We start from the raw sequence: 144179 nt of genomic DNA on the forward strand, positions 1-144179 counted from the left end.
CACCGTAAAAATCTCAGAAAATTTTAAACTTTTATCAAAACATGTAAACTCATAAAATGATTTATGAATACAAAATAAAATTTATTAGTATTTAGAAATAAAACTGATTTTTAGACTCAAATATAAAACAAAATACAACATATATGCCCCTTGATCACATGTACCATACTCTGCAAGCAACGCCGGAAGAACTCCCTTACTGATGTCGATAGATACACTGATACAATTCTTTTAACCTGAAAAGGTGAGTAACAGAGAGAGCTTTGGAAAGCTCAGTAATACATAACTACCAGATGATGTTACTGGATATGCATATAACAAATAATCGTATGTTTCCTTATTGGTTCAGACATCTACAGATTTTTATGCTGAGCGAAGATCTTACGGATATTTTAGGTAGTAACAGACTGTAAGCTTCCAGTTCAGATGGAAATATTTCGGATGTATGGGTTTAGGAGATCATAATAGGTTGTCTAGTGTGTTCCCGCAAAACATTTAAAACAATTATGTTTTTTTAAAAATTAGTACAGATCACAGTCATTAAAACATCATAGGAATTTTTAATTTAAAAACTCTGAATCGTCCTCCAACCGAATGCCATGTGCAGTTCCCTAGAACTGCACAACCTAAAGGATTACCTTGGGGCATGAGAGCCTACCCAAGATAATTCCAGGGGCCACGAAGGCTTACCCAAGAAAAATCTCAGGTTCGCAAAGCCTACCCAAGGCTCGACTTAGGTCCATAAGGGATTACCAGTCAGTGCAGAACGTATAAAAGGAATTAACCGTAGCGCCTGAACTGCTAGAGTCTTCATACCATATCCCAAAGTGGCCCGAATAAAACATTTTCCATCAATAACGGAGATATCAGAAATCAAAACAGAGATAAAAAATAATAACAAATATAAGAAATCATAACAGAGATCAGAAATCATAATAGAGATCAGAAATCATAACAGAGATCAGAAATCATAATAGAGATCAGAAATCATAACAGAGATCAGAAATCATAACAGAAATCAGAGAAAACATCCTGGTGATAAGGGAACACACTAGAGGTTTTAGATATGGTTCGGAGATACTGTATAATCTTATCGGGCAGAGAAACACGTACTTTAGTATACCGATAAGATGCCAGAAGTTAGAATCACTATCGGAAGAGTTCATTAGCTGACGGAATAATCAGTTATTCAGAATGTGATTCATCAGGATCATAAAATATTTGGAGGCTCTAAGTAATCAGAAGGGTATTCAATCCTTTATGGGCTTGCTGATAGTCTTGGGTTATTTGCATTCTAGGGTATTTTGGTCATTTTATAGATCCAGGGTATTTCAATCTTTTTCTTACGTCTGATCTTATTATTTAATTCAAACTTATCATCTATTTCAGTCCTTTCGAACAATTCTGACAAAAGAACACCCACGATGAATTATTCTTCAAGTATTTATTCATAACTTGGAGATTTTCGGGTCAATTGCCTTCTCAATTGTTACTAACGGATTATCAAAAATTTTCTATACCAAAGTAGGATCTTAACAATTAATTCAGTAATTTATCGGGTTAGGTACAAATTCTCAGGGTACTTTCTCATTCAGGGTCAACTCGGACCATTTTTACATCTCAAGGGCATTTTCATAATTCCTTAAATAGGTAACTTCGGTATTAAAACTCTTAAAAAGGATAAATAGAATTTAGAGATCCTAGAGTTAAATGCTTTTCCAAATAATCTCTGAACTTGAAATTATTCCTTATCAAACTTCTAATTTCTTGTACAAGCCATCAGAATTTTATTTAGTTACCGTCTTTTTACTGCATTCATATCGAGTGTAAGAATTACCTAACTATACAGATGAGTTCAAGCATTTTCATATTCATGCATTTACTAATATCAATATGTTCCATAAAGCATGAAAAGGTAGTAATGTATTACCTCGATTTCTGTGTCATACTGATCGACCATTTAAATTCCCTTCAATCACCCTCGATCTTTAATTCAACATCCACTAATTCCTCGGATACAAAGCAATCAAAATTACATCAGAAACAAAGCTTAACTGCGAAAAACGGATCGAATCTGGTGATTAATCAGTGAAAAAAAATTATCGGGTTAGAATTTGGTGAACGGACTTCGAAATCAGACTCAGGACGTTGAAAAACATAAAATGTGACTTTCCAAAATTTTGACTTTTTGGTCAAAGTCAACGATCAACGAGTTGACTCAGTCAAAGTCAACAGTCAAATATCAATGGGTTGACTCAGTCAAAGTCAACGAGCTGATCCAGACGAAGCCCACTCATAGGGGTGGCGAGTGGAGGAGCGTGCGGAGGCCTAGAAGGTCGAAAAAATTCCAGAAAAATTCATAAAATTATTTTAAGGCATTTTGAGACACTTACCAAGCTCGGTTCACAATTTTGAATGGTGTAAAGCTCGATTTTAAAATGTCGGAAACTTAAGCTTCCTCACCTCCCTCACGTGCCGGCGACAACGGATACAAGAAGGGCACCGGAGGACTCGGAACGATGCAAGGAACACGATGGTGTGGGAGGTGTCGAAAACGAGTGACCGGATCGACGGAAAACCAACCCAGATTGAGTTAAAACCGATGATACTTCTAATTGAGATTTACGACGAACGATGCCGATTCACGATGAGATGTTTGAGGGCTTTTGTTAATCGGTTGATAACGAACGCGATGATGGTTTCAGATCGACGAACGGTGGTCGGACGGTAGAGAAATCAGATGTGAAATGAGGGTTGGCGGGGTAGAGAAAATGAGAAAAATAACCTGGGAAAATTAATATGGGAAAAACCAGATTACATGGGGATAGAGAGTTTATAATTCAACATTTAAGAAAAATGGGTAAATTCAGGACTGGGTCCCTGAATTTCCTACACTTTCTAAAATGGTCTGTCAACTTTACGATTTTACACTTAAATCCTCAATTTCTTCCAAAATACAACTTAAATTTAATACTTTATAATTTCTAAAATTTAGCCCTAAATTAGGGTGTTACAATATGTCTTAACAATAATTAAAAAAAATGAACGAATATTATAGTATAATTATCTCAAATTATTAAAATTTTTTGGATTTATGATAAATATATATAGAAGAATACATAATTTTATATAAAGATAAATGAATTATAAATATTTAAAAGGAAAACGAATTATAAAATTTTAAAGAACAAAAACAATTTTTTTAATAAAAAATATATAAATAATTTAAAATTTATAAAAAAACGATCATTCTCGTCATTTTCCTCGGTCCATTATATATATATGAAAAAGCTTTAAAACTAATTAACACCAAGCTTCAATCTGTATTATCAAGGAGTTGTTTACAAGTTCTGTTCTCTTTATACTATTTACATGGCTCCTGCTTCAAGCTTTCAACTTGTTTAGAAACGGAAGTAAACCAAGTGATCAAAGCAAGCTCCCACCTGTGTCCAAGGCGGCTGCCAAACGTCGACAATCTTTTCGATCTCGGAGATAAACGCCACAGGTCCTTGGCTAAATTTGCACAGATTCATGGCCCCGTTATGAGTCTCAAACTCGACACCTTATTCACCATCGTCGTTTCGTCGGAAGCAACGGCGAAAGAGATCCTTCAAACACAGGACCTTACGTTCTTGAACCAAACCGTTATCGATTCCGTTCGAGCCTGCAACCATTACGAAGTCGGGCTGCCGTGGTTACCGATTTCGCCACTTTGGAGAACACTTCGCAAAGTATGTGTCGGAACCGTCTTTCGGGTGGGCCCTAGAATTTGGCTTCGACTTAGGAAAATGGATTAGGAGTCGCCACCGATAATTTATTTTATAAAAAATGGGTTGACCAGATACCTTATCTGCGTCTTACCAAAGATGTGTCGGATTCGGGAGTCGGTTACAGTCAAGGAAGGGTTAGCACCCTTGAACTGCCCCTTCGGTACTACGCAATTTCCAGTTAGCTTTAATTAAGAAAATTATAAGTTTAAATTGAAAGGTAAGATATCGATCCGAATACTTACCCTAGATCAATTTGAAAACATCCTTTAAAAAAATCAAGGAACGTGTTAGATGAAAAAATGATCAGACACAACAAAAAATAAAGATAAGTGAAATAAAGGAGATGAAATAAAACGAGTAAAAAAAGACAAAGACAAGAATGGAATAAAGATAACAAGTAACACCCAAAACAAAATGAAAATAGAGAAACAAGAATAAGAGGATAAAGAAAATAAGTAAATAAAATAAACAAAATGAAAAGAGTAAAAAATGAAATAAATAAAACATAGGAAAATAATAGTATAAATAATATGAACATTTGGATAAGTAAGAAAATAATACATATATATGCATATTTACAAAATAATGATATAACAGAAATATATATAACTATAATAGGATAAAGTACTAAAAATAGTTATTATAGTAAATATATATATATATATATATATATATATATATATATATATAAAAAAGAGGGAAAATAATAACAAAGAAATAATTATATATATATATATATATATACTAATGAAGAAATAAAATAAAACAAATATTTAAATAGGCCAAAATCAGAAAAAAAGAAACTCAACTGTGAAGGGATTAGATTGTAAAAAAAATAAATTGGGTTCCCAAATTAAAGTAAAATCAAGACTAGAAGCCGAATTAAATCGAATTTTGGGTTAAAATGGAACCTTTTAAAAATAGAAGGGTGCCAAACGTGGTTAACCCTAATTACTTCAAAAACAAGCAGGTCCAGGGTGAGAAACGGGTCAACACGCAGGCCAAACTAGGTCCATGGGTCCCATATAAATGTCAATTTTTTTTTAAAATCTTTATTTCTCTATTCTTCACGCGTGAGAGCCCCCCCATTCCAGAAAATGCTCTCAACTTGGTCTTCCAAATGAAGAACACAAGCTGTCGTGTTCTTGATGCCCAGATTCCAGCCACCCCGTGCCGCCTCAGCGGCCGGCGCCGTTCATCGACGGCGAAAACCTTTTTTTTTTTTTGCTTTTTTAAATACTTTTCAAATTTCCTTTTCCAAAATCAAAACCATTTTTCAAAAATCATCCCAGAAAAGCGTAGATCTAGGAAGAAAGATCTCGAAAAAAAAGAATGGCCTCACTTTGTTCCTCAGCTGAAAAACACTTCTTTTTATGGTTTGAATAAAAAACAACATGGAAGGAACGACATGCAAGCCACCAAAACGAAGAAAGGTATGAACTTTACCTTTTGTTCTTCACAAAAACTCAAAAAAGTTTCGGTTTTGCCTTGATATTGCTCGTAGTTTTGCTCGAAATATTTTTCTTTTATTTCGTATTTTCGAATCACCCCATTACAAGTTGATTTTACATTTATTTAGAAGAAAAAACAACACTCTTTTTAGACTACTTTTAGTCCTAATAGAACTCTAACTCCTTGCTTGTTGGTGGTTATCTTGTACCGAGGAAAGCGGGGTTGTTGGAGGTGAGAAGTCCCATTGACGCATGATTCATTTGTTGACGAGATAATCGGTTGCGTGGAGCGTGATAAATGGCGACCGAGCGGTTGGGAGTCTCCTTGCGGCGCTGGATAAGACACGAAAGCTAGGGTTTCCAGTTCATGTGTTCTGTTGATTTGGGTGAGTGCGTTGGGCCTGTTTTTTATTTGTATTTGGGACATATGCTTTGTAATAGTTCTGGGCCTGTAATATGTAGACATGAAGTGTAAAAATATGTATATATAAAATAAAGCAAATATGTAAAATAATGCAGGACAAAATTTAGTGTCTTCAACTGCCATTCTTTGCTCATTATCGTGTAACAAAAATAGAGCAAAGATTACAAGACAAGAATTTTGGCCATATCGAATATCCTCTGTTGTAGAGTTGAAATCCGATATTAAGACTGATTTCTCAATCTGAATTGAAGTATAAAATGACTCCCTGTTCGTGAGGTTAAGTCGAAACTGGAAAATTCTGAGCGCAGAATCCTTCGTCGCGAAGTTGAAATCGAACTCAAAGTATTAGGAAGTAGTTCCTGGACTCCACCATGTGGTTGATACGGTATCAAGCTGAATAGAATCGAACTCGTCAGTTTTTATAGATATCCCTTCTTGCCTTCAGCTATGCTGTAAATTTGATTTGCCTCTGATTTGAATGACATGATTCAGATGATGCTTCAAGAGAAGTTGTCTCAAAAGAGACAGAATTCGTTTCAAGGGAAACGATCTCAAAGATATTTATTGTTTCATGAGAAATGGTCTCAAGGTAAACTTAATTTTGTTTTAAGGGAAATAAATTCAAAGATTTTGTGTTTCAAAAGAAACCGTCTCAAGGGAGACAAAATTTTTTCAAGAGAAACTGTCTCGAGAGAGACAAAATTTGTTTAAAGGAAAACATATTAAAAGATTTTTTTAAAGGGAAACTGTCTCAAGAGAGACAAAATTTGTTTCAAGGGAAATAGATTCAAAGATTTTTGTTTCAAGGGAAACTGTCTCAAGAGAGAATTTTTTTTAAGAGAAAATGTCTCAAGAGAGACAAAATTTGTTTTAAAAGAAAATGTCTCAAGAGAGACAAAATTTGTTTTAAAAGAAACTGTCTCAATGGAGACGAAATTTGTTTAAAGGAAAACAGATTCAAAGATTTTGTTTCAAGGGAAACTGTCTCAAGAGAGACAAAAATTTTTAAGAGAAAATGTCTCAAGAGAGACAAAATTTGTTTTAAAAGAAACTGTCTCAAGGGAGACGAAATTTGTTTCAAGGAAAACAGATTCAAAGATTTTGTTTCAAGGGAAACTGTCTCAAGAGAGACAAAATTTTTTAAGAGAAATGTCTCAAGAGAGACAAAATTTGTTTTAAAAGAAACTGTCTCAAAGGAGACGAAATTTGTTTCAAGGAAAACAGATTCAAAGATTTTGTAACATCCTCAACTCATATCTGACCCGGATACGAGTCCAGGATGTCACATTGACTAAACAAAACAATACTTAAAAAAAACCGATAAAACATTTGAACTTATTTTATTAAAAATACAATAATATACATATATTAATACAAGTTTATCAAAATACTCAGAGCATACACAACTTAACCCTTTAGTTACATGCCAACATCTATTTACATAACAAAATGACCTACTGATTCAGTTGCTTCTGATCTGATAGTTGCAAGAGTAATGTTGTCCAGCTGCTTAACCTCAATCGTCTACTTTATCAGATCCTACGTGTGAAACACTCACATGCTAAGTCATCGACTTAGTGAGGCAATATAATAATATCAATAAATATAAAGGAATTGCCAAAATGAGATGGGTTGCAATGATAAGATATATGTAAACAATGTAATAACCAGAACCATGTTTCTTACACATATACTTATCAAATTCACATTCATAAGTTCACCTTATTAAGTTCATTAGCCCATGGTACCATACTGAGAACCTAAGGTATGTGAGTATTGTGAGGTTGTGCGCTATGTTGTCACCACAGCTCGTATAATTACACCGAAGTGCCACGTAGAATTGCAACAGAGTACCGCGTAGAATTGCACCGTAGAGCCATATAATAATGTCCATAAGGACCACATATCATTCCTTAAGAATTATATACATATACTAGGGATCAAGTATGTGTCTCACAAGACTTCACACATGTTCCAAAGAATATATATATATCCCGAAAGACCGCGTAGACCCTCTACCTTTGGCATGCCAACTATACCTATAGTTCTCATCTACATAACATGGGCTTTCACCATTCACATAATTTGTATCACGTAGACATATTATTTTCATACCTTTATCACATAGACATATAACTTTTTCTTGCATATTCATGTCACATAATGCATATGGTATGAATTTATGTTATGTATCATAATATGAAATGCGATCATGTATCAAAATATTGAATCTAGACTTATCACAAGTCTATAACTGAATAGAATACATATTCATACTATGTATATGCACTCACCTAGATTTCTTTGTCTTTCCCTCGATCAATCCTACTTGTCGATTGTTCCAGAACTCGTTTAGGCTCGATATCTACATAGTAATTCATTGATACTTATAAGTATACTAATTAATATATTCTAAACTATCATTTCTTAGGCTAAAAGAAAAGCCATTTTCATCTTTTAATGGAGGTATGCATCGATGCACTACACCATGCATCGATGCATAAATCCTATTCGATGTTTGTATTTAATGGGGTGCATCGATGTACTCCTTATGCATCGATGGCATTCAATGTTTTTCTTTTAAATTAATGCATCGATGCACTTCATGTGCATCGATGCACCTTAAACAATTGCTGGGATTTATCTTTGATGCATCGGTGCACAATGAATGTGCATCGATGCACATTGCCCAGAATTGTCATTTTAGCACGAAAATCTCTTCTTAGTCTACTTAACACTTTATATTTCCCCTCTTTTTTATATCCTTAACTTGCATACTCTTACTTAAACTAATTATTATCCATTCCATACTTTTAAAACTTAAAAAATCCAATTCTCCATGTATAGTTTAAGAATCTAACCCAAATTCCAATATGTTCTAATTTGAATTCTAACACTTCATACCTCTTAGTTAGCTTTATGACAAGTCAAATCCCACTTCTAATTCTTATTAGGAACTCTAATCCAAGATTTCACTTTTCTACTTCCTTTCTTTGATTCTTCATATTCTCCTCATCCTATGGTTTTAAGATAATCTAAGCTTTCCTTAAGCTTAGTTATCAACTAAGGATCAATAAGCAACCTTAAATTCATCAAGAATTTGAACACAAGAAAACTCACCTTTAGCTTGGCTTCACGGCAGAGAATGAGAAGGAAGAAGAAAGAAATATCCAGAACCTTGTTTTTCTCATTAGCTTTCCACGTGGTTTATTAAATATCCTTAAGAAATATTTAATTATTTTCTTGTCAAAAGACTCATTTGCCCCTTTAGTTCCCCATGCTTTGCTAATTGATCCTACACCAAATATTTCAATCAATTCCTTTAACTTTCAATTTATTAACTTTCATCACTAAATTTTAAAATTTCACAATTTAATCACTAACCCGGTATGGGGGATATTACATATTTTGTTTTAAGGGAAACTGTCTCAAAAGAGACAAAAGTTTTTAAGAGAAAATGTCTCAAGAGAGACAAAATTTGTTTCTAAAAGAAACTGTCTCAAGAGAGACAAAACTTTGTTTCAAGGAAAACAAATTCAAAGTTTTTGTTTCAAGGGAAACCATATCAAGAGAGACAAAATTTGTTTTAAGAGAAAATGTCTCAAGAGAGACAAAATTTGTTTTAAGAGAAACCATCTCAAGAGAGACAAAACTTTGTTTTGAGTAAATTAGTCTTGAGCGAGTGACCCCTTGTTTCGACAGAAACAATCTTAAATGTGATTGATAATATGCTTGTTCATGCATGTTAAAGAAATCATTTCAGAAGCTTTAATCGTTGACTTAAGGACGTCAAATCTGCGGATGACATGTTTGTTGTGACACTAGATCACTTCATCTGGCACGATATCCTTTTTCGTGAATTTGAAATTGTGGATGCCTCATTCGCTGTGAGATTGAGCTTTTAATTGGATGTTCTTTGTTGTGAAGTTCAGATCCACACTTGTAAATTGCATTTCTTTTGAGTTCAAAACTTTCGCTAAGAAGTTGAAATTGACTCTAGCATGAATCTGCAAAATTATGCACATATGTGATGCTATGGATGTGATGCTCTTATGTATGCCTAAAATGTATATCCAAAACATGTTATTTTAGGGTTTGGATAGAAATCTCAATCCCTGGTTGTCAGTCTTGATGACTCTTGATGCTGGAATCTTGAATTTCTGATTCTTGATCTTGGATTCTTTAATATGCTTAAAACAGAATGTTGCTCTGTGAAGGGAATAATTGCATGAGTAGTCTTCATTCTATCTCTGACTCAGTTTGTCTTCATTTCCACCAGGGTGTACTCTTGCAAACCTCGACCTAAGACAATTTATTTTCCTTGCTCCAACAAATTTTGCCCCAAAAATTTGGCTTCTCCTGCCCTAGTTTCAATCTTGAGCTTCGGAGAGACATTCGTTGATTTCCAAGACATGCTTCTAGAGAACTCATCTTGTTTGAAAATGTTTTTTTTTCTTCGAATTTTCAAAATTTTAAAAAATATTAAAAGGAGTTTTGAAAAATATTTTCTCCTTCTAGGTTTCACAATTGAAGCAAATCATAAAACAAGAGTTTATTGGATGTCAAAAGAATCAAATTCTCTTTTAAGCTTTGATAGCTGTAAATCTTTGACAAATATCAAGATCGAAAAGTTGGTTTAGAGGTGGGTTATTAAGATTTGTTTCATCGATTCGGTCATCGTGAAGATTATGGCATACCCTTTTTCTTGATTTGACATTTTGATCGGAGGCGAACAAAATGACACAACTAGTATAATCAATGGCTAGACCTTTCAGAATACTTCTTTTTCAGTTCTCTGAAATATTCCATTTGTTCAAGTTTTGTAAGCTCCTCTAACAAAGGTAGTGCAGAAATATCGGTCTAAAAATGAGATTCTTGAGTGCTAGTGTGTGTTTGACTATAATAGGTGTTCCTTAACTCCTTTAGTCCATTTTTACTAAAACTCCTTATTTAAATTTACCATTAAAAGACTAGCTGGATCCAGAAAGCCGAGACGTTTTACCAATTGCTCTAGAGGGACAACTCAATATGTAAATACCTTTATCAGGTTAGCTGAATCTTATCCATAAAGCCGGGGAATTTAACCAATTACATTAGAGGGACATCTCAAGCTTTATTGTATAGTATAATCACATTTATCAGGCTAGATGAATATTATCCATAAAGTTGGGGCGTTTAACCAATTGCTCTAGAGGGATAACTCAATTGTATATATATAATATTATAATTTGGGTATACGGATCCAATTTCTTAAGTTTGTCAAGAAGAACCTGTTATAGTCTAGGTGTTTTTGAAAGTCAGAAAATCTCATCGTTAGAGTTCAATTCCCAAGCAACTGACCTAAACTAGATTCACCTACTTGACCATTCCATCTAAGAAGATCATGATCATCATTGAACGTCATTAACAGAAGTAGAAACCAATTAGCTTTGCAATTTCAAGTACTAGATGCCCCATTTTATCCGCTCATTGATGAACTCTTCATGAGAAGAGAAAACTTAGCTCGGTCCCCGTAAGATAAGGGGATGTAGTCTGGTGTATCTTTTAAATTAGGATAAAGGGGTCCTTATAATGTGGGGTTCAATCTTGTCATTTATCAAAGATTTACAACCTTAATTATTAAAAAGCTTCTAATTAAGGTTATATTCAAGGAATTTAAGATTAAAATTTGCTCATTTCCTCAGAAGGAAGTACTTTATTTAAAATGTTTAAACGTCAAGTGACTTTTAAACATAAGAAGCACAAGAGAAAAATAATTTCAAACAAGATGATATGATGGATAATGCAACAAAATTCTCGATGGATGCCCCATCTGACTCTCGATCAGAATGCCCCATTACATATTGAAAGTAAATACCCCTGAATCGATCAGATCTTGGACCTTACGTTTCAATGCCCCACAGTTCTCAGTGGTGTGCCCTGAGCTCCCAATATGATAGCTGCATATGGTGTTAATATTATGGCCTTCAGGATATGGGGTCTCTCTAGGTTTAGACTGAACCGGAGTCACAAGATTCTTCTCAATTAGCGTTGGGAGTAACTCCTCATATGTCATTGGGATTGGATTGATGCGAATCTTTTCTTTCCTTGGTTCTCTCTGAGTTCGTTTAGAAGTACCGGATGGTACAACAACAGTGATTTTCAAACTTGAGATCGTAACACCTTTGTTGGCGTTGTAGGTGTTGACATTGTTTATATCTCGCTCTTTGTTCTTAATGGAAAGCTTATCACTGGATTCACTTCCCTCAATTTTCCTTGTTTTATAGCTATCTCGATCATCTCACCAACTATAACTAGATCTGAGAAAGTTCCCGATGTAATTGCCACCAAGTTTCTGAAGTAAGGTGCTTTCAGGGTTTGTAAAAACAACTTTTTAGTTTCCTTTTCATCTAAGGGTTTGGTCTCATATCGTTAATATGCTTATATTGTTCCAAAAATGACTTGGCTAAGTCCTTCCAAGTCTTGATATGGGTTCGGCTGAGCTGATTGTACCACCGGATGGCTGAGCCCTACAGACTCTCCTGGAAGCAGTGATTCAAGAGTTGGTCGTTTCCTCCATATCCCGTCATATTTTGGTAGAACATGGTGATGTGTGCGGATGAATCGTTGTTCCCTTTAAACTTCTCGAATTTTGGGGACTTGAATTTCGGAGGAAGAACCAAGTCTAAGACTAGACTGAGCTCCACGGCATCGACTCCAGGGTAGTCATGGTCTCCTTTAACTACCTTCATTTGGTCCTCCAATTGCTTGATTTTCTCCTCCATCTTCTTTGATTTGTCCTATTTGTCCGAATCCGGTATATGGTAATAACCCGAGTTATTCTAAAGGTTAAATACAGAGGATGAGGGCTTCGCTTTTGCAGTAGATGAGTCCCTTCGAAGTTCCGGTATAATTTCAGGTGAGACAACCACTTGTGGGGTAGGTGGTATAGTTACCCCTTCTTGTGAACCTGCCCCAGACGCATTGATCTGTTGTAGGCCAACTAACTTGGAAACGATCTGATCAACCAAGGACTCTTGGTTCTTCATGATTGTATTCAGAGTACTCAGACTACTTTGGTTTATCTTATCTTCTAGCTCTCTCTGGAGCTTCAACATGTTCTCCTCGATCTGAGCAATTATGGCTTCCATTTTCTTCTTTTTCAAGCGGGTGTTATGAGGATGGGGTGTGTCCAACCCTTGAGGTGGCGTATCCAGTATTTATTCCTTTATTTTGAAGTATTCTTTCATTAGTTAATGCAAATGCAAAGAAAATAACAAAATACAAAATATGTCCATTGATTCAAAAAATGTGCCTGTTATTATGAATAATCCTTATTGGAGACAAAAGTGTTTTATCTTTTAAGAGACCAAAAATATCATGACAGCTTCTGACATGCTGACTAGTCTTCTGCGTTCGTCTGTCACCGATTGAATAACCTGTCGTGCCGCTCCGGCTTCTCTGGATGAACCGTGCAAATGTTGAGTTGCTTTTTGTATTGGCCCAAGAAGTCTCGAATGACTACATCTCGGGCATTTATCTTTTGTTGAGTATGTTCCCAATGAATGCGTCATTGGAGCCCTTAATTGATAGGAACTATGTAAGTTCATTTGTATGTTTCTTGAATTCGTAAGCAATGGTCTCCAATTTCAGCTATCGTTTTACCATTGTTGTCTTTGAAGGGACTCCCAAGATCAGTGACCTTCATCTTGCCCCTACAATCTCGGCCAGTCAGTTCTTCCAAGATAGACTTTCATTGTGCTTGATGTAGACCCGATTCATTCTGAGTCCTTTATAATGTAGCAGAGTGATATACCCTTCAATTGTGGGCGCCGCATCTTCTTAATTAAATATGACACATAATCACCTTGTAGACTGTCATCTGTATTTTCATCTCTTGTATTACAACCCCTTTGTCCATTAATGCATGTTATTCATGCTTAACAAACATGTTTTTGGTGGATCAACACCTCTTTTAAATGATGCAAGTGCTTTAAAACAAACACAAAGGAAAAAAGTTAGCAAAAATAAAAATAAAAATGATAAAATAAAATAAATAAATGATGAAAGAAAAAACGAAAAGTAGAAAGACAAACAAATAGCAAGGTTAGGGTAAAACATCCTAGGTTTTGGAATGTGGTTTTGGGGTAGGCTCAATTCTCCATAGTCTCTCGGTTTAGGTTCTAAAAAACGGTACCCGAGTTCTCTTTGTCGGTGCCCCCTTGGGCTTGCCAGACCCTTTGTCCTAAACCCATCACAGGCTTGTGTGGACTAAGTTAAACTCGAGAGGACACATTCCCTTATGCCCACACGGTGAATAAATTCACACGAAGACATAAGGTATATGAATCCCGAAGGCTACTTACTAGGCCCGCACGGTGAATAAATTTACACGAAGGTGTCGCTTTTACCACCACTTAAAACTGGTTCAGAGCTCGGGTTTAGAGCCTTAGAGGAAAAAATGAGTTCTGACAAGCTGAAATCATTGAGAAAACCGTCAATACAATTATTTATTCGAAAAAATATAATCATTAGTAAGTAATAACGATCGAAGAATTACCTTAATTTAAACTTACCATTTTCATTAAAAAGACAACTGGAAATTACCTTAGCATGACTCACTTATCTGTCCCCAGCAGAGTCGCCAAGCTCTCGGAACTGTCTTTCGGGTGAGCCCCGGAATTGGGTTTCGACTTAGGAAAATGGATTAGGAGTCGCCACCGATCATTTATTTTATAAAAAATGGGTTGACCAGATACCTGATCTACGTCTTACCAAAGATGTGTCGGATTCGGGAGTCGGTTACAGTCAAGGAAGGGTTAGCACCCTTGAACTGCTCTTTCGGTACTACGCAATTTCCAGTTGTCTTTAATTAAGAAAATTATAAGTTTAAATTGAAAGGTAAGATATCGATCCGAATACTTACCCTAGATCAATTTGAAAACATCCTTTAAAAAAATCAAGGAACGCGTTAGATGAAAATATGATAAGACACGACAAAAAATAAAGATAAGTGAAATGAAGGATATGAAATAAAACGAGTAAAGAAAGACAAAGACAAGAATGGAATAAAGATAACAAGTAACACCATAAACAAAATGAAAATAGAGAAACAAGAATAAGAGGATAAAGAAAATAAGTAAATAAAAGAAACAAAATGAAAAGAGTATTAAATAAAACATAGGAAAATAATAGTATAAATAATATGAACATATGGATAAGTAAGAAAATAATACATATATATGCATATTTACAAAATAATGATATAACAGAGATATATATAACTATAATAGGATAAAGTACTAAAAAATAATTATTATAGTAAATAAATATATATATATATATATATATATATATATAAAGAAAGAGGGAAAATAATAATAACACAGAAATAATTAAATATATATATATATAAATACTAATGAAGAAATAAAAAAAATATTTAAATAGGCCAAAATCAGAAGAAAAAAAAAGAAACTCAACTGTGAAGGGATTAGATTGTAAGAAAAATAAATTGGGTGCCCAAATTAAAGTAAAATCAAGACTAGAGCCCGAATTAAATCGAATTTTATGTTAGAATGGAACCTTTTAAAAATAGAAGGGGGCCAAACGTGGTTGACCCTAATTGCTTCAGAAACACGCGGGTCTAGGGTGAGAAACGGGTTAACACGCGGGCCAAATTGGGTCCATGGGTCCCATATAAATGTCAATTTTTTTTAAAAAAATCTTCATTTCTCTCTTCTTCACACGAGAGAGCCCCCGTCATTCCAGAAAATACTCTCAACTTGTTCTTCCAAATGAAGAGCACAAGTTGTCGTGTTCTTGGTGCCCAGATTCCGGTCACCCCGCGCCGCCTTGGCGACCGGCGCCGTTTATCGACAGCGAAACCTTTTTTTTTTTGCTTTTTTAAATGCTTTTCAAATTTCCTTTTCCAAAATCAAAACCATTTTTCAAAAATCATCCCGGAAAAGCGTATATCTAGAAAGAAAAATCTCGAAAAAAAAAGAATGGCCTCACTTTGTTCCTCGGCCGAAAAACACTTTTTTTTGTGGTTTGAATCAAAAACAACACGGAAGGAACGACATGCAAGCCACCAAAACGAAAAAAGGTATGAACTTTACCTTTTGTTCTTCACAAAAACTCAAAAAAGTTTCGATTTTGCCTTGATATTCTTATAGTTTTGCTCGAAATTTTTTGCTTTTATTTCGCATTTCTGAATCGCACCATTACAAGTTGATTTTACATTTATTTATAAGAAAAAACAACACTATTTTTAGACTAATTTGAGTCCTAGTAGAACTCTAACTCCTTGCTTGTTGGTGGTTATCTTGTGCCAGAGAATACGGGGTTGTTGGAGGTGAGAAGTCCCATTGACGCATGATTCATTTGTTGAACCAATATAATCGGTTGCGTGGAGTGTGAGACATGACGACCGAGCGGATGGGAGTCTCCTTGCGGCGTTGGATAAGACACGAAAGCTAGGGTTTCCAGTTCAGGTGTTCTGTTGATTTGGGCGCGTGTGTTGGGCCTGTTTTTTAATTGTATTTGGGCCATATGCTTTGTAATAGTTCTTGGCCTGTAATATGTAAACATGAAGTGTAAAAATATGTATATATAAAATAAAGCAAATATGTAAAATAATGCAGGACAAAATTTAGTGTCTTTAGTATGTAACACCCATGTTTTCAATAACATCAAACTCGATGCCAACGAACACCTTCGTCGGGAAAAGATTCGACAACTGATTGCCAATGTGAGCAAAAGTTGTGTTAAAGGTGAAGCCATTAACATAGGCCAATCTGCTTTCGACACTACGATTAATTTGTTGTCCAACACTGTTTTCTCTGTGGATTTGGTAGACTCGAATTCATCTGTTTCTCGAGAATTCAAGAGAATGGTTAATGAGATGATGGATGAGGCAGGGAAGCCTAATGCGGTTGATTATTTCCCTTTGCTTAGAAAGATTGACCCGCAAGGTGTAGGCGCCGGATGACTGTTCATTACGGGAATTTGCTTAATCTGTTCGATAATCTGTTTAATGAAAGGTCGCAATCAAGAAAATCTTCGGATTATATTGCATCAAATGATGCCTTGGATACTCTTCTTGATGTTATTGAAGGCGGCATCGAGGAGCTTAACAAAACTCATGTAACACATTTGCTTTTGGTAAGTTATAGATTTTTCTTGCATTGTTGAGTTTTAGGATTTTTATCGTTAACCTAAAGCTAAAATTAACCCCACAAACATTTATTCGAATGATCATTATGGTCCTTATTCTTTTTTAAAGAACATTTTAGTCTCTAAAATTTTAATTTTCACTTAAAATAATATATATTGAATGAAAATTATTAATTAATAAATGAATAATACATGTTATTAATGTGACATTTATATATATATCACATGTCATGTCAACGCATTGCGTGACATGATACATATTACGTTATCACTTTGATTGAGATGACATGTAACATATCAACAATTTAACACATGTGAGAATGTCACATCAACATCATGCATTAATTGTTTGTCAACTAATGATTTTCATTTAACATGAGTTATTTTGACAAAAAATTAAAACGTTAGGGACTAAAATATTTATAAAAAAAAAAGAAAAAAGAAAAAGGAGAGAGAATAGAGACCAAAGTGACCATTCGAGTAAACATTGTGGACTAATTTTGACATTACGTCTTTTATCTTACGTGACACTCGATTATTACAAATGTTAGATCTTTAGTTTAACTGTGTCAAATTGATAGGTCTTATTCGTTGCCGGGACTGATTCAACGTCGTGCACATTAGAATGGGCAATGGTGGAACTATTTCGAAACCCTCTAGTTATACTTAAAGCCAAGACAGAACTAGCGCAAGCAATCGACAAAGGAAATTCACTCGAGGAATCCGATGTAAATCGTTTACCATATTTGCAAGCGATCGCCAAAGAAACCTTCCGGATGTCCCATTGTTACTACCTCGTCGAGCCGGGTTTGATGCCGACCTTTGCGGTTTCAGAGTTCCAGAGGGTTCACAAGTGTTGGTTAACGCATGGGCCATTGGTAGAGATCCAAGTATTTGGGAGAACCCGAACAACTTCATACCCGAGATATTCTTGGAGTCTGAAATCGATGTCAAAGGTAGACATTTCGGGCTCATTCCATTCGGAGCTGGACGACGAGTGCGTCCGGGATTGCCTTTGGCAAATCGAATGTTGCATTTAATGCTAGGGTCTCTTATAAATTCTTTTGATTGGAAACTTGAAGGTGGGATCTCACCAAATGAATTGAACATGGAAGAGAAGTTGGCGATCACACTTTAGATGGATGAACCTCTGCGAGCAATCCCTATTATTGCTTGACTAGTGTGTTTAAACCTCGAAATCAAATGTTCTTCATTTAAAATGAAATTTTTACTTAAGAAAATGTTGTTGTTTCTTCTACAATCATAATAAACTTTTATTTTCAAGCATTGCAACTTAGGTGTTGTATAGTGACAGATGCATGATTTTATGTTAAAATAGATTAATTTATAAAATTTTAAGAGATTACGAACTTATAAAATTTTAAGAGAGACGAAAATATATTTTCAATAAAAAATACAAAAAAAATCTAAAACATATAAGAATTTAAATTTTTTAGGAGAGGCGACTGCCCCACCCGCTCCTTCCACGATCCATCTATGATGTTGTAGGTATCATGTACGCCAAACAAGTTAACTAAATCAATTATTTTGTTATAATACAAGAATTATTAACAATATTTAACCAAAACTTCTAGTTTAAAATAGATTATGGTACAAGCCTAGATGGATCTCACACCTGGGCTGGTATATCCTTTCACCCTCCCAAAACGACACGTCGTTTCATTTTCTCGCACAACTCCTTCACCGTCGCTCAACTAGAGACCCTTCTGCTCCAGAATGTCGGCCACGTCATCAACTTCGCTGACTCACTCCATATCCTTGCCGAGTCAACTGGATCAACCCGTCCAAATAGTTGCTGCCCCTGACCTCTCCGATTCCGAGTTCAGGTTAATAGCCTTTTTTTTTCTTCTCGTGTTAATTCTTCGAAAATTTTGGAATTGGGGAAGTACCCATTGTTTGCTCAAATCATGAACGTGAATTCTACAGGTCTGCTACCGAGTCATCTTTGTTTCGACAATGGTTGAAGAATCTGGCGAGTGAAAATGGGATTTTGGCTAATGGGGACATGACTTAAGTGATTATTCAGGTATCTTGCCTTTTATAAAAACTTGCATTAATCATCCACTCTTTTGAAAAAGAAAAAAAAAATCTTTGGGTGCTTTTTGTTTTGATTGTTTTTATTTTAAGTCATGGAAGAATTGTTGCTTAAATTTATTATAAGAGGCTATGTATGATGGGTTTTATGAAAAATTTGAACTTCCTAAGCATTTGATTATAGAAGTTTGGAGTGATTTTTTTTTTTATTACGGGGAGTTGATATGTTTGGAAAGCGAATTGGTTTCCTCAAATTCAAAGCTGATATTATCAATAAAGGAACGGGAAAGAAGGTATTTGATTGTCTTCTTGAATAGCTTTCTTTCTAAACGAATTCACATCAAAATTTGGTTCTTTATCAAACTTGCTTGATTTTCAATTCGAGCTTGGTGTATTTATTGCAATTATTCATGCAATTGTTCAATATCTTTTTCTTATAATCTAAAATATGCTTAGGTTCCAGGTATAGTGTTTGCACGAGGACCTGCCGTAGCCATCCTAATTCTTTTGTAGTCTGAGGGCACAACATATGCTGTTCTCACCAAACAGGTAGGGCAATGTTTTAGTTTAAAAAATTTATTCTTAGTAGTTTGTCTATCAAGTATGACAATACAATTGAGTAGAGTAGAAATTGGCTTTAGAAGGTGGCCATTAAAGTATTGCTACTTCACTCGATGTTAATGAGTTCTTTATTTCTCTCTAAGGTTGTTCTTGAACTGCCTGCTGGAATGTTGGATGATGACAAGGGTGATTTCATTGGCACTGCAGTTCATGAGGTCTTCTCTCTCTCTCTCTCTCCCGGTTTCTCATTGCAGTGCACTTGTACAGACACACACAAACACATACTATACAAATGTTTATAAATGTATATTCAAAATTTTCTTTATTTTTGTAGACGTCATTGTGTTTGTCATATTACCATACATGAAGTTCATAAAATCATTTGCTATTTTTGAGGTCAAGTACTCAAGGGTTATATAGTAGCGCACTCGAACATTCTATTCTCTGCTATGAGACCATTTTCCCCCTTTGTGGGTTGTTCTTATACCGATGTTCTACATCTGCCATTCAGTTGAGAGAACTTGCTATTTTTTACCATAATATTTTGTTAAAAGTTCAATAGGATCGGCTTCTTTTTACCTTTCTTTTGTTTTTCCTTCTGTTATAGAAATGGTTTCTTAGCGAGTTAAAACTAACAGGTCGAGGAGGAGATTGGTATTCACTTGAAACTAGAAGATATGGTTGACCTCACCCCTTCCTTGATCCATCTACTGGATTCAAAGTTTTTCCTTCTCCGGTATGTTGGCAATACTGATGGGTGCTTTTCCGGAAAATTGGTGCATGTTACAAACCCTAGAATCACCACTTTTAAATATAATTATTAACTGCATGTAACTTTGATTATCCAATCAGGAATCCATGATGTGAACTATTTTTTTTATAGGAATGATGTGAACTATTTTTTTTTATAGGAATGATGTGAACTATTTGTTTGGAATCTTTGCATAACAGTTCCAGACCCTCAAAGGTTACAACAGTCGTTTGTAGAGAATTCTATGTCCTTTTCCGGGAACATTTTGTCGTGTCATGACTTGATTCTGCTTAGGTTTTAGATAATTATCTCGTGTTTTCCATGTTAGGGAGGCTGTGATGAAGAACTTGGCCTATTTCTGTACAGAAGGCATGTTGATAAAAACATTATCACACAGCTTGAAGGAAAAGAAACGGGTCGTTTTGAACATGGTGAGCTGATAAAGGTTCGTGTGGTTCCGTACGAGAAACTCTGGCGCACAACACCTGATGCAAAAGCAGTCATGGCTATCACTATCTATGAAATGGCCAAGAAAGAAGGATTATTACCACAATAATCCTGACCAGCCAAAATCGATCGGTACCAGCTTTTGTTTGTTCGTAAAAATCAAGTTAGTCTAAATTTAGTCTTTTTTAGAAATGTGTAGAACTGCTTGAGGCAGTATAATCATACCTAGTCAAATCCGGTACTAATTCTAGTTCACTATCATGGAGATTTATGGTCGGTTTTCATATGTTTACGTTTGAGTTTAAAGTTGAAGTTCGACCTTGAGCTCGATTTGAAACTTGGCAGTTAAAGTTGGACCGGTTTTAGCTTAATCCGAGAAAAAAATGGAGCTACTCGAATCCGTTCGATTAGGTTCGAACAAACTCATTTTCATTAGTACGACTCACCTTAATTCAACTAAGATAATAAAAGCTGCAAGCACGTTGATATATATGTATTGTTTTAATTTGTCTAACCATGGCTTCTTTTATTTCATGGAGCTCTGAGTTCTTGATGAGTGATGACTCTTATAACTTTGCCATCATCTTGAAGCCAGCCATGGCTGTTCTGGTTTTCCGTTCAAGCCCTTGGGCCACTCCCGTGCCACCTTTTACGGTGACAAAACAACCTCTGAAACTATGGGTATTTTTCCTATCTTTCTACATTGTGCATAACGGTTCTATTTTTATGCTCATATCTTGTAAGTCCGAAATTCGAATCCCAACATCTGCAGTCCTCATATCTTACAGGAGGAGCTTGTGGTTATGGAGATCTGTTTATCAATGGTTATGGTATAAACACTGTTGCTCTAAGCAAAACATTGTTCAAAGAAGGCCGTGCTTGTGGGACTTGTCACTGAATAAAGTTTGTACTGCCATGACCGCAGGTCCGCAACTGACTTTTGTCCCCTGAATTGGGCCTAAGACTCCAACAATGGCTGCTGATGCAACCCTCCTCAAGTCCATTTCGACATGTACAAACCCGCTTTCATAAAAATCGCTCAATCGAAAGCTTGCATTATCGCCATCTTTTACCGAAGGTATATATACATCATCTATTCCAAACCTACTAAATGGCACCTTTGATACGGATCGGTATAAACACATTTGAATCCTTGTAGGGTACACTGTGAGAGGCCGGGAGGGGTCAGATTTTCATTCCAAGGAAATGGGTATGGGTTATTGGTGAGAACGTATGAGGTGGCGACAACGTTGAAAACGGGGTGGATTAACATGAGCCATAACTGGGGAGCTGCGTATCAGGCATTTGCAGCATTTTATGGACAATCACTTTCTTTCTAGCTTACTTCGTATTCGACCAAGGAGACTATCATAGCTTAGAATGCGGCACCCATATGGTCCAAGCTAACATGAGGCCCACAAATATGATTAAAGTTGGGGAACATGTTAAAGACCACAAATTGAGTACTGAGCCCCCCAAATGGTAACAAATCATTTCTCCCTACCCTTAATCATCCCTTTGCCTAGCTTGTCAAAGTTTCTTTCCATGCCACAAGCTTTTAGGCAAACTCAAAGTTTGCTTGCTTTAAACTCCAAAATCCCACTTGAAAAATCATATAATATTCAGTCAAGTTTTACTATGTAGATGATAAAACCCCAAATCTCCACATTGTGCAGTTGAAGCCATTGGAGAGAACATGCAGATGAAAATGCCTTATGTTCCCACGTCATTTAAAAACCCTATAATGAAAGGAAAAAAAGGATTTCCTTTCACTTCAATTCAAAGCCTCTATCATCTATCAGCTTCACTCTCTGCAAATATAGCTTTCTAAATACACCATTTTCTGGCTAGCAACCTAAACCTTTAGCCCTTCTAATGGGCTCTGATCTCATCTTTCTCACACTAATACTACTTTCGTGGCAATCGTTTCTTTTGATCAAAGCCGAAGAGATCAAATTGGCTCTACGGTGAGGTTTCGATGTGGGGGTCTCCGACGATACGGTGCGAAAGTGTAGGAATTTCGTTTTCGAATTGGTGTGATTGCTCATCCTTGTGCTGAGAGGGTCATAGTGGTGAGACAAAACTTGGGTCTCAATTGGTCATCTATATACTGTGCAAACTACGATCTATCAGGTTACCAGCTTATTTCACCTGTGTTGGGGCTTTTAGCTTAAATGCGGGTAATGATGTTTCGGTAGCCCTTTTCAGCTCGGGATTCTCGCGAGGGAAAAGCCGATTAAGATCGATTTCGGTGATGTTAAAATGGTTTCCTATGTGACCGGATTGTCAACGAGGCCACTGTGTGCTAGTTTCGAAGGAGATGGCAAGGTTACATTGAAAAACCAAGTGACACCCAATGTTTGTTTTGATAGGAGGGATAGACGTTTCAGTTTGGTCATCGAGTCGCCTCTGATGCAGGGATCTGTTTTTCCGAACACTTTGTTATCTATGTCGCAGAAGCTGTTGGAAGAAATCATGCTTTACAAAATTTGTTCTCTCCTTTGTGGGTCAAACACAATCATCACCGAGAAGAGCCTTCAAATGTAAGTACTGTTAAAGCACCGATAGTTATTAGTTTTTATATATTATTTTTTAGTAGTGTATTAAATTACAAAAATATAAAATGAACAAATTTGAAAGTATGTAAATTAGATAACATAAAATTAATAATTAAATTTATCTTGATAGATTTAACAGCCGTTTAGATAAAGATTAAAATTTTATTTATTTTTAGAAAATGTAAAATTAAAAAGGCTAGGGAGATAAAAATGAGGAAAACGGCTCTAATAGTTTGGATAAATGCATTTTATTTATCCTAAAGTAGCAATCAGCTACAAATAAAACAAACAATTAACACTAAACAATAGCAACCCCATAACCTATATAAGTAGGTTAGGCAAACCCAACAATCCAATCCCCATTCAATACACAAATCCCTATTAACAGAGTTGATCTTGTGAACATTCATCCCCCCAGCCTCCAACGAACCTCCTCCTCAACCTGAGCAATTAAATTCTGCTCTTTCCCTGAAAATTTCTATCATTCTTCTCCTTCCAGATCAAATAAACAGCGAAGTTCTGGGCAAGTTTAAGAACAATAGTAAGGAGCGACTTCCCCCTAGCATACCAGCAGCCCAACTCAACTCTGCATTTCAGTCCATAACCTGCCTATGCAAGTTTCAAGCCCTCAAGACCCCAGGCCAGATATTTTTAGAAAAAAGAACAACCGAAAAAAACATGGTCCCTAGACTCCTGATCATCATCACATAACACACATCCTCGCTCAACCTGGATCCCAAAAGCAACAAGCCTATCCCTCGTACGCAATCTATTCAAAATAATCATCCAACATATCACCGAATGCCTAGGAATATAGAAAGTATGCCACACCAATCTATGTCAAGGCACAACCTCCTTCCTAGTTCTAATCATATCCCATAACTTTACAGTCCCAAGGTTAAGATTAGAAAGCATACCAGCAGGGAGGGACTCTCTAAGCTTCAACAGCTTTTTCCATAGCCAACTACAAGATCCTTTGGCCACCATTTGCAGAAAATCAACCCCTTTCAAGTCATATTCGTTACTCCAAGCTATCCAAAGAGGCCCATCCTTCATCAGGATACGCTTTATAAGCTGCAACATACAAAAGTCATTCCAGAACCTCAAACACTTGAGACCAAGACCACCCTCCGACTTAAGACAACAAATGGAACTCCAACCCACTCAAGCACCCATCGCAGTCGAATCATAGTCTTTCCAGAAAAATCGGGAGCAAAGCTGGTTAATACGCTGCAAAACAGCTTTTGGGAGGACAAACTGTCGACTCCAATAATTTTGGATGCTAAATATAACAGCTTGGATGAGCTGGATCCTTCCAGCATAAGACAAATGTCTAGCAACCCAGGTTTGGAGTCTACCCTCAATCTTATCAACTAGAGGTTGGCAATCAGAGATCCTTAACTTTCTAATGACCAAAGAAATCCCCAAGTAACACACCGGTAAACAACTAGACCTTATGCCCGTATCTTCCATTATGGCCTGCATCTCACTCTCACCAATCCCAGTGAAATAAATTTCACTCTCACAAATGGCTCTGATATCCCCGTATCTTCCACAATGGTCTGCATCTCGCTCTGACCAATCCCAGTGGAATAAATTTCACTCTCACAAATGGCTCTAATATCGTGTTTGAAGAAAAAAACCTCAACTAATCCACCCACTGATTATTTCCCAGATTAGGGTGTTCACTACAGTAAATTTAGAAAACTCCAAGATTATTGCATGTCTTCACCACCACTCATCATTTATTTATTTATTTTGTTCTACAAAGCTAAAGAAACATGGTCAAGAAATGATCTTAGTTTAAGAAATAATATGATAGATGTCTTATGAAATATTTTTTCCCGTTACCCTATACAAGCGAGGGGGCCATAAATATTTTATTAGGGAACAAGAATTTTACCTGCTCCACCATGGAGAGACATCAGCACTGCATCTATGAAATTGGTGTAATTGATTCGACTCTCTGTGAATTTGGATCATAATTTTATTTTTAAAAATATCTATAATTAATATATATATATATATATATATATATATATATATATCAATATAATAAATTTTATATATAGTTGATTTGTTGCCGGCAAAATAAAATCCGCCTTGAACAATCCTCCACTTCCTTTCTTGTGATTTTCTCTCTAGAAGAAGAAAGTGTGTCAACAATATATATATTTATATATTTAATATAAATTCGTTGATTTCGTCGTTATTTAGTAAAATTACTATCTTGCTTTATCCAATTGTTTGAAAGCAACATAAGAAATGACCGGTGTCGCTACCGACGGTGACATTTCATCGTCGTCTGTAGTTGAATCGAAGGAAGAAGAAGAAGAAACAGCGGTGAAAGAAACAAAGAATCAACGAGTATAACAAAAGCAAGAAGGAATTAAAGATTGCATGCACAAGAGTGAGGCAATTCAGTTCTTAGGTCGTACTACTCCCATTATTCTCCAAAACGACAATGGACCTTGCCCTTTCCTCGCCATATGATATCTGTTCAGGAGCAGGAGAATCGTGTTCTTGGGACAACGTGAGCACTCCATCAGAAGAAGTCAAAGCAGAAGGTGCTACATACTTCTTTCTCATAGGTCGAGGTTTAACCCTTGCTTGTTGGACAACAACTTTCAATATGTGGACACTAATTTTCGTCTATACATACATATATATATATATATATATATATATTACTTAAAATAATACATGATTTTTTACAGGCCCAAAGTCATTATAAATGTGTTGATCCATTACACGCCAAGTCCAACAGTAACCCAGATGCAATACACTAAACCCGACAGACAGCCCAGGACCGCGAACTGATCCACTGAAACCAGACTTGAATTGAAACAGTTAGGGTTTTCAGAACCCTAACTCTCACCCTCCTCAACGCCGCAAGCCACTAGAACCAGTCAAATCAAGGACTCTTGGAGAGTCCTCACACCTCGCGCCGAGACCACCATCCCCGATATTTTCGACAGCATGGTTTCATGGAACAAGAACAACCAAGCAAAGCAAGCATTTTAGTTTCAATAGGAAACACTAAAAATTACATATTTTAGAGTATAAATAAGCATGTAACCACAATATTTTACACATGAAATACGAGAGAAAGCATTCAAGAAATCGGAGGCAAAAATTGTGATATTTTCGAAGCGAAAATAAATAGAAGAGGTACTTTTTTACCTATTTCGGTTCGGCTTTGCTTGCATGTGACTTGGATGTCCTCATTTTTTTCTTTTTCTTTTTTGTTTCGAACCATCGATGATCGGGGGAGGGCGATAGAGAGTTTCAAACTCAGATCTAGTCCTCCCCGAGGTTTTTTTTTTCAAAAACTAAAGATGTTTTTATGACAAGGGTGAAAAGATCTTTAAAAAATGCAAAAAAAAAATCCACCACCGCTGATGAACGGCGGCCGACGAGGCAGTGGCTGGCCGGTTTTTGGGTTGGGGTGGCAGTGTTTTTCATTTGATGAAGAACACCATGAATATTTTCAGAGAAAATGTGGGGGGGGGGTTGATCGATTTTGAAGCAAATGCAAAAAATGAAAGTTGTTTGTAAAAGTTGGCATTTATAGCAACCCGCCGCCCGACCCGTGACCCGGTCCATATACCCCTAGGATCAGCGTGTTTTTGTAAACAAAGGGGGTAATCTCACTTTTAGTCCCCCGTATTTTCAGAACGTTTATCTTGCCCCCGAAAATTGATTTTTACCTCGAAATACTTTTAATTTTGGCCACCTAATTTATTTTTGTTTCAATTTAGTCTCTTTTATTTAATTTATGTTTTAATTATTATTATTTATTTATTTATTTATTTATTTTAACAATTATATATATATATATATATATATATATATATATATATATTTGTTTCTTTTGTTTCTTGTTTTTACTATTTTTTATCTAACATTTTCATTTACATATATATTTTTTTAATTTTTTTGTATTTTTTTCCTTTCTTTTCGTTTCTGTTTCATATTTATATCTTTTTTATTACTTTTTGTTTTCCTTCTTTTGTTTCTTTTTTTATTTCTTTTATTTTCTTTTAATTTTTATTTAATTTGTTTTTTTAATCTATTTTTTATTTAGTTATTTTATTTTTATTATTATTATTTTCCCTTCTTTTTGGGTTTTCTATTTTATTATGTTTCATTGTCATGTTAATATCGTTTCTTTTGTATTTTAATTTATCTTTTTATTTTGTCCCCTCTTTTCAACTTAACTACATTTATGGGTATGTTTTTTTTCATATTTATTTTTATGGGTTTATTTGTTTTTTTATGTTTAAGGTACCATAATGTAATGTACATTTTCTCTTCTAATTTGTTCAATGTTTTTTTACTTTATCAATTTAACATTCTCTTGATTTTTAAGGTCATTTAAATCCATCGGATGTAAGTAATTTGGATCATATCTTCGATAAAGATGTAAATCAGGTAAGATGGTGTCAGATCAAGTTAAATATTGTTTTTAAATAATCGGTGGCGACTCAAACCATTTCATTTAAGTCAAAGCCCAATTTCGGACCCACCCGAAAGATAGTCGTGACACAACCAGTAACCATGGGGTAATTTCGAAGCCACCTTGACAGTGCAAACCGACGTGCTATGGCCAATAATCCCAAACTTATAGCAAAAGCTTGGAAGGCGTTCGAACTTAAGTGGGCACGCACGTGGTTTACCAGACCCAAGTAATACGCATCTACGCAAGGGCTTGGTAATATTAATCTCAACCCTAACGCGAAGAAAATCACCTCCCACGTCCACCGGTCTCATATCAACAGCTATCACTGTCCCAATGCTACCACCTAAAGCCATTCCCATAGATTTGGACATGTACCCTAACGGTAGGTTGTAGTTGCGAACCCAGACAGCAATCATATTAAAATCATAATCATCCAATCCTTTCATAGAATCGTAAGGTAACAAAGAGAATAAGTCTCCATCAAAAGTCCATGAACTCCGTTTAAGAATGACCTCCAGCACTTCATCTGAACAAAGCTTGACCTTGAAGAACCGGTCGCCAAGTTCCAAAATATCGTCAGCCTTGTGCCTACCCCATACAGCACGAAAGACACGACCAAGGGCAGCACCATCTACTGATTTCTGGGAGAAAACCTTCCCCATTAAACACGGCCTAAATCAGTCATGTCCTCCGCATCAACGGTTCCCTGAGCAGTATGATCAGCCATGGTAAAAACAATGTGAAAGAGAAAAATAAACTCATGATGCAAAGGCCCAGAACTAGAGGTATATATGCCATAGAAGAGAAGGGGAGAAGGAGTGTTGTGCTCCGAAATCCCAGCCAAGTATTGAGGAAAAGACAATACTGGTAGGACTAGGATTCTTAACCAAATCAAAATACGGTACTGAGGAAAAAGCCAGGAGATCAAAGGGGGCACACAAAATGTAACAGCCAACCAGATAGTGAAGAACCACTTTTTCTGTAAACTATTGACTGTAGTTGTCTTTGAACTGTCGGTCTATGCTTGGAACACTTGAGCAACTTGATTAATAAACCAATTTAAGAACCAGTTTTCTTGGTTTTCCCTACGCTAATTATTTCTGTATTCATAGAATCTCATTTTATTTGCAGTATGATGGTGAACTCTATCATTTAGCTACTGATCAAGGCGATCTGAATCAACCGGATTTGGTTTGGGAGAAACTAAATGAGGTAAGCTTTTGTTGTTAAGTTGTAATCTTCTTAGCCAAGAATCACTTCATTGAAATTTGGGTGTCATGTATAAATCTAGTCAATATTAGTAAGGTGGATAATGTACATCATTGTTACTTTGGAAGCCAAATCTTCTTCGAAATTTGATATCCAAAACTCATGCTTTCAGGTCAATGGAGACACTTTTTATGACCGGCAACTTCAAGGAATTCAAGGTGGATGGTCATGCTACCAGCACTGATGTATATATTTCCCTTTGGCGATAATTTTGACGGTTTGAATGACTTCAATGAAACCTTACCGAGATTTACATGATGCAGGACTACAGCATTGATGGCTCACCGCATACAGGAGCAGATGAAATGTAATTATCTCCCCTTTTGGTTCTGAATTTATATTAGTAACAGGTCCAAAGGTACTCTATCCCCTCTCCTGGCTAAACATTCTTGGATAACATTCATCTTTGGATCTGATAACTGATTCTTGAAATCTTAAAGCATTGTGGTCTGATAACCTACATACCTATGTTCAAACATGTCTCGACACAAATGTCGTATACATATATAATATTCGTTATATAAAATGAATTCTGATAATATTCGTTATATAAAATGAAGAAATCAAATAACATAAACTGAAATGACGAGAGTGGCATATTGCAGGTGTTGCAAAACAGTGGGACTCTTCGCCTTCATCGTCAAGGCAAGAGACAAAATCGAAAGAAGTGTATCATGATGTGAATTTCAAGTTTACATCATTTGGCAAGTGTTTTATTTTTTCTGGAAATAGTTTTGTATTTCGACACCAATAATGAATTTAAATGTTTTTCCACTACCGGCACAAGAAATGTGGATATAGATAATAAAATATTTAGATGTTAAAATCCAAATAACAATTATGATTATCCGACTCTAATATTATCTAAATCCCCATTATTCAAGTTCACAAACAATCTGCCCCAACTCTGAGGGAAAGAACTGAACGAAAGAGATTTGTATTACTCTAATCTCTGCTTAAAACTCAAACAAGAGGTTTTGTATACCACATTGAATTGAGGATCAAAACATAAAACAAGTTTTTGTGAAAGAATAGGGAACTACCATCTTCACGTATGAAGCAATGTTATTCCGTTATTCCGGGACCCACTTTCTCAACATCAACTTCTCCCATGCCTGTGTCTTCCTCTTCTTCGCTGTCTTCGTCTCCACTGACCTCTTCATTATCGTCACGCAACTTAGCCATGTGCTCGGCGAGCAATTTATCGTCCCGTTCACTCACCTAAATCAATGCACCATGCGAGACACATGTAAAACAGAAAAAAAAATTAAATTTGAAATTAAAGGATGGTCACTCACCGCCCTAGGCTGCTCCTTGACAACAAGTTTTCCCTTGTGATGCTCTATTGCTTCGCTGCAAGCTGCAATGGCTTTATTGAGGACAACTATTCCTTGGTCCTGACCAATACAAATTTAAACAAAAATGAAAATGTTAAACAGACACGAAAATATGTTAGGGAACTATCAACATATGACTAAGATGTAAACAAATGTTAATGATGATAACTCCGGCAGGGACAAAATTTAGACTGTATCCAACAAGATTAACACATTCATAACAGCATAGCGTGTTCATGTGAATGCTTCCAAAGCAACTTCTAAGGCATCTTAGACACATTAAGCTAACCTTGTCAAGAGTTTGAGTGGTAAGAACATAAAGGGGAGGAGCCACAAGCTTTATTTTAACAGGACAGTCATCATTCCCAGCAGCCTCGGCTTTGCGCATGCCCTCCTTCAAATTTGACAACAAATATCTATAAACCAACAACAGAGAATACACACACACGCACACAGAGAGAGAGAGAGAGAGAGAATTTCACCAAACAAGACCTTATGTGAAGAACGCCATCAAACTGGAAACATTTCATTTCAATATCAGCCCGAATCTTCAGAGGTTGAGGAGTCATTCTTCTCTTAATGTTTTTCACCAATGCATCTTTGACTTCCTCAGTCACAGCAGGAACCACTTCAGTCACCTAAAGAGAGATATCATTAGAGACTTAAATCGGCTGAACAAATAATGTTTCATGCATCTCACAAATTGAAAATTTACCTCCTGTCCGTCCGGGCCGGGTTTTTTGACTTCACAAGTGAGGGTGTTCAAGACAGTATCAGGATCAGTCACAATGATTTTGAAAGCCTGAAAAACATTTTTTTTAAAAGAAAAAAATTAAGACCATGATAAGAGATAAAAACGACACTTAAAAAGAAGGCAGCTTCATACCTCAAAAGCATGCCCATATTTCCGGTATAGAGGCCAGCCAATTTTAACATATAATTCCTGTCACACATAATAAGTGTTAGCGACTTGCAAGTTGATGACAAAATCCCTTCTAAAACTGGCTATTTCTGGAATGAAACACAGAGATTGTTGCTTCTCCTCGTAAAACTCATCTCACAAGCTTTGAAATCTTCAGCTTGATCATTGAATTCTTATTTCTAGATGATTAAAACATGCAGATGCTTGCTTCCCCTCATTGCACTCACCTCACAAGCATTGAAATCTTCACTTTAATCCTTAAATTCTCAACTCTTTTTTTTTCTTAATTGAAAAAAGGTAACAGGTTTCATATACAGCATAATCCAAGTTACCGGCTTTTCAAGATTTTACTCAGAAACTTTATTAAAACTCAATCTGAAAGTCACCAAACTACGGCATCTTCGACTAAAACACACTAAGGAAATCATCATTTCATTTTTGGTTATTCTATTTCTGCTATAAAAACATACATAATTGTCCATATAAGTTAACAAATATCCCAGTATAATCACTTGGGCAGAATCCGATGAACTAAATTTCCGAACAAAAGACCCAAAGAAATAGTAACCAATTCCCTTCAATCAACCAGAAAAAGCAAACTTACTTCCAATTCATTTCCAATAAACTATATACTCTAGAAACTCTTCATATCCAAATGATAAATTTTAAGTTCCATAAACATAGCAATCAAATTATATCCCCAGTTTCAATAATAGGAATCAAAAGGAATAAAGAAGAAAAAACAAAATTACCTCCAAATCGATATCCAAAGTCTCGGCGACATGTCGCATGATAGAGTGAACAAGTTTACTCTTATTGTACCTTTCTTCACAAGCCTGAATATCTTCCTCGCTAACTCTCCTCTTACTCAAATCGATGTAACCCTTTTCCTTATCGACACGGAGGACCATCACCGGCTCGGTTCGGCCGACCTTGATTAGACTGCTGACACTACGAATCCGACGGCGGGAAAGCTCGGAGAACAAGATCATGCCTTCGATGTTGTTGTATTCAAGGAGCGAAACGTACGCACCCATGTCAGCGATGTTCTTCACCTGTATCATCACCGCCATATCCACCTCAGGATATTTTGCTTCGTACATACGACATTCGAGGTTCGGCATCTTCGCGTAGTTTAGCTTGGATCTTTGAGTTTTGGGGATTTCGTGGTTGAAGATTAGGGTTTTAAGACGAGCTTCACGACTGATGAGATGCGTTCTCTATCAACACTAGAAACGAGATTCTTTCTCCTCTCTTATATTATATCAGGGTAAATTACACTTATGACCACTTAATTATGGAATAATGTTATTTGGATCTTTTAATTTTATCAGTTGAAACAATTAACTATATAAATATTGTCAACCAAGTCTTCTATAGTTACCAAGGGTGAGTATATAATTGAGTGGAGTCAAAAGATTTCGATATAGTCAAGTTAGTAAGTCATATTTTATAACTCAAACTTTATTTAAAAAAAACTCAAGTCAAATTGTGTTTGAGTTTTTATTTAAATTTAATTGTAAACATTTATATTATTATGGTACTAATTAATTTAAATTTAAACGATTTTCTATAATCATATATGATATATATATATATATACACAATCATGCATACTTGAGGGAGTCAACTACCATCAATCTACTAATAACTAAAAATTTCAAGTCAAATCATATTGTATAACTCAAACTTTATTTCAAATAATTAAATCAAGTTGAATTTATGAAATTATGAGTCGAATCAAGACGAATTGAATTTTTTAGCATCGAGTCAAGTCAAAAAAATCATTCTTTTTCAAAATCAAATTACTTTTACCTCTAACGATTAGGATTGACAAAATTTTAATATCACAATTAACAAAAATAACATAATTATACAATTGATTCTCATTAATTCAAAAAATTACCTTATAATTTGGTGATTATAAAAGTATATATCTTCTCTCTTTTTTATTCGACCAACGCTTTTGGGAGACTGATACAATCTAGTGTTTTATAATTCAAATTTTATTTGAATTTTTTCTAGTCGAGTAGAGTTTATGAAATTTGAGTCGAGTTGAGTTGTTTGAGTTTATTTTTAAATTTAATTATAAATATTTATAATATTATGATACTATTTGATTTCAAATTAAACAATTTTCTATTATCATACATAATACATATATATTTTTTCATATGTGATATACATATATCATACATAGTTAAGAGACTCAACTCAAACTTGAAAAACAATTTATTAATTACTAAAATTTTTGAGTTATTATTCAAGCTGTTCGAGTTTCATTTTATAAACTCGATTAGCATATAAAAAATCGAGTTAAGTCTGATTTATAAAGTTAAGAATTGAGTTAAATTTAAAAAATTATGAGTCAAATTAGTTCTAGTTGAATTTTTCAAATTAAATTAAATCAAAAAGATAAAAAAAATTGTATTTGTGTTGAGTTTTGTTGACCCTTACAACCTATTAAACAAATTTTACACATCAACTTCTTCTCTACTCATGGCACAGCAATTGCACTGCTGAAGCTGATGGAGTCTGTTAGATACCGTATAAGTGCTATTCCTCTGACTTAATATTCCAATTCTATTCTTGAAAATTAAATAAGAATAAATCCTTATCTAGTACTTTTTTGATACAAAATGGAAGTTGTAAGGTCTATTTATTTATTTAATAATTTGAAGTAATTATTAAATAATATATGTTTAAAATATTTTTTAATTATTAAAGGGCATTATTTAAATCTAAAATTTTTAAAAAAATATTCTTTTTTATTAAGATAATTTGATGCGCTCTGTAAGATCTTAAATTAAATTATATTGATCATTATATCTTATGTAAACTCTTTAATTTTATTTAAGGAGTATAAAAGTAATTTAATTCAACTTTATTTACAAAATTATAATAATAAAAGAGAAGTTTCCTTGGATCAAGGTTGTTCAAAGCTGTAATGAATATATATATATATGCATGTTTATAGGGTTAATGCTGTCTCCACATGCTGGTTATATGGAAGCTAATCATCATTGCACATGTGAAGATGGAGGGTAATTTAGTCCTAAAAGAGTCAAGAAATTCATGGGACCCAGAACACCACCAACATGTGATGGGACACGTGGCGAACTCATGTGGTGAGCTCCATGAACTCAGAATCTGGTTCCTTGGGTTGCCGATCATAGCCTGTCCTTTTGTGTGTGTTGGAACCAGAAAAGAAACCAACAAAAAACAACTCGAGAAAGAAAGTGCTACTTTGTGTTCAACGCATTGGCCAATAAGCTTATCAGTCTTTTCCCTTTCTCTGCTGATTGAGAAATTTGTCTTCTTTTGTTTATATTGAAAACAAATAAAAAAGTTCTAAACTTTATGTCCTTTTTCTCATGTAAAAAAAAAAATTCAGGGACTTTTTCTTTTTGTAATTTCTGTGAACTATGTTGTTGTCTTGTCTTCTTTCCCAGTTTAGATTCAACCAAGTTGTCTGAAATTCAAAATTGTATCTTTTTACTGTTGCAGGTCGTTAAGAAGTTTATGTTTGGTGAATAGGTTGTCTTCAGACAATTGATGTCTTGTCTGGTCCAAGAATTTTCTACAAATCCATGGATTAGATTGCAGAACTGAGAAGGAAGATAATGGTAACTCGGTATTAGTTTGTCTAATTTCCTAGCCCCTTTTCCGAATGGGAATCGCCGCTGTCGGAAACATCCACCTCCCTGCAGTTAGATTCCGCAACTGTTACAAGGTACTATGCCTTACAAAGACGATTTTGGACACGACACAGATATCGAATCTAAGAGATCGGTATGTTCTCGGAGGGCAATTAGGCTGGGGACAGTTCGGTGTGATTCGGTTCTGTTTGGATAAGTTAACCGGCGATGTTTTCGCTTGTAAGTCCATCGCTAAAGATCGGTTGGTGACACCGAACGATTTGAGATAGAAATAATGACCAAGTTATCAGGTCACCCTAACGTTGTGGATTTGAAAGCAGTCTATGAAGATGAAGACTCTGTGCACTTGGTCATGGAGTTATGCGCAGGAGGTGAACTTTTCCACTTGCTTGAGAAGCACGGAAGGTTTTCCGAGTCCGAGGCTCGTCTTCTGTTCAAGCATTTGATGCAAGTAGTCAAGTACTGTCACGGCAACGGCATCGAGATTTAAATCCAGAAAACATTCTCTTATTGACGAAATCCTCAATGTCTCCAATCAAACTCGCGGATTTTGGTCTTGCGACTTACGTCAAACAAGTTGAGGTATCACGTATATTGCACGGAACCGTCGGGAGCCCGTTTTATATAGCACCAGAGGTTTTAACAGGGGGGTAAAATGAAGCTGCTGATGTGTGGAGTGCTAGGGCTATTTTGTATATCCTTTTAAGTGGAATGCCTCCTTTTGGTGGGAAGACTAAATCAAAGATATTTGACGCTGTCAAAGCTGCTGAACTAAGGTTCCCCATTGATCCTTGGGATCACATCTCTTTATCTGCTCGGGATTTGATCATCGGAATGCTTTGTGTCGATCCTTCTAAGAGGCTCTCCGCTGCTCAGGTTCTCGGTAGGTCGACCTATCACCATCGATGTTATTCCGAGTTACACTCGACGGATACTGATATCTAATTTACTGCTCTTCACAGATCATCCATGGGTGGAGGGTTGCAGAGAATTGACTCAAGATTGCAGAGAGCTTGAAGTGGGAGGAAGGTCATCTTCCACATTGTTCATCAAAAGAAATCAAGATTATACCTTTAGTGATGGATCATTTTTATCTTTTAATGGAAAATCATCTTTCTCTTTCATAGTTGAAAATGGCAGTCCTTCTGCAGCAGAGTTGTTTTCATCTCCGATTCCAACGGTGCCGAGCTTTACTTTCTTCAGTCCAATATCTGCTGTTGAACCACAAAACGCCGAGACATCGAAAATGAGTGACGAACAAGGAGGTATTTGTTTACATTTCGTTCTTGCCTTGGAATTGACGAGTATCTAGTGTAACACTATGCTTGTTCTCTATTTCATTCCACATAATCTAACTTAGTAAAGATATCTACATTGTCAGATTCTTCGGATCCAGTGGAACAAAAAACAGAACTCCGTAAGGGAGGACTACTTAATGGATCCCAGATTCCAGGCATTCATAGTAAACGGAATCACACAATCGGTCTCGGGGAGTTCAATCACTTTGATCACATGGTGACCGAGTCGGTAATCCGTTGGGCATCCTGCACTCATATTCCTACTGCACCATCACTTAGATTATCACTAGTTTGCTAGAAAGTGTTTATACAAAGATTGACCATACTGCTGGGCATAAGGGAGCAAACTGAAGCCTCGGTGTCCAGGATCGGGATAAAAAGAGTCACCGATACTGAAATTCGAATTCCGGACCTTCGGGTTTAGGAGAAATATGTTTGCTCAGGTCTGTTGTGCTGTGTGAGGATTCTTTTCTGAATTTGAAAGAAACTGGCTATGTATAAAGAGTCGCAATATGTAATATACAAACTACTTATTCATGTCTAACAATTTGCAGTGTAACATGAGAGAAACATTTTTGATCCATTATTCGTTTGTAAATTCCTAATTTTCGATGAAAAAACCAGTTAGAATAACATTGCAGTAACGCGGTAGCGGTAACCAATAACTTTATCCATTATGCAGCCTATTATGCATTGGGTTCAATACGGAAATAAACAAAAAATGATGAAAATTTTCACCTTATTGATCAGACCAAGGGATTGTTCTGTTCATCTTTTCCAAGTTCTACACTTTCAGCTTCTTCAGAAGAGGGTTCCGGATGATGCTTGGCATTTACATTTGATGTCGGAATCCTGGGTGCCGGTTTACTATCCGACAACATCTTTAAAATGATTCACATGGCTATGAGCAGAAGCCCTGATCCATGCTGTTCGGTTAAAGGTTTTGTATATATCATGTATGACAGCAACAAAGTGACAGCCTGCCTAGCAGTTGTTATCTGCAAGCAGATGAAACAAGAAATCTAGCAGTTAGATGAGATCATGAAAGAGTTTGAGGCTTTTAACCGATATATCTAAAGCGATTATAAGAACCGCCCTTTACGATGGAAACATTGCAGCAACGAAGAGAGTTATGAGGGCTAAAACCGACACTTGACCGATGAATGTGGCCACAGCTTCAAACACCAAATCTCCATACACATATATATTAAAGCAACAAGAGATAATGGTAAATAGAACACTGGTAGTTTCTTGTTCAGGTCACATGATAAAAGGTTATCTTATGCACCCATGGCCGTGGTCGCTGGCAGAGGGTCTGCAATGTACCTGAGAACAAGAATTCCAGTCCCGAACGAGCTTGCCTGTTAGAATCATTGGCACAACTAAGAAAGGAGTCCCAACTATCATCGAGCAAAACAACATTTCTATCAGTAAAGGAAAATGAATAAATATGCAATACGATATAAAACTATCAATAACTTATTAGTGACTGTTCTTGAAGTTCAAACCCCTGAGAAAATAAATCGAATCACTCCATCCCCAATGGAAAACCTGAATAAAGCCAACAAAACAGATGAAAAAAGGTATTCAAAAAACAGTTCCACTGCTTATTTTATTAAGCTGAAAAGCTACAAATGCTAGAATTTTATCATTAGTACAAGAGAAGTATAAAAAATCCTTTTTTTTTCAAGACTTGTTATGTTTAGGATTTTATCTCGTTCAGGCTATGTTTTTTCTATCAGTGTCATGTTTACCGACGACATTTATGGTCATTTTGAAAATGGAAACGATTCTTCTATAAAATCCTAATGACCTCTCCACCGTCCTTGCTCTAATACTTGTTTCCGCTCTAATACCTATTATACATTAAAAGCTCTAATACCTATCTCCGCTTTAATACCTATTATACGTTAAAGGCTCTAATACATGCCTCTGCTCTAATACCTGTCTCCGCTCTAATACCTATTATACGTGAAAGTCTCCTCTGTTGGAGTTCTCTCAACAACAATTTATTTCTCGCTCATCATTAATGGAGATATCCATTTCAAATATCCGATATTCACACCCAAATTCCGAAATCCGAGTAAGTTCACTGAGACGATGATCGAAAGAGGAAATAAAAGTGCAAATTTATTAAACAAATGGAAGCAAAATTTATACACAATTTTCTCTTTTTTAAGTCTCTAACCCTCAAAAAAACCAGCTAGAATACTTAACCATACTCACCTTCATTACACACACACACATATTATGCACTGCAAAATATAAGCTAAACTAAATTGGTTTACTAGCACTTCAAAAACCCTTTGTGCTTTAACCTTTCCCTAAATTTACTTGGATATATGACAGCAGAGTCTAAACATAGACCACCCTTTGTATGCGTGCAATCTATTTGAGTCATAGATAGCTTGATCTTCGTCCATGAATTTGAGTTCTCGACATTGAAGTCTCCCATATGGTAGTGAAACCATTTTCCGGGTTCGTTCAAAGTGCACTGAGATGTAGCGTACTGGCCATCTGAAGTCCATAGTTTAAACCTTACGGGTTTTATATCCCAACCATGGATGTTCTCGGAGTTGATGATTCTACGACCAAACCTCTTAGAGGCACGACCTAGCTGCAGTCTGAAGAAAACACTATAGCTTCCTGGTGGAAAGGGAAATTCCACCTCACCATCAACTTCGAACCACCAAATTTGCTGGAGATAAGCGGTCGAATGGAACCTGAATCACACAAGGAAAGGAGATTGAAATGAATATCCAGCATTCTATTTCAACACTATCGATCATATCAATCATTCCCAGTTCCCACTTCCAACCAAGTTAAAGCTCGATCCTTGTAGAAATATCAAGTATGATGAAAATTTTATATGAAGGTCAACCAGAAATGAAGCATTACGTAATTCTTGACTCTAGGTAGCATACAATCCTACTAATCAACTTCGTCTCAATACTATTTTAACAGTATAGATAAAAGAAATTATGCTTTGGCATACATACATAAATAAATACGTACGGTATTTGCCAACTACTAGCAACTGCAAGGGCGATCATCATCATCATGCAAAATTCCTATTTAGACAATAAACATCATCGTGCATGTATTAATGGAGATTGGATTACATCGAAATTTAACAGTCAAAACCAACGAAGAAGAACATACTTTGGATCAATTCGGCACGAAATGCCCCCGAAAACTCTTGATTATGATCAGCCAATCTAAAAAATCCTACCATTTTCAATCAATTTAACATGAAAATCCTCACCTAGATTCATCAGTTGGAATGTGATTCCAGTATCTTCGATCATCAATCCCCGTTACATGTAATCCCTTTGAAGAAATTGCCATACATACACCACCTGTGCTCTTATCTAACCATACTTTCTGGAAAAAATAAAAAATGGAGTTGAGAACAAAACTAGATTCTTACTCAGATTTGCTATAATCTTTTGAAAAAATCATAAAAAAGACCAAATCCCTAAATAAATTTATCGAAGACTTTATGAAAAGAATCAATTCACAAAAAAGACAAATACCCAGAAAATTAAGATCCCAGATTTTCTCGGCATCCAAACAAAAACATACCTTGGTGCCACCATCAAGAGTATTAGTTCTACAGAGCCTTGAATAAATATCTCGTTTACCCAGATTTTCAGGCACAGAGGGTAGAATTTTATCAACAAGAAGTTGATAATTTGGTGGAAGTTTCGATTCCCAAACAAAATCAGCCAAAGAAGCACATCTAAATGCTCTGTTCAACTTCGCCAATTTACAAATCTCCGACGGATCCAAATACCCAATAATCGATACCAAGCAGCTCTCCGGTAAATCTCCCAAACTAGTCGATGAAGAAGAACAAGAAGAATAAGAAACAGATGATAAGCAGTCGGTTATGAACAAAGCAGAGAAATTGGCACCCATCAAGAGAAAAACAAAAGAAGAAATTAACCACACAAAAAAAGAAGGAACAGAGAACTAGAAAGTTCTAAGGCATAGTATTTGATGTTTTTATAAAATAATAAAAGAGAGTGAGAAACAGAGAGGCGGCAAACATGGACGCGTGCTTTGATTTTGAGGTGCTTTGTTCTTTGTTTCTCTGTGTTTGTATATTATTTATATTTATCGATGAAAAAGGACGACAACAGGACGGGGAAGATTTCGGTGGTATTTATCTAAAAATCACTCTATTTTTTATTTACATGTATCGTTAGAGAAAATTTTGCGAATTTAACACTCTTTATAAAAAAGACGTATATCATTATTCGTGTCTTATCTCACGTTATATTAGTGTAAGATGTGGATAATGATTTATATCTTTCAGAGATGGGTGTTAGATATGTAAAATTTTATAAAACGGTATTTGATATATAATTAATTTATGTTAAGATGATATTTATGTAAAAACGTCACTAAGGAATACATTTTGTTTGTTGGAAAAAAAAGATAAAATTTAATTAGTCAATCATTTTTATTTATTGTCTTCAAAAAAAATTAAGTCATATAATCATAAATCATTAAAATAATGACTCAATTATTAAAATAAAACGAATTAAAAATATAATAATAAAAAATATTTTTTTAAAAATCAATAATAAAAATAAAACATATTAAAATATTTGATATAATTATAACCCATGTATTTTCAATTATTATATTAAAAATCAATTATAAATTATGATAAAATATTTTCGTTATTATCATCATCATCGACCAATTATTGGAGTATATATATGAGTTATAATTTAAATTAATTATGTATTATGCTATTATTCAAATTAATTAAGAAAAAATATGATAAAATATTTCTATAAGAAAAATATAAATATATACATGAAAATCTAAAGATTTTCCTTTCTTTTGTGTTGCTCTCTAAATTTGTAACAAAATTCAATAAAAAGAAGAAGATTAAACTAAAAACTAGCACATATATATTTAAAATATTATTTCTAATATTAATTTTAAAAGTATTAAATTCTAATTTTATTAAAAATGGATACACATTATTAACTGTTATTAAAAAATAATAATTAATGAATAATAATTAATTTGATCTCTCAATTATAATTAAAAGTTTATTTTAATATTTTTTATATTTTTAAACAATTAATTTTAAAAGTCACTTTTTTTCAAAAATATATGAAAATTATAATTTTTTAAATTATAAAATATTCCTCATCATCATTTTGTAAAAGAAATACTAGTTATAAAACTTTTATAAAATTATTCATATTTTAAATTACTTAACCTCAAATTTTTCTTATACTAGATTATACGTATATAATTTTGAAAGGGTAAAAACTATATTAAAAAGTGTGAAGTGGTAATTGGTAGACATAATTGTATTGTGTAATTTCATGCAAAAAAAACCAAAATTTGTCGAGTTGTAAATAATTTGCAAAATAAGGTTTAAAGATTTTAATGCATAAAAAAGTTTTTTTACATAAAAAAGATCAATAAAATTGACTTTTTTACACAAAAATTACCCTAATAAAAATTAATTACATGTTAGGTATTGATTTAAAAATTATGAATCTAACACTTATCACAGAAATGCACGGATTATTATCTGTGTCTAACCACATGTGACATCACATAAGCGTAAGACACTAATAAAATAAGGTATTAGATTCATAAAATTTTATTTAACGGCGTATGACTCGTAAATAAAAAAATAAGGTGATTTTCCCATAAATACATAAAGATTTCGTTTTTTTTTTCTCTTTGAAGGTCTATGGAGAAAAGCTGTCGGCATATTAATTAATAAAATAATGTAATAAAAATTATAATCATAAAAATAATATTAAATAGAAAATGTGGATAAGAATTCACCTTAAATTTTGATTTAAGTTTGGCCCACTGATTAATTATAATAAACTGTAATTAATATCTTGTTAATTGTAATTATGTAATTCCTATAATTTATAAATATGTTTAGTTGTTTAATTTTTTATTGTTATTGAATTGTAAATTATTTTTAAAAAATTATCGTTGAAAAATGTTATGGAACTATGTAGTTTATTAATTTAAAATATTTGACATTATTGTTAAAAATGTACTGTGGAAAAAATAAATTTTTTATTTTAAAAATTAATATTAGAAATTAAAAGATAAGTTAAATAATATATTAAAAATGTTTTTATTTTTTAAAAAACATTTTTACAATTAAATTTACTTTTTAACACCGTTCCTTATTATTTTCGGTATAAAAATATTTCTAACTCTAAAAATTAGGTTAAGAATCAAAGTTTCATTATGCGAGTACACTATTCAACCTTTGAAGACATGTAGGACTCGATCAGGTTAACCTATAATATCCAACAAACAATCAAACACAAAAGTTAAATTTATCCGGATAACCATCAAACACAACAGACGGTCGTCGTACAAAAATTAAATTTATTCCCCAATTTTTCAATAACCGTATTTAATTCATTCAAGAAAAAATATATTTTATTTTAAATTATGTTTTCAAAATGATTATTCTGAAATTGACTCATAAATAATTTTAATACAAAACTATCAACCCTAAACTAGTATGGTAAATATATTTTCCACATTTCATCGCTTAAAGATAAAATAAGTATTTCTACTTGATGCAAACTCTAAACACTAATATTACAAAACAATGGTGCACGTTAATCATATGGTTAAGCATTTGATTGGATGATTTATGTTTGATTAGTTTGGTTTGAACTATTTCACTGACAAATTTATATATTTTAATATTTAAATTTGATTAATTTTATTAATTAGATCATTTTACTATTTAAATGATGTTAATCAAATTACTTATCGTTAACATTTTGATGGAAGAGTTGACGTGATAATCAATAAATTGGTATAATTATATATTTGGTCATCAATACTTACACATTCTATCGATTTAATTATAATTTTATTTTAATTAAATAAATTTAATAAATAATATGTCACCATCTAATTAGAGGATTGCTTTTTTAAATTGAATTAAAATTAGGACCAAATTCATAGAATACATAAGTATTGAAAACCAAATGTGTAATGATACTAATTTTATTAACTATCACATCAAGTCCTCTGTCAAATGTTAAAAACGGATGACATGATTGATATAATTTAAATAGTTAAATAGTCTGATTGAAAAAATTTAAAAATTCGTGATCAAATTAGAATCTACATGTAGTTAAGTGGTCATGGCATTGGCAATAGTTTACTCTTAAATTAAATAGGATGAAATCATAAATATAAATAAAAATATTATTGTATAAAAATAAAAATAAGAGTATATTATTTAAATGTTATCTTCTAAGCATAAACGGGACGAAATCTTTAGTTTCGTTGCATTTAGATTATAATGCCTTAAGGTAGTTTTGCTTTTTTTGGTATAATAAAGATTTCTTTCACCAAAGAAAAAGAAATTGCAGAAAAAATTTCAATATTTTTCATTGATAGTTATTCAAAGCGACAATATTTAAAATAAAATGTTAATTTCATTTTAATAGTATGATGTAATTACAAGATAATATTTATTTATATTTATTTTTTTATTTTTTTATTTTTAGTTTATTATTTTTAATGTAATAAATTTACCTTTATGACGCATTTTATCTTTTTCTTTATGACATGTTTTCTTTTTTTCATTGTGATGTTTTTTTTAGGGATATATCTCACGTCACCTCGACTAATCAAGATGAGCTTATTTGTTATCATGTTGATCTTCTCCGTTTTGAGCCCTCAAATAGGACTTGGCTACATAATTTACTTTTTCAGATAGTTTTCTCACGATACTCTATTTTAATTTACGGTTTTCGATGCTCTTTCAGTAGTTTAATCTCATGTTATAGTTCGTTTATTGATACAATTAGATTTGTTCATATATGTCTTTTGATCGAAGTTTTTTTATGAGTTTTAACATTTTTCTTGTATGATCTCGAGTGACTAATTTATTATATCAATGATTGTAGGAAAAATATTTTAATTATATATTTAATTTACGAATTCATTATAATTTCTAATATTTTCTTTTTAAAAAAACTAATTGCTCTATTTACATCAAAAAATTAATTTAATAAATAAGTATCAAAATAATTATTTAATAAATTATCTATGATTTAAATTTTTGGGCCATAAATATAATCGATAACAATTGTAAACATTAATATAAAATCATTTAATCAAATAATACGATAAGAGGCGCATGATAGTGGGTACGAGAAGGTGATAACTCAGAAATGACATGAAAAGACAACATTTTCACCAACATGTTTTAGTGGACCAAAATTTGCAAAACTATCCTCCCAATGCGTTTTCATGCGTGTCTTCGAAATTTTTAATAAAAGGGTAAAATCACTAATAGTCGTTAAACCTTTAAGATACTATCACTTTGGTCATCAAAATAAATAAAAAATCATTGGAATCACTGCTGTTCAGAAATATTTTTATTTCAGTTACTAGGTTGTTAAACTATTATCCACAGAGCTAACATGCAGGGATGGATTGGGGGCAGTCGTACTCTGAAATTTTCAAATTTTATTATATTTTGGATTTTTCTTTGTGTATTTTCTATTGATAATATGTTTTCGCCTCTTAAAATTTTAAGTTCGCTCATCTTAACATAAAAGCATGTGTCCGTTCCTTCTAACATGACATTAAAAAATTCTAAATTGACAATCATCATTCCTCCTTTCGATGTTGATTTTGTTGTTACTTAGTGATTTTTTCGATCAAAAGGATCATCAAACTACTCTTCTTATTATGTTTCTTTCATTTGGTTCAAACTTGTCAAAAGAAAAAAATAAAAACCTTCCAATCTCCTTGAGTCTCAATCAAAACTAAAAGTTAAAACTTTCAAATAAACTAAAAGTTTAAATTTTTTATTTTGCATTATTAACTATCAAATCAGCTTGCAAACAAAACATTCCTATTATTTAGATTAACAAACGACTTTTTCATTCATCGAAAACTTGACCTTTACAACAATTTTTAATTTGAAACCTTGAGATTTTTTAGAGTCTTCTATCATAATGAAAGCGAATCAAAAGTTTTATGTTTGTAATGCAAGTTTGGTGACTAAAATGAAAGCATCCTAAAAATTTAATGACCATCATTGTAGTTTATCTTAAATAAAAAAAATATCATGTTTAAAGGTTTGAATTTGATGGGTGACAAAAACAAACATCAAAAAGCGAACAGATTTGTTTCTTCCCTTGTTATTTCTCTGTAGAGTAAAACAAAACTAGGATGGTGACAAAGAAGACCGGACGACAAGATTGATAAAGCTGATGTAAAATAAATATTGGAATTAGCATGGCATTCATGACAAGTAATGCGGCCCTTTTAATATCATAAATCACTCCACAAAGCAAAATACTAACCACTCACTCACATAATTTGTATCCTAATCCTGAGATTTCAACCAAACAGAAATCTCCATAATTTCAATGAACTAAACCTCCCTACTACTTTTTCTATAAGATTCATATAATAGTTAAAGATGTTATTAGATCAACTCCAGAAATAGGGCTTCTTGTTTGTTTGTTAACCCGAGTTCACTCAGTGTCAAACTGCTCTCCTCTTCGCCGAAAGCACGCCTCGGGTATGGCCTCACCTGTTGAAAAGGGTTAAAATCATGTGGGAAATATTCCTTGAATATGTCTCGGGCTCAGGTGTGAGTGTCGGGACAATGTTAAAAAAGGAGCAACATAGGTGAATATTGTCCTCAAATGGTGAAAATAAACCATGCATGCATCTAGATTGACATGAAGCCAAGAACAATATGGAACTTGGTAAAAAGCTTGGGATGAAATTTTACCAGTCGATAAGTGCCCGGCTCGACTCCTCTTCCAATATCTATGAAGTCATATAGAGACTGCAAAGCAGAACAAAATCAGGTCAAGTCTTAAAATCCTGCTGCACAAGGAAAGGTGGCAGAAGTGAACTTTTATTCAGAAATTTACCTGCAGCCTGTCAGACTTGAGAAATAAACGGCCTCTACGAATGCCATCAGGCATTCGCACTAGAAGGTTTACAGCATTTTCCTCATTGGATGATGGCTCCTGGGGTAAAGAAGCTTCTTTAGCAGCTAATTGTCTCTCACATTCCTGCAAGTAAGAATCACAAATGATGCAACTCAGAACCAACAAAACTGAACATCAACAGTAATACTATTCAATCAAAGCCTAAATGCAGGGTGTTAGCATGATCTAACGTTGATTGCAAAGAAAATTAACAAACAGATGAATTTTTTTTCTAGTAAAGAGAGCCCTAAATTATCTGAAAAATAAAATGATTTTGTATCATCTTCCATAAAGATATCCATGAGATGACTTGAAAAAAATATTAACAATTTGTTCATTTACAAGCTTGTTTTACTTCCAATACAAGTTTACTGGTAAAATCTTAATCTCCCCTAAAAAACATAAAAGCAAACATACAGAGAATGAGCTTATCGTTAGGAGCTAAGCCCAATTTACTGATGATTGGAGCATCATAATTAAGTACCTGTTTTCTTTGATCTTCTTCAAGGACAGCTTTTCTAGCAGCTTCCTCCTCTAAATGACAAGCTTCAGCTTCTTGAATTGCCTTCAACTCCTTTTCTCTATCAGATTGCAATGCTGCATTATACTCATCATCCTGAAAGCACCATGTGTGTAGGCAACTATTAGACCATACTTCTGGCCCAAAATTAGAAATATATAACTTTTAGTTAGAGCACAAATAAAAAGGAGAAAAAGAAAAACTAACTTGTTGTTCCCTAATCAGGCGTTGAGCAGCCAAAGAGGGTGATGGAGAACGAGGGGTATGCCAGGGATTGGGGCCCTCAGGTCGAATGAACTGATGAGGTGCATAGGGAAAACGATATCCATTTTCAGGTATTCCACCAAACATTGCAGCCTCAAGCATGATTGCCTCATCATGTTCCACAGAAGAGATACCTCCCCACTATGACATGGTACAAAATACAAGCCAAAATTTAATTTAGTAAAGGACATAGGTGAAAGGAATTAGTTAGAAGAGAAACTCTTGAGCAAATAAATGGAATAGAATTTGGTTGTCCCTTGTTCCCATATGTAATGGGGTAAGGGGGAGGTAAGATAGTAGGCTGCCCCCAACACTAGGTTGAGAGCAGCTTCCGTAGGAGACCTCCAAATTATGAAATGCCCTCCATGGGACTCGATCCCACGATCTCAAGGTTAAGAACCTTATACTCTACCAACTGAGCTGGATGGTCATTTCTTATAAATTCTCATGTGGCTTCTGCAAAAATTATACAAGGAGTAAACCTCATCAGAAGGGAACGCATTTCCAATGTTCAATGGGAGACTCCCAATGCCTTGCTGTCCAGGACTTGATGGTGGGCTGGCCTCAACTCCAATTTCGTTTGCAGATTCCCCTGAGCCAGATGATATTTGTCTAGACCTGTGCCTAACTAGAAGCTGCTCATTCTTATCTTCAGCTTCATCTTGAATGGAAGAGCTTCCTTCAATTAACCTACATCAATTCAATTAGCCAGATATAGAATTAAGGCATATAAACTTAAAAGTTCATAATAATAACACAATGCCTATCACTCAACCAGTGACAATGACTCTACCTCCCATTTGAGGCTGCCATGTTTACAAGATGCTGCTCTGCGGGTTTAGAAGCTTCTACTTCTGATACTCCAGCACAGGAACCCTGCTCACGCAACACCTTCTTCTGCTCTGCTGTCTGATTTTTTGCATGTTAGACAAAACAAATAGATTATTGTAGCAATATGTGACCTGAACGAAGTACAGCAACCAAACCTTCAAGGACATTGAAACTGCTTCTTCAAGTACAGCATCCTCTGAATGAGACATATTATGCCAAGGCCCAGGATCACTCGACTCCTGCACAAACATGAAAAGGCAACCCGTAAACAAGCATTTAAAGCAGTACAAGCCCGAAGAGCACCACAACAGTACAAAACGGGAAACATTCTTTTTTGAAAAATAAAAACTTGCCTCGACATCCCGTTTGGAGGCCTCAATGGCAGCTTGAATCATTTGTTCTTCAATGTCATTGCCATAGTCTGGCAAATTGTCAAAAGCAGGAGCACTGGGTGTCAAATGTTGGTCATTAGAGTTATCGTTCTGCTGCATTGGCTGCACAGATGAATCCTCATCCACTTCATTAATTATAACAGTCTCATGGGAATTAGGGCCATGAGCTTGTGCAGTTTGAGGGACATACTCACTGGCAGGAGCATTACTAGAATGACCATATAGCTCATTGCTATTCTTAACCTCTATCAGTGCCTCTCTCACCTCCCTTGGGTGTGTAACCAATGGATCATTTGGTACAACTTCAACTGGATCATCTATATCCATGGCGTCGTCTACATGAACTGCAGTTGATGTTGACCTTTTGCAGGAAACATAAAAATATAAATAAATAAAAATTGCTATAAACCTATAATTACACATCATAAAAAAAATATTAGCACAATGCACAACGTATACCTATCTCCTTCACTGAAATGTGCATTTACAGCTGTATTGAGATCCCCAGCATACTCCTGACTCCAAGTGAAAAAATGAGTAGATAACCAAGAGATGTCATAGGCTTATAGCTGACTCGACTTTATGATAAAATGAAAAGAATACAAACTAACTCTAAGACATTGCAATCAAACAAGAAGTTAATTTGATAACAAGCAGCATTTTACAACAATTTCAAGCAATTGTCTTCAGAAATACTCGCAAACAACAAAATGAAAACCTAAGAATCTGCTATTTAGAATCAAACCTCAATTCAACCATCACATTGAATGAAGATCACTCAGGAGTTCAGATGCAAAGAGAGTACCAAAGACGAACATGAGCTTCAAAACATCTAAATCACTAACCACATTCACTTACTCCTATAGCTTACTGTGTTTATAAGAGCATGGCTATGGAATGGAGGTTCAAACAACTTGGCCATTATCATCAATCAACATATCATACATTTTTGTAAAGCCATGAAAAAGAATAAAATTCCAAATTAAGAACATTTACAACTTCAGCCTTCCCCCTTTTCTAGTGTCTAGTTAACCGTCCAAATTCTTTGTTATTTTTCTTTTTTCAAATAAGCAAATTCATTTGACTAATATAAGTTACATCCAAATGGAACAACTAATTGAAAGAAAAAGAATGAACTTTTCAACTTATTCATTCGAACCTTAAAGTAACCCTTTGATTATAGCCATTGGCTAAACACCTAATCCAATTACAACAAATTAAAATTCAGTTTTCTTCAACAAACGAATGAAACGATAACGAGCTAAACCAATAAAAACTAAAAAAAATTAAAGAGAAATTAGCCGATCATTTATTAACCTATAAACAGAAGCCAATTCGATAATCAAGTAAAAGAAAAAATGTAAGCGAAACGAAATTAATAGTTTCTAATCAAAAAGTTTACAAAAACTACCTCAAGTTTTGAAATGGCAACAGCTTCGGATGCCCCAGTGATGCTGATGAAAGTCTCGATTGCTTCTTGATTAGGTCTCGCCATTGTGAAATTAGGGTTTCCTTCTCTTAATTTAGCCTTTTTTGCAGGTTATAATTTCAGTTTAAAGTAGAGAGAGAAAAAAAGAGAATTTGTTGTGGAAAACTTAGTTTGGAGCAGTCATGAAGCAACAGGTCATTTTATATTTGTTTGGGGAAGAAGATTGTAATTTCCTTTGTTTTTTAATTTAGGGTAAATGTATATTTGAGTACCTGAAATTAGATTTAATATTCAATTTGGTATCTAAGAATTTTTCGCGTAAAAATTACACTAGTACATGTTGAAAGTTTTAAAGACGAAAACTGAATGGCGCACGTTAAGCTCTTCTCTCTCGGTGCATATTAGCTGGGCTAATAGCGATTGAAGTCGTGGCATCTCCTTCGATTCTTGTTGTTCTTCTACAATTTCTAGGTATTTTCTGGGGGCTTTGCTAGGTCATGGAGGTCAAGGATGCCTCTGATTGGAAAAAGCTCTTTTCGGTGGGGAATGAGCAGGAATTAGTTTTCTTTCCTCCTTCAATGATCAAGGGTTCCTGCGTAGTGAAGCCATCTCGCTACGTATTTGAGGAAGGAATTTTGGAATGGAGATATGCTCTGCTTGGCCAATTCATTAGTTCAGCACCGAACTTTGCTTCTCTTCAGAAGACTGTTAGTTTATTATGGGGTAAGCAGTCTCCGGTGAAGGTAAGTTTAGTTGGACCAAATCTTTTTGTTTTCTCATTCGTTAATTCTTCGGCTAGGGATTGGGTTTTAGAGAATGGCCATTGGCATGTTCATCATAAATCAATTTACCTTAGGAAATTGGAACCTAACTTGAAGGAGCTGAGTTTTGATTTACATTGTGTGCCTATTTGGATTCATTTGTATAATGTTCCATTGGAGCTATTTTTGAAGAAAGGGCTAAGCTATATAGCTAGTGCAATCGGTAAGCCCTCCACATGGACTCGATTACTACTAATAGAGAAAGGTTGGAATATGCTCGTGTCTGTGTAGAGGTCTCGGCTGGATCTCATATTTTGAGCTATATAGATGGGACGTTATGTGATGAATCTATAACCAAGGTTAAAGTCTTTATGCCTTGGATGCCTAATTCTTGTGTTGATTGTGGCCTTTTTGGGCATTTGGTGAAGTAATGCCCCCAGGGGAAAAAAGCTGAACAAGCTTGGAGGGTTAAAGTTCCTGCTAAGGGTGTTAAGTTGGCATAACCTGGTTCTGAAGGAGTGACTTTGAACACTCTGGGACCTGTAGGTTCTAAGGTTGGGTGCTCGATTGCTCCTGCCTGCTTGGATGGTTTTTCTGACCCTGTTAGTGATAATGTGGATTATCAGGTTGTTGGTTCTGAAAATGCAGTGATTTCTACTGCAGATGAGGCTTCTGCTAGTGTATCGGTTACTGTTTATAAATCAGATGGGGTCTGTCCTGGGAACTTGGTTGTTAATGAGGTGTCAGTTGGGGTTTGCAGTGATAACATGGTTAATAGTCTAGCATCATATGGGAATTGTTCTGGTAACGTTGCAGGGGCTGACCAGGGATCCAAGCAGTCTGAATAACCTATTCAGACAATTGATCTTCATGTAAAGCGTGGCAGGGGCAGGCATGTTAAAGTTGATAAATCTGTAGGAGGAGGGTCTAAAACAAATTTGACATTCTCAACTCGATTGACCCTGACAGCTTGATTGGAGTCCCTCTTGTAGATTTTGGTAAGAAGCAGAGGGGGCTGTTCTGGGTGTTGCAAAGATTGTGCAGGAACTGAAACTAAAAAATAAAGAGCAGGTTGATAAGGTTAAAAAAGCAGAGGAGATAGGTGGTGCCTCCTCCTCAACAAATTTATCATGCTAGTATGCTTCTGGAATATTAGGGGATTCAATAATCCCCTAAAACAAAGCATGGTGTTGAAATGGGCTAATAGGCTTCATATAAATATCCTCTGTATTTTGGAAACTAGAGTCAAGGAGATTAATGTTATTGATATTTTGTCCAAGAAATTTGAGGGCTGGAGTTTTTGTTGTAACTATTCCCATGTTGAGAATGGCCGAATTTGGGTTTTATGGCATAAAGGTTTGGACTGCTCCATCTGTTCTATTTTCGAGCAGTGTATCACTTTCAAAGGCACCTTTGGTGGTAAATTTTTCATTATCGCGGTGTATGGTTCCAATGATGGCATTTCCCGCAGGCAACTTTGGTTGCAACTTAACAGTATTGACAGTTTTGTGGATGATGTTGCCTGGTCTAATAAGCAGCAAGACTCCTTTCTTACTCGCAAACTTGACCGAGTTCTGGTTAACCATTGCTAGGCTGAGGCTTTCCCATCCTTGGAGGTTGAATTCCTAGCGCCTGGGGAGTCTGATCACAGTCCAACTTTAGTCTGACTGCACAAAGAAACTGCTATAAATAAACATAAGCCCTTCAAATTCTTTAACTTCTGGGCTTTGCATCCATATTTTTTATCCACTGTCAGTGATTCGTGGCAGCCTCCAGCTATTGGGAATCTAGCCCAAGTTATATTCTTAAAATTAAAGAGGTTGAAGAGTTGTCTTAAGGATCTAAATAGAGCTCATCTTTATGATATTTCGGGGCAAGTGCAGGATAAGAGGGATGACTTGAGGTATATTCAACTGGCCAATTTAAACACTACTACTGATGGCAGCCTCATCATTGATGAACTAAAGATAGAGGCGGAATTGAAGGCCCTTGAGTAGATGGAACTTATCTTCTACAAACAAAAAGCCAAGGCTGACTGGATTAGAGAATGTGACTAGGGTACCCGGTTTTTATACTCCATGGTGGCTAGCAAACGGATGAGTAAAACCATTAGAGTTCTTTATAATCAAGATGGTGTTAGACTTAGCACATTCGATGACATGTCTAATGAGGCTATTAACTTCTTTAAAAAGTAATTGGGGGTGGTTGACCCCGAGGTTAAATGTTGCAATGTTAACACTATTAAGGAGCTTCTCGGTTATTCCCTTCCTGTGGGTGTAGCTGAGGCTTTAACCAGAGAGATATATGATGCTGAGATCAAGGAGGCCATATGGGGACAAGGGAATAATAAATCTCCCGGGCCTGATGGGTTCAACTCGTTCTTTTTCAAACGTGCCTGACATATAGTGGGAAACGATTTCCTGGTAGCTATCAGGTATTGCTTTACAAACTCATTCATACTCCATTCCTTCAATGCTACAGCTGTTGTGCTTGTCCCTAAGGTTCCTAATTCGAGCATGGTTAAAGAATTTAGGCCTATTTCTTGTTGTTCTGTCTTATATAAGACTGTTACTAGAATCCTAGTGAATCGACTGTCTGTTGTCTTCCCTAGCATGATTTCAATGAATCAATTGACCTTTGTGAAAGAATCCTAGTGAATCGACTGTCTGTTGTCTTCCCTAGCATGATTTCAATGAATCAATTGACCTTTGTGAAAGGGAGAAGCATAATTGATAATACCCTATTAGCTCAAGAATTAGTTAGGGGTTACTCTAGGAAGAAAATTTCTCCAAGCTGTGCCCTCAAAATTGATTTACAAAAGGCATTCGATTCTTTAAGCTGGGATTTTGTGAAAATTGTTTTGCATGTTCTCTGATTACCTGAGAAATTCATAGGCTGGATCTTGGCTTATATCACTAATCCTAGCTACTCTATTGTATTCAAAGGTAGTCTAGTTGGTTATTTCAAGGGTGCTCGGGGTGTTAGAAAGGGTGATCCCCTTTCACCTTATATCTTTGTCTTAGCCATGAACGTTTTATCTAGCCTACTTAACATTGCTGCCAAGAAGGGAGTATTCAATTACCATCCTAAGTGCAAAAAGGTTGGGCTCACTCACCTTTGCTTCGTTGATGATTTGCTTATATTCTGCAAAGACTCTCTGGATTCTGTTATTGATGTATAAGCTGTTTTAGACTTTTTTTACTCCATGTCTGGGCTAAAACTAAATGCTAGCAAGTGTGAAATCTTCTATGATGGGATTTCTGTTTGTCAATGTGCTGCCATCAAGGAGATGATAGGTTTCAAACTGGGAAATGGGTTCCATTGGTTACCAGAAAACTCACAGTGAAAGACTGCCAAAGCTTAATTGAGAAGATCAGGCTAAGTTAAATTTGTGGGCCAACAAGCACCTTAGTTTTGCGGGGATACTGCAATTGATCTGCGCTGTACTGTTCAACATGGCTAGTTTTTTGTGCAGGAAGCTCATCCTTCCTAAAGAGATTATCAATTCCATCGACCAACTTTGTTTTAGGTTCTTCTGGAAAGGGTCTGACTTACCTGCCAGAGGCGCTCGGGTCAGCTGGAAGAAAGTTTGCTTAATGAAGTCGGAAGGTGGCCTGGGGGTTCAAGATATAGGCGAGTAGAATAAAGCCTGTATTGTTCATCATATCAAGAAACTTTTAGCCAATGAGGGCTCCCTTTGGGTGGCCTGGATGCGTGCCTATGTGATCGGAGTGCTGACTTTTGGCAGATGAGCATTCCTGCAAATGTAAGCTAGTCATTCAAGTACATTTTGAGAATCAGGCCTACTTTTCTTCATCTCTTTGCTGGCCCGATTCAAAGCCTGAGTATTAGAAGCATCCGAGATGATTTGCACACCAGTTCCCCCAAAGTCTCTTGGCAGCATCTTGTTTGGTTCCCTGGGCGTATTCCTAAGCATAGCATTATAGTGTTGATGGCTATTGTTAATCGTCTCCTTACTAGTGTTAGGCTTCTTAAAATGGGCCTCAACATTGATAATGAAAACTGCCTCATGTGTGGTGTTGTGGCTGAGTGCAGAGACCACATGTTCTTTGGATGTAATTATGCAAAGGACTTATAGGGGTCTATCCTTACTTTGTGTGGTATGTATAGAGGCGTTTTTGGCTAGGACAGTGAACTGGCTTGGGCAATATATTACCTTAAGGGCAAATCCCTCATTGTGAGAATATTTCGGCTTGCCTGGGTAGGACACGTATATAGCATTTAGAGGGAAAGAAATAGCAGACTCTATGGGGCGAGTGCTCGACTAGTGGATGCTATACTGCAGGATATCAAAATTGTCGTTCGGATTCGGTCGATGGGGAGTAGCATCAACAGATCTGACCCACGTAATGCAGCTCTTTGTGATAGTTGGGGCAGGGGTTTCTGTCCCCCTGCTACACATATTATATTAGCTGCCTTGACTTAACTGGATATTGATTATGTTATCATATTTATTGTAGTTTGTTACTGTAGCAGTTTTCTGCTTTCTTGGGTAATGAAATGGAATTATCCAAAAAAAAAATCGCTTATCCAATTAGATACTTGAACTTGACTTTAAAGTTCAATTTGGTATCTAAATCTTTTTGTCTAATTAGGTTCTTGAACTTAGCTTTTGGTTTTTTTGGTTCAAATTAATAAATGCAATTTTTAACTAATTTAAACCAAAAAAATCAGATCAACTACTGATTTAAACCAATAATACTCAAATTTATGTACTGATTTGGGTCAAAACCCCAAATTAGAAAATACCTAATTGAATAATAATAAGAAATTTGGTACCAAATTGAACTTTGAAAATGAATTTAGGTGCCAAAATGTAAATTAACTCTAATTTATTCTTCTTCAAAGATATTGATTGTGAGTTTCTCCGATATTTTTATGTTTTCTTGAACCGTAAGAAATGAATTGGTTTTTCAAAAGACTGTTTAGGTAAAGCAGGCCACGACATTTTAAGTTCTTGCTTGGCATAAAACACGAAAAACAATAATATAAATATTAAAACTACAAAACTATCCATATTTAACTTATATTCGATTTATTAATCAATTAATTCGAATTAGATAATATAAAGATTTATTATAAGGACAACATCCTAATTTAATTTACTTTGATCACAATATTAAGGTTTGAATCTATTACATTACTTAAAAGATATAGTGTTTTATCAAACTAAACTAACGGATTATTATTACTTACACTGATTTTTTGATTGACTTAAAGTAAAAAAAAATCCCTAAACTATATATATTTTTTGTTTTAAGCCTCTAAATTATTTTTTTGTCAAAACAAGTCTTTCAACTATTATATATAACCACTTTAGGTCCTACTATTTTTTCAGTTAGAAAATATTTTTCGGCTAATGAGATGTTGACATGTTACACAAAATTAGATAAATATTTTGACCGAAAAATGGTTTAGGGTTTTAAAGTAAAAAAACATAGTTTAAGGATTTATTTTTAACAAAAAAAACATACAATAGTTTAAGGGTTTATTTTGAAAAAAAAAATAGTTTAAGGTCTTAAAGAAAAAATATATAATTTAGAGACATTTTTTAGTTTAAGCCTTTTTAATATACAACAAACTAACATTTATAAAATTATATATTTTCAAACTCTAAAATTTAAAAACTAACGTTTAAATTCTAAACTTTATATCTTAGAGGCATAATATCAAAATTAACTTCTAACATTCTTCAAAATGATTGTTTTCAATCCTATTCTTTTTTTTAATATTTGACATCCAATATTTTATTTTATGATAAAAAGACCCCTAATATTTGACAAAATTATCACTTTGGCCTTTATTTTTTTTTTCTAGAGCATTTTGACCTTCAACGTCTCGTTTTAGGGTAAAAATGCCCCTATTTTGGAGCATTAATCGTGTGTTAACTAATGGTTTCTATCTATAGAAGGGGCAAAAGCCCAAAATGAAATGTTGAGAGTCAAAATGCTTCGAAAAAATAATAAAGATCAAAGTGATCATTTTGATAAACATTAAAGGCTAATTTTGATATTAAATTCTAAACATAAACTCCAAATTCTAAGTAAAACACGTATCATTATATAAAATTTAAATCTAAATTCTAAATAAAACACATGTGATTAGAGTAGTCAAACTTATAATAATATATGCAACAGATAATTTTTCTAGATAAAAAACATTTTTTGTGGATCCACCTATGCAACAGATTCTAAAGCACAAGAACTTGTTCATTGCCTTGGTTCCAAATAATTTTTCTTTGACTGGTAAAGTAATCCAAACTGATGGAGGGGTGAGTTTCAATTGGGTTTACAACATCTTGTGGCATGCCCTTATACCCATTAACAAAATGGGGTCATTGAGAAAAAACGTCAATAGATAATTGAGACCGCGTTGTGACTTCTTGCCCAAGCCTTCATGCCAATCAACTATTGGTCACAAATTGTATTGAGTGCTACATATGTCATCAATCGACTATCGACTATCGACCAAGGTCTTAGACAATATATCACCTTTGCAGAATTTGATTGGGAAGCAACCTGTGAGAATGGGGCCGTAAGTGGTAGGAGATATGTCGGATGGTAAACGACAGACGTATGTGATGGAAGAGAAAAACGACTGTAAATGTGTTTTAAGTATAGGTTTTAATTGAAATGAATATAGAGATTGCATTTTGAATGAAACATATTACAATCCACAACTCAGGCCACTTACAATTATTATGTTTTTATAATCCAAACTCATAATCAACTATTAACAAACTTAACAAATTATCTAATTGGTTAACTAATTAATCTTACGAAATTCATCCTGCTCTAAATTCTTGATTTTTATGGTTAATTCTCGTACAAAGGACAGAAATAAAGTACGCAAACAAAGTGATGCAAACAAAAAATTCACTTCTTTCTTCTTCATCATCCACGTAACATCATTTATTCACTCCTCTCTTTTTTTCAAAGCAAGGCTGTTAGGCTCTGAGCCTCTAGATGCATCTGAAGCTCATCTTAAGCAAACAAGTATTCCATTTTGTCTACTCAGCTTTCCCCATAAATTTTCTTCTTCTTCATTCATTGTTCCACTTCCTCATTCCCATCTGCATGGTAGCTAGGCTTTTAAGCTACTAGCTCTTGGGTGTAGTTAAAGCTCATTTTGAACAAGAAAACATCATGTCGTCTGATTAGTGAACAGACAATGATCAAGATACGTTATTCTCCCCAAACTTTCTCCATGAAAACTAGGCGGTTGGGCTTCTAGTTCATATGTTCTGTGTAGAAGAAGCAAACAGAGTGAAGAATTCTAACAAGCACCTTTTGAAACAATCCAAAAAACGTTTGAGTTGTATTGGAGATCGACTTTTCGTTTACATTATGTAATTAAACTAATACTTAAAATATTATGTAGTTGAATTAGTACTGAAAAGTAATGATGGTTGTCAATAAATATCATTAAAATATAATATTATTATATCTTAATCAACATATTAAGATTCAATTCAGATTTTTAAACATAAAATGACAAAATATATGAATGATTGAACAATTATTTTATAACTTTTAATAATCAAAAATTTAATAAAATAATATTTTATAATCCAATTATAATTTTATAAATTTTAATAATTTAAAATTTTAATAAAATAATATTTTATAATCGAAGAATAATTGTATAATGTACCCAAATTTTAATATATTAAATTAATATATTATTGTACAAATTAAGGTTTCGGTCTTAAATGACGAACCAAGAATTTGACTTTTACTTCAGCAGCTCTTGGAACAGAGGCAAGCTCAGTATCTTCGTCTTCGCTCTCAGAAAACGGTTCAATTGGGTACCCGATTAGATCTTTGATGTTCCCTCCCGTCTGTGCCTTTCCCGGTCCGCCCGGACCCGGAAATCCAAACCCAATACTTCCACATTCCGGGTTCCAGGCACGTGGTTCCTCGGAAACGCTGCCGTTGGGACTGCGGTCCTCTCTCATCATCCTCGTCATCATTGTCCCGTTGATCTACAAGAATATTTGATCATTTTCCAAGCTCCAACCACGTGGAATCCTGATCATCCGTCTTTATATCCGACGGCTCTCCTTTAACTTGAGAACCAGGCTTAACTTTATGCCGCTGTACTTGATTATTGTCGAGCTCCTCATCCTCACCCTCTCGCCTCATGCGTTTCAATCCAATGGAAACTCCAAACAACATCGGCGTCGCATCTTCCCCCATCTCCTGCTCTCCATTCTCCATCTCCATCGGCGCCTTCGAGCCACCATCCTCCACCGCACTCACCGGTAAAAGATCCAACCCTTTATCTTCCCCCACGTTCTGATGATTCTCCGGCTGACCCGAAGCATAGTTCGTTACCAAAGTGAATATATTGTTACACAATCCCCTCAACCGAGTCAACTCCTGGTTCAGCTCTACGTTTTCTTTCCTAAGCCTATCGTTCTCCTCTAAAAGCTCAGGCGTCGTCGTGCAACTCGTGGTCCTCTGTAGAACGGTGGCGACAGGAGGCGGGTTAGACGAAACAACCTGCTCCTCCCCCGAATTAGACGGTGATGCTGATACCTTAGTACAAGGAACCGCCGCAATGGTCACTGTCCCAGAAGCAACAACAGCACCGGCTGCAGTTATTTTCCGGCGCAGTATGTCTCGAAGAGGCCCTTTCTCGCCTCTTCGAAAACAATCGTTAGCGAACTCCCATCGATCCGGCACTACCTTCCTGAAACCCTAAAATAATAAGAAAAAAAATTAATTATACATTTAAAAACAAAACTTGATTAAGCTGATAGTTGTTATCTTTAATGCTTACGTATGTGTTGAGTTGGCGGACGAAGCTAGAGAAGTTGTTATGTTTGAAGTATTTAGGGAGCAAATCACGGGCGAACTCAGCAGGGCGCCAAACGATGAAACTCGATCCGTCATCATTCCATGAAATCAACTCATCAAAAGAGGGATCATCGACGAGTTGATAGGTTTTCGTAAGGAACGGAGTAGGTAAAGATCGTTGCGACTCAGTAGCAGTACCGCCACCGGCGGGGGAACCGCTAGGTTGGTCGGCCGGCAATGGTGCCATGTGGTTCCGTCTTAAGATCCGAACCCTAGAATACAGGATTTCTCCGGCAACAGAGATTCTTTCGGCGCGCCTTAACTGGTCAGTAATTAAACTCCAATTACCCAACTCCGTTTGGTATCCGAGAAAGTGCGAGAAAGAAAATAAATACTCCTACCTTTGATGTTTCTAGTTGAAAATATATAGTTTAGCATAACTTATTTCAGTTTCAGAAAAAGATTAACACAATTTCCAAATAATATGAACAATTTATTATCATGTAATCTTTTTATACAGTATTAATTATATACAGACATATTAACATTACTTCATTTATTTCAGATCAAAGTATTCAAATCCAACTGAAAATAATAATAGTAAGATGTTACAGGAGCATCGAAAGCTAGTAATTCTTAATTTCTTACCTGAAAGAAAGCGAGAATTTTCCAAACAACCAAACAAGAAGTAAGAGAAGTGACTCATTCGATCAGAAACATTTGAATCAAAGGGTTTCAACGTCGTGTACGGAATGATGACGGACTGACGGCGAGTGACGGTGAGGGATCGGCGGTTAGGTTTTGTTGTTAGTTCTAGATGGTTCAGGGTGGAGTAAATGATAAGGGGAAAAGGCAGAGAAAATGAGAAAAATGGTGGATTCGAGAAGGAAAGGGAAATAAAAAAAAGTTCTTTTTAAAAAAAAAATTTATAAAAAGGGGAAAAAAACGTAGAGAAGAGGAGAAGTACATGGGACCCACGCGCACTGTCCGAAACGGAAGGAAGGTGCCAGAAGCAGAAGAAGGGTGCCATTTTCTATTTTTTTATTTGTTTTAGTAAATTCACTTGGTCATCAAATTATTAGTTTATTTTTATTTTAGCCACTAAACTATTTTTTTTTCAATTAAGACACTAACATTAGTAAACTTGATCGTAAACTCATCATTTTTTAATTTTTAAAGATATTACTGATGTGGACTAAATTAATACAAATATTATATATAAAAGATTAAATAAGTTGATTCATTTTAAATTATAATCAGATGATTATATGTACATTTAATGAACATTAAATATGTTATTATATAAATTTTAAAGTTTTTATGTCATTAATTTCATTATCCAGTTAGTGGCTAGTGATTTGGTTGATCCTTTCCTAACATTAATGACTTAATTGAAAAACAAATATTTTAGTAACCATAATTGAAATATCCTAACAGTTAGTGACCAATAAACTAGTTTTTTCTTTTTTTTTCTTTTTAGTTGGTCTCTTCGAGAAACTTTCCTTCTTTCATCTCGTTGCGTTCCACTAGAACAGTAATCCTTCTTTCATCTCGTAGTTGTCTGGTAAAACAGTAAAAAGACCAAATTAAATGGATTTATTACAACGTGACCACGTAGTCTCTCTCCGCGTCGGAATGGGTACGGTTGTCGGATTTTACAAGCTTTTCTTTTATCTATATAGAAAAGTTTTAAAATTATTTATTTATTTAATATAAAAAATATTTAAAATACACATTTTTTAATTTAAATGTTTAGATTTTCTTAATCAATTCATGTGTATGATGTTACCAATATTATTATTTAAAGAGAAAATAATCTCAGTGACCAAAAATCTCAGTTAATATACGATTTTGACTAATTTTTTTTAGATTTACGAAAATGACTAACAAAATCACAATGCGATCTCTAATTCGCATTGCGATCTCCACTATCGCAAATTCGCGTTGCATTTCGCGTTGCGATAGTTGAAAATCGCGTTGCGATTTTCCATTTCGCGTTGCGATTTTCCAGTTCGCGTTGTGATAGTCTACAGTTGTCGTTGCGATTTTCCAAATTCGTTGCGAAAATTCGTTGGGATAGTTAAAAAAAAAGATTTTGTTTCTTAAGAATTTTCTCTAAAAAGATAGTATCCGCGCGGACGTGTCAAAGACACGTATTACCACGACCACGACCACGACCACGACGGTGGCGCGCGAGAGTCCCCCTTGTTCTCTATCACTCAACAAGGAAGTGGAAAAGCCAAGCCTTAAATACCATTCTCAATAGTGTTTCCAATACTATGTGGGATTTAGCATTACCAACACTTGTTTCCAATACAATGTGATTATTCAGGAAACAATTAACAATCATGCACCTTAAAACAACTGAATCAGCAACCAATTGCATTAGTATTATACGATTAAATATGTCATAATTAAAAGTCAATCTACAATCAATCGCGATTATTGCAATTTTAAGTAAAACATTCAAAAATAATATCACTATTTAAGGCTCAATCCCACATAGTATTGGGAACAAGTGTTGGTAATGCTCAAATCCCACATAGTATTGGAAACACTATTGGGAATGGTATTTAAGGCTTGGCTTTCCCACTTCCTTGTTGAGTGATAGAGAACAATGGGGACTCTTGCGCGCCGCCGCCGCCGTCCGTCTCGTCTCGGGTCGTGGTCGTGGTCGTGGTAATACGTCTCTTCGAGAAATGTCTTCGACACGTCCGCGCGGATACTATCTTTTTAGAGAAAATTCTTAAGAAACAAAATCTTTTTTTAACTATCGCAACGAATTTGGAAATGTCTTCGACACGTCCGTGCGGATACTATCTTTTTAGAGAAAATTCTTAAGAAACAAAATCTTTTTTTTAACTATCGCAACGAATTTGGAAAATCGCAACGACAACTGTAGACTTTCGCAACAACAACTGTAGACTATCGCAACGAATTTGGAAAATCGCAACGACATTATCGCAACGCGAAATGGAAAATCGCAACGCGATTTTCAACTATCGCAAGGCGAAATGGAAAATCGCAACGCGATTTTCAACTATAGCAAGGCGAAATGGAAAATCGCAACGCGATTTTCAACTATAGCAACGCGAAATGGAAAATCGCAACGCGATTTTCAACTATCGCAACGCGAAATGGAAAACCGCAACGCGATTTTCAACTATCGCAACGCGAAATGGAAAATCGCAACGCGATTTTCAACTATCGCAACGCGAAATGCAACGCGAATTTGCGATAGTGGAGATCGCAATGCGAATTAGAGATCGCATTGCGATTTTGTTGGTCATTTTCGCAAATCCAAAAAAAGTTGGTCAAAATCGTATATTATCTGAGATTTTTGGTCACTGAGGTTATTTTCTCTTATTTAAATAGCTCAAGTGTAATAAATGTTAACAAAAATTTGTCAATTACTCAAAATATAACACGTGACATATTTATAAACTTTAAAAAAATTATTTTAAAAAATTCTTCATTTTTTAATTGTTTAATGAAATTACTGATGTGGACTAAATTAATAAAATTCTTATATATAAAAGATTAAATAAGTTGATTTATTTTAAATTAGGATCAGATTGGTTAAATGTATTTATAATGAATATGAAATGTGTTATTATATAAATTTTAAAGTTTTTATGCAATTAATTTCATTAACCAGTTAGCGGCTAGTGATTTGGTTGATCCTTTTCCTAACATTAATGTCTTAATTGAAAAAGAAGTTAGTTTAGTAACCATAATTTAAATATCGTAATAGTTGGCTGACCAGTAAATTAGTTTATTCTTTATTTTTTTACTTGATCTCTTCGAGGAACTTTCCTTTCCGTCTTTCATCTCGTAGTTGTCTGGTGGGTGAAACAGTAAAAAGACCAAATTAACTTATGAATTTATTACAACGTGACCACGTTGTCTCTCTCCGCGTCGGAATGGGTATGGTTGTCGGATTTTACAAGCTTTTTTTATCCATATAGTTTAAAATTATTTATTAACTTAAAATAATAAAATACTTTAACCCACAGGGATTATTTAAATAGTAAACAATTTGATATTGTTTAGTTAAAATCTCGAATTCGAATCATTATATATATAGAAAATATTGGCTCGGATACCCATCTATAAAAGTTAAACGTGAGATACAAATCTATCTAGATTAATCAAGGTGAAGTCTTAGAACTGGGAGGGCAACAAAAATAAATAATAAAATACTTAAACTATATTTTCTTTATTTAAGTGTTTAAATCTTTTAGTTAATTTAGGTGTCTCACGTAATCAATATTATCATTTTGGTATCTTAACTATAATAGACGTTAAAAAAAATTGTCAACCACTTAAAATGTAACACATCGTACATTTATAATTTTTTAAAATTTTCATTTAAAAAACTGTTATGATTATCATAACAATTAATGACAAATAATTTTGATTGAACATGAAAAATAAAAACATCGAAATTTACTTAGAAAATCCAAAAAAAAAAATCATGAGCGGAAGAGAAGAAAATTTTCCTATGAAAAAAATAAGATTTTTTATAATTGTTATCTCACAAAATCCTAATCCATACTTTCTATTTATACGGATCAATCGGATTATACTGCTTCGTAATATACTTTATGTTTGGTTCACATTGCATGTATTTTTCATACTATACTCCATGGTTAATTTATGTTATTTGAATATATTTATATATACGATCATTGATAGGTCTAGTTATAATTGATATTGTAGACATTTGTTTTTATCCGGGAAAAAAATATTTATTATTATTATTATTAATTTATATTATTTTGCAGCCCTCCATGCAACATCTCACAGCAATCAACGACACCCAACTTGTGCTGAAGGAAAGGACTGCTGAGTCAACTCAACATCAGCTGAGGCATGATCTAAATAGCCCCAAGTTTAACCCCCACGTATCTCAGCTATTCCACTACACCCCTAAAAATCCGGCCATAATCTTTAACCATTACATACTGCTTCCTTTCCCCTATATATTCAACAAACACGCTGCTTTAAAAGGGGGAACCACGGTGAGAAAAGGGCCTCTTTAGGGATAAAATCACAGCTGAAAAGTAAGCAAGAGCTGGAAAAAAAAGGAAGAGACATTTACAAGCATCCATGGGAGCGAGTAACTTCGGCTTCTCGGCGTAAGTTCGCTGATCCTGAGAACAAGCGGACGTTGTCTCACATACTTGAAGTTGACACGTTGAATCATAAACTTGATTCTCTCTCTGGTAAGCTCTACACTACACGTGCTCTTACCATCCTTGCTCCAGGGCCATGGTTTGTTCGCAAAATCATCGGCCAGGATATCTGCCACTGTGTTGAATCAACTGTTGTTGATGCCCAATCTAAGTCGATGCAACTCATTGGATTCAAAAATTATTGGAATGATTTCATGATGAAAGCTGATACCCAAGTTTTCCTGTTCCGGAACAAAACTGCTGAGCACGATACCATTGTTGTTTGCTTCATAGGAACGCGACCATTTAGTGCCGATGATTGGTGTTCGGACGCCGATCTGTTTTGGTACGAATTCAACGGCATCGGAAGGATTCACAGTGGTTTCTTGAAAGCTTTAGGGATACAAAAAAATTGTGGGGGGCCTTTCAATTTCCTGGCACTAAAGAGATAAACAATGAACCGGACATCAGCAAGGGGAAAACAAACTTGAACCTGCATGAACACGGAATATCCACAGGCGACAGCTATCAAGGCGGGACTATCCATCTGCGGTCCTCCGACCCCTGCACTTTGACACTGTACGGAGCTTCTTCAACCCAGAAGCGGTCGGACATATCATACGATGAGTCAGCAGCGAGGATATGAGCCGTCGAATTCACTGAACGGGGAACTGCTCGGGACTCACATGCATGAAACGATTTGGCTCGATTCTTCAATTCCCAAATGGGTGCACTAATTTCAGAGAAGTCATTCTCTGGAGAAGAAGCCTTGCTCTCGCTTCCGCCCTGAAAGCTGAGGGCGTCAAAATGCACCTTCACAAACGACTGAGGTGGAGCCTGCCACCGCACAGGAGGAGTCGGTGAGGGAGTTCGAAGTCTCCTGTTAGCAACAAAGAACTCTCGGCATTGGGTTCGAATCAAGGTGTTATAAACGGTGGTCCGGTGCTTCTAGACGATCGAATCCACGGCGTGAGTCGACGATCGAGACTCACAAAGAATTCCTCGATGAAGATCATGGTCCGGTGGTCGTTGATCATCACGTATGGTACATCAACACTGTCGGTTTACAGCCGTCTGTCATTGATTCGATCGATGTTTTCAAGTATACGAAAGGCGATGGTATCGTCGATGGAACCGAGTGCTCTGTTTGCTTGACCGAGTTCGAGGAAGACTAGTTGTTTTAAATAGAATTGCAAATGCATTAAAAGGCTTTTTGTTGCGTGAGATTAAGTGGTTTTGAACTTTGGGTAAACACTCCATATGGTACTTCAACTATTATGGGTTTCTTTTTTTACTTCGTTTATTTTACTACTTTTAAAATTTTACTTTTTTATTTTATTTTATTTGTTCCCTTTCATTTATGTAATATTTATTTATTATTTATTATCTAACATTTTTGACTTTTTAGGGAATATTTTTTAATCGATCAAAGGTAAGTTTTTTTAATCGAATTTTTAAATTTTAATTTTAAATTTCACAATTAAAGACAACCGACAAATTAATTGGTACCGAAAGGGCGGTTCAAGGGTGCTAATTCTTCCTTGACCGTAACCGACTCCCGAACCTGACATATTTATGGTAAAATGCAGATCAGGTAAGATGGTGTCCGGTCAACCTAAATGTTATTTTTTAATGATCGGTGACTACTCTAAATCATTTTATTTAAGTCGAAGCCTAATTCTGGACAAAACCGAAAGACGGCCGCAACAGACATGGTAAAGACTACTTTGACGTTATGATATAGTCAATAGATAATATTGTTATAGAAAACATATTATATTGTAGCAAATTTTGAGTTTATAATATTTTACATTTATTAGAAAACATATGTTTCCCAAGAAGAAGATTGTTGAATTAAAATTTGTAATTGTAGGTATATATGTATAATATACAATGATACAAAATTAAGTGACCAATTATGTTACATGTGCCATATGTAATAAAGTGTCATGGAATAAAGTGTATATACTATAAATTGTACTTATAATTTGATAAGGGACAAATTATAAATACTTAAAAATTAATTTAATAATTAGTTATATAATGAAGTAGTGGTCCACAAGAAATAAATTAATTTGTATTTATTTTTATAAAAATACATTCTTAAAAGATCAAAACTAAAATAATCAATTTCAATATATTAATAGATTTAGGTACACCTTCGCATTTAATATTTTATTTTTAATGATTTTACATTATAAATACTCGATTTTGATTTTATATCAATATCTTTTTGGTTCTAACGCAATATACTTTGATTATAAAAAAGTTTGAAGAGCAACCACAGCAGATAGAACAACAGAGTATTTATTTTGATAAAATTTTATCAATTCTTTGGTCTAGCTTAGTGATTAGATGTTTTGTGTTAAAGTCCCGTAAAAGCTAAAATATGAATTTTATTTTAATTAAACAAGATAGTGTTACATATTGGGGTTTTTATCGAAATATCACCCTTAGATCTAATAATTACATGTCAGTCACTCTTTCCCCTAATATTACTGATCTAGTAAGGCGCGGATGGGGCCTTCGCTGAATCTCTGAACGTATGGAAGGCGCATATCATATATACACATTGAATTATTGATACTCCATTATTACTCGAGCCTGAAAACTCAGCTTTTAAACGCTCACCTCTCCTATAAATAACAACCTCTCTGAATGCAAATATCACCACACCAAAATTACTTGCTTATTCTCTCTTCTACTAATTTATTCTATAAAGTTAAGTAGATTTTGTTATTATTTTTATAAGATAAAACAATTTTTTATTATATTATATTTATTTTATGTTTAATTATTTGAACAAATTTTATTGTATTGATTATTTTGTATTATTTTTTGCATTGTAAAATTGGAAAGCGAAATCATACCTCGAGACATTTTACCGATACGATAACAATATGAAATTATATCATTTAAATTTTTATGAAATTTTTAATTTTTTTGATTAGTTTATATTTTAATTCATATACTATTTATTTAATTAGGTGTATTTTAGCTATTGTTTTTGCAGATATAAGACTCTCAATCTTTTAAACTCTCAAAATGATGTATTTCAGCTAATGTTTATTATGATTGAGAAATTCGGGAAGATGAAATCGGCGTTGTCTTCGCATCAAATCATTCTGTAGAATATCATTCAACAGAAACATCACTCTTGAGGAGTTGATCACTAAAATTTCAAGGAATGTTCATGTTGGAAGTACTAGAAGAATGTCATCACTTTAGTACAGATTTCCAACCGCATTATTTTCGTTAACTTATACAATGCTCGAACTCTCAAACTATGACGATGTTGTTATGATGGTTGATTCTCAGAATCAATATTCAGAATCTGATACACAAATGTATGCGACATTTGTTGAAGTGCATGTGGTTCGTGGTATGTCATTATGTTCCCACTATGGACTGACTCAACAAGTTGATCAAGTTGGCAACTCAACTCAAGTAATTTGTAATAATTTTAACTCGTTAATGGGCAATCCACATCATGATGTCATCCCATCAAGTTTAATGGGGAGATATTGATCAACAACTTGTTACGATCTGTATCGATATGGCTCCACAAACAATCTATATAGGAACATCGCTTCCAGTTCAAGGGGAAGACATTCATCTGCCAATTTCTTTGACCTAAATATGGAGATGTCATTGACACAACAATCTGTGCAGTACCCATTTGACACGATGCCTTCAAGATCTAGGGGGAGACATTCAACTGCACCAATGAATGCTTCCGCCTCGTGCTTCCTCAGAAAATAGTAACGATTTCCAGTTCTTGTTGAACCACATGATATGCTTCAACAGTCAGTCGACTTCTTTCCCCCCCTCCCGTCTATCGATGATATGCATGTCATCGAGATTCTTAGGTGATTCCGGAATAGATTGTACAAAACCAAATTGGTGGTGCACGCGATCAGTAGGATGCCACTCGACAATAGCATAACATATCACAGGGATCACTGTCATCAGACATCTAATGAACCTCTCAATTGATGTGGGATGCAAATCCTCATTTCTTCAGTAGAATAAGGAGTCCATTGAAAATAAATAAATATTTATAATTCTTATCAAAATAATATTCTAATTATAATACGATAATTAAAAGTAAATAATAAAATTTAAATACATTCCTCTATAACAGTCTTCTGATCAATGAGTAGCTGAATTTCTTCCAATTCATCCAGTAAATCCTGATGATATTTTCTTGCACTTGACCACCTATTCAATGAAAAAACTTCATTATATTCTCAACAAAATTATTTATATACAAATTTAGTATTGAAATTACCTCAACAATAGTGGGAAGACCAACGGTTTTTTTTACGACTGGACATAAAAAGGGCATGCGATACTACACCCAAGACTGGAGATGAAGGAGACATCCGCCGATAGCATTTTTTCGATAATCAATTGCTAGACACATTTCCCTATACATAAATTCCAAAACTGCAGAGCCCCAACTGAGTGCGCCGGCAACGTGAAAATCTGCAAGGTGACGCAACCACATACAATGAACTTGGATGCGCGAATTGTCGGGCATCAGAATCCCTCCTATGAGCTGTAATATGCAAACCCATGCATACACTTTAACTTGTTCCTTGGAGGCGTCGCGACTCAAATGGTTAAACGTTGTATCTAACCAATTTAACGATATTCGACTACCGTTGAATTTAGGTGGGACACCTCCATGATACTCCTCGCACAATGAATGCCAGTCACCATCCGCCACCCAAGAAATCACATCCCCATATATCGAAAGCCCCAAATATATGGAAACATCATCTAGCGTAATAGTGCACTCCCCACACATAAAATGGAATATGTGTGTCTCTGGTCTCCACCTCTCAACCAGTGCAGAAATAAGGTTGGTTCAAGGTTACAATGCCCTTTATATTTCACTACATAACCGAATCCAGCATCGGCTAAATACGACTAGACACGAGTAGGTATCTTTAACTTAACATTACAAATGAATTGATCTAATATACAATATTCCTCCTAATTTAATAAATAATGTACAAATTAAAATATAAATTAATACTAAACAATTAAATAAATAAAATATTCACAATAAATAAAATTACAGCACAATTTAAAATTATTACCATATTAGTAAAATGCCTCGAGATATTATTCACATCTAAACGTAGCAACCCGGCTTCCATTTTACAACTGTAAAAAGTAATAAAAAATTATTACAATAAAATTTAATAAAATAATAAATTATTAAATAATTATAATATGATAAAAATATTTTACCTTCTTAATAGAAAGATTGATAATAGGAAGAATGAGAGAATTTGAGATTTGAGTGTGGTATTTATAAGAAGAGGGGAGAGACGAGTGGTAATCAATGTGGGAGACGAAGTGTTGGGGAATTAAAAGAAATGCGCGGATCATAACCTGCACCTTCCGTACGTGTCAGAGTTCAGTGAAGGCGCGGATGACCATCCGCACCTTTCCTTACCTAGCTCCAGCTCTGACAAAACCATGCGAAGGCGCACCTGACGATCCGATCTTTATTGCCACCGTGTCAGAAAAGGTGCTAGATCGGTAATATTAAGGGGAGGGTGCCTGACAGATAATTATTGGATCTAAGGGTCGTATTTCAATAATATCGCCATATATATCATCACTTTATTGATTAGAATGAATTTATTTAAAAAAATAATCCATAAATTGTTGATATGAGAGAAATATAATATGAAAAATAAAATAAATCAACAACAATATTGTTGTTAATTTTTTAACTGGCAGTGATTAAAATAAGAAAAATATAATATTAATGATGATTTTATCAAAAAAATAATTTAATGACCAAAATAAAGTAAATTGGTGAGTAGTTGCGCAATTTACCCTAACAATATTTACAAAATCTACTTACAATAAAACTAACCTTTATGATAATTTAATAAGATGCATTATGTATGAACTAAAATACTTCCGTGATTAAAAACTATTATTTCTTAAGGTTTTGGATTTGAACACCGTGTATATAAGGGTACGACTAAATATTATTAAATGATTAAGAGTATTTGAATCAACACTATCTTATATTCACCCGAAACCAATAAGAAATTTTCCTCGTCAAAATCAAGAGGAAGGATCACGAGATTTGTGTTTGAAAATCCATAGAATCCATGTTCCTATGTCCATTCGTCCTATGGTTAAAGAACCAATAAATAAAATAATAATGATTTTCCAAGTTTCGCATTCTTGCAAGAATCACGACTGTCTGTAATGTGTCTCCCAAGATGAAGCCCACAGTAAACATAAATAACCCATTGTTGGATTAAAAACAGGCTTAATACATGAATAAGTGTCTAAATTATATCATGATTTAATTTTAAGTGTTTAATTTTTTTTAGTTAAAATATGTATTTAATGACTTCTCTGTTACACTTTTAAGTGTCTAATGTTTTCTTCATTATATTTTTAAGTGTCAACGTCGTAGCGTTTGTTAAAAAAATCATTAAGAAATACATATCAAGTTTATATTTTTAAATACTTTTTGAAAAAAACTTAAAAATAATAATAATTTAAAAAAAAATCATATTTTTTCTCTAAAATTATAAAAATACTCCAAAACACTCTAAATCTCAAATACCCGAGTCCTAAAATTCCTAATCTTTCCCATCATTAGCCACTGCCAATGTCACCGTCATCGGCCAAAACTCCCACACTAAAGACCGACCGAAACCCCAAGCTACTTCAGTATTAAACTATAATGAATCCAAGATGAATCCCCATAAAAAATATCATTTGATATTTTTTTAATTAATATGGGTAATTACAATATAATAAATATTAAAAGATAACTCTTAACCCTTTTATATTATACACTCGTAGCCATGACATTCATTTAAATAATCATAAATCTTAAACTTTAACCTTTAACATTTAAATTCTAAACCTTCTTGTTCAAAATAAAATTCTAAACCCTAAACTTTAACTCTTAACTCTTAAATCTAAACCGTAAACTTATAATTCTGAACTTTAAATCAGACATATGATAATATTAGACCTTCACTTATAAAATAATATTTTTCTCTACCAATACATGAAATCATTTTTTTAAGCTTAATATAAAAATAAATGTTCAAATTATATCTTTTTTCTCATTTAGGCGTCTAAATTATTTTTTCGGTCAATCAATGTGTTTAACATTACAAACATTATCATTTTGAGTATCTTGACCAGAATGAACGTTAAAAAAGTATGTTAAATAACACCTGTAATATTTATATAATTTTAATTTTTTTAAAAAAATTAAAAAAAAATTATTATAAAAAACAACCCCTAATTCCAAACCTTGCGTCATCCTTGCAAATCCCCTCCAACACCTGTGTCGTCCATTCGTTTTTCCAAATCAGAGACCGGCCAAAGGTCAATAGGGGGTCAAACAGTCGACTACTAGGTCAGCCAAACGGTCAAAGGGTTGACAGCAATGATCGACCATAGGGATTTAGAGTATTTTTAGGGACCTGAATGTTTGTGATTTTGAAGGAAAATCCTCTGAGCCTTGTATAAGGAGAATACACTAGAGTGTTTAAGTACTATATTAATGTTAAGATCGTGTATAACATTTTGAAAGAAGCCATTATAATGGGTGTAATTGAAGCAACTTATGATGTGGGTATACGACTGCTTTATATTAAGGTAAAGTTGCAAGAAAGATGTCGTAATGTCTTTTCCATTTTAAAAGTTTTTACGTTTTAAAAGGAAAAAAAATCATTTACGACTTAGTTTAAAAATATTCATTTTAAATTAATTTGATTAAATTGAGTGGGAGTCACCATCGACTTTTAGGTTAGTTAGATCGAATATCTAAAAAACGCCTTTTAAATAATTTAAAAAAATATTTAAAAGACATAAGTCGGTCCACGTTTACCAAAAATTCGATTTAATGAGTTCGGCAGTCGATTACGCGTGAGGAAGAAACCATCACCACAACGCCAAAAAATTGGTATCTAGTCACTTATACATTGTCGTGATAGTCGAAACTACGAATTCGAATATAAAAATTAGAATATGATCAATTTAATGAACCTTAATTACTTTGTTTCGAAATATTTATGAGGAAAAAATCTTTAATTTGAGGAGAAATCTCGGGATTTGCACGTCCTCCAATGGAAAGTCTATCTCATCTATTATCGTCTATAAAAGAATATTCCCTCCTAATATTTTCAAAAGATCAGGAATCGAAAAAAAAATTTAATATCAAAAATTGCATAAAATAATCCTATTTTAAAAAAATTGCATTGCCATTATTTAAATTAAAATTAAAAAATTAAAAAAGAACCAATTAATCACTATCATTTTTTTATAAAGATAAGCTCGATTCATTTTCAAGTTTACGTTTCGTTCGAATGTCATCTTGAATCACACTACTTCTATAAAGTTGTGCTTTTTACGCCCATTCTACGATGAGTATTTTCGAAAATGGATTCGAGTATAACATTTAATAGATTATTGTTATTGGGTATTTAGGGTATTTGTAATTTAAATAAAGTGACTAAAAATATGGAATATACCTTACTACAAAAAATACTACTATGTTTAATGGTCAAACAAATTTAATATGTACACAAACCAATATTTTAAAGAACTAAACTAAGCAGATCAAAATGGTACTTATTTACTGAATTTTGGACCAAGTCGAAACAAATAAAAATACAGGGGGATTAACAAGTATTTACCCTTATCATTTTTAGTGATAAAAAAACCAGGGCAGTGGCTCAAAATAAAGATACAGCAAAACTAAAAGGTCCTACAGCAGGAATCAGGCATATTTTAACATGCAAAGAGTATAGGGGATTAAAATGAACTAAAGTATAAATTATTAGCTAAAATCAAAGATTAAAACAAAATACATGTCAAAAAGCAATAAAGGACTAAAATGCATTAAATCACAAACTAAAAGAGAATGATAGATATTTAACCGAAATAACAACAAAATAAGCAATGACCACAATATGAGATTTGTTAATGTCATTACCAGAATCAAATATCAACAAAATATGACAATAAGCAATATGGTAACTAACATATAAACACGAGAAAAATAAATGCTCAAATTTAAAAAGGTGCAAAGATTCATTCAAATGGCTAAATGATGAAATTAAAAATCCAGAGGGACTTAAAGCGCTATTAACCCATGAGCGAAAATACTCCTCTACCCTCCCTCTAAATGGCGTCGTTTGGCACCTGATATACATCCGAAATCCTACGGCCAAACCCACATTTGCTTCATTTCGCTCGTTTACCTAAAGAACAACTCCTCTGACCATCGTAAATAGGTGGCGATGAAGGGGAAACAAGCCCAAGACACCCTATTTCTCCCTTTTCGACCATTCGATTCCCCTAAAACCCTAAAACAAACCCCAAAGACCCAAAAACCCAACTCTAAACTAAAAGGAAGGCTTTTTTAGCTTCGATGGTGGGTTTCTTCGTCTCTGATGAAGCGGGCGTGGCCTTGGTATGGAGAAAATGTGATTTTTTTTGTTTTGATTTCTTTTCCTTTTTTTGGTTTTTCTATGGTGGTATTCAAATAGTTGCATGTGAGAGGGGAGCCAAAAAAGGGGCTCATTTTCCATCGATCTAGCCACCATGGAGCGATCAAGGGCTAGGAGAGGCCCTCGACAGCTGTTGTCCTCTTGTGTACGGGGAGGCTCAGTCCTCTACCTTGACAGTGGCAGAGGGGAATGCGACAGGAGGGTACGAGCGACGTGGAGTTGGGACCGTCTAGTGAGTGCGTGGGGAGCTAGAGAGACTCAACCAGTGCGTGGGGAGCTGGAGAGACTCAACCAGCACGTCGGAGAGTCGGACAGCCCGTGCGTGCATCAAACGCGGGCAGATCAACGATTGATCTTTCTTGGAGCTACGACGACGGCTAGTGTTTCCTTAACCCTTTTTGTGAATCTAATCTGGACCGTTAGATGGGTCCAGATCGTGAAAAGGTTTGGAAACCCTAATGGCTGATACGATTTGGACTATTGGATTTCCAGCATATCCAACAGCTGAGTGGCGCCACGTCGGAGAGTCGGACAGCCCGTGCGTGCATCAAACGCGGGCAGATCAACGATTGATCTTTCTTGGAGCTACGACGACGGCTAGTGTTTCCTTAACCCTTTTTGTGACTCTAATCTGGACCGTTAGATGGGTCCAGATCGTGTGGCTTAGATGGAGGCGACACTAAAAAGGTTTGGAAATCCTAATGGCTAATACGATTTGGACTATTGGATTTCCAACATATCCAACAGCTGAGTGGCGCCAGATGCTAAGGACAAAACCCTAGCAAGTTGGGTTTCCACGCGGGCCTTCCTTGTTGGGCCTGAACTTCTTTTGGGCTGATTGTTGGACGAGTCACACGTAGGGCTCTCTTTTGGTCTGGCTGTTTGTAATTAATGGCATTTAGGCTGATTTTAAAATTACTTTGTAATATTCTGGCCTGCCAAATCATATAAAAATGTAAATTAATATATTTTTTATTTAATAATTTTATATTTATAATTATACGTGTTTAATATATATGATTACTACATCCTAATATATTTAATTAAATGAAAATAAATAATATACGTATATATTATAATAAATATAACTAGTCCCTAAATACATCTATTTAATAACTAAACCCTAAACTAATATTTTAATTAAATATAATAATAAATAATCATAATTGAAACCACAAACCTTGGATAAGTAATAAAGTGTAGAAATAAAACAAAAATAGTAAGAAATAAGTAAGAGTTAATATCTGTGGCAAATTTAAGCCATTTTTCTTATTTTGTGTACTGTTGTTTTCGTAGAAATCTTCAGTCGAATGGATTAACCGGAAGTCTTCCCGGTTAGTTTGGCAATTTAAAGTATCTTCAGGAACTTATTCTTGACCGAAATAAACTTCGAGGAACGGTTCCTGCCTTTCATCATTAGTGGATAATATACATGGGATGTAAGTCGAATAAATCTATGCAATGAAATGCAATTGCTCATTATGAAATGTGGCTCATTATGCAACTGCTTATCGTTCCTCAGTGAACGAACTAGGTAATAGGCTCTGCATTTTTTTAAAAAAAAATTGATGTTCAGAAGTTCATGATAGGATTTATGTGCCATCAAGACTTTTATGGTTGGATACCGCAAAATGTTAACGACACAGAGAATGAATGACCTTTTTGTAATTCATAAAGCTGGTATTTGAGTTTGGAGTAAAAGATATCAGTATGGGATCATAGAAGTTCATCTGTAATGATTCTTTTCACTTCAGGAATGGTTCAGGTTCAGACTTAACTGGACTTTGTAGGGCCTCTCAGCTGAGAGTGGATGATTTGTCCTACAATTTTTTGGTTGGAAGCATACCTAAGTGTTTGAAAAATCTTCCGAGGTAAACTTTCTTTGCCTGTATCATAGATCTATGCTGGCTTCTGTTTATCCGACCTGACCAATTCGCATATTAAAACAGCACAAACTTTCAAGGGAACTGCCTCCAGGTAAAAGATGCTAAACAGCGCCCCTACACACAATGTGGTAAGTATTACATGATCTTCCCTTAGTCTGTGGATTGGATGAGAATATTTGAAGACTGCAAGATGACCGATGCAAGATTGATTATTACACAGATGACGGTGCAATTATTCGTTTTTAGGTCCTCAGCCTTTGAGAAGTCACAAAGCACCGAGTCCTAAGCATAGTCTTCCCAAAGCTGCTGCCAAGCATCAGAAAGCATCGAAACCTGCCTGGCTTTTGGCTCTTGAAATTTCTACGGGAACTACGGCGGGGTATCTCTTTCTCGTCTCCATCCTTACTGCTTTCCAAAGATGCAATAGCAAGCCTGCAATTATAATCCCTTGGAGGAAATCAGGGAGTGAAAAAGAACATTTGATGGTGTACATAGGTTAGTTTGCTACATATGGAATTAATTACCACCCTCAAAATAACTTTGAACCATATTCGTCGAAGTAGTATTGGTTAACTTTGTGATTTTCTGCAGATTCGGAGTTGTTGAAAGATGTTACAAAATTTGGCAGACAAGCCTGAAGCAGCTTGTGAAGACTTCAGCAACATCATCGGTTCGTCTCCCTCTACAAAGGGACCATGAAGGGCGGTCCTGAAATAGCCGCGATATCCTTCTGCATTAAATTGCAGCACTGGACTGGCTATCTTGAGCTCTATTTCCAGAGAGAGGTACTTGTTATTTCTGATAACATTTTGACAAAAAGATTAATTCGTCGAAAGATGTGTCGCAGCTTTATATTGCAACAATTTATGAACTTCGAGTTATCGTGTTCTAAGTTTTTTTTTCGTATTTTCTATTCAGGTGGCAGATTTAGCAAGACTGAATCATGAGAATGTAGGGAAATTGTTAGGTTATTGTAGAAAAAACACTCCATTTACAAGGATGCCTGTCTTCGAATACGCATCAAATGGAACAGTCTACGAGCATTTGCATTGTAAGCATACTGACACTTCACACAATGATAAATTTTCTTATATCGAGCTTAACCCGAGTATCGAATTTGAATGTAGATGGAGAAAGATCCCAGTTTTCTTGGACCCGGCGGATGAGAATTATTCTTGGCATTGCTCGAGGACTCAAGTATCTTCATTCTGAAATCGATCCACCATTCATTATATCAGAGTTAAACTCTAGTGCCGTGTATCTTACAGAGGATTTTTCTCCAAAGGTATATCTCCTCACCTCTTGCCCTTTCTACATGATCAACTAATGGTTTCTTCATGATCCGGGTATACTCGAATTCGGGTCATTTCTTATCTAAATAAGGAATGTGTATAGTGTTGTTTCTGTTTCGTGTGCCGGAAAGGCGGAAATACTTGTGATGAATAACAATTTAATGTCCCCCGGTACTCATCACAGATGGTTGATTTAGAGAGTTGGAAGACAATTCTTGATAGATCAGAAAAGAACTCCGGTTCTATCGGCAGCAGTGGTTCGATCTGTCTACTTCCAAATTCTTTGGAGAAACGTCATCTTGATATCCATGGAAATATTCATGCTTTTGGTATACTTCTACTGGAGATAATTAGCGGGAAGCCACCATTCTGCAAGGACAAAGGCTGCTTGATAGATTGGGTGAGCAACCTGTTGAGCATAGTAAAGTAGTTGGATGTTGTTATGCTGTTAGGAGTTTGTTAGAAGTTAGTTAGAAGCAGTTACATTAGTATTAAAGCTATAAATATGTAATTTGTGTACATTTTGATATATATGAAATAAGAAGTATTTTTTCAACATGGTATCAGTCTAACTTCGGTCCTCCATCTTTTGCTTCTTTTAGTCTTTTTGGTACTCCTTTCCTATTTTCTTTTCATATTCACCCGTCCTCGTTTAATTCCTTTTTTCCCCAATTTCTTTTCCCCTTTTCTCTCGACATGCCTTCTGTTGAGGAAATTGATTTTACTCATTTGCTGTACCTCCACCCATCTGATATGCCTGGGCTTCTCCTCGTCTCCCAGCCGCTCGTCGGGTTAGACAATTACAGCGTCTGGAGTCGTTCGATGAAGATCGCATTGCTGGCCAAGAACAAGCTAGGGTTTATTGACGGTTCTTGCCAAAGTAGTGATTTCAGCGACGCTCTACAAATCCAATGGGATCGGTGCAATGCGGTGGTTCTCTCTTGGATTCTGAACACCGTCAGTAAGGATTTGTCGGCTGGGCTAGTATTTGCCTCCAGTGCTGCTTCTGTTTGGAGTGATCTACAGGAACGAGTTGATAAGGTAGATGGCTCTCGTATCTTATTTTTTGCATAGAGAGATTGCTACTCTTTGTCAAGGTGAATCTACTGTTTCTGGATTTTTTACTCGTTTGAAAATGTTATGGGACGAGTACGAGTCCTTGATTCCCTTCACTGCCTGCGATTGCGAAGTTTCCCAGTAGAACATGAAGCATCTCGTTCAACAGAAGTTGTTTCAGTTCTTGATGGGTTTAAACGAATCCTATTCATCAATTCGTAGTCATATTTTACTCATGCAACCTCTGCCAACTGTGAATCAAGCCTATTCCATGATGATTCAAGAAGAGTCACAAAGGTCTCACCTCTCGCTGGCCGCTGCACATGATACAGTAGCATTCTTTTCTAATTCTGCTGCTACTCCTGACCGTAAACACTTTTCTGGAACCTGTGCCTATTGTAAAATTAAGGGTCACAAGAAGGATCAATGCTATCGATTGATCGAATTTCTCCCGGATTACAAGTTCACAAAGAAGAAAGAAACTTCAAGTGTTGTGGCCAATTCGAGCGTTTCTGTTGACTCCTTGTCTATATCTACTCGTTCTAATCCTGTGCCTTCTACTCCGGTGTTCACTCAAGAGCAATATACTCAAATTCTGCAACTGTTGAACAAGCCACCAGATTCTGCGGTTAATCTTGCAGGTATCTTCCCTAATAGTTCCATACAATCTAATGCTTCGCTTAAATGGATTATTGACACAGGGGCAATAAACATATTTTATATGATTTTAAGAGCTTGGGTTGTCCTACTAGTGATTCATCAATACAGTTCATTACTCTTCCTGATGGTAAACATGTTCCTGTAACCCATCTTGGTTCATGTTTCCTGACTCCAGACTATAAACTTGAGAATGTTTTGTTTGTTCCCCAATTTAGACAGAATTTGCTTTCAGTGTCTCGGCTTACTCACGATCTTCATTGCTCCCTCACATTTTATCCTGGCTTCTGTCTTCTGCAGGATCTCTCCACTGGAAAGATGAAGGGGATTGGTAGGGAATCAAAAGGCTTATATTTTTTTGAGTCTACTATTGCTTCTGGTTTGTATTCTGCCTCAAGTCACTCTTTTTTTACTACTTCTTGTATGGCTTCTGCCAGGTCCAATACATGTATTTGGCATGCTAGATTAGGGCATGCTGTCTTTTCTAAGATGAATAAAATAGATTTTCTGCACTCTGTTAAAATTCAGCAAGACTTAGTTCACAAATACTCTGTCTGTCCTTTAGCTAAACAGCCCAGGTTGCCTTTTCCTATAAGCACTTCTAGGTCCTCAGTTCCATTTCAAATTATTCACATTGATTTGTGGGGTGCATATAGGGTTTTTACACATAGTGGACATCGTTTCTTTTTAACCATTGTTGATGACCACACTCGAATGACTTGATTGTATCTATTGAAGCATATAAATGATGCCCTTTCATCCCTCAAACAGTTTATTTCTTTGGTTAAAACTCAGTTCTCTGCTTTAGTTAAAATAATTAGGAGTGACAATGGCTCTGAATTTTTCAATTCTGAATGCTCTCCTTTTTTTTCCTCTATTGGCCTCATTCATCAAAGCTCCTGTGTAGGCACTCCTCAGCAAAATGGGATTGCTGAAAGAAAACATAGACATGTTTTAGAAGTTGCCCGTGCTTTATGTTTTCAATCCAATGTACCTCTTAAATTTTGGGGTGAGTGTGTACTAACTGCTTGTTATATAATCAATAGGCTCCCATCTTCTGTGATTCAATGGAAGACACCATTTGAAATGTTTTACCATAAAACCCCAAATATGTCTCATCTCAAAGTCTTTGGTTGCTTATGTTATGCAACTAAGCCATATTATAATGATAAATTCTCTTCAAAAGCCATTCCATCTGTCTTCTTAGGCTATTCTACAACTCAGAAAGGTTACATTCTCTTTAATCTTGAACAGAAAACCTTCTTTGTTAACCGATATGTTATTTTTCATGAAGATGTCTTTCCCTTTAAATTTACATCTTCTGATCATTCTTTTTTTCCTCATAATCCTCTCATTTCTAATTCTGATTTTTTACAAATTTCATTCCCTTCACCAGTTACTTCAACCTCTTCTTCAGATTCTATTTTACCAAATTCTTCAGAATCTTCTCCTGCTTCTTTATCTCCCAATTCAGCAGAACCTCCCAATGCTTCAATAGATATAGCCACAGAAATTATTCCTCCTGCTTCTGTTCCTAGTTCTGTATCTACTAGGGTTTCTTCTAGAGTTTCTAAACCTCAATCTTGATTGAATGACTATGTTCATGCCTGCCAATCCACTTCTCTCTCAGGTCAGTATCCTATATCTAACCATGTTTCTTATTCACATCTACCACCTCATACATAATCTTTTGTATTTTTTGTTTCTCATTCCCTTGAACCCAAGACTTTTCAAGAAGCCCAATCTGATTCTCGCTGAGTTAAAGCAATGCAAGAGGAAATTCATGCTCTTGAGTCAAATAAAACTTTGTCTCTTGTTCCTTTGCCTCCAGGAAAAGTGTGCATTGGGTGTAAATGGGTATTTAGAGTAAAATTCAAAGCCTCAGGAGAAGTTGAGAGGTTCAAGGCCAGACTTGTGGCTAAAGGCTATAATCAGAGAGAAGGGATTGACTTTGTAGAGACCTTCTCACCTGTTGCTAAACTTACAACTGTCCATTTTGCCCTTGCTCTTGCTGCTATTTTTGGTTGGCCTTTATGGCAAATTGATGTTCATAATGCCTTTCTGCAAGGGGACTTACATGAAAAAATTTATATGGAATTGCCTCAAGGGTTTTGTAGTCAAGGGGAGACTGTGGTGGGGAGACTGTGGTGTGTAGACTATAAAAGTCCCTTTATGGTTTAAAACAAGTCTCAAGACAGTGGAATGTCAAACTTACTGAGCCTCTACTTTTAGCAGGATATGTTCAGAGTATATATGATTATTCTTTGTTTACTAAGAAGCATGGGACTAATATTGTGGTGCTTTTAGTTTATGTTGATGATTACTAGAAATGATGTGAAAATGATTGCTGAATTGAAAGAGGTTTTGCATAAGAATTTCAGAATGAAAGACTTGGGAGAGTTGAAGTACTTTCTTGGTCTAGAAGTTTTAAGATCAAAGGAAGTGATACTTCTAAATCAGAGGAAATATGCACTTAAGTTGATTCAAGACACTGGAATTGGTGGTGCAAAACCTGCAGCAACACCTTTAGAGCAGAATACCAAGCTTACTACAGTGGACTAAGATAGTTTATTTCAACAACATCAGAGACAAGAAAAGATTCATTTATCTGACAAAGAAGAATTTGAAAGGCTTATTGAAAGGTTGTTGTATTTAACACATACAAGACCAGACATAGCCTTTTCAGTTAAGCATTTAAGCCAGTTTATGCATCAACCCAAAAGGGAGCATATGGAAGCTGCTCTTAGAATAGTAAGATATATCAAGAAGAATCTTGGTTTAGGAGTTATGTTAAAGGCTTCGAGCAATTTCCAGCTGACTCGGACTAGGCAACTTGTCCCATGACAAGAAAGTCAATTACAGGATTTTGTGTCAAATTGGGGGAGTCATTAGTGTCATGGAAGTCTAAAAAATAGAGCACTATCACAAGATCATCAGTAGAAGCTGAGTACAGGAGTATGGCCATAACAACCTTAGAACTTGTTTGTTGAAAGGGTTACTAAAAGAGCTTGGAGTCAACAATGATCAGCCAGCAAAGATTTATAGTGATAGTAAGGCAGCCTTGCAGATTGCAACCAATCCAGTGTTCCATGAAAGAACAAAGCACATAGAGATAGATTGCCATTTTATAAGGGAAAAAATTCAGAAAGGACTGATTCAAACAGTGTTTGTTCCAACCTCAGAACAACAGACAGACATTCTAACAAAGGCACTTGGAGTCTCACAGCATGAATATCTCTTATCCAAGTTGGGAGTAAAAGATGTGTTTTATAACCCAACTTGAGGGGGAGTGTTGAGCATAGTAAAGTAGTTGAATGTTGTTATGTTGTTAGGAGTTTGTTAGAAGTCAGTTAGAAGCAGTTACATTAGTATTAAAGTTATAAATATGTAATTTGTGTACATTTTGATATATATGAAATAAGAAGTATTTTTCAACACAACCTCCCTGAACACCTCGATTTCGACGTCATCATCCTCATTATAGACAACTATGTTAAGCTCGATATGCTCCGGAATACTTTAAATTACAGGCCAGGGATTATTTTGAATTACCGGAAGTGATGTCTTACATAGTGGATCCAGAGCTGAAACATTTCAGCTATGATGACCTTCAAGTCATCTGTGAAGTTATATGCCTTTGCATTCACCCGGACTTCTCGAAACGGCCATCGATGAAGGAAATAAGCGTAATGGTGGAGAGCAGAATCGTCACATCCTTATCCGTCGAGCTCAAGACATCTTTAGCTTAGGCTGAACTCGCTCTTTCGTCATGATTGCTTGCGTTCATCTGGTTTTTCCGAGATGGCTATCGATGGAGAGTCATTAAGCCGAATGTTGGGAAAGTGGAATCGACAGGCATCGATATCAGTTGAGCTCAAGGCATGTTCTTTAGCATGGGTCTGAACTTGCTCTTTCATCATGAATTGAGAGCTAACACATTGTAACATCAAAATTCATATAGTTTTCAGTGATTTTGATCTTTGTAAATGTTTCATATATTTTAAATTATTCTCATTGTCTCAACATAAACAATCCATATAAAACTGAGCGATAAAGTGTGTTAGGTGGTACAATTTTTCAGAAGAATTAAATTGAAAAATTACTAAGTTTTGGGGATTATGTAGATAAAAAATTTAGAGATTAAATCGAAAAGTTTATCAAATTTAACGATTAAAAGTTGCTTGATCCCTAAATTCGGCTTTCATTTTATTCAATATTAAAAATTTATAAGTGAAAAATATTATCAAAATAAGATCAGTATGAAATAAATCACACGTCAATAGACAAAGATAATAATAAATATAACAAATTGTTCAAAAACATGAAATTTCATGTGACGTATCACCAAAACTCTTCCAACTTTCCTAAAAAACCATCTCTAAAACATAAATCCAAATGAATTATATATCTCCAATAATGAGCCAAATATGTAATCACTAAAAGACTTTATTCTTACATAAATAAACTTAATCTAGAATTACATCAAAATCCAACATAATTACCAATTAAGATTTGAGTAAATACATAATAATCTCACCTGACAAAAAATCATTAGAGAAAAGACCTTCAAATTTTCAACAAATTCAATTTTACCTAAACTAAATATTCGTGAAAACACTGTTGGATTGGTTGAAAATTACTCTTATAAAACAAGTGAAGAATATAAAATTTTCATTAAAATTAATTTTATTTCATTTCTTTAGACTTTTAAAATTTGTGATAAAGTGAAGATTACTATCTGAATACCGTTTGACCTTATAGTGACTATTTTGATGAATAATCAAAATTGGAAGAAAAATATCAACCAATTGATCTAGTGGGATAAGTCACCTTAAAATAAAATTAAGTGTTCAAGTTCTAATTGGTGTGAATATGATAAATCTGATTGGAAAGGTTTTCCTCCTAAGAAACCTTTATAATATCCGATTCGAATCAATCAATCAATAGATTAAATATCGATATTTACACTAAAAAATTAACTAAGAGAAACATAAAATATATGATGGATGTCATAATTTATTATTTATGATTTAGTGTTTATACACCTCTCTATCTATATATATCTTTAAAATTACCAGTACCACCTTAATAATTATATTTTAAAATTATATAAAATATGAGAATATAAAAATATACTTATAATAATATCATCACTATAAATTATTTTAATCTTTGTTTAATTAAACCATATTCAATTGGTTTTTAACATTAATTCAGTTCAATAAAAAAATTATAATAATTAAATTATCACAACCATGACACGAGTGAATAAAAATAATTAAAAACAATACATTCATAAAATTTTTGGTGTGAAAAAGGATTTGTATATAAATCTTATGATCCTGAAATAACAGTTATTTGATTTTTTTATTTAAAAATAATTTAAAAAAGATAAAACTATTAATTATAATAGAAAATAATAATTTTTAATTATTTTTCAGTTAAATTAATTCATAACATCATAAAATAGAGGTGCTGCTAGATGGTTAAAATCCCACAAGAGGCCTATTTTCTTTATGCCTCGTCAATTGCGTTCATTTTCTTTCTTCCAATTCCGTAACAGTTCAGATTTTCCACTTTGTCAAACGAACTTCATTCTTTGCTAAAATTCGTTTTTAGAGTCCATTTTCTTAATTTATTGACAACGCATACATACCCTGCAGACTAACTGCTCAAACACATGATCTCTAGGGAAAATAACATTTTCTTTTACTGTTAAGACAACTTGATGGGTTCTTTCGAGTCCATTTTTTATGAACAAGCTTTGAAGATTTCACAAATCAAAGGGCAACACTTGTGTCACTTTCTATTTATTTATGGAGTTGAATTCCAAATGATCTAAATACAAATAACTGTTTCAGATTCCAAGACACAATGGAGAGATGAATAGATCATTTTACCAAAACTCAGGGAATACAATGGGGGGGAACCTAAGCATTATTCTAAAAACATTGGCAACATGTCACTTCGTGTATTCTCTAAAAGAAAAAAAAAACTCTCCAAAATAGAGCTCAATCCAACACAAAATACGTAGGACGCTAGTTGAAAAACCATCACATATAACTTAACAAGCATATTATGCAAAGGAACTAGTTCACTAGTTCTCAAATCTCAAATAAAAAATATAAATTAAAGTAGTTACTTGTGCTTTGATCGTGAGTAATGATTGTCGTTCGGATTCCTCTTTCCACTAAAAACTGCTAATGCTTTTCTTACGGGCGGCTGAAGAGGTGCTCACTTATCAGTATGGTGAGTGAAGGTGTCCCCAGCCATTAAGATATCATCATTCCCCTATATCAAACATAACACATCCCACCCCATAAATTAAAAGATTAAACAAATATATAGGATGCAGAAACATAACCTGAACATTATATTTAAAAAAAAAAAGGTGATGGGCCAAACCTGTTTATTCGCCTTCTTCTTTGTTTTAGGGTAAAGGAATTTCTGGGGAAGTTGATCTTCACGCAAAATGAGCTTTTTGGTTATGGCATCCCTGCCACCTTGGGGTAAAGGCAGAGAAAACTGCACACAGCAATGAACACGTTCGTAGAATATTATCATCATATAACAACACAAAGAAAGGACACGGACACCTAACGACTGTTTCAAGACCGCCTTGAAAATTTAATAAATCAATGGAACCACTCAGAATGTGATTTCTATCTTTTATGTATGACGACAAACTTACCTTTGTACCATGCAATGTAATTCTTGGGCGATGGGATGCCAAAACAATTCCATTTTCACTAACAGTAACAGCTACCTTTCGTAACGTACCTCCATTCCCACACTTGGGACAGAAAATTCTTCCAATTTCAGCAGTTACGGTATAGCAGGCATGGCACTTCAATACCCACCTACAAACAGAAATATATTCAAGAGTAAGCACATATGCATGAAATACTTAATTTTGGCATGCTACAATTGAAATGATGGTTCACATTTGATTAGGTAAAACTGTCAGCCGACAATCACTAGTGATATACCCGTGCAGCTGCCTAATCTGCATTCCACCAGGTGCTAGTAATCGTAAACCCATTTGCAAAAGAACATTTTGCATGGCAAAGTCCCCAGTTACACAAGCCACAGTGGACTCGGATAAGGATCTCGGCATCCAGCTCTGTTCACTGCTAACATCATCAGCATATGATGCATGGTCAGTTTCATTGGTCTGACTTGACAACTCCAACTGCTCTAATTCTTCATCATCTCCTTCGACAGCAATATTTACATTATCATCTATCACAGCTTCCTCCATGGCAGTCTCCGCTTCCGTTTCTTCTTGAAGAGCCTTCGCTGAATCTTCTTCCAGCCTCATTTGTTTTAGGATTGATGAAAGATCCCCATCACCCTTGTCAACTTCTGCTGGTTATATTGTTTTAATTTTGTGCCTTTATCAATAGCTGGTTATATTGTTTTAATTTTATGCTTGCAATGAAGCAAAATATTATTATCGGATATGTTTCTTTGCTTTTGACCCTCTGGTATCTGCCCCAAATTCTTCTGCACCTTTATCTAATGATGCCACCAAAGCTGCATCATCAGTTTATGTGAACTTACAACATCTAAGCTTAGGGAAGGAAGAGGGAGCGACGACTCCTAAAGAGAATAACTGTGGAGTGGTGCTTCCGGATTATTTTCAATCACTTTCTGCTAATTGCTCACATTTGAGCATTGGTAACTACAAATCTGGCAAGAGTAAAGCATTGCCCCAGCCACAAACGCCTAGTTCCTTGACAAATAGCTTGGAAGAGACCTTAATGACATCAAATGGTTGTTCAACTTCTATGCATTTGAACTCTAGGTATGCATATCCTTAACGAGTTCTGGTTTTGGCTTCTTTGTTCATTGTAGTTCATGATACTTGACTGTCTTTCATTGCAGGAACCTGGTATATCATGATCAAGAGCAGCTTGAATTTGATTTTGATAGTCATAAAGCAACAACAGATGCTAGGAACTATATTTCACACGTGTTTTCACAGTCAGAGCTTAGGAAACTAGATATTGCTGATGCAGCAACTCTTGGGAATGATTATGTGTCTCATGCATCTATTCTTGGTTCAAGTTTCAAGAACGTCGAAAAATCGTCCTCTTCTTTTGTGATTGATCCGAATGCTAGGAATCTTCCTACTATGCCGGTAAATACTTTTTCTTTAAGAATAAGTTGGTTTTCTTTCGAATTGAACTAGTTTTTACGAATACATGATATTTAAGATACGGGGAATGTTAAATGTCTTGGATAACTTATTTTCCAATTGGGAGTTAGAATAAAGAAATACTTCAAGTGAAAAAAATCTATTCCAAAATAAATTTTGAGTGTAGTTCAAGATTATGTAATTTTCAAAGTTTTATTTTCTTTCCCCTCATTTTCAACTGTATTATCAAGCAATGAATGGAAAGAAAAAGGAGGTAGTGAAAACGTGAAAATAAAATAAACTTTGAACGTGCTTAATAGGAAAGAAAATGAGAGGATTGTCATTTTTCATCCTCATGTAAAAATGAATTATTCGGAATGATGAGAGGAGAGAACATGTGACAGAGATGCTAGTTACTTTTCACTGTAACATCCCAAAACAGGGCTAGTGACTAAAATGTAAATTTTGAAAACTTTATGCTCAATTTTGAAATAAGTTAAAAGTTTAGGGATTTAATTAGAAATTATGTGAGTAGGATTGATTAGTAAAGATGAAAGAAAGAAGGGTAAAATGGTTATTTTGCAAGAAAGATTTTTTTTCCTTCCCTTTATGGGCTATAAACCACATGGGGATTAGGAGGAAAAAAAAGAGAAGTTTGAAACCTTGCTTGTCTTCTTCCTCTGTCGTGAGTTTTATCTCCAAAGTTATTGATCGGAAGCGAGTATTTGATGAATCAACGAGATAAGATCGAACAAGGAAGAAATAAGAGATCAATATTGACTAGTGAGGCCAGGTGAGTGCATAATAGTATTAAATATGATTTGATAGGAAATTAGACTTGCGATAAGCTTGTTTCCTACTTATTGAAATATATGATTGCATGAGTAGAATAATGATTAGGATTGATATTGTGTGATATGACTTGTATGCATTATATGTCATGGGAATGTAAAAGGACATAACATAAATTATATGATATGAGATAAGTGAAGGTATGCATATATGATATATGTTATGAAATAAGATATATATAGTCACATGAGATATATGAGAAAAGATATATGTGATTATGTGAAAAAGGAATACAAGCATATGTGACAAGCTATGTTACATGTGATATGAGATATATGATAATAATATATGAGACTCCATGTGAGTATTACATGATATATGTGATAAAAAGCAATGAGTTTATATGCTTATGTGATATGAATATGTGAATGTGTGATAACATAAATAATAATGCCCATGTTATGTGTTATGAGAGCTAGGGGTATAGTTGGCATGCCAAGAGTCGAGGGTTCTACATGGTCATTCGGGATATATATGTAACCCTTTGGAACATATATGTGGTACTTCAGTACAATTATTTGGTCCATTGGAATATGTATATGGTTCTTAAGGAGTGATCCTTCGGGACATAGTGGTCATTCGGGACAAATCCTATGCACCCCTAGTGGGAATTATACGCTATGTGGTGACAGTATATGTGCACAACCTCTATGTACTCACATATATTTAGTTCTCACATGTGTACATAAAAAGATAATAACAAATATATTATATGTGATATGTATGTTTTGTGATATGAAATGTGTTACAGAAACTATATGATGATATGTATACTATTAGGTACAAAAGCGTGTGACTAAGAGATATAAATGATAATAATGATAAGAATATTAATAAGGATAATGAAATGATATGAATATGTATGTATTTATGTTCTGATGCATAACATGCTTTATAGTTTAATATGATTACATGAAATGTGCATAGTAGGAAATAGTAATGAGATGTTATATTTAAGTTTATTTATGCCTCACTAAGTCATCGACTTAGCGTGTGAATGTTTCACACGTAGGTTTCAAGAAGATTAAGGAGCAGAGATAAGCAAGGCATGTCAGTTTCTCCTTTCCAAAGATCAGATCAGAAAAACATTTTGAATTATATGTATTTTGTTTTATTGAAAGTAGTTGGCATGTAATTAAAGATTTGGATCAAGTGGACTCTGATAGGTTTTATAAAACCATATGTTTTATATAATAGAAATTATCCTGTTTTAAAATAAAGGTCAAATGAAATTTTTAGTCACTTTGTAAAAGTAAATGCTTTGAAAAGTCAATGTGACACCTCGGACTCGGATCCGGGTCAGATGCGGGTTGGGGGTGTTACATACACACAACAGACCAATAGTATAATTTTATTTTGTGTTTCATTTATCACAATACATTTAATTTGGAGCCAAGACAAAGAATTAGTTTTTGTCATAATTTATTTGATATATTGGTTGTGAGTTTTAGTTTTTTGTGATATGTTCTCAATTGTGAAATTAAATGTAATGCTTATGTTTAGTTGATTATTGTCTCTATAATATTAGCAATTAACATTTGAAATTGATAATCTAGAAATACGAAATGGATAAGAGTTGGATGGATTTGACAAGAATAAGCGACGAATATCGAAATGGAGTCGAAACTGAAGCAAGGAAAGCAAAGAGAGAAACAACATATCAGAAAAAATGTGAAGACTCTCAAAATCAACTTTAAGCTATGATGCAGATGATACGACAAAATCAATCTCATAGTCCACCATATTAGGTGTTATTATTGTTTATTCTAGTTAACAATGTTGAACTGCATTATATTTTACGTTAATGAAAACTTTGATTTATTATTATGGATTTCAAGTTTCTTGTTATGGATTTCAAGTTTCTTGTTATGGATGTCAAGTTTATTGGATAATGCTACAGGTTAAATTTGGGTAACAAAAGAGTAGAAAACAATATTTGAAAAATTATTTTTAATTCGCGACGTTTGTATAAAAAATGCCACTAAATACATAGTCAATACCGACGTTTATGAAAACGCCACTAAAATTCTAGATCTTTTACAACGTTTATACAAAAAACACCACTATAAACATAGTTAATAGCGGTGTTTTACATTCACAAACGCCATTATATGATATAACATTTAGCGGCGTTTTTTGGAACAAACGCCACTATAAATAAGAACAATTAAGAAGGTTTTTTTTGGGAAAAAAGCCACACAAAAAAGATAAATAGAGGCGTTTGGAAAAAAAGTCGCTAAATATCATAACGTTTAAATATTTATTAATGTTTGAATAAATTTTTATTTTCTTCACTGAAATTTTAAAAGTAATAAATTGAACAATAACATTATCGATTTGTAAAAAAAATGATCACTCCACCGTCATCTTCGTTAAATTGATGACATGAAAATGTTAACTAAAGATTAATATTTAATTTTATCTCTAAATTACTGTTAAAAAATTAAATAGATTTTTAAACATTAGTTTTATATCTAATTTATAATAAAAAACTTTCTGATTTTTAATTTTTTTTCTCCAAACATTCCACCACCTCCAATATATTCATGAATTAATACCTAAATTAAAAATCCAAATTATATGTTTTATTCTTAATTTTTAAGGTTTATATTTGATAAATTATTATTATATTAATCTATATATTGACAAATCACAGTTACCTCAGTGATAAAAGATAGTATTGTTTTTCTTATAGGTTATGAATCTGGACCGTTGTATTTACATGGTGTATATTATTGATAACCAAAAAAGATTTGAAACATATACTGCTTATAATAACCTAAAATTATTTTAAAAAATGGCTTATTGATTTTTTTAATAGCTTTATTGAAATGCACACTAGTATCTTGTACCAATTTAAAAAAAAAGTTATTAAAAAAATTAAGAACGAATGGATATATTAAAGGCAAAAATAGAGAAACGAGATTCATCTTTCTTCAAACAAAGATCAGTACACAAAACCACCCCCACAAATAATGAAAGCAGGGTTAAAACGAAAAAGAAAAAAGGAAATAAGAGTGTGGTGATCTCTGTTCATAATTATAAATCTTCAACAATTTCATACTTAAATAAATAAATAAATAAAAGCCAACCAAATTCATGTCCAATGGAAGAATTAGACTCGGTAAAAATGGTTCAATGAGATATAGCTCGTTCTTTGACGATGTCATAGCTCATTTCACTCAGATCAGTGGCTTGCAACTCAACTTGAACACCATCCAGCTCCTTCCTGAACCTGTCTTTGGAGCTCGCATACACCATCTTGCTCCGAACCCTCGACGTATCCGGAGACCTACAACGAATTCATAAGACGAGTAACTCGGAACATTGAACTAAAACGAGCTTATAAAACTTAATTAGTTCGAATCGAGATCTTTTGTAATTTGAATCATCGGGTTAAAATTAAGTTTGGGCATGCGTATTAATGTGATTACCATGCAATGAAGACGATTTTGCTCTTATTGCAGTTTTCGTTAGTGGTGAAGTCGAGATCGAAGACGGCATAACGACACTCGTTGGTGGGCATGCTGGCGATTAGGTCTTCATATTTGTCGCTGGGATCACCCAGCTTGTCAACCACAACCTGCTGAGTCGCGTCTTCTATTTTGAAGACAATGTACCTATAATTCCTCTTTGCTTTCAGCTCCAAAAACTTGGCCTTACAATCATCATTCACAGCGATTCCCGAGGCTGCGTTCGCCTGTTAGATATATTTGATCAGAGTCCATTAGAACTTAATTGATAGAAAATAAAATCGAAACTTATTTTATCTCAAATTCGATCAGAATAAAATGAAAGAGAATAATGACATTGTATTGAATTCGTACCATTATGTCACGTATGAAAGAGAGGAAAGGACCTTTGTGACGAGGGAAAGGGAGGTAGTAGGAAGAGAATGAATGATTGTTGTGAGTACAAAAAGGAAGATGTCCTTGAATTTAGGGGTAAATGAGTTAATCTAAATATAGAGAAGTGTTGGGTCAAAATGATAAAAATATGGAATGGTCTACAAATGTTTTTACTAATTCAAACAAAGTTTCAAATTGTATTTTAATCTTAATGGTGTTAACTAAGTAGTTAAATAAATAACGTCATTTTATATTATTAATTATGGTAATTTTATCGGATAATGAGGTGGGAAAAAACCTCACCTATTTCATTCCAAAATTATTTTCTCAAGTAGGGTATTTTGAAGAGTAATATGGGGAAGAAGCATTGTTGAAAACATTTTGATGTTTCGATATAACAAATTAAGTGTTATTGAATTTTAAGATTTTATAAGCATCTTTAATGTATATTCGATTAAATTATTCGAATATCAAAATATTACTCCAAGTTTTTCAAAGGTCAATTTCAATCCTTACTAAAGTATAAAATTGTGTTTTAAACTTAAAATATTTTTGAAACAATTTTTACAAAATATTTCTAACTATAATTGAGCCAAAAATGATTTTTAGGAAGGGATGTACCAATACACTCCTTAGTGTATCGATGCACACCCAACATCGAACCTATTTTGTGTACCAATGCACAGACAATGCATCAATACACTCATGGCTCCTAAAAACATCGAATGCAATTAGTGTACCGATGCACCAGGAGTGTACCGATACACTAGGTCATATAACGGTCGAAATATTTGAATTTTACACACAGTGTATCGATACACCCTTGAGAGTGTACCGATACACTCATGCTCCCACTAGATTTTTAAATGATAATTACATCATAATGACTCTATTGACTTCACCAATGATCCTCAACGTTCAGAATCAATTCAAGGTTTATTTAAACAAACTTAGGAGTCATTGATCAACAACAATTAAGAAGAGAAGCTAGAGAATCAAAGAAAAAGTATCAAACCTCAAGTTTGAGCATTTTCAAGCCTATTTTTTATTCAATATTCATTTTTCTTTCAAGAACACTTGTTGTACTCAATTGTATTCATTTTTTTAGTGTTCGTTCTTTGTTCTAGAATTGTGCAAACAATCTACCTTGTGAGGTTTTTCTGTAAGTTTGTGAAATTTGTATTCTTCTCTTTGGGAGAGAGTGTTCTCAAGAATTTGGGGTATAATTCTTGAGGGAGTTGTAAGGTTACTCTCTGTCCTCAAAAGAAAGAACAAATTAGTGAATTTGTTGAAAAATCCTTAGTGTGGATAACTAAGGTAGTGGACGTAGACTTTGGTTGAGAAAGTCGAACCACTCTAAATCGATGTGCAATTATTTTCTATTTTCTACAAAAGCTTCCACCAAAATTTTAATTGCCAATTCACCCCCTCTTGGTTATTTCGTCGATCAATTAACTCAACAATTGGTATCAGAGCTACACTCATTTGAAGATTTAACCACCTCTTGAGTCGATTCGGGAAGAGTTATATCGATATTCAAGTCATCAATGGTCTCCACTTCAAACTTCAACTTCGGTCTTGATTCAATACCCGTCAACAAGCCTCATTTCATCAATGGAGCTAATTATGCTTATTAGAAGAATAGAATGAGGTACTTCATCCAAGCAAGTGACATGGGAGCATGGAATATCGTGAAAGATGGATACACCGTACTTTCCACTCATTCAAGATTGTGGAGTGAAGAAGAGACAAGAATGTTCCAGCTCAACTCAAAGGCTATCCGTATAATATTTTGTCCTATTGGACCAGATGAATACGGAAGAGTTTCATCTTGTACAACCACCAAAGAAATATGGGATAAACTAGAAGTCACTCATGAAGGCACAAACGAGGTAAAAGAATATAAAACTAGTCTTCTAACTCATAGCTATGAAAATTTCAGGATGAAACAAGGTGAAGATATCAAAGCTATGACAGATAGATTTTCAACGATTGTCAATCAAAGACGCTTGTAAGGAAGTTAGTTTACTCTATTCCGAAATTTTGGCAATCAAAGAAGACGGCGATCATCGAAGCTAAAAATCTAAAGTCTTTAACTCTCGATGAACTCATCGATTCTCTACTCACACATGAAATGATGATTCAAGATGAGGTAGACCTTGAGAAGAAAGTTGAGACAAAGAAGGAGACTAAGAAAAAGAAAAACGTTGGAGTTGCTCTCAAATCCACAAAATATAAGAGTGATTCGGATGAAGATGACGAAGAAATTACATTATTTGCCAAACAATTCAGAAAATTAATGAAGCCCAACAGAGGAAGAAAATTCAAAAGAAATGAAGGCTTCAAAATTGAATCAAAGGAGAATGACCCTATCATTTGCTATAAGTGCAAAAAGTCGGGGCATGTCAAATACAATTGCCCACAATTAAAGAAGAATAGTCAATCCAAGAAGAAGCACAAGGCTCACGTGGCTACATGGAGTGATGATGATCAATCCGATGAAGAGGAACAAGAAGTAGCAAACTTGTGCTTGATGGCCATCGGGGAAAGCTCTCAGATAACTCCTAACTCATCTGATTTTGAAGATTATTCTTTTGATGATTTAGTAGAGGAATATACTGGGTTGGCTTCGGATTATGAGAAATTATTTTCAAAATACAAGAAAGATATTTCAAAATTGAAAAACGAAAATAATCTCATGTCCATGACCAACAATGATCTTGAAAGTAAAAATAATTAATTGCAAATCAAAATCAATGATTTTGAAAAGAAAAATTCTGATTTGCATAATATACTTTCAAAGGTCAATGATGATCATAAAAAATAAATTGATGATCTTAAAGCTTCTTTTAATAAAGTTAGAACAAAACGGTTTGAAATTGGAGAAAGTTCAAAATCCAACTTTGTTAGAAAAAGTTTTAAAAACTACAATCATAGAGGTCCCCAAAGAACCTCTAATGGAAAAATTATTAGAAGTATATGGGTTCATAAAGAACTCATTACTACTAAAGATAAGGATATACTACACAAATGGATACCCAAGGGGACAAGGATTTTAGGGACTAATGAATATGGACCCAAAAGAATTTGGGTACCAAAAATAAAAAATTAAACTATGTTTGTAGGAAAAGGAGCATTGCTGCAAGGCGCAAAATACAAGTTAAAATTCATGGTACCTTGATAGTGGATGCTCAAGACATATGACCGGAGACAAGAGCCTGTTTATAGAGCTAAACGACAAAAATGGAGGAGATATGACTTTTGGTGATAATTCAAAAGATCACATTGAAGGTATAGGTACTATAGGTAATACATCTTCCATACAAATTAAAAATGTTTTATATGTGAGCGGGTTAAAGCATAATCTACTGAGTATTAATCAATTATGTGATAAATGATACAATGTCTTGTTTGAAACTAATGGTTATAAAGTTATTGACATTGCATCTAATCAGATTATGCTTGTTGGACATAGAATAGAAAACATTTACATGGTGCATTTAGATTCTATTAATATGACTAATTTATGCCTAGTTGCTAAGGATTAACATGATAGTTGGTTATGGCATAGGAGACTAGGACATACAAGCATGAGTGTTTTACAGAAACTAATTCAAGGAGATTTAGTAAGAGGGTTGCCAAAGTTAAAATTTGATAATGATAAAATCTGTGATGCATGTGCTAAAGGAAAAACATAAAAGAGCTTCCTTTAAATCCATTAATGATGTATCAACTAGTAGAGTATTACAATTGATCCATATAGATCTTTTTTGGCCAATTAGGACCACTAGCTTGGGTAGAAAACAATATTGCTTTGTATTAGTAGATGACTATTCTAGATATACTTGGGTTCTATTTTTAAGTACTAAAGATGAAGCATTATAAAAAATTCATCATGTTTTCAAAAGTAATCCAAAATGAAAAAGGTTACCCCATAACTAGTGTTAGGAGTGATCATGGTACTGAATTTGAAAATCTTGGATTTACTGATTTTTGTAATGCTAATGATATTAGCTATAATTTTTCAGCACCTAGAACTCCTCAACAAAATGGAGTTGTTGAGAGGAAAAATCGAACTTTAGAAGAAATGGTTAGAACCATGCTTTGTGAAAACAATTTGCCAAAATATTTTTGGGCGGAAGCCACAAATACCACTTGTTATGTTATAAATCGTGTAATGATTAGGCCTATTTTGAAGAAAATTCCATATGAACTTTTCAAAAATAAAAAGTCTAACATTAGCTATTTTCATCCATTTGGAAGTAAATGTTTTATTTTAAACAACGGTAAAGAAAATCTTGGTAAATTTGATGCTAAAATTGATGAAGGAATTTTTCTGGGTTATTCCTTAAATTCTAAAGCTTATCGAGTATTTAATAAAAGAACTTTAGTGGTAGAAGAGTCTATACATGTTTTTTATGATAATCCCCTTTCGAGGAAGGATTCTTTGTTGATGATGACGTAGGTATTGTAAATACACATGACGTTAGACATGACGTTGGATAACCATCATCAAAGGAAGAAATAAAAAATGAGGAAACTCACGATGTTCTCGAGAATCCAACCATTGAAGAAAGGGAAATCTCTTACCCAAGAGAACACAACTATGTCAAGGATGGTGAAATTATAGGTGATCCATCTAAAGGGGTAACAACTCGGTCTTCTCTTAGAAATATATGTAATTATGTTGCATTTATCTCATGCATAGAACCTAAGAATATCCAAGAAGCATTAAAAGATGAAAATTGGATAATGGTTATGCAAGAAGAGTTAAATCAATTTGAGAGAAGTAAAGTTTGGACATTAGTTAAACGGCCTAGTAATAAATCTACTATAGGTACTAGATGGGTATTTAGGAATAAGCTTGATGAAAGTGGTAATATAGTGAGGAAGACTAGACTTGTTGCTCAAGGCTATACTCAAGAAGAAGGCATAGAATATGATGAAACATATGCTCCCGTAGCTAGAATGGAAGCAATTAGAATGTTATTGGCATTTGCATGTTTCAATGAATTTAAATTATATCAAATGGATGTTAAAAGTGCATTTTTAAATGGTTTTATAAAAGAAGAAGTGTATGTAGAACAACCTCCTGGTTTTGAAGATTCAAAATTTCCAGATCATGTTTTTAAATTGGCAAAAGCTTTATATAGTTTAAAACAAGCTCCTAGAGCTTGGTATGAAAGATTTTCAAACTTTTTAATTGAAAAAGGTTTTTGAAAAGGGAAGGTTGACACTACATTGTTTTTAAAGCGAAAAAGGTAAAGATTTATTAGTAGTTCAAATTTATGTTGATGATATAATATTTGGTTCTACTAATGATGCTCTTTGCCAAGAATTTTCTGAGCTAATGTAGGGTGAATTCGAGATGAGCATGATGGGGGAGCTCTTATTTTTCTTGGGACTCCAAATCAAGCAAAGAAAAGATGGCATCTTCATCAATCAAGCAAAATACGTCAAGGATATGCTCAAAAAGTTTGGATTGAAAGACGAAAAACCCCAAGCCACTCCAACGAGCTCATTTACAAAGCTTGACAAAGATGAAGGAGGTAAATATGTAGATGTTAAATTATATAGGTCCATGATTGGCTCTTTGCTTTATCTAACCACAAGTAAACCATACATTATGTTTAGTGTTTGCTTATGTGCTAGATTTTAATCATGTCCTAAGGAATCACATCTAAAGCCCATTAAAAGGATCTTTAGATACCTTAAAGACACTCTTAGTTTAGGACTTTGGTATCCTAGAGACTCTAGCTTTAGCTTGCATGCCTTCTCTGATGCGGATTATGGAGGATGCAAAATAGATAGGAAAAGCACCTCCGGTACTTGCCAATTCCTGGGAAATATGCTGATTTCATGGTTTTCAAAGAAACAAAATTGTGTTGCATTATCTACCACTGAAGCGGAATACATTTCAATGGGTAGTTGTTGCGCACAAGTTTTATGGATGAAAAAACAACTTTTAGATTTGAATTGAAGTTGGTACCATACCTATCAAGTGTGACAATACTAGTGCTATTTGTCTCACTAAAAATCTCATCCAACATTCTAGAACTAAGCACATTGAAATTAGACATCATTTCATTATAAATCATGTCAATAAAGGAGATATAGTTCTAGAATATGTTGATACTTTGCATCAATTAGAAGATATTTTTACAAAACCTTTAAATAAAGAAAGATTTTGGACACTTAGAAGAGAATTAGGTTTAACCAACCTACCTTGACTTAATGATTAAAATATTTTTAGCACTTTTAATTAGAAATGAAAAATGCTTATAAAAATAACAATTTTAATTGCATTCTTTGCTAATAGTTAGGGGGAGTTTATGTTCTTTGATGAAAATTAATTATATGTTCAAATAAAATTTAATGATATATTTGATTGATTGAACATAGTTAATTTTCGATTTATGAGTTGTCAATACCACTAGAGCTGATTAATTTAGTATTTTGAGTGTTTAAAATGGATTTTTTTGACATTTTGTGCAACGTGCATCGATACACTATGAAATTATATCGATGCATTCCTTGAATGTGTATCGATACACTCAAGAGTGTATCGATACTCTCGTCGAGTTTTGGGTATTAAATCCCTAAAATCTTTATTTTATCAAAACCCTTAAAAACTAAACACTCGATCGTACCCTCTCTTCTCACCCTAAAATCTCTCTTTTGCTCAAAACCTTCAATCTAAAGTCATAATTCGATAGTTCTTTAACTTCTAAACCTGTTGGAATCATCAAATCAGTACAAACATCACTACATTCCACTCAATCTGAATTTTCAAGGTATTTTTTAAAACTACTATTTTATTGATTTTGAACTTAGGACTAGTTTTTAATTAGTTCTAGGTTGAATTAAATATCGGGCATTACTCATATTATGTTTCTAAACTAGATTCTACAACTAATTTCATCAAAAACACAAAATTTGTCAATTTTTTTGTAATTTCGAAATTTAAAAAATGTTTTGATTTTAAAATTTGATGTTTTTGATTTAATTATGTTATTTGAAAACTACATATTGATTTTCAAACATTATTTTTTAAAAATAGTTTTCAAAATTGCCCATTAGGATTATTTTAGAGAACCTTGAATATTGAGGACTCGTATTGAGTTTTGGGATTGATTATATTGCATATATGTGTTTTAAATTTGCAGGTAATCTTACCCATTCTGATCTTTAATGATGTCTAATCCAAACCGCCTTAGGTCATCATCGAGTCGTTCAAACCAAAATCAACCTCCTATTCCACCTCAAAATCCAAATCCAAATGAACCGGATATGACTATTCTAAACTCATGTTTTAACCCACCTGGTCGTAGAGATAATCTCTACCATAGGTACCATAATCTGTTTGAATCGTATAAAACCAGGGAAGAGCGTACTCCCTCTATCCAAGCTATGGTCGATATGAAATTTGAATATCTTCCTACCCTCCAATCGTGGAAATTTGATAAACACTTTCACCTCAAACCTATCGTTTATCACCAATTAGTCCACATTTTCTATTCTAATGCAGTTTGTGTCCAAAATGAGTCTCGTTTCGAAACCATAGTAATTTGATCCTATCTTCTAGGTCAATTCATTTATATTGACTCCAAAACAATCGCTAACACCTTTGGACTAGATAACAAAGGTTTAGATAATGAAAAAGAGTTTGTGGCAACACCTTATAAAGCTAAGGCTAGTGTAAGTACCTTAAGAACTCATCACGAGCGTTTTCTTCACTTGATCATCTCTTGGTGGTTTAGACCATCCGGAGGTAGGTACTCATCCCTTAGAGTCATAGATTTATGGTGGATACATTGTATCCAACATAAAAAGAAAATAAATTTGCCATAAATTATCTTTGTTGAGCTAGTAGAACTCGTGAACATTGTACAATCTAAATACGTCGAAACCTTAGTTTACGGTTGTCTTTTTAGCAACTTGTTTATAAAATCCAACCTTCGGGTCTCGCTTGATATACCCATCCCTCTCAATAACCAAATCAATTTCACTACCTTAAAGAAATCGGGATGGACCGGGGAAAATGATCATTGGGTTCGATCCACCGAGAAAACACCGGGTGCTAGCTCTTTACGAGCTCTATCGACACCAGCTGCAGACGATGATCCAGAGCTTGAACAACTTATGTGTGATATTGACGATCACGTACCCGAGGACGAGCTGGCATAGCAAGAGAGTCCAATGCCTCCATACTTTCAATCGTTTATGGAGACATTCGACTTACGGTTTACATCCATAGAGTCCCATTTAACCACAATGGGGGCTCAACAATTGGAGATATTACAGGAGATATGCACGAACAACGAAACAACGAACGGATGAATCAATGCGCTCACACTCAAGATGACTGCTCTACGAGCACATTTTCATCCTCCCGATCCACCGATGGATGATTAGACCTACCCTTGCTTTGTTTTCTTAGGTTAAGATAGAACTTCATTGTTAAAACATTTTTTGATGTTTTTGGATTATTATGTTTTGGATGATATGGATGTTTGAACTTGAAAGTTTCTATATATATATTTGGTTTTGATTGTTTGAATTTGGTTTAATTAGTTTATATTGGTTTTTGCATCATTTTACATATTATGACCAATTACCATTACACATTATTCATGAATATTGATTTATGGAACTAATGGCTAATATTTCTCTTGCTTGTGATCTTAGCAGCTTATGCTTTAAATTTTAAATCAATTGGCTATTTTTCTAAGGGAAAATAAATCTTGTTTAAAAACATTTATAGAGTCTTTTTTATTTAACAAAAAGGGGGAGAATAATATAGTAAGGGGAGTAATTTTCAAAACTATTTTGAAAAGAATGATTTTTCAAAGAAAATCTTAAAATTACTAAAATGTTTTGTTATATAAAAAAAGGGGGAGATTGTTGAAAACATTTTGATGTTTCAATATAACAAATTAAGTGTTATTGAATTTTAAGATTTTATAAACATCTTTAATGTATATTCGATTAAATTATTCGAATATCAAAATATTACTCCAAGTTTTTCAAAGGTCAATTTCAATCCTTACTAAAGTATAAAATTGTGTTTTAAACTTAAAATATTTTTGAAACAATTTTTACAAAATATTTCTAACTATAATCGAGCCAAAAATGATTTTTAGGAAGGGATGTACCGATACACTCCTTAGTGTATCGATGCACACCTAACACCGAACCTATTTTGTGTATCGATGCACAGATAATGCATCGATACACTCCTGGCTCCTGAAAACATCGAATGCAATTAGTGTACCGATGCACCAGGAGTGTACCGATACACTAGGTCATATAACGGTCGAAATATTTGAATTTTACACACAGTGTATCGATATACCCTTGAGAGTGTACCGATACACTCACGCTCCCACCAGATTTTTAAATGATAATTACACCATAACGACTCTATTGACTTCACCAATGATCCTCAACGTTCATAATCAATTCAAGGTGTATTTAAACAAGCTTAGGAGCCATTGATCAATAACAATTAAAAAGAGAAGCTAGAGAATCAAAGAGAAAGCATCAAACCTCAAGTTTGAGCATTTGTAAGCCTATTTTTATTCAATATTCATTTTGCTTTCAAGAACACTTGTTGTGCTCAATTGTATTCATTTTTTAGTGTTCTTTCTTTGTTCTAGAATTGTGCAAAAAATCTACCTTGTGAGTTTTTTCTATAAGTTTGTGAAATTTGTATTCTTCTATTTGGGAGAGAGTGTTCTCAAGAATTTGGGGTATAATTCTTGAGGGAGTTGTAAGGTTACTATTTATCCTCAAAAGAAAGAACAAATTAGTGAATTTGTTGCAAAATCCTTAGTGTGGATAGCTAAGGTAATAGACATAGACTTTGGTTGAGAAATTCGAATGACTCTAAATCGATGTGCAATTATTTTTTATTTTCTGCAAAAGCTTCCACCAAAATTTTAATTGTCAATTCACCCCCCTCTTGGCTATTTCGTCGATCGATTAACTCAACAAGAATAGACTATGAGGCGTTCGAGAAATGTAGAGGAAAATGACCATGCAGGAAGCTTTCAGATATACATACAGTTAGGGGAAGACGTCATGTCGTTCGAACGTCTTTCAGTATATACCGCAACAATCACACTACTCGAGAAGTTTATTCTTGATGCACAATGGATCATGGTCATGGCCATGGATCATGCACATCATATTAGGTACATCCAAGTCTCTTGTATATTGATCACTGCCTTCTTTGTATCGAGTTAGATGTTTACCCTTGTCAATTTTAGCAGTACCGACATCACTTGATTCCGACGACAAAGCTCCATTGTTGTCACTACAACAAATTTGTCAATTTATAATGAAATTTTTATATGACGTTACGTATATCATCACAAAACATACTATAATGTGACATTTTTTATTTTCATCATATTTATTGATTAATGGTATATCTTTTATGACAATTTTAAAAATGTTCATTGATTTTTGTCACTATATGTTTGGTGCCAATATCTTCCCACCAATTTTTTTTGTGGGAAACCTTTTAATGATATTTAGATAACATGATGACGTTATAAAATCGTCTCCAATGAAAAAAGGTATTAGTGGCGATTTATTATAATGACGATTCAATTTGAATTAGTGGCGTTGCACATTTGTCACTAATAAGTTTTATTCTTGACAATTTAATTTGTCATATTTTATAAGACACTAAAAGTGACATTTTATTATTGTCACGAAAAATAGTTTTAGCATTACGAAATCAATTATTTGTAACTTGTTGTTATCTCTCTTTTTTATATGATGATTTTAAAAGACGTCATGAAATTATGTCACTTAATGTTAAAAATACGATAATTTAACAACCTTATTTTATATTAGATTATCTCACATTCAAATGTTTTTTTTAAAGAAAAACATAAAATTATAAATCGTAAAAAAAATGACCAGATGATTTTTTATATATTATTATACTTTTATGATTTCCATGATGTTACATCAAAGTGTTTAGGGAAAAATAGATATTTATACTTGATCATAGAAATACCCATAAAATTTTAATATATTTAGTTACATATAACATCAACAATTTTAAAATATAAAATATTACTATTTTATATATAAATAAACTAATATTATAAAACAAGTGTCATAAAAAATTAAATTATAAAATTCTTAAACTATGAAAACAATAAGTTTCAACATATATAACTTCAACAAAAAAAATAACAAACACACAGTTCATATAGAAATAACATAGCTACAAAATAGGTTCTATATCAATATCATATTCATCTTATTCAATTTCATCCCCTCCAAAGTCATCTTCACTCTCTTGATCATTGTCAACCAAAACATTCACATTATCTACAATATCACAGTTAATAACATTTGTTGTAATGTCATCCCTATGCAATGATATATTTGCTGAAAATTGTATTTCCATATCGCGATCATAAATTTCAAAATCTTCATCAACATCAGAGACTTTATTGTTTTCAAGAGTTTGCATCTCTGGAACATCATATAAATGTCTATGGTGAAACTTTTGACTTACTCTCCAATCTTTCCCTAACTTGGTATCATCCAAATAAAAAACTTGCTTAACTTGAACTGCCAAGATAAAAGGGTCACTTTCATACCAACATTTGCTAATATTGACACTTAGCAAATGACTATATTTGTGAATTCTCCTCTTTTTATCACCCAAGTCAAATCACTTACACTTGAACAAAACAAATTTATAATCATTGATATAATTCAATTGAATAATATCATCCAAAACACCATAAAAGTTGATTTGGTCCTCATCATGATTACCTTCAACTGTCACTCCACTATTTTGACTTGTCAAATGTTCATCATGTGCTATAGTGTGGAACCTAACCCTATTAAAAATACAACCTGTGTATTTTTTAGCATGTCTATCAGGACCATAAGTTAAAGAAAGCAATTCACTAGATATTCTTTATGAACCTTGATTGGTAACCTATAATTTACATGAAATAAAATAAGCATAAATTATAATTGATATTTGCACAATCTAGAAAACATTTATAATAGCATATACTTACATAATTTTTAAACCATAAGGAAAATTTATCTCTATGTATTTCTTCAGTATGCAACAAACTCTGCAGTTGAATCTCCATTTTATGTTTTTTATTTTAATAAAAAATATAAGTTAAATGACATTAAAAGTAAAACTTACCTGAATTAGTAAATGGTAAGTAAATTACTTACTCCATAAATGATTCAATTTCATCATAATTTGTCAATATATACTATTGCATCATTTTAAACTCTTGGTCAGACAATAATTCATATTTTGTAGTTCCCAAAGGATGAAAACTTCCTGAAAAAATGAGGAGACTATGATCATAAAATTCTTTCCCCTCATCATCATCATCATCATCATTTATATCTTGTTGACTACATTTAGCCTCAATCCCAGAGAGATATATAGAACAAAAGTTCAGACATTCGATTGAAATATATGACTCCGCTATACATCCTTCTGGATGAGCCTTATTTCGTGTATATGTTTTAAACTTACCTAAAAGCCTATTATATACCAAACTTGTTATGTAAAAATGAATTTATAATATTATAATTTAATTCAAAATATAAAAATTAAATAATTACCTCTCAATAGGATACATCCATCGATAATGTACGTGTCCCCAGGCATGACTTCATGAGGCAAGTGTATAACCAAATGTACCATTACATAAAAAAACATAGAGGAAAGATCTTTTCTAACTTGCACAAAATGATGGCACTATTCTTTTGTAAGTCTTCTACTTCGTTCTTCTTTAGCATCTTACACTATATTCTTAAAAAAAAGTTTCCTAGTTCATATAGTGCTTGAAACACATCTTTCGAAACGAAATCCCTAATGGCAACTAGAATCAATCTTTGCAAAAGGATATGAAAATCATGACTCTTCAACCCTAAAACCTTACCATCATTTACATTAACGCATTGTGAGATGTTCGACGCATATATATCAAGAAACTTTACTGACTTCAGAAAAAAAAAAAGATAAAACTTTTTCCTTTCCTCCTTTGACAGAATGTATCATGCATGAAGCATCAAGTAAGAATCATCTTCCATTTTTTTCAAATGTAATTCATTCTTGATTTTCATGTCCTTAATATCTAACATTGCAAGTACAATATCTTTTATTTTCCCTTCAATGTTCAACATTGTTCCTAAAACGTTATCATAGATGTTCTTCTCAATATGCATGACATCTAGATTGTATTGTAACTTCATTGTTTTCCGGTAAGCTAGCTCAAAGAATATGTTTTTCTTTGTCCAAATCAACTTTTCAGGGATACGTTTTCTTTTCAATTTATTCGGATATTTCCCAAAGTCATTCTCTTTTAGACCATTTAATTGTTGTAACAACTCAATCCCAAATACATCTTTCGGCTTTGATCTATTTTTTATCTTACCATCAAACATTTTATTTTTTCTCCAAACATGATTATGAGGTAGAAAACGACAATGAAACATGTAACATATATTATTTCTCAACTTTCGTAAGGGAGCATCATCGTTACAAATGGGACATGCTAAATATCCTTTTGTACTCCAACCTGATAAATCCTTATAAGCAGGAAAATCATTTATAGTCCAAAGAAAAGTTGCATGCAATTGAAAATGTTCATTCTTGTAAGTATCATAAGTCCACACTCAATTTTCCCATAAATCTTTCAGTTCATTTATCAATAGCCTTAAATAGATATCAATATCTTTTCCTGAAGAGTTTTCTAGGAATAAGTAATGACATCATCATGAATGGCTCTGTCATACATTTTCAAAGAGGAAGATTATATGGAATAAAATTAATTAGTATGTTTTTGGAGCAACACAAACCTAGAAAAAAAACCCAATTGATGGGTCCACAAAAAGAACCAAGATTCCTTATAAGCATATAAATATTTAGACACGATAAATATACATGAATTTATTTGCAATTGAACCCATTTACAAAATATGAATAAGTCTATAATTAAAGTTTCAAATAATTATTTTCATATATTCCAACAGATATATAATTATGACTCAGACAATCGGAGAGGAAAGACAACAATGGTCAAAACTAAAAGTACCTGATGAATGACGTATTAGTGTTGGCTGCTCTGGGGCATTAGTTACTTGAGATGACAGACGAATGTCTGCAAGGGACAACTAAAGGTGCACCGACGAGGCGATGATGGGAACAGTGAGTTATTTTCGATCACAATAAGAGAATGATATTGTGAGAGAGGTGACTAACTTGATGAAATAGGAATTAGGGATTGCTAAATTTGAAGTTAGCTTGCTTATTCTCTTTGGAGAAGCTTTACAAGTGAACCCATTACTTTTTTAAGTTTAGGAATTGCAACTTTTTTTACTATTTAATATATAATAAAAAAAATTTAATATTCAATCCATAAAAAATATTTAATATATATTAAAAGACATTTTCTTTTTAAAATACATATAAATAAATATATTTATATATATTGTAATATTTATATCATGTTATATAATATAATTGTTAAATTAATATAAATTATGATGTATATATTCGAAATCGGTGAAAATGATGTATTTAAAAAGTAAGTTAATTATAGTTAGGGGTGAGTGTTTTATAGAATCGAGTCAAAACTTTTTGATCTATTCGAGTTGACGTGTTCTATTTTATAACTCAACTCAAATTTAAAGTTTTTTTTTTGAGTTATTCGAGTTATTATTTGAGTTCTATTTATAACTAAACTTGAATTTGAAGTCTTTTGAGTTAAGTCTATAAACTTATTAGTTGAGTTTTTTTTATAGTCGAACCAATTCGAAAAGATCAATTTTTTGAGTCGAATTGAGTTATATTCACACCTAATTTTAGCATTTGTTCGGACTGTGAGTGTAATAGATTCAAATCGTCCACTCTTTATTCAATAATTGTTTGATACAACAAAAAAGTATAGAACTTTTTTTTTTCAAATTGTGCGTTACTTCTGAGCTTTTCCTAACAACACAATTGATCGTATTAATTTCTGGTACAATAAAGTTTAGGTTAGGGGTGGTGCCCCAATCAAGGGTCAAGACATACCTAAGACTCAGTTGGGATTTACATAGGAATTTATAGATTGCCCACCAAGGGTGACCGTGGTAGGATTCAAACTTGGCCTTACAAGCTCAAATTCATGAATCTCAACCACCTGTACCAACACTCATTGGCATCAATCATATTATTTTAAATTCTACATATTTTTAATTAATTTAAAAATAATATAATAAGAAATAAATATAATTAATATTGTTATTTATAGTACAATCAATTTAGGGTTTTAATAATCTTATACTTCATATAAAATACAATAAAAATCATACAATTATTTATAGTTCTCATACGCATGTATGCGTTTTGAATTTTTTTTTAGGATTATTATTGTTCCTCCAAACACATTTTTAATTGAATCAAACTTTGTATTGGAGTAATTATTTATTATGAAATTGTTAAAAATAGTATTTACCTCAATTATTTTGTACTTGGGGGATGTTGAATCGCTTTCTGAATCAAGCGTATAGCAAACATGGCAAAAATCAGATTGGGGTGAAACGAAATAGCAGGAAACTTTTGATCTCCCTTTTTCCATTTCAAAGTTTCTGGGGATGTTTGGTTTGGACCAAAGACTTTTTTTATTTGTGATAAACCCAATGAAAAGACGTAAAAATTGAAACTTTGTCAAACTTCTAGTCAAGAAAGAACATAGCTTATGTTATCAAAATAAGTAAAAATAAACAAAAAGCTTCCTGGTTTTCCATTTGATTAAAAAAGCTAGTTCAATGTGAAAATCCAGATAAAGAATCGGTTTAATTGTTTGATATTTAAGAAAGAACATAGCTTGTTTTATCAAAATAAGTAAAAATAAGCATATCTTAGTTTAATTGTTTTCTTTAACCTTCCTGGGTGTTTATCTTCTGCAATTAGCCTTCTCATTAGTCCAAATTCTGCAGTACAAACTTGTGAAAGTGATTACTTTATTCGATAGTTGTTTGGTTGTGATTGCCGAGCCATGTGATTGAGGTTTAAATTTTATGTTTATGGCTTTTGTTGTGTTGCCTAATTGTGGCACAATTGCTGTGCATGCACCGGTTAACATATCTATGGAAATTTTAATTTGAGTAAACTGCAACGTTGGTTTCTTTTATTTTTGAGATTATCTTAGTTTAATTCGAAAAATTGCGTTCTGATTATTTTTTAAAATATGTCTTATTTTTATTGTTAAATTATTAATTCTTACGAATTTAATTATATATATCCAATTTCGAGCAGGGATTTAATGCAAATTTGGAATAGTTGAAAATCAATTTTGTGTTGCACGAATTTTTTAGATTATTGATGGGGGGATTATCAAGGTTCACAAACTTGATCTGTTATGAGTTGATGGAACACACCTTGTTGAGTGTCGGGTTGCTTTGTTGAATTTTGAATTGCGTTTGATGAAAAATACGAATGATTTAAATAGTAATTCGAATAATTTAATGTATTCATGTTTGGGTTACCAGGTCAATAAGTTCAAATAAAAAATATTTACCCAATTATTTTTTAAAAAAACAAATAAAAGTGTAAAAAGTCCAAATTAAACGTCCAAATTGTCAAACAATTCTTTTTGCACGAGTCCTTTTTATATCTTTCTAATTGAGACTAATTTTGCAAATCGAACTTAGATCTAAGTTTAGAGGGTAAACTACACGGGAAACCACCAAACTATGGTAATAAATCAATGTGACCACCGAACTTTCAATTGAATTAATCAGATCACTCAACTATTTAATTGATTCAATCAAATTACCGGCCGTTAATTTTTAACTGAGGTGGTGACGTGTCCATTAACCAAATTGAAATAATTATATATTTGGTCCTTAATATTTACATATTCTATCAATTTAGTCACTTTTTTAATTCAATTAAATAAATTTAACTATCCAATTATAACGTGACATGTGTCAATATATGATTGAAATGTTTTATTTGTGAATTTTAAATTATTTAATTAAATAATTTTTTTATCCAATCAAGTGGTGACACATGTCACCACCCAATTTAAATAAAAATAAAAGGTTCAAACTCATGCTTTCAAAGGGAATCAAACCTATGTCAAGGGGAAGAAGCTACCAAGCGCCCAAACTATTGAGCCAAAGGTTCCCAATAGTTTAAACTTACAACAATTTATATTTTACTTGTAAAAGTTTGTTAATGATAAAAAAAATAAACAAATTATTTGTTTAAACAAATTATTATTTAAATTAATTGTAAACTATTTTTTTGAATTAAAAATATTCAATTTTTATATAAATTAGAAAATTTTAAATTTTTTCGGTTAATTCGAAAATTGATCGAATTAACCGGAATTTGTTCGGTTCGGTTAATAATTTTCAAAAAAAATTCGATTTAATTAATGGTTAAAGAAAAAAATCGGTTAATTCAGTTCGGTTAATAATTTTCAAATTTATTTTGGTTTGATTAACTGAACTAACCGAATTTTTGCTTCGATTAATTTGGTCAATAATTTAAAATTTGATTAATTTGGTTCGGTTAATAATTTTCAAATTAATTCGGTTTTGTAAATAATTTTCAAATAAATTCGGTTCAGTTAATAATTTTCAAATAAATTTTGATTCGATTAACCGAACTGAATTAACCAAATTTTGGCTTCAATTAATTCGGTTAATAATTTTTAAAAAAAAATTGTTTAATTTGGTTCGATTAATAATTTTCAAATGAATTTGGTTCGGTAAATAATTTTCAAATAAATTTTAGTTCGATTAACCGAATTGAATTAACCGAATTTTTTCTTCGATTAATTCGGTTAATAATTTAAAAAAAATAAGTTAATTCGGTTCGGTTAATAATTTTCAAATAAATTTTGGTTCAATTAACCGAACTGAGTTAAACGAATTTTTTTCTTTAACTGTTAATCGAACCAAAATTTATTTGAAAATTATTAACTGAACCGAATTAACCTATTTTTTTCTTTAACCATTAATCAAACCGAAATTTATTTGAAAATTATTAACCAAATTGAAGAAATATAAGTTAATTCGGTAAAATTTTGAATTAACAAAAAAAATTAAATTTTTCTAATTTATATAACAATTGAATATTTTTAATTCAAAAAATAACAATTTACAATTAATTTAAAAAATAATTTGTTTAAGCAAATAATTTGTTTAATTTTTTATCATTAACAAACTTTTACAAGTCAAATATAAATTGTAGTAGGTTTAAATAATTGGGTATCTTTGGCTCAATGGTTTGGGCGCCTGGTATCTTCTCCCCCTTGCAAGCATGTTAGATCTTTTTATTTTTATTTCAATTTGGTGGTGACACATGTCACCGTCTGATTGGATAAAAAAATTATTTAATTAAATAATTTAAAATTCATAAATAAAAGATTTCAATCATGTATTGACACATGTCACGTTCTAATTGGATAGTTAAATTTATTTAATTGAATTAAAATAGTAACTAAATTGATAGAATATGTAAATATTAAGTACCAAATATATAATTATACCAAATTTATTAACGGACACGTCACCACCTTTGTTAAAAATTAACGATTGAATCAATTAAATAATTGGGTAGTCTGATTGATTCAATTGAAAGTTCTGTGGTCAATTTTTGACCATAGTTTAGTGATCTCCCGTGTAATTTACCCAAGTTTAGAAGTTTATAATTCAACCACGTCGACTTATAACAATCAATACGATTTTTCATTGAAATTTAGAAAATTTTCAGAAATTGATTAGTTTGAAGAACACGCGAAGAACTCACAAAGAATAAATAATGCATTTTAGAGAGTGATTTTTATATCTTTCAAACCAAAAAGGCATGGTTTTCGGAATCGGACCGGTTAGTGAATCGGTCATGTTATTGGTTAGCGAATCGATTATGTTATCGGTTCACTGGTTTAGCCGGTCGAATCGGTCGGAAGAATCGGAAGACGTCATAATTATTTAAAAAATTAAATAAAAATATAAAAAATATTTAATAAAAAATATTTTTTATATCACAAGTCATATTCAAAGCAAATCATAACATATATAAGTTAAAAACCATAAAATCAAGTGAAACAAAATGATTCAAAATTACACGCATAATATTTAAGGTAAATATATTAAATAATAAATATAATATAACTATAATTAAAAAATAAATTTGGGGTTAAAAAATCATAACAAAATGATATTGTTTGGTTTAATTTTTTTTAAAAACAATATCACATGGCTAAGAAACATAGAAGAGCATCCCAAAAGTCTAAAGAGTACAAATATGAAAACAAAACAATCTCACATTGTTAAGAAACATAGAAGCGCATCACAACTAACTTCTATAAATAATATAGATAATTTGACATTCAAATTCATGGAGCCTTTTGGTGAGCATTGAGTGAACTATTCTTTCACTTCAATCAAACTCGAATTTTAGGCTTCAATCGAGCTTCTAATTTTTTTTTGAGTTCAAGCCTTTTTGAGTTCAAGTTTCAATATTATATTTCGAGTTTGAGTTGAACTTGATAATTTTTAGCCCGTGAGTTTGAGTCGAGTTGAGCTTACTTTTAAAGTTTTCAAGTTCGTGTTGAGCTCAGCAATACTCGAGTTCGACTTGGCTCGTTTAACAAACGACGTTAGCTCGTGAGTTTGAGTCGAGTTGAGCTTACTTTTAAAGTTTTCAAGTTCGAGTCGAGCTCAGCAATACTCGAGTTCGACTTGGCTCGTTTAACAAACGATGTCATTTGGTTTAATTTAAAAAAAAAACAAAATTGGCGGGTTTTTCCGGTTTTCAGCCGATCCGGTTCGAAGTCAGTTGGCTTACTTAAGTTCAACCAGTATAAATACCGATCCGGTCGTTTAAAAACTGCAAAAAGGTTTATTTAAAAAAAAAACAAAATTGGCGGGTTTTTCCGGTTTTCAGCCGATCCGGTTCGAACGGTTCAGCGGTTCTGGCCGGTTCACTAGTAACGGTTCAACCAGTATAAATTGAACCGATCCGGTTCGGTTTTCAAAACACTGCAAAAAGGAAAGAAAATGAATCTATTTTAAAAAAAAATTAACCTATATACTAACATAGGTGACTTGGTGACCCGATCCAGACCTATATAGGGTCAATGTGTCTTGAACGGGTAGGGATATTCACCGTTTTGAGGCCTCCTCTTTTAGTTTCTATTATTTTAGTCACTGTTTTTGGATATTTTCTTGTTGAATTTAGCTCACAATTCTTTTGTTTTGGTCATACATTACTTTGTTATTTTTATTTTATTATTTTTATTTCCAATCCTTAATTTTTTTTCATTTCGATCTAGTCACTTATTTTGGCATATGCTTTATTTCAAACTTTACTTTTAAATTCTTTCATTTTTGTCCTCTTGATGGGTTGCTATTGTGTTTATATTTGTTTTTCACATTTGTCCTTTAATTTGTTGCTTATATTTCAGTCTCGTTTTAGTTTTTATGCCAATTCAATTCTTGCATTTGCCTTGATGACCTGCCATGTTTTCATATTTACATTTTAGTCCTATTATATGCATGTTGTCCTTATAAATATAACCTTGATCGGCCCCATTTTTGAATTAAAGACAACGTTTTATTGTTTTAAATTATTGAAAAAGAGTTGTCTTAATATAACTAGAATTAATATAACTAGAATTCATATTCTGATAATTTAAATAAAAGAATACCCTATCTAGTAAAATAAAAAAATCAATAATATTTAAAATCAATCAAGATAAAGAAGAGAAAATGAAATATTCATTTATTTAAAAACACCGAGAAGAAAAAAATGAAATGCTCCTTTATTTAAAAATATTGAAAAAGGATCGTTTAATTTTATAACAAAGTTTGGTATCGATATTTTTAAATAAATCAAACATTCTTTTTTTTTTGAAATGGATAGATAATATAAATTAATTTGCTTAAATTCTCATCTCTCTGATTTTATTGTAATAAGTGTTAATATTGAGTTTCTTTAAGAGGAACCATAATATTTCTTTAATTCAGTTTGAGAGATAAATGATTGTCTTGAATTGCAAAGATAATAAATTAATTGACCGATTATCGATTTAAGACATTATACAGTGTTAATCCTTCCTCGTATATAATCAATTTCCGAACTTATTTTATAATACATATATCTAAAAATTATTTTTTAATATTTGATTTGTATTAATAAACGGCTAAACTCAGTGGTGAAACAGACAGTGAGGAGAGGGGAGAGGGGAGAAGAGGACAAGCGTCAAGACAAGGAAGCGTGGAGGTTTAATTGAAAAAAGGGGCCCTTTGATTGGCTCATTTGTCGATTAATTATGATCAATCCCACTGCTCTCCTCCTATTATAGGATTCACCACCAACTAAATCATTTAAGTACATCAAATATCTTTATTCTCTTATCATTTTCACATCAGTATATTCGTAATTATATTTTTCATATGAATATATAACAATTAAGTTTGTTTTTTTAGAGTTATAAGATTGTATTTATTCAGAATTTTCTTAATTAATACATTCTATAGATGTATATATTGGAACTCAGAATTTCTAAAGAAAATAACATTCCCTTTTATTACTAAAACCACTTGATAGATTCAGTTATTATTGATAGACACTCGTAAATATTATGTTGATTATCTTTGTTTTGGACCATCGAACTAAATATTGATAGACACTCATAATCATTGAAGATAGATCGTAAATAAATTGTGGTAATGATAATTTGTACATGATCTATTATTGTGTTTATCATTCATCCTAACAATTGTGTTTATTTATATTTATCATTTGTTTGAATTATTTGATTAGATTTTTAACCTTTTTTTATGATTTTTTTTATTCTTAAGAAACTAGTTTATTCACTTTGATTATTTTAGAGAACTTACCCTATTTATGTGTTTTGTTTATTCTTATTTTTATATATTTTTTAAGTATTTTCTCTTTATTTAATAAAATTGTGGATTCTATTAATTTAAAAAGGTTATAGTTATAGTCTATTCATATATATATGCTCAATCATTTTAATAGTTTGTTTAAAAATTAATTTTGATACTTATTTTTATTATTTTTTAAATTTATATTATTAAATTATGTGAAATAATTATATACATTATTAATGGAGTAAAAAAAACTCTAATAAAAAACAACAATCAGTTGATTTAGTAGGATGAGACATTAGATCCCTTAAGTGAGATCAGATGTTCGAATTCTGGTGTTTGCGAATGGAGAAAATTAGGTTGGGAGAGTCGTCCTTGCCTCTGCAGTACCTGATCCGAATTAGTAGATTAATAAATCAAATATCGATTGTTATAAAAAAAAACTCCATTAAAAGGCTTTAAGGTTTAAACTTTAGAATTAGTGTTTTATGATTTTAAATTTAATATTTATAATTTTAAGCTTTAAGACATGTGATAATATTTAAATATTATTCATAGAATTAAAATATTGTACTATCAATATTAAACCTTAGAGTTAGGATTTTAGGGTTTAAAATTTTAGAGTTTAAAACACGTTAAAGCATTCAAGTGTTATTAATAAAATTAAAATATTTTATTAATAATATATCAAATATTGAACCTTGAATTATTTTATGTAACCTATCTCTTAGTTATAAAATCTAAGAGATTGATATTTATTTTTGTCTTTGTTTCAATTATTGGCCTTTATAGGTTGGGATGCTATTTTCTTACTTTCCTTATTTCAAGAGATGATTGATCCCTAATATGCCGAGGATTGGTTTGTACAATGAATTGATTTTTTCCCACTTAGAAAAATAATCAAATGTCATTTTCAATAGAATTGAAATAAATCTATGAGCACTTAAAAAAATGTGTTAATTCCCCTACAAAAACCATAGTTAGACACACGTCGATGTGAATGAGATCATCTAAAGGGAAAACAATACGAAGGAAATAGATAGGAACTTAATGTTTAAGGTATTTATTGAGTGTAATACAAGCATAGAAAATTCATGTAAAGAAAATGATAAGGTTTTAAGGATTTTTATTGTATTTAATAAAAAATATTACATAATTTGTATCTAGAGATGCATGTAAGATCTTATGTTAAGGGACGAGCTTTTAAAATTTTAAGAATTGACGGAAGGATGGACTTATAAAATTCTATAATGACGAAAATAAATTATTAATGGGAAATACAAATAAAATATCTAAAATATATGATAATTTGAAAATTTTAGAGGAAACGACTGATCTAGGAGAACGGAAATAGATAATTAATAAAAAAATATATGAAAATTTGAATGGTCACCCTCTTCGATTCATCTTTGCTTATACCGTTTTTAAAATAAATTTTTTAAAATTGTTGTCATGTTTAAACAGATATTATTATTTTAATAATTAGTAATTTTTATTAATCAACTAAACTAATTTGAATACTACAAAAGTTTATCATAGAGTTTACATATATTTTTATAAACCGTCAAGTAATAATATATAAATACATAAAATATTTTTTTATTATTATATTAAATCAAGATGAGATTTCTATAAATCTAACACGGAGTAGCTCGACTTTGTCATTGAAAAATTTAAATTTTATAAAAAAATTAATATCAAAATCAATTAAATTTGATTTTTTTATAAGTATTAGTTATATTTTAAGATTCGAGATAATAGAACAATAAAATAAAATTAATACAAAACATGGTGGTTAATTTTGATATCCACTCAGAATTTATCCTTTAACCTTAAAAATACAATAATTTTCGAATTAATTTTCAAAAAAAAGGGAAGGGAGACAATGGGTAGGCAATTGATTATGGGGTCTTAGGCGTGGAAAATAAATAGAATAAAGAATAGGCCATGTCGGTGGAAAATAAATAAAATTAATCTCATATTTATTTTATTTTATTTTTATTATAATTGGATAATCGCCGATTCTTAGACAGATTTCATTTTCTGGAAATAAAATATCGTATAGGATCAAATAAAATTATAAGACATGGAGAAAATAACATTGAATTTTGTTTTCTTCTGCTGAAAGAGTCGAGAATCTCATCGGCTGATTCAGGTTCTTCTAATAACTTTTTTTCCCCAAAGTTTTGATTTGATTAGAGGATTTGTTTTGAAGTTGCAGAGAAGTTGAAGCTTTGCCGAAGCTAAGCTTTAATTGACTAAAGAGGGGGAAAGTGAACTGACTCAATGGTTGAAACTCGGTGCTGCTAAAGGTACCTTTTATTCTGTATTTTTTTTGGTTAGAAAGTTAATCGAGAGATACGTGTTGAATTAAACGGAATGATTTTCTTCTTTCCTTTTTGCTTAGTTGAAATGGAACGGAAATCTCGGCGAATAAAACGGCGAGGTTTCAAAGAGGATCAATGATTTGATTCTAGGTTTTAGTTTTCGGTGGAAGAATAAAATTGAATGCCATTTATAAGATTCGAAATCTTAGCTTAGCTTCTTTTTCATTTTTTAAGGATTGTTTCGTAAGTGGCATAGTTGAATTCGATTTCTTATGCTGCAGGTCAATTAAGGTTTTGATTTGCACAGAAAATTTGAAAAATAAAAGGATATCTGGTCAAAATGGGTTAAAGTCGGTGAAAATTTCTTCGATAAAGTTCATTTCCGAAGCTGAGAGTAAATATTAAAAGAATACAAAGAGTTTGTAGAACTTTGGAACCTCCATTGATTTGCTACTGTTTGAAGAGATCCCATTGAGGTATTGGGATGGGCTGTGGGTGTTCGAAACTAGAGTGTTGTTGGAGATTGGATCAGAATCGATCAATTCCTGAAGGTGCTAATGTTGGTAAGTATGAATAGTGAGTTTCGTTATCGATTATAATCATCTAATAGAGGCTGCTTTTAATACTAAATTATGTTGTTTTATAGAAAGTGAGGAAAAGGGTGAAGTTGATGGTTTACCTGCATTCCGTGAATACTCAATTGAAACACTCAAGATGGCTACATCTGGATTCGCCGTGGAGAATATAGTTTCAGAACATGGTGAGAAAGCTCCTAATGTAGTTTACAAGGGCAAGTTGGAAAATCAAAGGCTGATTGCTGTTAAACGATTTAATAGGTCTGCATGGCCTGATGCCAGGCAGTTCTTGGTAAGCAAATGCTGGATACGTAATATGTTCTTTTCAAGATTTCGTGTCAGTCGTTCCGCAAGTGTTCATCAGTCATTTCTGCAGAGGAAAAGGAAAAGTCTCTCTATAGCATTAGACATTGAACTTATGAAGTTAAGATCATTGAGAATTTTTGTCATCTTGAGGGATTTGTTTCTTTAAGTTCTGATGCTGATATGTTTTATGCGTGTCTTGCATAGTGACTCTTATTTGTAACCTTCATGAGTTATGACTACCTATTCTAACAAGAGTCTATCTCTTCCTGCTATCATTATATTTATAGTGTAAAATTGCTTTCAGTGTAGTAATATTCTAGATTACAATATAAAACACCTGGCTTCTGACTTCAGCTTCTATAACTTTAGGAAGAGGCAAGAGCTGTTGGTCAGCTTCGGAACCACAGATTGGCAAATTTACTTGGTTGTTGCTGTGAAGGTGATGAAAGGTTACTTGTTGCAGAATTTATGAACAATGACACATTGGCAAAACACTTATTCCATTGTAAGTTCATGTTTGGTTCCCTTGCTTCAGCTTTGGCATTTGGCTTATAATTTGTTTTTCTGTTTCCAATTGCTTGGTTGATATAAATCTATAACTTGTTAATGTCAGTTGTAATATGGTTCTCTCCTTTTCAAGTCTTTAGTTTTTGCTTCTATCTTCTTTTTTATAGCTAGATCATTGTAAAAGGAATGGTTATTTCAGACTCACATTCATATTGAACTTATGGGTTTTCAGGGGAAGCACAACCGATGAAATGGGCAATGCGACTAAGGGTTGCTTTGCATCTTGCAGAAGCTTTAGAATATTGCACCAGCAAAGGACGTGCTCTGTACCATGACCTAAATGCATATCGAATTGTTTTTGATGATGTATGTTTCTTAACATTTTTTCCTTCTATGGTTTTTTTTTTTTTGCTAAGCCAAAACTTTTTATTAAAAAAAGGGAAAACATATTTCATGTGGCTTCTGGGATTCAAGCCCAGGTCTCCACAGCTACTTTGTTGGAAATTAATAACCTAATTGGTTATTATGCAAATTAATTTCAGGAGGGCAACCCTAGACTTTCATGCTTTGGATTAATGAAGAACAGTAGAGATGGAAAAAGTTACAGCACAAACTTGGCATTTACTCCTCCAGAGTATTTGAGGACAGGTACTTTTCCTCTTTAATAAAATGATAAGCTTCTTTACATGTATGCTAATCCTTTTTTTATGGGCTTGGCTGTTGAATATCCAAGCTTTTAAATAAGATTTTTGCCTGACCTTCTTTTGTTCTTATTTGTCTTTTTTTAGTTGAGTAATCTACCATCACTCTATGCAATATGTTATTTTCGTTTCAATTTTTCATATAGGGAATTATATGTTGATTTATATAGCAAGTAGATTTGAAGAAGGTATCATTTCTTAAGGAGATACAGTGTAATACCATTTTGTGCTGAATTATGCTTAGAAAATAGAAATGCTATTTATATTAGATTGTAGATGTGTTAATATCTGTCGACTCTTTTAGCTCTCTCCTCTCTAGTTGTGTGGCTCCCTGAACTTTGTTGTAGCAATATTTGCATCCGGTTTTGTGATAGGAATATCAATATCAGTCCCTTATCCTTTTGGAGTTAGTATTCTAAATTGTTCTTGTGTCTGCAGGAAGAGTAACACCAGAAAGTGTAATTTATAGTTTTGGCACCCTTCTTCTTGATCTTCTCAGTGGAAAACATATTCCTCCAAGTCACGTAAGTATACTGAAGATATTTGATGCAACAGATTTCTTGAAAAACAATAGTTTCCTTGTATTATCTATCTATGAAGTTGTCATTTGTCCAACATGTAGAAGGTATCGTGTCTTTTATATTGTACCTGTTTGAAATATGATTTGTGATTAAGGACTGTTCTTGTTACTTTTAGGATTGTAAGTTGATGTTTTTTATGGGTTTTAGTCAGAGATACAATTTAACTCTGAACAGCAGTTCAGGTGTATCTGGAGTCTGGACCATTGTTAAGTTTCAAGCTGGAACCTATTAATGGCACCACATAAGCTGCTTCCTGTCAATATTAATATATTTTTTATGGAATAAAACTTTATAATCTATTCTTTTCATTGTTATTATTGTTTTGAGAGTTCTTTCTTTTGGGAATAGCACTTTGTGCCTGCCAAAATAATGTGTTGCTTGTTTTTTCCATATTAGGACGGCGTAGTTATGCCAACTGCGGTGCATCTAATTTTTACTTGTATCACTTTGTTCAGGCGCTGGACCTTATACGTGACAGGAACATCCAGATGCTGATAGATTCTTGTTTGGAAGGGCAATTTTCAAATGACGATGGGACTGAGTTAGTACGCTTAGCGTCTCGGTGTTTGCAATATGAGCCCCGTGAACGGCCAATTCCAAAGTCATTAGTTTCTGCAATAGTTCCTCTTCAGAGGGATTCTGAGGTTGTTTGTCTTTTATTTCTCAAGTAACTTCATTTTATTATTTCCAAAATTCTAACTCTCTAAAATTACTTGTCTGTATACAGCTTCCATAGAAAGTCATATTCTGTTCGCAAACTTTTCTTTTCTTAATAGTAATTATATTTTCTTTTGATTTGTCTGTTTGGTCCTTATAGATAAATCCTCATTCTATAACTATTATGTCTTTTTGTTTTTCATTGTTCATTGCATACAAGCAAGATAGATGCAGCTGCTCTTCTTTCCTAACATGTACTATTATATCAACTCCAAAGTCCAAATAGATGTAGATGCCATTTTAGGCAAAGATTAACATGGTCTTATCTGTTTCAAGGCTGAGTAATGTTTTTCTATTAATGAGAAGTTCTTTTTTTTAAAATTAATTTTGAAGGTTCCTTCGTATGTATTAATGGGCATTCGTAATGGTGCTGATGCCGTACCTCTGACACCGCTTGGGGAATCCTGCTTAAGAATGGATCTGACTGCCATTCATGAGGTCTTAGAAAACCTTGGATATAAAGATGACGAGGGTGCTGCTACTGAGGTTTGTTTCTTGTCTGTCAAGTGACCGGTTTCTTTTTTCCTATATCATTTGCCCTTCAGATTTGACTAATCAAGCCTGAGCTGAGTGATGTTTACTTCTCAGGGATAGGTTCATGGTATAAGATTAAATTCCCCATTATATGCCCTCCCCCACCCCCACCCCCCACACAAAAAAAAAACTTCTAGCTCATTTCTAATTAGTCATCATAATTTAATTTTGATTTTCTTTATTTTAATTTGTGGTTGCTGTGGCAAGGATATTGGATCTTTTATATCATTTTTACTGATACGATTAAAATTGTCGATATAACCATGTTTTAACATGATTTGAGTTTGAATATTTTGATCCTTCTCTTTTGTGGGTTTGAGGTGGTCCATGCACAATATTAAATTGAGATGGGGCTACATCTGTTTTATCATGCTGGTGGTTAGGCTGAGAGTGGTTATTGTCAATGGCATAGAATTAGTATCTCTGGTTAGCTTGCTTGTTTCAGCTGTGCAGTGTGTGTTTTTCTCATTGCTAGTTTTATGGTTTGCAGCTTTCATTCCAGATGTGGACGAACCAGATGCAGGAAACATTGACGTCGAAGAAAAAGGGTGATGTTGCTTTTAGGCATAAAGATTTCACAACTGCCATTGAATGCTATACCCAGGTTAGAATTTGTTTACTTTTCTCCTCTGAATGTCGAATATTTTACCCCCATTTCCTTGCTCAATCGGACCTTTTTTAGGAGGCATATTGAGGTAGCCAGAACAGTTTTGCCTATTTTTTCGTCAAACTTGCAACTTTTCTGCTGTTTTATTATATCTTTTACCGTCATCATCCGGACTGGAAGTGTCCAGGATCATATTAGCGTCCATTGTGTCCTAAAACTTATCAAGAGGTAATTTGGGAAACTGTCTAGTTTGGTACTTTTTTGTGCCATGGCTGGTGATCCTAAGGAGGTAAATGTTTTGCGAATGACATTCAAAAGTAGATCTTTGACCCGACAGTTTGTACATTCATGTCACAGTTCATTGATGTTGGAACCATGGTTTCCCCAACTGTTTATGCTCGACGGAGTCTATCGTACCTCATGAATGACATGCTCCAAGAAGCTCTTAATGATGCCATGCAAGCGCAAATAATATCTCCTGTTTGGCATATTGCATTCTACTTGCAAGCTGTTGCTCTATTCGCTCTAGGAAAAGAGGATGAGACACAAGTCGCTCTCAAGGAGGGTACTGGTCTTGAAAACAAAAAGAACGCAACTTCTTGACCGCAATCAGATCTCAAATAAGTCGCCTCTCCGATCAACCTGAAGATGACCATCCATTTGACAAAGATTTCAGTTTCCAGGTAAGAGAACCATCTTAAAACCTCAAAAGAAACCATGCGATACCATGAATACATATAATGTCGATCAACTCTCACGACCAGTTTCGTGTTTGATTCGGTCCGGTTCATGGTCAGCTTAAATTTTTTTGGTTTGGAGCAACTTCATAAATCTACCCACCCGTGCTTTTACTCTTACTGACGCTTCCCAAATGCAATGATCTTTGGAGGAATAAATTGGGAACACTATATATTTGGAGAGAAGCGTGAATTCGTCATGTTTGTAATTATGTACAGTACCAATGATTATGGTTTTGCTCATCTGGAGATGAATCTGGTTTTTTTTTTTTTTTGTATGTTTATTTATTATCAAATTGAGAGATACATATTTGATACACTATCAATGGAATGAGACATGTTTCTAATCTCAAATAACACCGTTTGAAACTGTTTTCCATTAAGAAACACAATAATTTCTTGATATTAATCTTTTTGTTATACAAAAAACACGAATTATGAAAGTATCTTCGAATCGTTGATTGGATAACCTTTTCCACCCTAAATGACTACCATTTTTTAACATTTAGGAAGCGTATGGTTCATTAAATATAAATTTATCTTTAAGAATAAGATTTTTAAAATCTAATATTATTTAACAAAATATTGAAATATTAGATTGTCTTTGACTTGTTTGATTTGTTGAATAGGAATATTAGATTATTGACAAAAAGAAAATAAAATTATTTAAATATATGTTTTATCAAATATAGGTGACGTGTTTTCTTAATTAATATTAGATTTACATGAAATTCATATAACAAATTTAAAATTTTAGCTATACTAGTCACATTGATTCAGACAGATTTATAAATAAATAATGAAACAAATAATTATTAAAAAATTATCATTAATTTTAAATGTATATTATTTTAATCAAAGTTATTTTAGAAATATTAATAAACCATTAGGATAAAAAATTTAAGTCTCATAAAGATTTTTATTAAATGAAATAAAAAATATTCAAACAATCTTATCATGAAAATACAACTAAAATTAAAAAAATTAATAAATAAAATTGTTTAAAACTAAAATACAAGTTTAATGTAAATATAAACCAAATTGTTACAACACAAGAAAAATTGATAAGATGCAAGTCATTATTCATTCATTTTCTTTTCGAAAATGATATAGCGATTATTGTTGGGACTTCTTTTCCATCTATAATGGTCGAAATTGTTTAAAACCTAAGATTAGAATGGGAATGACATTCTCACCATTTGTTCAAAAAATATCACCATAGTAAAAACAATACTATCCCCTAGTCCATACATGAACCTAAATCAAACATGATTTCAGGAAAAAAAAAATTACTCCTAATAATGATATTTTCTAGGAACCAAACATCCCATATAGCATTCCCCTCTAGATTATATTGCCATTTTCATTGCAAAGAATGTAATTACCGAGGTAAGAAGATATGATGTAAAAAGGCAGCAACAATGACCTTACCATACATGTCATGGTGAAACCTCTAAATTGGAACAAAGTTTCTTGTACATTCAGTCAAAAACATTGTTTATTCCTCTAACGATCATCCAAAGTTCACTTAACGAATTACAACAAAAGACGATGCATGAAATCACACCATTCTAAGAATTTGATTCCCAATTCATCTCAGTAAAGTAGTTCTTCGAAAACAGGGTCAACAGATTGTCCCCATTTCCCGTGATACAATTCCAAAAGCCTCTCAGCTGGTGTTACTCCTGCCATAATTTTTATTCAAATATAGCCATGTGAAGACGGGAAGATTAAATCACTATGCTTAAGAGACACAGTAAACACGTGAAAAAGAAATTTGTAATAGGTTCCAAGTTAACCTGTAACAGAACCGTTAATAACGGTTGACCGCTAAATTCAGAAGCCACTATTATAGTTAACCGAGCTGTTTAGGTTAAACGGTATGGTTACCGACCGCGAACACCCCTAGTCACAATAATATAGTTTATTCTTTTATTTTTTTTTGAGTTTTCTCATATATTTGGAAGAAAATATCCTACAATAATGTCGGACATGAGTGTTAAACATGGGTATTGCGGATACATGTAGGTCCCCAAATACAAGTATATGCAAATTTTTTAAAGCTTTCTTATGGATTACATCTTCATAGCTATGTCGGACACTGGTTTCGTAAAAGGAAGAAATAAAGAAAGAGAGAATCCAAGCAACATGGGAAAGGCAGGTAGTTTAGATTTGGTTCTTCTCTTGTCATTGTCGCTTGAATAAGAAAGTAGCTTAATAATTAGAAAGAAACAATGAGGGTTTAAAAGGTTTAATTGATTCAACTCTAAGATCTTTATATTTTTATATTTCTGTTGTTTTAAGCTTGTAATTTTTGCAGTCTTAATATCATTTTACCGCTTTCTGTTGTTAGATAAAATTGGAGTTCAGAAACTTTCACTAGTTACTAGATATTTGATTTTAATCTCTGCGAGGACCATCTTTTACTCTTTATTACTTGATTTTGCGATATACGTGCAATAGTGTAATAAATTTCACAAGTTCCTCGCAAACAGAAATAACAGAAAGAAATGTAAATAATATACGGACTCTCGACTGCGTACCTGTTCGAACCACTTCTGCCATCTCATTCAAGAACCCGGTTTCCTTGAAGCCTCTTCTTTCCAAGCCATCCTACATGGATAATTGATTGAGGTATAAAAAAAAGCATTAAAATAAAATATATCAAAGCAGAGCAGCAGAAATGGTAATGCCAGATTTAGGATTTATGTGAAATTGGAAAAACGAGACAGACATGTCGTATGATACCTTGGCCAATTTGAGAACATCTTCAGCAACGTTCCATAGAAGCCCATCTCGAAATGATGTCTTAAGACCAGTCTTTGGAACCTACTAAACAGAGCTTTAACTTAGACATGCAGTCTTAGCACTGCAGAAGCACAAATCAAGAGCATTATACTTGTATCTCAACCTCGTAAATGGAAGACAATTCTTCACCTACAAAAGGGACGTGTAAATTTATTTGCTATGGAAGTGTTCTAATTACCTTGTTTCTCAACATTTGTCTTTCTTCGGTAGTCCAATCGGCAGTCATGTCTAGGATACTCTGGAGCGAGACCTCATCATATAACAAACCTACCTGAAAACCGAAAGAAAGGAACAGTTGTATTGTAATTTCAACAAGAAAGAGAACAAGCATTTTACACAACTAGAATAAGAAGATAACATTTCAAAGAGAAAGAAGAAAATGTACAAAGCCATTAACATAGGCATGAACATGCACTGTTGAATCAAAATTACGTAACAAGAAACTTAGTCCTTAAGGTCAGCTACATAGCTGTAATAGCAATGTTGAAAAACTAGTGTTTGATAACTCGTGAAACAGTTTACTAGATGCACCAAACACCAAAAAATTAAAGGACTGTAACATACGTCCACTCAACAGCTTTGTCGATAAGGACCAACAGAAGCTGGAAACACTGAATAATGTTATTCAGGTTCAGCCAAGCCACCTAGCCATGATTGTGTTTTTAACTTGTACTATGTTGTTGAAATACAGATTTCCAATACTATGTATTATTAAATAATTCGCAAACAAGGGGATTATGCAAAAGCACATAAAAGGGACCAATTACCCAAAATGCTGGCAGAGCACATAAACTCCTCCAAGGCCCTCCATCAGCCCCCCTCATCTCCAAGTACCTCTTCAGTCGAACCTGAATGGAAAGAATCACATGGCTTAAATGACATAAAATCATATGGAATATACGGAGTTTAAGATCATTTTTGAAATAAACAATTACCTCTGGAAATATAGTTGTCAAATGATTTTCCCAGTCATTAAGGTTTGGCAGTTCACCAGGAATACATGGAAGATTTCCAGCCATAAAATCCTAAAACATGAACAGTTATTATGACAGGAAAAAAAATTGCGACAAAAGAATTATCAAGATTTTATGGAAAAGAATGTGGGGGCAATATAGAGAGCGTGAATGAGTGAAAAAGAATGGCTACAGAAGAAGCCTCAATTCACAAGACTATATCAAGGATAGAAGGAAACCCTGAATGACATTCCAGTGCAGTCAATGTACTTTTTCCGATAAACAAAATACATTGGAACATCAAGAGCATAGTCAACATACTGCTCAAACCTGCAGCACATAAATAAAATACCATCATAAAATTCTCTAAACACAAGGGATGATTTACGACAAAGGGATCCAAATTGTCACAATATTGCAACACGAAGAAAGCTTACCCAAAGGAGTCATAAAAAACAAATGGAAGCATGCCTGTTCGGTTCTTATCAGTATCAGTCCAGATATGACTGTTCAAATTCATTTTTTTATAGAAAAAACAGTAAAAGGGTGAACACAGATAGTAAGGAAATATGAAATTATAGTAAAAGATTTAAAAACCTTCTCATGCTAAGGTAACCATTTGGCTTTCCTTCTGTAAAGGGGGAATTTGCAAATAAAGCTGTTGCTATCTGTTTCATTTGCTTCACTAGTTAGAAGAAAAGCAAGGCAGAGATTTTCAGTAGAAGACAAAGTATTAATGTTCTCACAGGTTGCAAAGCAAGACCGGCACGAAATTTCCTAATCATGTCAGCTTCTGAACAGAAGTCCAGATTAACCTATTATAAAAAATCAAAGAGGTGGAAAAAAACGTCAGAAGGATCTTCTTCAGAAAGGCTGGATAATTGGAAATGTAAAATTTTCTTACCTGAACCGTGCATGTCCTAAACATCATATCAAGACCAAGTGAGCCAACTTTAGGCATGTAATTTCTCATTATCTCATATCTTCCCTGAACAAAAGTATCAGGTCAGACTATAATAAAATGATAGGATGATAAAATTGCAATAGCAAATATCAGGTATCACAAAGGTGAAAGATGAGAAAAAAACACAACGTTTACTACATCCATAAAGAAATGTGTGATTTCTACTTTTTATTCGATTTAAAACCATAAAATGTAGTCAATTATACCTTAGGCATGACAGGAATGTCCTTTATTCCCAATTTGGGCTGGAAGCCAATCCCTAAGAATCCAATACCCATTTCTTCTGCAACAGCTTTAACCTAGTAACAGGGTAATAGAGGCATGATATATTCTGAAGTGTGACTGGAAACATTAAGAGTACTTGAAAAAAAATAACAAAAAAGCGGGTATCTAGATAATACTTCTAGAAGTGATTACTTCCTGACAAGTTTAAAATGTTTCCACAATGTAATTTAGATTATCTAGAAGTTATAAAAAAAACACATTCTCTTTGGACAGTATGAGTCTTGACCTTATAAATGGTCCAAATTCTTGATAGATGCTACTTCTGCGTGCAATTTCTTTAGAATGTAGAACTTAGTTAAAAGGTTGCATGCACTAGATTATTCTTTTATCTTTAACAAACCTGATAGAGGTGTGAATTGACCTCGGCACATGTTTGATGCAAAGTTTCAAGAGGCGCGCCACTGAGCTCAAACTGCCCCCCAGGTTCCAATGATATGCTTTGCTTCCCCTAACCATAAAAAATAAAGGTTGTGCAAAAATTCCATGTGCAGTTAAGCAGAAAACAAGAATGCAGGTAGCCTGTAATGCAAAGTCTCTTCCTAAATAGAATTGCTAAGCATTGCCATTAATAGCATAATGAACCACCATACGTATGGAGAACCAGTTTACCTGTTTAAGTCCAATAATTTTATCACCTTCCATTACTTTATCCCAATCAAATCTCTCTGAAATACCATTCAGCAACTCCGCTATTTGGTCATATTTCATAGGTTGCAGAGTTTTGATCTCGAAACCAAATTTTTCGTGCTCTGTACCTATTCTGAGTAAACCAAATACTTGCATTAGCAAACAAGTATAAATATAGAAAGAGGATCAATTTGCCAATAGAAAGATTTAAACCATAACCGGATCCGATATAAATACTAAAATAAATATCAAGGACCAAATATGGCTAGCTATTGATATCAAAGACCTAAAATATCATGTGTGAGACTGGTTATATACAAGTTTAAAAGCATGAAAAGGTCAAGTTAACATGATAAATTCTTCTGAAATAAGAATATAAGAGCTTAAGAAGTACTCTAATCCAAACAAAACAAAGAAGGGGAACTCTTACCTCCAGTTTTCCTTAGGCTTACATCCGGATGCAAGGTATCCAACAAGATCCTCTTTTGTCAATGGTTCTGCAGCAACCACAGCATCCTCTGTGGGAGGGCTTGCTGCAACAATCACACTATTCCTTCTTTTGCCTCGAAATTCCAGAGTTTCTAAATGAAGTTTCCGTGCTATCTTCACATTGTTGCATGAAAAAGAAGAAACCCCAAAAGATTTTTCCTTCATTTTAGGAGCCTCGACATTTTTCACCACACCAAAGGCCACATTCTGCCCTGTTCTACCCCGCGTTATATCACTACGGATACAATATGATGAGCCTGCCTTAGAAACATGTGCCATCAATCCACTCCCTTAAAACACACAACAACCGAAGCCTCTCAGTAACATATCACAAGTTATCGAACCAAAAATTTCCATTACCAACATCCACAAAATAGTTAAGCATTGAACATTGCTTTTCACAGAAATTCAAAGTCTTAATCAACTAACAAGCCTAATTTCAAAACTAACCAGCCTATCATCCAAGTAGTTTTCTAAAAAAACAAAAACAACATACAAATTCCATTATCAAAAGACCTAAACTGAAATTCCTCCAATTAAAACTTGCATCACATAGTACTAACTAACTAACCGCTAAAAAATTCTCAATTCGATAATCTAATAATAACAAGCACACAAGCACTGACAAAAAAAATAAATGCATGCTCAATTCCGAGTCAAATTAACTGCAACATAATACAAAAAGAAGAACGAAACAAATTTAAGCAAGCCTTTCGAGGTGAAGGTATAATTTTAAGTCAAAACACAAATCTAAGCTAAGTTTAAAAGGAGAAATAGAAGATTCTGAGGAGTTAAGATTATCACCTTGGCAGTTTTCGAGCGATTCGAAATCAAATTCTAGGGCTTAATTTTCCGTGAAATGGAAAAGGATAGATGCGGATGGAAAGGGCGACTACAAAAGCGTATATATAACTTCTGGACTGGAAAAGAATAAAGAAAAGAAAGATTCGAGCGAAAAGAAAAGGTTTCAATATTTTATATTTTGTGTGAGGGGAGGTGGGGATTAGGTGCTGCGGCACCATATCACTCCTTTATGGTCCACTTGTCTCTGCTATTGACACGTCAGTCACTCAGCTTTCTTTTTTTCCATTTAGTTGAATAAACTACATAATTCACCCACTTATTTCCACAATTTCATTTTGGTCACTCATTTTTTTTCCAAAAGTATACACAATGTTATGTTTTAACTATGTTTTTGGTAATTTACTGTTGAAAAATAAAAAAACGACTGATGTAATAATTTTTTTATTTTTCATTTTTTTATTTTTTAGTGATGACATGATATTATTTGATGGTGACATATTAGTATCATCATTAATTTTTTAATCACGGATGATCAAAACGTAAAGTTAAATATAATTTTAAAAAATAGCGATTAATGACTAAATACATAGTTTACTTAAAAGAAGCTGTATTATCCAAAGAATACGTAAAAGGTAATTATTTTTGCAATTCTATGTAATTATTATTTCCCAGTAATACACTTTAATAAATGAGCAGTAATTTAGGTGCTAGTTATTTTTTATTATCGACGTGTTCTATATAAATGTTATAGATTTCACGAAATATTTTTTTTAAAATAAGCCCTCTTATTTTTTTTTTAAACAAAATTTATACATGATTTAATACTGTGGATAATTTTTACTTTAGTTTATATTAATTCCTGGTTTAACAAAGGTTTCAAATTCGAGCCTTTAAAAATACAACAATACTAAATATTTGATTAAATAATTTTTTAAATTATTATAATTTTATCTCATTCAATAAGATTAATTATTATATATATTTTTAAACAAATAGACCGAAAACACGTGCAATTCATAAGGAATTTTTTTTCTTATGACTGTAAACGAATTGAATGTTCAGCGAACCGTTCGTGATCCGTTTGGTGGGAAATTCGTTTATGTTCGTTTATTTATTAGACGAACGAACATGAACAAGATTTTGTGTTCGTTTAATTAAATGAACGAACATGAACAGATGACTCGTTCGTTCATTTACCTTCTTGAACATTCAGTAATATGTTCGTTCATTTATATTCGTTTATGTTCGTTCATTTATGTTCGTTTATGTGCATTGCTAGAGTCATTTAAAATATTAAAACCCAATAAATTTTAATCTGATACCCATAAATATTTTAAAATTCAATTAATTTTAAATAAAAATAAAAAGCCCAAAACAATTAAATAAAATATAATCTTAAAATTGTTAGGAAAGATAAAATATATATTTTCATTTATATTCGTTTACGTTCGTTTATGCTCATTTATTGTGTTTGTTTATATTCGTTTGTTTCTGTTCGTTTATGTTCATTCATTTGTGTTCGTTTGTCATTTAAATGAACGAACGTGAACAAGCTACATTCCTTAACGAACGAACACGAACAATAAAATTTTTGTTCATTTACGTTTGTGTTCGTTCATTTGTTCGGTTAAAATTAAACGAACGCACACGAACATACCCCGCTCGTATTCGTTCGGTTTGTTTACATGCCTACTTTTTCTTAGTATTTCTTAAAATAATATTACAATTAACTAATTCCAAAATTACTTCAAGAACAATATAAAATAATTAAATATATTTCTTCAATTTTCTTATTTTATAAAATAAGTAAAATTAAAGTAAAAAATCAAACATAATTGAAATTCACAATATCTAATTGAAATTTTCAGAAGAAACATTAATGAATTTAAAGTTAAACTTCAATATATATATATATATATATATATATATATATATATAAGGGTTAGTATTCATTTACACAATATAAAATTAAATAATTTTACATTATATAAGTGGATCTAGAATCCAGATATAGTGTAATTTTCTTTTAATTTTATACATATTTAGAATTGTTGGATTAATGAAAATAAACAGTTAAAATTAACTATAGGAAATAAGAAGATATTCATTAAAAAATAATGAATTAATCTCAACTATCTATTTTCAGTCATTTAATTATATTAAATCTATATAAAACTAAAATAAATTACAGTGTATAAATAAATCAGAACTCTTATAATATATACACACACGGTATTGTTTCTTAAAAAAAATCAACATAGTTGGAAATGAGTCAAACCACATTGGTAATTTTTATTCACAAAATGACAACGAACATTGAGGTATTCGATGATGTAATGTTCTTTTAAAAAAAGCAAAGTAATAATTATGAATCACAAACTAAAGTTAGGTCGCCATAATTCTATGAATTAAAAACTAAAAGACAAACACTTAAATATTAAAAAAATAGCATCCCTGCAAATAATATTTATTTTATAATAAGATAGACGTTTTTAAATAATTTGTCATTTTTAATTACAACTTTTAATTTTCGCTAACCTAGGTTTTCTCTCTATATTTTTTTGCTTTATTTTTTATTTTTATTTAATCGATTATGATACTAATTTTTATGTTGTTTGTCTATTGCTGATAATTATTATTTCTCTTATTTTTTTCTCATACTATGTCATTTGTTTTCCTTTTTTTCATGAATATTTTCTAATTTTAAATAAACTTTTTGTCCTTGTAGCACTTTCATCTGTTCTTATGACACATTTTTTTCTCTGTTCTTTTGACACATTTCTATTTACTTTTGGTACATTTTTCATATACCTTTATGATCGCGTTAGTACTCGCTCAAAAACCTTCACGATAATTGTTTTCTGACAATAGATATGACACATTTCTGATAATAGGTCTGCCAATAGTCTTGTTAAAGGATTGTAATCAACTGAAAGATATGATGCCCTATAGGCCTACATTAATGAAAAGATACTTTCATAAATTTTAATATATAAATTTGTTGTTCACAAATGAATATTTATGGAGATATAACAATAATATTAATTTATAATTTATAGAATATTTATACAAATAATATTAAGAGTAAACTATTTATATAGCCATTCACTTGTTATTTAGTTTCTATTTTGGTCATTCAACTATTATTTTTTCAAAATCATACATAACGTTACGTTTTGGTTATGTTTTTGTCACCAACCATTAAAAAATTAACGGTGATGCTGACATATCACAATAAGATAATACCACATCAGCATCACCATTAACTTTTAACAATAAGTGATCAAAATAGAACCAAAACATAACTTTAGGTACGATTTTGAAAAATAATAATAGTTGGGTGACCAAAACAAAAATGAAATAGTAGGTGGGTGACCAAATAGGTAGTTTACCCTAAAGTTTAAACTTAGGTTAAATCGTTAAGCAGGCTCTCATATTTTATTTCTTAAGAAAACGACGCACAATGTAAAAGAAAAATTGACCATAAATTAATGATGTACTGCCAATACAAGAAGATACAAACAAAAACAACTTCTAGTATAATCTCTTTCTTTGAAGAGGAAAAAAGATGTTAGTATAAATATTACTCATGTATAATGACACTTATTAAGATGATATAAAAATATATAAATTATTTTTTTATTTTTTTAAATTAGTAATATATATATATATATTCTGATTATTTAATTATGAGAGATTTTAATCTAATCATAATCATTATTATTTTAATAGTTGAGTAGTCTTATTGATAAAATTGAAATTAATTATCAGTTTAAAATTCTCATGATCTAATTGGAAAAATTATAAAATTAATGATTAAATCAAAATTTCATATAATTAAATGATCTCCAGCATATTTTACTTTTTAAAAGTTCAGTAAAAATATATTAAATGCATTATAACTTAAAAGATGATAATTAACTAATTATTAGGCATCATATCAACGGTCAATGTTTTATTTGTACTTGTTTTATCCTATTTTCCCTCTAATTAATAAGTCAAAGTGGATATGAAGTCTATTTGATGCGTATCTAATATGTAGGGTGCCACCATAATTATGAATTGGTGGCTTCGATTTTTTTATTTAAATATAATTAGGAATATAAGTGATCATGGTCGATTAATAATATCGTTATCGATTAATAATATCGTTAAGTTAAACGATTAATTAACCGTTAAAACAATTATTAAATTTTATTAATCACAACTTAATCATTAAAAAACAATTAACCATTATAAGAGTTCAATAACATGTTAACATGTGGTTAATTTATTATAATATTTTTTCAAACATAAAATTTTAAAACTTTCATAAATTTACAATAATAGAAACATATATACGTAAAACTCTTATTTATTTATAGATACGTATATATATTATGAGGTATATTCAATTTCTTTTTGCAGTTTAAAATTTTACTTGCATCCTTATATTTTACAGTTTAAAATCAATTATTTTTTTCATCTATGTTTAATTTACCGTGCTCCTTCATAAAATAAACATGATAACCAAAAAGATAGAGAAAAACCATTTTAATTTTATTTCTAGTTTGATTCTCTAAAATATATAATTAATTAATTAATTATAATTTATTAATAGTTAACCGATGATTAACCATTTATCAAAATTCAAAAATGTAACTGTAACCGTTAACTGGAACCTTTAGTGATTTGGTTAACCAAAACCGTTGTATCTTAACGGTTCGGTTAATTAACCTATAAAATGCAACGATTACACCAATTACGATTACGATTAGGGTAATGGGATTAATTTACTAGTTAGGAAATATAGTGAACAGAAGTAATTCGATACTAGTGAACGTGTATGGACTCGGAGGTTAATAATGACCTGAACAGAATTAACACGATACTAGTGAACATGTATGGACTCGGAGGTTAATAATGAAATAATACAAAGAGATCAATTGTAGACCTGTGTTAAAATCTTGTCTTGACCACACCGAAGGGTCTAGTGATCAGCGCTGCAGTTGAAGCAGCTAGCGCAAGGCAGACTAACTGCATTTGAAGAAAGATCATAGCCTCAATTGAAACCTAAATACTAAGATTCCGAGTAAAATCGAATGCACTCGTGTTGGGCACATACCAGTGTCCATGTAAGCAAATAATGAGCGGTCCGCTTGCACCAGCCTGCCCTGATTTAATTTCTTCCATTAGCAGTTTAGCACAATAATGAGCGATCTGCTTGCACCAGTCTGCCTTGAACCAATTAGTTTTCCATCATTATTTGGTTGCAGATTTCCTTCGGAAAGGTCTAAGCAACCAAAAATAGTTATGTACATGATTTAATGCTACATGCCATCATCAGCTTGCTAACAATGCCTCCATGTATGTGCTTTTCTAACCACTATGAATGTCAACCGTGCAACCTTGATGGTGGTGATGATGGTGTTCTTGTGGTGGATGTTGGTGATGGCAATTTTAATGAAGAATAGTCTTCATTTTCCTTTTCCTGTCTGTTAGTGGTTAATCGTGGTGCCTCCGAACATAATAACTGCTTGAAGAACTCATATGATGCAAAGAAGAGTGCTCCTTGTGTCGTATACATAACTAACCGAGGAACCAATCCCCTGACAAAATTTTAAGAAACAAAACCATCCAGTTTGTAAAAGAACAAAAACTAAAGTTCAGCTATCAATCGTCAAGTAATCTTCGACCGACAAATGACTGAAAGAGTATGTGTGCTTGTGCCAACTGGATCTAAACAGAATTTCAAATTTCAATATTAACTGAAAATTAGTGACAATATATGGATTCTCAGATTACCTATATACACCTTTCAAACCTTCATGCATCCATATATCTTGAAGGGCATTGTACACATTATTGTATCGGCTCAAAGACCCAGGTATCTGCATGACAGTCTTCATGTCAGAAACACAAATGATCCAGTAAACCGGAAAAAACACAGAGAACACAAAAGATATAAAGATCCTGATATGATCTAATCACATTTATATGTATAAATTGCTCAAAAGATTAAAACATTCAAGATATAGGTCTAAATTTATGTGTTTAAAGTGCATAGGTTTGTATATATTCGTCTCTCGATGATACCCAAAGAACTGTAGGACTAGCGGGTTTTGGTCTGTTGAGCAATTTTTTTTTGATAGGAATTGAATGCCTCATTAAAAACCTCCTTCTTGATTAGAGGGACTTATAGATAAGCTTCTTAATCAGCGGAAGGAGGAAAAGAGTGTCTTAGGATTTCATTAAACATAAAAAAACCAATATACATCCAGAGATCGACCCCCTACATAAAACATAACACCATAAAACAACCGAAAACACCCCCACAGCAGCAACAAAACTCAACCTAATCCAACATATCAACCGCAACAGCCTCTAAAGGACTGACCCGACTGAAAGCCTAACTCTTGGCTCGAAGGGCACCAGAAAACAAAACTCCTAAAATAAAGACCAAAAAGTACAGCTGACTCGAACCAAAGAAGCCAAAATAAAACACAACATCCAGGAGCTTCCACACGAAGAGGGCAGAAAACCCAGCTGTAGACTCTTTCTCCAAAGCTGGAAAAAACGGAAACATATTCTGGCTCCAAGAACAGACAAAACACCCTCACATTGAACCTTCTTCTGTTTCTTGGTTCAGCAGTATCTAGCCTTTATTTGGGGACCCGAATCTCTCTCTTCAAAGGATTGGGAAGAGTTAAATTCCCCTCCAATACTCTAAGAATTTGTTCCAAATCCTTATCTACACACCCCGATTTAGCTCTTCCATCCAAATTGCCAACCACATCCCAATCCTGTTGGGCCTCCACACCCTTGGAATTACTAATAGCACGCTTTTTGATAATGTTAATCACGTTCTTCATCACCTTTGCCTTTAACCGACCATCCAAGTTGGACGAATCAAAAAAATCCATTATTCCCACTATATCACGTGCAGACTTACAACTTTCGCTTCTTTCAAAAACTGACTCACTTGCCGCGTGTTCCAACACAATCTCGTGCTCCACCACATCCTCGAATTCCGAAGGAATCTTCCCCATACCAACAACATTATTCCTTAAACCCATAATATAATCCTCCCCTATGTTCCTCTCCACTACTTCCCCACCCGACAAGATGCAGCCATTAAATCTTTCCCCCATACAACATAATAGACTTTCTTCGTCCACAGAACATCGCTCAAAAATCTTCTCCACCGAACAATCCACGTTTCTACCAGCTGAACAGTCCACGTTTCTACCAGCTCCCTCAAGACATACCTCCACCACGGGAGAAATAACTGGCGAGACACCGACGAGCTCCCCCACTAAAGAGAACGGGGAGGCAACTGCCTCATCCATCAGGAACGGGTCTGCCCAGACCGAATCAGGACCGAAACAAGGCTCAAACTCAGAAATAAAAACTGTAAAAAACAAATCCCCAGCTTTCAAAACAACGGATTCTTCCACACGTGTTTGGCAGTTTGTAATAATTTGAAACAAATCCCTGTCAAAAGAGCCTGGATTCACAGATCCTTCCTCAATAGAGATAAGTTCTCCCCATTTGTCTGCAATGCTTCTGAAGGTGGAAGGATTCCACAAAAACGGTGGGATCCCTTTGCACGATAGCCACGCCCGGCGGCTGCTGCAATGAAAGTTTTCCGACCACACTTCTACTTTGCCAAAACATTTATTCAATGCCCCCATCAGATTGTTCAGCGTGAAATCCCTACTCTCTTCATCCTCAAAAATGATTAGAACTGCTAGCACGCTTAACCTCATAATTTTCGGGCCTAATATGCCTTCCTTGTGCATAATAGCAACCAACTCTTTCATCTTAAAAAAATTTCTGCACCACCCTACCAAACTGCCTCTGCAAGTTGAAAGCTTGTCCTCGTCAACAGAACCCACAATGGGAACCTCTGAACGCCCAACATCCTCCCTATTACTCTTGCTCACGGCTGGTTTTAAACCAGAAAACTTCTTTCTCCAAAAAGCTGCCCGAGGTTGAAATCTGGCCAAGAAAACTCTAACTTCATTACCACGAATCCTAGATCTGTCAACACAGCTGATAGCCTTCCTTGCGTCCTCCAAACTGGTGAAACGAACAAAGCCAAACCTACTTCCTCCCTTGCTTCTTTTGTTAGGGATGAAAGAATCGACCACCTCTCCATATTTATCGAATAACAGCCAAAGACCTTTATGATGAAAAAGCTCTGGAATGTTGAAAATGATCACCGTAAAACAATTCTTCCCAGCAGAACTAATCACCTTACTTGCCATCATAAGACAAAAAGAGAGATCAAAGAAAGAGCTGTAAAAAAAACGCCTAAAAATCTAGAGAGAAGCAGAAGGCTGGCCATCGCGACACATATTACACCTGCTGTGCATAATAGCAGCCAACTCTTTCATCTTAAAAAATTTCTGCACCTAACCTGTCTGTTGAGCAATTTTACACTATAGAAACCTGCGGACTTTAAATTTTTTTTGCATATTGATAGTGTCCCCTTGATAAAAATTTAGACCCAAATAAGAATGATTGCAAGCAGAGAACTGTATGCAAAAGTGGAACATACAACTTTTAAGCCTGTATACTATGCCAAATGTTTCCGACAAGCAGAAAACAGGGCTATAATGAAATAATACAGAGAGATTGCAGACCTGCGTCAGTAATCTTGTCTTAACCACATCAAAGGGAGTTGTGAAGAAAGCTGCAGTTGAACCAGCTAGGGCTCCACAAACTAGCTGCAGCATAAGAAGATCATATCATCACCTAAGTGCAATTCCAGAAGGTTGAAACCAAAATACTAAGATTGGATTGCCAAAACATCAAGGTTATTTTAAAAAGAAGGATGCGGAAGACAAACTGTCTGTAATGTGTTCGGTTGAACAGGGGATTGCGATGATATCAACATAACTTGCTTCAAGCTTTCATATGTGTAGAACTGCATATAAGCAATGATGGAATCATAAATTACATCAAAGAAATTATGAATGGTAAAGAGAAAGGTTGTAGGATGGTTGGCACTATGGGAGGAATTACAAACAAATTTGTACTTCATGGAGTTATATCTTTGTTATATTAACCCTTTTTACTCTCCTGGAACTCACAACATCCTACTTGATGGGAGGGTCATATCTTTAGCCCTTGCTTTGAAGCTTACATGGCATAGAACACAATTAAACTATGAATTTAACAAGACCAAACCTTGATAATTGAGTGTGGAATATTCCTGCATAGTACAGCCCCCCACCCAGTGTAGAGTGAAGGCAGACCCCCCTTTTTGATAGTCTCAACTAAGGCCTTCCTGCAGAAACAGATTTTGGGTATCACCGAGACTAATAAATGAACCACACTAGACGATAAATTTATAGTAATTGCAGGTAGAGATGAACTTGTTGAATGAAAATATAATGAGCAGAAAACAACCAAAACATGTTAAACATATTAATCTTCTGATCTTGACAAATGTAGTACAAGAGCTAGGAGGTATACCAGCAGTTTTGATAGTGTACACCAACTTGCATCTGCTGCTTTATACGCTCACTAGGTGTAAAAATAAAAGAAGTAGCAACACTTGCACAACCACCAGCCATGCAATGAGCCAAAGAATGATACTCCTGCAAGAAATAAGAAAAACAGGTGAGCTAGAGTCACACTTAAGGAGTTAACAAGTTACTAGTGGACAGGCAATTACTAAACAGTTACAACTTTGTGTGTCAGAATATGTGATCCACACTACATCACACTGAAAGATGCAAGTTACCTTAGTGAGGAGAGGAAGTGAAGCCCCTTTGACTGATTCATATGAGAGAGTATAAAAGGCAGATATTGGAGCTGAAGATGCAATATTGCTAGCAATGCCACGATACAATCCAATTGAACCTGTAGATATCAAATAATTGAAATGTAGAAAACAAGTAGGTCAGTATAATTCACAATAAAAATGAGCACAGTCAATCTCGGTCATCTCTGTTCTATAGAAAGAATATACCTCTTTCAGAAATTATTGATCGTCCAATACAAAAGATCGACTTCTGCTCTGCATTGCAAGATTGAATGACTGTCTTAACTGTATCAATTGGATGTAGGCAAAGGCTAACAAATATTCCAGCAAAAGCCCCAGCAAAGGCATGCTCATGTTTAGCTAGAGCATATTGAGGTTTTTCACTTACTGCTGAGTGACTTTCTGTTTTACTGTCATCTCTGGAAAATGGTTCCGGTTGTTTTCGTTGATTGTCAAGGTATTCATTGCCATTGTTAAGAAGTTGTCGCTCTTTGTATGTACTGAAATGTGAAGCTAAAGAGTCGATATGATAATCTGCACGAAGATCGGAATCCAGAGTCCTCAAAACACTACAATCTGCCATGGTTTCTTGAACATCAGTGAGGAAATAATCCGAGCATAGGGAGGAGATTCCTCTTGTATTAAAAACCAACCTTGTATCATGAGATGAGGACAGATCTTTAGATTTTATATGGTGAGAACAAGGTTCAGCATTTTCAATGGGCAAATTATCTATCGGACTAGTTCTATATGATGAAATGCAGTTTCCTACACCACTACTTGTAGCAATGTAATATCCACCAATTTTTTTATTCACAATCTCAGGGACATTGGCAAAATGATGAAGTCCAGCTGGAGGAATCATCTTTCTCATCCATTTGTAGATATTTCCAACTTCAGATGAGAATCCAACAGTCGCGAGCCCATTTCCTTTCCAACTCTCGTTAGAGAAATCAGAGCCACAACATAAAAGACCCTGGTAAAATGAATGGTTAATATTTCCAATAGATGAATCAATCTTGGACATCTTCTTGGTTATTTTGACAAAACCAAAGTTTGGCTTCATGACAGATGGCAATTGCCTAGCTTTCGTCAAATCAATGCAAAATAATTTACTACCAGCTGAAATAGATCTGGTGCCATTTTCTCCCAGCCCCAGATTGACCAGCATATCCTCTTTCTGAGAGACACAACAGGCTCTTTCATGATTTGTCTGTTGTTGAGGAATAGCAAGAAAGCTTGCAGAGTTCCATATCTGGTTTAACGATGAGATAAACTCAGCAGTGCTCAGTTTTTGGGGTTGCTTGGCATCAGATTTTATTCGGGTTTTCCTATTATTATCAGGCAGGGAAGGGGCATATTCTTCAGGAACAAGCTCACGAATCTCAAAGAAAGCTCCCTCAGCTGGGTTCACCCTGTACTTGATTGAAGGTTGACCGGTTCTACATGGCTTTCTAGAGGCAGACATTTTCTCAAAATCTTTCAAGAATTCCTCAAAAAACATATCACAACAGTATCTCACATAAAAAGTAACTGCAACATGGATTGAGAAAACACATCACCAAACATAAACTAATTACATACACTAATAAAAGACACATTAAGGTTAAAGTATCAAGACAGTAACTATAGTAAAAAAAATACAATTTAGTCATGTATTACAACAAACAAGTCAAATTAATAACGTTACCAATGAAAAAATTTCCAAACGTTGATACAAACTTTTGAAATCTGATGTAGTATATGAGTTGAACTCTGGCAAAGTATAGGTTTCTTAGTAGAATAAATCTTTTGCAGCTTTACGTCAATCTACAGTTCATTTCAGAAGTTCAATTTAGTATTTAAACAGCATTTCATACTAAATTACAAATTTTCCTAAGTACAAGGACTACCTAGATACTTAAATGTTAGATGCAAATTTATACATCTAACAGATTAATGTATTGTCAGCTGCTAATGAGCCGTAATCTTGCCTACTAGTTAATCAATTTAACTGACTCTCTGACCAAAAATCTAAACAATGGGCAAAAAAATGCAAATCAATAAAAATAATTTCACTCAATAAAGTCATAAACTAGAGATAGAACAGCAAACGTTAAGAAGCAATGATTAAAAGGAAAAAAGAAGTAAATTAAAAACAAACTTACCAGATAATTGATTCTCATCTTCTATTTCCGGAAATTTGAGCAAACAAAGCGATTCGAAATGGGATTACTGATCAAACTCAGCAGCAAAACATTTCTAAGATGATTAGAAAATTTTCATTAGAAAAAAAAATCAAAATTTTAACCAATAAAGCAGTCAACAAAGAGATATACAAAGTCCGCAAAGGGTTAGACCTGAGTGAATGTGGCTGATTACGAGAGAGGAGAGACACTTGAACTAGGTGGACCATTTTCTCCAGAAAACGGAATGGGGGAATGCTTGTTTCCTGAGAAAATAGGGTTTAGGAAAAGGTTTTATAAATTGAGATTTTGCGTCTCCTCCTTTTCCTTGGGTACCATATGCTGCCGGTCCACTGTAGTAACCCGGCTCTACTTGAAATTGCGCCATGTAATAGATCTCTTCTAACCAAATATTATCAATATATAAAAAAAATTAGACTCTAAAATGTAAGGCATGTTCTATGAATTCACATGCCTACTAATGTAATCAGATATTGTACTTTAAAAAAAGATGTTCAAAACTTTTTGTCGACGGCCCCCTTTTAACTCAAAAAAAATTAATTTAAGAACGAAAATATTTTAATGTTGAATTTTACAAATTTAGTAACATATTTTTATTTTACTATACTATAAAATAAAATGTTTCATATTATAAATCATCATAATATAAAATAATTGTATATCAAAATATAAAAAATGTTACAGACCTAAAATATAAGGTAAGATTCTACGAATTCACATATCTACTAATGTAATTAGATGTTATACTTTAAGAAAATATTGAATTTTACATATTCAATAACATATTTCTACTCTACTCTACTCTACTATATCTACATGCACATCATAAACATAAGTATGAATGAGAACATATATAATAGGCATAAGCACAAAACATACAACTTGTGCTTATAAGCCACACAACAATAAACATATCAATCATACAAATCGACATTTAACTGTTTGACGTTAGAGGCATCCTAGACCAAACAATATTAGGATATACCTCTAGTGGTTCTTGGACCACAGTAATTCGAGACAATCACTTGTAAGTACACATAGCACACACTATTAGGTATATTATAGATGAGACTTGAAATCACATCGCATCAGGAACGTAAATCCAACTTTAGATGAAACCTGAGGTCATATAGCTTCAGGAAGATACATCTGACATCAGATAGACTTGAAGTTACATAACATCAAAAATGTACATCTGGCATTGGATGAGGCTCAGGGTCACATAACATCAAGAACGTACATCTAACATTTCATCATCGGAGCGTGCTTATAAGGTATTTGGATCCCTCTACCCAAACCACACAACAATAAATACTTGCAATGATATACAAGCACAATCATCAATAAAGCCAAAGGCTTATTATACACAGCTTATTGTTCCCAAATCATTTTATTCTTAAATAATAGTGTTCACATTTAATTCACCATTATTAAGCTATATTTAATTATTCAGTAGATTATAGAAGTTAATTAATCTAACTAAATCAATTCTAATATTTTAAAAAGAATCTTAACCATTAATAAACCATAAAACATGACTACTAAAGATATTGTTGCTTGTTCTGTCTTTAGAGGAAATGTGTAAGTAATAATCTACCATCTAAAATCTTGTTTTGTTTGTTCTATAAGAAACTAGATTCAATTACGTTTCAAACCATATAAATTATAACTTCTAATTTAACTCGTATAATTTATGATGAATTTTTAAGGTTACTGTCATTGTTGATTTTAGAAACAACCTGATGCCTTGTCTTTTTGACGTTTGCTCACTCAAAAATTTATAACACGTAATATACAGCTTGAAATAGAGAATCGTTTATTTTAAACAAAACCAGAATTTTCGCATGGTTATAGAAATATAAAGCTCACTTTCTAATTTATCTTGTGATTTTTTTTTGTGATTTTTCAAAGTCATTGTCCGAAATATTTTTTTGGGCAGATTTCAAAATTTGCATTTTGGTCATTATCTAAATTTTGGGGTATTACAATTCTCCTCTCTTTAAATAAAATTCATCATCGAATTTTAAGACTTTATGCTTTTTCCAAAGTACTTTAACTAGAGGAATCGTCATGCTATATAGTTCTTTGATTTCTCGAGCCAAGATCCGTACTGGTTCTTTTTCATAAGTCAAATCTGGTCGGATCTCAATTTCCTCTGATGAATTGATATGTGAAGGATCCAATTGATACTTTCTAAGCATCGACACACGAAAAATATTGTGAACTTTGACTAACTTCATATCTCAATTACCTCCGGAGTTAATGTTAACTGATAAACCATTAGTCCAACTCTTTTTAATATCTCATAAGGTCCAATGAATCTTAGACTTAGTTTTCCTTTACGCCCAAAACACAAAATCTTTTTCCAAGGCGATACTTTAAGAAAAACTTTATTGCCTTCATGAAATTCAATATCTTTTCGCTTCAAGTCTGCATAAGACTTCTACCGATCAATTGCCATCTTGAGATTATCTTGAATTATATTTACTTTATCCTCAACCTCCTTCAATAAATCTGGGCCAACAAGATTTCGATCTTTTAACTCGAACCAATTTAATGGTGTTCGACATTTTCTCCCATATAAAGCTTTATACGAAGCCATCTTGATGCTCAATTGATAACTGTTATTGTAGATAAATTCTTATAGAGACAAATAAATTTTTTTCTATGATTCCTTGAAATCAATCACACATACTCTCAACATATCTTCTAATATATAAATAGTACTTTCTGACTTACCATATGTCTGTGGATGAAAGGTCGTACTGAAATTCAATCAAGTACCCAAAACTTTATGCAAAGATTTCCAAAATCTTAAAGTAAACTTTGGATCCCTGTCGGATATAATGGATACTGGTACTCCTTGTAATCGAACTATCTCCTTGATATATAACTCTGTATATTTATCCAATGCATAGTCCATTCGCATCGAAATGAAATGTGTCGATTTAATTAACTGGTCACTATCACCCAAATGGAATCCTTTTTATTTGATGTCAAAGGTAGTCCAGTAACAAAATCTATAGTGACTCTTTACCACTTCCACTCTGGAATAGAAATCAGTTGCAAAAATTTCGAAAGCACTTGATTCATAGCTTTTATTTGTTGACATGTCAAACATGTAACAACAAACTGAGTAATGTTTCTTTTCATACCCGGCCACCAAAATGACTCTTTACATCCTGATACATTTTGTTCCCACCTGGATGCATAGTCAGTGGACTATAATGTGCCTTAGAAAGAATATCTTTCTTCGATTTATCATCATGAGGAATACAAATTCTCCCTCGATAAAATAGACACCCATTAAACTTAACTTTAAAGTCTTTAGTCTCACATTTTTCACAAGTGAAATATTTTTTAAACATCTCTCATCTCTATTTTTTTTCTTTTTTTTGTTTTTTTTTTCTTCTTCTTCTTCTTCTCTTTTTTTTCTTTTTCTTTTTCTTTTTTTCTGTTTTTTCTTTTTTTTTCTTCTTTTTTCTTTTAGCTCTTATGCCTTCTACCGAGACAACATGACTAAGAAAAACAACTTCTGACAGCCAAAACTCACACTTTGATAGTTTGGCATATAACTTTTTACCTTTAAGTATCTCGAGCACATTACGAAGATAAGCATCATATTCTATCTTTGTCTTCGAGTATACTAGAATGTCATCAATACATACCACCTCAAATTAATCCAAGTAAAATTGAAATACTCGATTCATCAAATCCAAGAATGTTGCAAGAGCATTTGTCAAACCAAACGACATTACTACGAACTCGTAGTGTCTATACCGTGTTCTGAAAACTATCTTTGGAGCATCTTCTTCTTTAATCTGTAATTGGTAATATCCCATTCGAATATCAATTTTTTTTAGAGAAAATTGATGCTCCCTTTAAGCTGATCTAACAAGTCATCAATCCTCAAAATAGGATATTTGTTCTTGATAGTTACTTTGTTTAACTGTTGATAATCTATGCACAAATGCATTGATCCATCTTTCTTTTTCATGAACACCACCGATGCACCCCAAGGTAAAATATTCGGTCTAATGCATCCTCAATCTAGCAATTCTTGCAATGGGTTATTTATTCTCTTAACTCAATCGCAACCATTCGATACAAACTCATAGATACATGATCAATGTCTTGATAACCATAAATATTGAATTTCACCTCTCAATCTAGAGGTAACCCAAATAATAAATCTAAAAAGACATATGAAAATTCCCGAGTTATGGAAATATCATAAGATCTTACTTCAG

At 33.4% G+C, this 144179-nt stretch overlaps 11 protein-coding genes and 4 pseudogenes across 18 annotated transcripts; 7 read left to right on the top strand and 8 right to left on the bottom strand.

Moving 5' to 3' along the window:
- The first annotated feature begins 16613 nt into the window (after positions 1 to 16613).
- On the top strand, positions 16614 to 17980 carry LOC120191845 (geraniol 8-hydroxylase-like). The gene is made up of 3 exons (XM_039194737.1): positions 16614 to 16790; positions 17384 to 17415; positions 17475 to 17980. Exons 1-3 carry the CDS (start codon positions 16614 to 16616, stop codon positions 17938 to 17940), a joined length of 675 nt encoding a protein of 224 aa, XP_039050668.1. The 3' UTR covers positions 17941 to 17980.
- Positions 17981 to 19066: 1086 nt separating this feature from the next.
- Positions 19067 to 21530, top strand: LOC120191846 (annotated as a pseudogene).
- Positions 21531 to 29824: 8294 nt separating this feature from the next.
- On the bottom strand, positions 29825 to 32381 carry LOC120192010 (eukaryotic translation initiation factor 2 subunit alpha homolog). Its single transcript, XM_039194856.1, has 7 exons — positions 31917 to 32381; positions 31129 to 31185; positions 30958 to 31044; positions 30725 to 30880; positions 30532 to 30636; positions 30204 to 30302; positions 29825 to 30126 (listed from the first exon to the last, which is right to left on the bottom strand). The coding sequence occupies exons 1-7, from the start codon at positions 32286 to 32288 to the stop codon at positions 29971 to 29973; spliced, it is 1032 nt and encodes a 343-aa protein (XP_039050787.1). The 5' UTR covers positions 32289 to 32381; the 3' UTR covers positions 29825 to 29970.
- Positions 32382 to 34689: 2308 nt separating this feature from the next.
- On the top strand, positions 34690 to 36477 carry LOC120191782 (annotated as a pseudogene).
- A 1750-nt stretch (positions 36478 to 38227) lies between these two features.
- LOC120192034 (F-box protein PP2-A12-like) lies at positions 38228 to 49701 on the bottom strand. Its single transcript, XM_039194888.1, has 4 exons — positions 49680 to 49701; positions 39707 to 40150; positions 39387 to 39505; positions 38228 to 38844 (listed from the first exon to the last, which is right to left on the bottom strand). The coding sequence occupies exons 2-4, from the start codon at positions 40040 to 40042 to the stop codon at positions 38409 to 38411; spliced, it is 891 nt and encodes a 296-aa protein (XP_039050819.1). The 5' UTR covers positions 40043 to 40150; positions 49680 to 49701; the 3' UTR covers positions 38228 to 38408.
- LOC120192033 (plant UBX domain-containing protein 8-like) lies at positions 45489 to 49748 on the bottom strand. 2 transcript variants are annotated; one of them, XM_039194887.1, is made up of 11 exons: positions 49535 to 49612; positions 48583 to 48638; positions 48085 to 48504; positions 47887 to 47970; positions 47694 to 47809; positions 47383 to 47590; positions 46844 to 47041; positions 46601 to 46732; positions 46057 to 46200; positions 45912 to 45968; positions 45489 to 45707 (listed from the first exon to the last, which is right to left on the bottom strand). In XM_039194887.1, exons 3-11 carry the CDS (start codon positions 48448 to 48450, stop codon positions 45600 to 45602), a joined length of 1413 nt encoding a protein of 470 aa, XP_039050818.1. In that variant the 5' UTR covers positions 48451 to 48504; positions 48583 to 48638; positions 49535 to 49612; the 3' UTR covers positions 45489 to 45599. The 2 variants fall into 2 exon arrangements, with proteins under 2 accessions (XP_039050818.1, XP_039050817.1); XM_039194886.1 differs by having other exon boundaries at positions 45491 to 45707; positions 48085 to 48484; positions 49535 to 49748.
- Positions 49749 to 58192: 8444 nt separating this feature from the next.
- LOC120191740 (heat stress transcription factor B-2b-like) lies at positions 58193 to 60037 on the bottom strand. 2 transcript variants are annotated; one of them, XM_039194660.1, is made up of 3 exons: positions 59784 to 60037; positions 59119 to 59443; positions 58193 to 59036 (listed from the first exon to the last, which is right to left on the bottom strand). In XM_039194660.1, exons 2-3 carry the CDS (start codon positions 59380 to 59382, stop codon positions 58335 to 58337), a joined length of 966 nt encoding a protein of 321 aa, XP_039050591.1. In that variant the 5' UTR covers positions 59383 to 59443; positions 59784 to 60037; the 3' UTR covers positions 58193 to 58334. The 2 variants fall into 2 exon arrangements, with proteins under 2 accessions (XP_039050591.1, XP_039050589.1); XM_039194658.1 differs by having other exon boundaries at positions 59119 to 59457.
- A 3891-nt stretch (positions 60038 to 63928) lies between these two features.
- On the top strand, positions 63929 to 64764 carry LOC120191847 (triacylglycerol lipase OBL1-like). The gene is made up of 2 exons (XM_039194738.1): positions 63929 to 64008; positions 64149 to 64764. Exons 1-2 carry the CDS (start codon positions 63929 to 63931, stop codon positions 64762 to 64764), a joined length of 696 nt encoding a protein of 231 aa, XP_039050669.1.
- Positions 64765 to 75178: 10414 nt separating this feature from the next.
- Positions 75179 to 82706, top strand: LOC120191706 (annotated as a pseudogene).
- A 2153-nt stretch (positions 82707 to 84859) lies between these two features.
- LOC120191848 lies at positions 84860 to 86083 on the bottom strand (annotated as a pseudogene).
- On the top strand, positions 86057 to 86915 carry LOC120191849. Its single transcript, XM_039194739.1, has 3 exons — positions 86057 to 86078; positions 86165 to 86528; positions 86609 to 86915. The coding sequence occupies exons 1-3, from the start codon at positions 86057 to 86059 to the stop codon at positions 86913 to 86915; spliced, it is 693 nt and encodes a 230-aa protein (XP_039050670.1).
- A 3887-nt stretch (positions 86916 to 90802) lies between these two features.
- Positions 90803 to 91586, bottom strand: LOC120191707 (actin-depolymerizing factor 7-like). Its single transcript, XM_039194623.1, has 3 exons — positions 91541 to 91586; positions 91148 to 91413; positions 90803 to 91005 (listed from the first exon to the last, which is right to left on the bottom strand). Exons 1-3 carry the CDS (start codon positions 91541 to 91543, stop codon positions 90849 to 90851), a joined length of 426 nt encoding a protein of 141 aa, XP_039050554.1. The 5' UTR covers positions 91544 to 91586; the 3' UTR covers positions 90803 to 90848.
- Positions 91587 to 115487: 23901 nt separating this feature from the next.
- On the top strand, positions 115488 to 121333 carry LOC120191677 (serine/threonine-protein kinase BSK7-like). Of its 4 annotated transcripts, XR_005522717.1 has the most exons (12): positions 115488 to 115779; positions 116076 to 116357; positions 116441 to 116661; positions 117045 to 117180; positions 117415 to 117548; positions 117725 to 117830; positions 118322 to 118407; positions 118920 to 119108; positions 119515 to 119667; positions 120206 to 120319; positions 120680 to 121005; positions 121120 to 121332. XR_005522717.1 is itself a non-coding variant. In XM_039194587.1 (11 exons), exons 2-11 carry the CDS (start codon positions 116279 to 116281, stop codon positions 120923 to 120925), a joined length of 1464 nt encoding a protein of 487 aa, XP_039050518.1. In that variant the 5' UTR covers positions 115488 to 115779; positions 116076 to 116278; the 3' UTR covers positions 120926 to 121333. The 4 variants fall into 4 exon arrangements, 3 of the variants coding, with proteins under 3 accessions (XP_039050518.1, XP_039050519.1, XP_039050520.1); XM_039194587.1 differs by having other exon boundaries at positions 120680 to 121333; XM_039194588.1 differs by having other exon boundaries at positions 115488 to 115777; positions 116277 to 116357; positions 120680 to 121333.
- Positions 121334 to 122536: 1203 nt separating this feature from the next.
- Positions 122537 to 128096, bottom strand: LOC120191748 (glutamate--cysteine ligase, chloroplastic-like). 2 transcript variants are annotated; one of them, XM_039194670.1, is made up of 16 exons: positions 127990 to 128096; positions 127127 to 127475; positions 126679 to 126829; positions 126410 to 126517; positions 125991 to 126083; positions 125725 to 125808; positions 125567 to 125635; positions 125418 to 125488; positions 125258 to 125326; positions 125060 to 125150; positions 124803 to 124892; positions 124635 to 124715; positions 124046 to 124138; positions 123808 to 123888; positions 123603 to 123672; positions 122537 to 122744 (listed from the first exon to the last, which is right to left on the bottom strand). In XM_039194670.1, the coding sequence occupies exons 2-16, from the start codon at positions 127462 to 127464 to the stop codon at positions 122656 to 122658; spliced, it is 1578 nt and encodes a 525-aa protein (XP_039050601.1). In that variant the 5' UTR covers positions 127465 to 127475; positions 127990 to 128096; the 3' UTR covers positions 122537 to 122655. The 2 variants fall into 2 exon arrangements, with proteins under 2 accessions (XP_039050601.1, XP_039050602.1); XM_039194671.1 differs by lacking the exons at positions 122537 to 122744; positions 123603 to 123672 and having other exon boundaries at positions 123863 to 123891.
- A 5203-nt stretch (positions 128097 to 133299) lies between these two features.
- On the bottom strand, positions 133300 to 139994 carry LOC120191653 (mitochondrial aspartate-glutamate transporter AGC1-like). 2 transcript variants are annotated; one of them, XM_039194564.1, is made up of 9 exons: positions 139891 to 139994; positions 137951 to 139276; positions 137723 to 137841; positions 137452 to 137576; positions 137164 to 137263; positions 136823 to 136900; positions 136617 to 136700; positions 133774 to 133859; positions 133300 to 133577 (listed from the first exon to the last, which is right to left on the bottom strand). In XM_039194564.1, exons 2-9 carry the CDS (start codon positions 139245 to 139247, stop codon positions 133364 to 133366), a joined length of 2103 nt encoding a protein of 700 aa, XP_039050495.1. In that variant the 5' UTR covers positions 139248 to 139276; positions 139891 to 139994; the 3' UTR covers positions 133300 to 133363. The 2 variants fall into 2 exon arrangements, with proteins under 2 accessions (XP_039050495.1, XP_039050496.1); XM_039194565.1 differs by lacking the exons at positions 133300 to 133577; positions 133774 to 133859 and having other exon boundaries at positions 136617 to 136728; positions 136775 to 136900.
- Positions 139995 to 144179: the final 4185 nt, after the last annotated feature.

Source organism: Hibiscus syriacus, unplaced genomic scaffold (genome assembly GCF_006381635.1).
Source record: "Hibiscus syriacus cultivar Baekdansim isolate YM2019G1 unplaced genomic scaffold, ASM638163v2 tig00116971_pilon, whole genome shotgun sequence".
In the NCBI taxonomy this organism is placed as follows: domain Eukaryota; kingdom Viridiplantae; phylum Streptophyta; class Magnoliopsida; order Malvales; family Malvaceae; genus Hibiscus; species Hibiscus syriacus.

Coding starts and splice junctions, on each gene's coding strand:
- LOC120191845 (XM_039194737.1), top strand. CDS start 16,614: ATGACTGTTCATTACGGGAATTTGCTTAATCTGTTCGATAATCTGTTT. Junction 16,791..17,383: donor ATGTAACACATTTGCTTTTG/GTAAGTTATAGA, acceptor TCAAATTGATAG/GTCTTATTCGTTGCCGGGAC. Junction 17,416..17,474: donor GCCGGGACTGATTCAACGTC/GTGCACATTAGA, acceptor TTATACTTAAAG/CCAAGACAGAACTAGCGCAA.
- LOC120192010 (XM_039194856.1), bottom strand. CDS start 32,288: ATGCCGAACCTCGAATGTCGTATGTACGAAGCAAAATATCCTGAGGTG. Junction 30,881..30,957: donor CCGGCCCGGACGGACAGGAG/GTAAATTTTCAA, acceptor ATCTCTCTTTAG/GTGACTGAAGTGGTTCCTGC. Junction 30,303..30,531: donor CCACTCAAACTCTTGACAAG/GTTAGCTTAATG, acceptor TGTATTGGTCAG/GACCAAGGAATAGTTGTCCT.
- LOC120192034 (XM_039194888.1), bottom strand. CDS start 40,042: ATGGGTGCCAATTTCTCTGCTTTGTTCATAACCGACTGCTTATCATCT. Junction 39,506..39,706: donor CTCTTGATGGTGGCACCAAG/GTATGTTTTTGT, acceptor TATTTTTTCCAG/AAAGTATGGTTAGATAAGAG. Junction 38,845..39,386: donor ATTCCAACTGATGAATCTAG/GTGAGGATTTTC, acceptor TGTGTGATTCAG/GTTCCATTCGACCGCTTATC.
- LOC120192033 (XM_039194886.1), bottom strand. CDS start 49,618: ATGGCGAGACCTAATCAAGAAGCAATCGAGACTTTCATCAGCATCACT. Junction 46,733..46,843: donor GCCTGATTAGGGAACAACAA/GTTAGTTTTTCT, acceptor TGGTGCTTTCAG/GATGATGAGTATAATGCAGC. Junction 45,969..46,056: donor TCAAGTCTGACAGGCTGCAG/GTAAATTTCTGA, acceptor TCTGCTTTGCAG/TCTCTATATGACTTCATAGA.
- LOC120191740 (XM_039194660.1), bottom strand. CDS start 59,382: ATGGCACCATTGCCGGCCGACCAACCTAGCGGTTCCCCCGCCGGTGGC. Junction 59,037..59,118: donor TCCGCCAACTCAACACATAC/GTAAGCATTAAA, acceptor TTATTATTTTAG/GGTTTCAGGAAGGTAGTGCC.
- LOC120191847 (XM_039194738.1), top strand. CDS start 63,929: ATGCAACATCTCACAGCAATCAACGACACCCAACTTGTGCTGAAGGAA. Junction 64,009..64,148: donor TCAACTCAACATCAGCTGAG/GCATGATCTAAA, acceptor CTGCTTTAAAAG/GGGGAACCACGGTGAGAAAA.
- LOC120191849 (XM_039194739.1), top strand. CDS start 86,057: ATGAAAGATCCCCATCACCCTT. Junction 86,079..86,164: donor GAAAGATCCCCATCACCCTT/GTCAACTTCTGC, acceptor CTTGCAATGAAG/CAAAATATTATTATCGGATA. Junction 86,529..86,608: donor TCTATGCATTTGAACTCTAG/GTATGCATATCC, acceptor CTTTCATTGCAG/GAACCTGGTATATCATGATC.
- LOC120191707 (XM_039194623.1), bottom strand. Junction 91,006..91,147: donor AAAATCGTCTTCATTGCATG/GTAATCACATTA, acceptor AATTCGTTGTAG/GTCTCCGGATACGTCGAGGG.
- LOC120191677 (XM_039194587.1), top strand. CDS start 116,279: ATGGGCTGTGGGTGTTCGAAACTAGAGTGTTGTTGGAGATTGGATCAG. Junction 116,358..116,440: donor TCCTGAAGGTGCTAATGTTG/GTAAGTATGAAT, acceptor GTTGTTTTATAG/AAAGTGAGGAAAAGGGTGAA. Junction 120,320..120,679: donor CCATTGAATGCTATACCCAG/GTTAGAATTTGT, acceptor TTCATGTCACAG/TTCATTGATGTTGGAACCAT.
- LOC120191748 (XM_039194670.1), bottom strand. CDS start 127,464: ATGGCACATGTTTCTAAGGCAGGCTCATCATATTGTATCCGTAGTGAT. Junction 125,489..125,566: donor CCGGTCTTGCTTTGCAACCT/GTGAGAACATTA, acceptor CAAATGAAACAG/ATAGCAACAGCTTTATTTGC. Junction 125,327..125,417: donor GGTTACCTTAGCATGAGAAG/GTTTTTAAATCT, acceptor GAATTTGAACAG/TCATATCTGGACTGATACTG.
- LOC120191653 (XM_039194564.1), bottom strand. CDS start 139,247: ATGTTTTTTGAGGAATTCTTGAAAGATTTTGAGAAAATGTCTGCCTCT. Junction 137,577..137,722: donor CACTTCCTCTCCTCACTAAG/GTAACTTGCATC, acceptor TATTTCTTGCAG/GAGTATCATTCTTTGGCTCA. Junction 133,578..133,773: donor GGTTTGAAAGGTGTATATAG/GTAATCTGAGAA, acceptor AAATTTTGTCAG/GGGATTGGTTCCTCGGTTAG.